The following is a 122177-nucleotide window of genomic DNA, read 5'->3' on the forward strand; positions in this document are numbered from 1 at the left end:
AAAGCTAAAGAGGGAGGAGTCATGCCTGCGGAAGACAAGACGTGCAGACTGGCCCAGGGCAGATGCCCGGCACCTGCAGGTGGCCCCGGCCAGCCCGCTCCTCATCTGGACGGCGGGGCGCACACCTGGGCCTGGTGACAGGGGCCCCCTCGGGCAGGGCGCAAGGGCAACGAGGGACTCGAACTCAAGGCTCTAGCCTCCGCCCTCCCTCCTCAGAACAAGGGGGAGCCCTTGAACGGCTCTGCCTGAACCCGTCCCGGGGCACGCGCAGCAGGAAACAAGTGGAGCCTCACACGCGTGCCCCTGCCTGGAGACACGCTGCTCTGGCCGAGCGTCCAGCCCAGGGGACTGGGGACCTAGCCCTGGCCTGTCCCCCTGCAGCAACACCACAAAGCCACCAGATCCACATCCTGGAAAACACTCAGACCTCTGGGGAATGTTCCTGGCTGGTCTCAAGCAGAAAAATGTAGAAAGGACTTGGTAAAGGGGAAACTGAGACCCAGGAGGCAGTGCTGGTCCCTTGGTGGGCCAGCGGTCAGAGTCCAGCGCTGGCCTGCGCCTGGCCGTGGCTCTTAATGGGTGGGGTAAGAGTCTGGACACTTCTCAGGCCCCCGGGCTCCCTTTGCAAGCGGGTCAGCTATGTTTTACAATCAACTTCAGAAGGTAGTGAGTGACGCCCTTCCCCTGTGTTCTGGAATCTTCCCACAGCTGCCCTGGAAGGCACCCCCCTCCCAGCTCAGGCCAGTGCACTTGTCAAAGGCCGCACCCTCAGCCCAACTCCTGAGCCCTTGCTCCCCCCGCCGACACCCTCCCCTCTGCTTTGGGGCCACCGCAATCCACACCGGGCAGACCTGGGCCGGCACCCCGAGTCCGACCTGCGGACCCCCACCTTGGGAACCGCGTATGAGGCCGGGGGGGGGGGTGTGCACATGCGGCCCCCGGCAGCCCTCCCCTGTGACCCCCGCAGCCCGTCTGCTGCTGCGGACCGAGGCCCAGACCTGGCCTGCCCGGAGCTGGTCTCGGCCTAGCTCCTCAGAACTGAGGGGCGAACCCTTACCTTCTCCCAACCCCCCGGCCCTCGCCGCACCTCGGAATCCTGGGGAGCTTTCACCACACTGACCGCCGCCAAGCAGACAGAGCCGCTGCCGACTCCCCCTCTCCAAGAGGGGGCTGGGACGGGCTTTCCTTTCGGGGACAGGAACGGGCCAAAGGGCAGTTCGGCCTCCGCCGCCCACCCTGACGACAGCACCGCGGTATCTCTGGAGGCAACAGAGAGGGGGAACCGACCCGGGTCAGTCTGCCTAAGGTGCCGAGTGTGACGGCCTTCTTTAGGGAGACCCCGCTGGCCCAGGGGAGATGCCGGGTCCCCGAGGTGGCGGCCAGACGCTTTCAGCAACCGCTCCGGAAGCCAGGCCTGCAGCCCCACCCCTACTGGTTGCCGGCCGCCCAGCCAGCCTGGGTCCTCCTCACCAGCGGCCTCGTCTCAGCCCCCACCTTGAGCCAGGCGCCCCCCCTCCCCCCCCATCCAGCTCCGCGCCGCCCCAGCCCCCGCCCTCCGGCCAGGTCCCTGCCGTGGCCATTCTCGTGCCCTTCCCGGCCACTCTGGCTTTCCTGGGGTCTCCTTGGCCCCTGTCGCCCATGGGGTACCCAAGGTGGCAGGTGGCACAGGGGCTGGAAGCCTGGGAAACCCATCTGCCCTGTCTACCACGGGCTAATGAGAGAACCCGGCTCCTGCGTGAGGCCCAGAGTAGGGCTGGCACAGCTGGGCAGACCCAGGTGAGACTCCCCTCCTCCCGTGCTCCCTCCTCTCCTCCTCCAGTGTCCCCTCCTCCCCTCCTCCAGTGCTCCCTCCTTCTTCCTCCCCTTCCTCTAGAGCTGCTTCCAAGCCAGGGCTGAACTTGCAGCCTGGAGCCACTGGCCGAAAGCAGGCCCCAGCGCGGGGCATACAGGCAGTGGCTCCCAGAGGAGCACCCACTGGCCTGAGGCCTCCAGTCCTCCCCCAAGAGTAGAAGGGGATATGGGGGGCACAGCCCTGAGTCTGTGAGCTGGGGAGGGGGGGACAGGGAGGGACTCTGCGGCCACCCTCTTCCTTGTACGGACAATCTGCTTCTCCAAGCTGCTGGGCAGCTGTTATATAAACATCTCTGCTGCCTCAGGCGCCTCAGCTCCCGGGCACTGGCCCCGAGAGAAGTTACCCCTACCCCAGGTTCCGGGAAGCAGGAAGCGAAGCGCAGCCGGCTTCTGGAAGGAGGCAGGCGAGGGAGGCCCCCCGGCAGCTGCCTCGGCCCGGACTGGCCGTCCGTCCAGCGCTCACAGCATCCCAGCTGCCCCCCAACAGGTGTGCCAAGAAGAGTGGGCAGGAGTCAGGAACGCACTCTGCCGGCCACCAGGCACCCCACTCTGCCGACCCCGTAGGCCCTCCCTGCACTGGTGGCTGCCAGCCTCCAGGGTTTCTGCCGCCTTGCTGGATCTCCTCGCCCACTGTCCTTCACTCAGTGGGGTCCTTCTCAGCCTTTACAGCTCCCCTCTGGCATCACCTACTCCAGAGGGCTGCCAGGATGCCTGGCTCACCATCCTGGGTGGGGATGGGGGGAGGGCAGTCTGTCCCCAGCGCCGAGCCACAAACTTTGGTTTCAGAAGGGACTGTGGCAGGCATTCTGAACGCCCAGCGCTTACCCGGGCTTGGCACAGGATGCCCAAATCTGGCACTGCGGCGGAGAAGTAAATCATGCGGAAGGAGCACGTGGGAGGCGCCGGGGACGCTTGGAGTGGGTCTGCTGGACTCCCCTGCGCTTTTGCGGGCAGTCTTAGGCGGGAGGCGACAGGAGAAGGGGCTGGACAGTGATCAAGGAGCGTCTAGAGGCGGCTCCCTCCTGGGGGAGCGGGTGCGCAACCCGTCTGGCCAGGCATTAGCCCCAGGTTGGTCCGTTGGGGCACCCGGAGGCCCCCCCCCCTTTCCGAAAAGCAGCAGCGGCCGCGGCGTCACCATCCCTCGAGGTCAAGTGCCCCGACCGGCAGAGCCAGGGTGTCCGGCCTGTCTCCTGGAGGCTTACAACTGCGACCTCAGGGCTCCTGGGACTGGAGCCCCTGGGTCAGGGGCTTCCCTACGGCCGCCAAGGGCACGACTTCTTCCTGAGCTCTCGTGCCGCGCTCGGGGTCCCCCAAACTGCCTCGGGCTCTCTTCCCCACCTGCCCGAGCCCAGCTCCCCACGGCGCAAGGTCCCCCTAAGGCTCCTCTCCCCCAACTCCGCCCGCGCCTCCGCCGCTATTGAGATGCAAATCTTTTCCAATTGTCGCCCGGCTAAGCGACTGTCAGAGCCGGATCCTTCCGCAGCCCTGAACCAAACTTTTTGCCGCTGAAAACTTTCGAACAAGAAGTAGTCCCTAGGGCCGGCCCCCGACGCCTCTTCTCCCCACGGGGCCCCGTACCCCAGAGGACCCAGGCTCCGGATGCGCGCCCCGCCGGAGGAGACGCAGGGCAGGCGCGGTGCGCGCAGGGGCGCGGCCAGCGAGGGCGAGGGGTGCGGAGGGATCGGCGGGGCGGGCCCGAGGGGCGGGGCCGGCGGGCGGGGGCGGAGCGCGCGGCCGCCTGCGCCTCACTAGTGCCTCGGCCGCGGGAGGGAGCGCAGGGGCGCGGGGCGCGGGCGCGAGCGCAGCGGAGGAACGAGCCGGGGCGCCGAGCCGGGCCCGGAGGCCGTGGGGGCCGAGCGCCGCCCGCCCACCCGCCACGAAGCGGAGAGCCGCCGCGGGCCGCCGCCGCCCGTGGGACCGTCCGGCGCGCGCGTGTGCGCCAGATCCCCGCAGTCCCGGCGCAGGAGGCCGCCACCGGGCGCAGCGGGCAGCCGGCGGGCAGGCATGCCGCCGCTCCTGGCGCCCCTGCTCTGCCTGGCGCTGCTGCCCGCGCTCGCCGCACGAGGTAGGCGCCCGTCCGCGAGCCCGAAACTTTCCGCGCCCTTCGGAAACTTTGGCGGCGCCCTGCGCGCGCGCCCCGGGCGGCTGGGAACGGGCGGCCGGGGCGGTGGGGGGGGGGGGGTGGGGGCGGTGGGGGGGTGGGAGAGAGAACCGGGCGATCCGGGGCGCGGGGAGGACAGACCCTCCCCCGCGCCGCCCGCCCGGTCGGGCTGGACTCGCGCCGCCCGCGCCTGGACCCGGGTTTGAAGCCGGGCGTGGGGGCGCTAGGGGCCCCCGGAGGCCCAGCCCCGGGCTCGTCCTTCATCAGCCACGCGTGGGGCTTGCCGCCGGGGCCGGCGGGCGAGCTGCCTACTACTTTTCGATTTGAATCGAGTCGGTTTTGGTTTCCTGTTGCTTTGGGGGCCATTTCTCTCTCTCCTCGCCTCTGGCCCGCGCCGGGGGCGGATGTTGGGGCGCGGAGTGTGGGGTCCCGGACGTCGCGTTGCCTTTACGGAGCTCTGCGGGGCGTGGTGGGCAGTGGGGCGCCGGGCGGACCGGCCTTCTCCCCATTTAGGAGAGTTCGCGAAGGGCCAGGCGGGAGGCGCGGACCGAGGGGTCTCCTTCCCACGCCTGATCGCTGCCCCCATGCCGGCTCATAGACAGTTTGGCGTGGGCGGGGGGGGGGGGTTGTGCGGAACACCCCGCCGCGACTGACTGGTGGCACTTTGACTTTTCGGAGTTCAAGTTTGGAAATCTTGCGAGGGTGGAGAGGGACCCGGAGAAGGAGCGCTTATCCCTCTCTCCACTTCGCATGGAGGAATCTAGTGGTGATTCCTTTCTATCTTCTCCTAAAAGTTGGAGGGGAGAATTAGATCCCCACTTCCAGAAGGTGGGGTTCCAAGTCACACCCCCTCCGCGCCCCCAGGAGGGGCTTCCTTTACACAGCGCTGGTAAAATGGGGAGGGGGCCACCTTATTAATGCCTTCTTGGGAATGGGGCCGAATTCCTTCCAAGTGGGGCTCCTTCACCCCCCTCCCCTGGATGTAGCTGAGGATGCCTGCCCGAGGGAGCAGGTATTGGGTGTCCTGGAGGCGGGGCCAGGTCCCTGAGGTGCAGCCCCGGTGCCCCAGGAGGCGGCCCTGGTGACAATGGGCTGCTCTGATTCCGTAGCTGGCGCTTTGTTGGCGGGCGGGGCGTTGGGCTTTGCAGCTGTCGCTTTTTCCCACGAGCTGGGGGGGGTGGGGGTGGGGGGTGGGGAGTGTGCCCCCCCAGCACCGCCCCCTCACAGAACGTGTTTGAACAGCCAGACAATCTTGGTGGCTGGATAGGGGCCGTGGCCCCGTTGGGCTCCCCATTGAAGATAGGTGGGGGGGGGGGGTGGTGGTGCAGAGTTTGGGAGAGCCGCCCAGGGTCACCTCAGCTTTCCTCTACTATTGTCCAGATGGCATTTCAGGCCACCCTTACCCACTTCGAGCGTGACCTGTCCACCTGCCGGCCAGCCAACCTGTTGTCCCTCCCCCCATTTCTGACTGCTGGAACTCTGGGCAGAACGTTGAAGCCCCTTGGGGTTCACATTTGGGAGGGTTCGCGAGGTCTCCTGTCCCCAGAAACCCCATGACAAGGCAGAGCCTTCTAGGTGAGGGGTGGCTGTGTCCCTTGGGGTGGGTCCTTCCCTGGGCTCAGGGCCCCAGTGCCACCCGGGCTGACCTCTTGTCTTACCCCCCTCCCCCCCCAGGACTGCGATGTTCCCAGCCCAGCGAGAGCTGCATGAATGGCGGGAAGTGTGAAGTGTCCCCCAACGGCACGGAAGCCTGTGTGTGAGTACGCGCCCCTGCGCCCCTGTGGGGACCTGGTGCTTTTGTCGGGAGCAGAGCCCCTGCCTTCTGCAGCGGGGGCCCGCAGGGACAGAACACTGGGCCATTGTCTTCTGGAGATGGCCCAGAAGGCTGGGCGCGGTCACGTGTTACTTTTATTGGACAAAGTCTGGCAATTACTTAATCACCAGCAATTATGCTGCGTGTGGAGCTGGTCTGGCCGCTGGAGGTTCGAGCACGCCTTTGTGGGCCACCTCGGGCTCCTGGGGTGCTAGTCGGGAATTCCCGGTACCCTGCTTCTTGCTAAAATCCCTAAGAAACAATGACCCGCCAGGGAGGCTGTGGACCTTCTGGAGCGGCCCAGCCCCCGCGCCACCCTGCCCACGGGGAGTGCCTCCTCCAGGCAGGTGAGTGCAGTGCCTCAGGCAGAAGTGGCCATTTTAATGCCAAGCCCACCCCCCTGGGCCTTCGGTCTCCCCCAGCTCACTTTCTCTGACCTCAGGTGAGGTTGGGGGGTGGCTTGGCTTCTGTCACGGCATCTACAGCTCCGACTCCCGAACCCTCCATCCAGTCCATTGCCCGCCCAGCGTTGGGCCCTTGGCTGAGAAACCCGCGCGCGCGCTTGTGTGTGTGTGTGTGTGTGTGTGGTACAGCCCGCAACCCACCCTGATGGGGCAGGGGGCGTGTTAGAGTCCGCTCCCTCCCTGTGCGCTCTGGCCCCGGGAAGTTTTTCTCTCGTGGTTGATGCCCTTCAGCTTGACTTTGTCCCTGGTGGGAAATATGAGGAGGTGCTTGGTGGCTGGAGAAAGGCCCCCCCCCCCCCCATGGAGGGGGGCTAGAGGGAGAAGTGGCTCCCCAGCCGTCCTCCGTCCCGGTCCTCGGCGTGCCGCATTCCCACTGCTCGGGGCCCCTTCCCTTGACAACCCTTGGCCCGTGGGCTAGCAGCCCCCCCTTCACTGCCCCCACCCTCCCCGAACTGAAACCAATTAAGCAGGTCTGTGAGCAGTTTCATAGACAAAGAGGATTGTGTCTTTGTCAGATGCTAATGAATGCACACTACTTTTTTTTTTTTTTTTTTTTTTTTTTTTTTTTTGCTTTTTTGGGGCCTTTTTCTTCTCCTGCAGAAGCCTCACCGACGCCTGATGCCCTAAATCTTGCTTCCTTCCATTCAGAGACCGACAGCTGGGATTCAGGGGAAGCGCAGCGGCTATTGTCGGGAGGAGGATTAATGCTGTGTGATTAATTATGCGTGGCTTCCCAGAATGCACGACTCCCTTCCCGCCTGCCCCACGCCAGCTCTGGCCCTGTGCTCACCCATGGGGCCTGGGGAGGGTCTCCGGACCTGTGCGGAGGGCTTTGGGAAGGCAGGAGGGGTGCTGTGCCACCAGGGAGCAGGGACAGGCTGGCCCAGGGGACCCTGGAGTCTCCGTGGGCTGGAGCCTGGGCCACAAGGGGGCTCCTGTAGCCCCCTGCTTGCGTTGGGGTGAGACGCTTCTAGGGGACAGGGCGACAGTGTGCGTGCTCCCCACCCCTCCGACCAAACCAGGCCACTGATCACGGCTTGGGCGCCGACCTTGTCTCCTCCCTGGGGCCTGGGGCCCCCTCCTCCTTGGCGGGAAGCCTGCCTCAGTCTGGCCTGGCACTCGGCCGAGCTTGGCCCACAGAGACCCCATTGTGCACACCCCACAGATCCACTTGGAAGACGGAACGGAAGTGCCACTCTCAGAGGCCCCACCTCTGGGTGGCACTGTGCTGGAGCCTGGGGACCAGAGCGGGGACGGGGCGACAGCCGGGTCCCGCTGCGGAGGGGCACAGCTCTGGACTCATGGTGCGGTTTGGGGACGCTGTGGCCGCTCCCGTGAGGGGCCCTGGCTCCCTCTGCCCCTGGGGCCTGTGCCTCTGGCTGGGCCCTTCTGTTCCCGTGAAGCCCCAGAGGGTCTGCTATATGGGTGGCCTGGCCCTCGCGGCTGAGCGGGGAAGACACCTTCCTTCCTCAAAGGTGTTGGGGTGCGGGCTTCTGGTGCCAACCTGGGTGGAAACTCCGACTCTGTAGCATTCACCCCGGCCTCTCGGAAGGTTCTTTGACTTTCCGAGCTGGTCTGCTGGCTCCCCTATGGATAGGGTGTGGGAAACGGTCGTGTCACCGTGCCCGGCGCATTAGTACCTGGTGAATCATCTGTTTCCACCCCAAAAGAGAAGGAACCTTCCCCAGAAGCCGCTAGTCAGGTGGCTGCAGGGCTCAGCATCGGAAAAAGAGGTTTCTGTCGGCGTGAAAGCCCTCCCAGGGCGTCACCGAGTAGCTGAGGTGTAGCGGAGCTGCGGAGGGAAGACCCGCCGCCTGTCCCTGTGGGCAGAGCACCATCCCTGCAGGGCTGCTGTGCGGGGTGGCCCTGCAGGCAGGCCCAGGGGGGTCATCGAAAGGCTTCTGGGGCCTGCCTGGTCCTGGACTGAGAGCGGAGGCCCCAGGGTTGCTGGGACAGTCTCCCTGCCCGCGGGAAAGTCTGTTCCACTGGGCGCCTTCCAGGCGATCGCAGAAGCCGAGTGCGCCATCGCGCTCAGAGGGCAAGTCCAGCTGGCTGGCCGGTGGCGGGCTTTAGCTTTGGGCCATCCGGTATTTGAGGCCTGGCTGCGCCACCTGCTAGCTCTGTGACCCCAGGTCGTCGGGTCACCGGAACTCAGGTTCCCCGTCGGTAGCGTGGGGCTGACACGATTGATCTCTCCGGGGCACGAGGATTGCGTAAGAGCGGCAGGCTTTAGACACCGGCTGAGCGTCCGTTTCTTCCCTGCCTTCTCCTTTTGAGCTGACAGGGCTGGTTTCGGGATCCTCCTTCTCGAATGTTTAGTTGGCTAATGAGTGAATTCGGAGAACCCAAAAGGTGCTGCCTGGTGGTCCCAGGCCGGGTGCTGCGTGGGGAGGGGCTCCTGGGGATTTTGTCACCTGCGGGGGACTCTGATCAGCAGTCCTGTCTGCTTTTTCCCAAAGACACCTTTGAGCACCTGCCGTGTGCTGGGTTTTCTGCTCGAGGGCCTTGGCACGGCAGGCTCAGGTCAGACACAGCCCCTGCCCCCACGGAGGTGACTTTCTAGTGTGGGGACAGGAGAGGTGACAACGGTGCATGTGACCTGTCAGGCGGAGGGGAGCTCAGCGTGGCTTGAGCCTGGCCTGACGTGGCTCCCAGCAAGCCCGCGGCACCATGTGGGGTCAGGCCTGGGGTGGGGGTGGGGGGTAAGCGAGCGCAAAGACCTCGGTGGCTGCCGGGATCGGAGAGTGCGGAGTGGCGCCTGGCCCGGCCTCTCTTCTTTCACTCCGAAGCGTGTGTTCTAACCACTGCCCTGTCTTGCCTGCACTGCCCGAGGCCTCCGTGGCCAGTCTCCGAGGAAGCGGGGCCGGACGACAACTTCCCTTTAGAAGAGGAGGTTCAGAGGCTCCGGCGGGAAGTGCCTTGGCCCTCTGCTTCCGGGGGACCTAACGTTTCGCGTCTCCTGCCGCCTAGTTTGGATGTTTCCATTGAGTCACCTGGGAGTCTGGGGCGAGGCTGGGGGAGGAACAGGTGAATTCTCAGGTCTGCTACAAGGCTTCCTCTGTTTATGCGGCTTCAGCTTTGGGGCCAGGTAGGAAAACACATGTCAGACACCCACTGTGAACCAGAACGTTCTCCCCTGCTGGGAGACGCGGCAGGGAACGTGCCTTCTTTCCAGGAAGGTGCCTCTTTGGACGGGGCCCTGCCTCTGAACAGCAGCTAACGTTTTTTCCACTGAAAAGAAATACATATTTTTTTTAAAGAGAAAGGAAACTATGCCCTTAGCAGGAAGAGGGTGGGGCGGGCCGAACCCTTGGCTGGCAGAGGAGAAGCCCTTCATCAGGACGTCGGGGGGCACAGCCCGGGTGCTGGGACTCCCGGGAGGATGGCAGCGGGAGAGGGCCCGTGGGACACCTCTGCTCCACCCCGCTAAGTGCCAGAGTGCAGCGTGAGACCCCCGCGGGCCGGACCCCAGCACCGACTCCCCTCCTCATCCTCTGTGCCCTCGATGGGCGGCGGGGCCCCCTGGGCAGTGCCTGGCTGAGGGGTTGCACCCTCCTGGGGTGGGGAGGGCACCTTTCCTGTTTCGTGTCTTGTCTATAAATAGTGAAAGGATGTGGCTTTGTCGAGTTGATTGAGCAGCTAGATTGCTTTCCTCAATAACGTAACACTCACAACTCCACGCACAGACAGCTGCTTTTATCCGGCCTCATAAAACCCCTGGCAGACGGTTTACTCCCCTGGCTCACCCCCCCTCCAGGTGGTGGCCAGCTCTGCTCTGCTCGGCTGCTTTTTTTTTTTCATCGCCAGTTTACAGGTGGGAAAAACTGAGGCTGAGGGGAAGAGGCGGGGCAGGAGAGGGGGGGGATCTGAAGCCGGCTTACGTCAGCTCTCACCTTCGTGTGCAGGCTCGTCCAGAGTCCCAGAGGCTTTTACGAGCAGCTGACTTCGGGGCATCGTGACCGTGGGTCAGGATGTGTCTGATGATCCTGAAGTTTCCCAGTCCCGCTGGGGCCTGACCGTCTCTGGTTGGGTACGCGGACCCGGGCCTCGGTTTCCCCCTCTGTACGTGAGGGAGCTGGCTTTGGGGGCTCCTGGAGTTCTCCTGCGGGTGCGGCCCAGCAGGACCCCGGCACAGGCCTGTAAACGCCTGGGTGGTGGCCACAGGTGGTGGGGGCGGAGGTGCCCGGGAGTCAGGCCTCCTGCCTGGCAGGTTCCGCAGGTCTGGGGCCAGGGCCAGGGCTAGGCTCCGGGGCGTTCTCACCACCTGGCCCACCCGCCAGGAGGGGGCGGGTCCCTGCAGAGGGGGCCGAGGTTGACAGGTGTTCTGGAGGAAGGCCCTTCTCTGAAGCAGCCTGGGTGGGCTTCTGGAGACCTCGCCCCGCCCCACCCTGCTCCTGGGACGCGGGTTGACAAATAGATTTGGGGGGCAGTGGATACCCGTATGGGGGTTTTGCTGGTCGGTCACACGCACCATAAATTCTGTTATTTTAGCCACTTGAAGTGTACGATTCGGGAGCATCTAATACGTTCACGAGGCTGTGCAACTACCACCATTATCTGCTTCCAAAGCTTTGCCGCCGCCCCCCCCCCCGCCCCGCCCCGGTCCTACTCTCATGGCCTGTCTGGGGCCTGCACCTGTCCTCTCCCGCACTTGGGGCTTGCATCCACCTTGTTGCCCCCGGCGCGAGTAAAAACGCTCCTCCCGCCGCATCCCTACAGCGCCTGCGTGCTCCCCCTCCGGGCCCGGCCCACTAAGTAGTCATCCCGTTTTCCCAGCGCCCCCCCCCCCCCCCGCCCCGACCCTGGCAAGCCCCGGTCTGCTCTCCGTTTCTGGATTGGCCTGTCCTGGACGTTTCACACGAGTAGAGCTCCCCCCACCCCAAGCGGGGCTTGGCATGTCCCCGGGGGAGTCGCCCGGGAAAGCCTGGCACGCCTGCGGCCCCGGCCTGCTCAGGCTCCAGGTTCCCTCGCGGCCTGTGCTCTTGCCAGCCCCCACGCGGTGGCGGCCTGAGGAGCCCGCGGGGCCGCAGAGCTGAAGCCCTGCAGGGGTGCGGTGGGAGGAGGGTTTTGACTGAGCACTTACTGTGTGCCAGGGGCAGGCAAGGTGGACGCAGGCCCTAAGTGCAGGAGAGGAGGACAGACAGTAGCCAGTGAGAGAAGAGTAGCTGTGCCATCGTCACCTACCGTGTGCGGGGCCGGGTGCTGTGGGGACAGCCCAGCTGGGTGCACCAGGCCTGCTGCAGCCTCGGGGTGAGTCCGCTGTGGGGGGGCGGCAGGCACGGGGGCCGGGCCAGGTCCCAGGCGGCACAGCCCCAGCAGAGGATGTATGGCGGGAGCGGGCGGGCCCCCGGCACCACCATCTGCCTGCTTGGGGGTCTTCCCGTGGGGTGAGAGCGCATCTTTCCCTGGATTCTCAGTGTCAGCCCAGACTTCTATCCCTTGGTGGGTGTGTGTGTGGGGGGGGGGGGGGCACTGTGCATCTCCGAGACCCCGGGGAACTCTCGGCAGAAACACCCCATATTTCACCATCAGGCGGTCCCTTCTGACCCCGCACCCACCTTAGGTGGCCCCCAAACAACTTTCCCTACTTTCCCCTAAGCTCAGGGGCAGGGATCAGCAGGGATCAGGATGTCTGTCATTAACACCTTAGAGTGAATTAGGTTAAGCATTGTCCTCTCTCTGATGCAAAGCTGCTGCTTTGAGCGGGTTGTGGACACCTCTGAGAGGCCCAGCTTCTCCCACCAGGCGGCCTGCCCCTTCTGCTGCCCTTTGTTGGGCTGGGGGCTTTCTCTGGAGGTCAGCCCTGGGGCTTCCCTCGCCCGAGCGAGAGGGCTGTCTGGGGCTCCCAGCTTCCTGGAAGGAGTCCTGCTTTCCAGTGGGCCTTGGTCAGGGGGAGGCGTGCACTGGGGAGCCTGGCCTCCGACGGCCACCCCTGCGGTTCCCAAACCCGAACGTCCCTCTGGTACAGTTGCCAGCCCCTGCCGGGTCTCAGTCTGGCGGCCCAGTGCAGCGCTGGGGTGTCTCGGGATCAGGCCAGGCCCAGATGCTGCTTTTGTGGTCTCTTGACCCAGACAGCTCACCCCGCCAAGGAGGGGTCCCTCAGCCACAGGACACTTGCAGCCCATCTGGCCCCACTCCACAGGCTGCTCAGAGATGGGTGGGTGGCGGGTGGGAGCCCGTCTGATCAGCGGGAAGTCAGGCCGAATGCTAGGGGGTGGTCTCTGAGATTTTCACCAGAGACGTGGCCTCGTTACCACCTGTGCTGTGCGGTCTGGGGCTGGGACTCATCCTGGCCACGCCCTGAGCGGGTGAGAGGATTTGTCCCCAGCTGTCCCAGCTGACCCCTCGGTGGGCTGGCTGGCAGTCATGTGCTCTCAGCATTCCAGTTGGTTCGGTTGAGCTGGGAAAGCGGTCCCCTAGGCACTGTCCCTTCGTCACTGTCCCCTCATCGCTCTGTCCCCTCGTCACTCTGTTGATGCTGGTGATTTGCTGAGCAAACCGCTCCCCCCACGGGGGAGCCGAGGCCGGATGGTCATGTCCATCCCACTGTGAGGGGTGGGGTCTGAGAGGTAGCCACAGGACATCCGAGACGCCTGCCCACCCACCCTGAGAGTTCTGGGACCCACACGGGTCACTGGGTTGGGCTGGGAAGAAGCTGTTGCTGTCCCTGGGGACCCTTCCGGGCCAGCCTCCTGCCGTCTTCACCCCACGGTGGCGGCCCGGCCTGGGTCACAGTTTGAGCCACAGGCATCTGCCCAGGGGGCCGCCGCTGTTGACCCTGTGCTGATGGGCCTGGGTTACCAGCCTGCTCCAGGCCCCTGGGGAGGAGTTTGCCCCCACTTACGCCTAGCTGGGCAGGCAGACCCAGGCCACAGCAGGCCTCCCACCAGCCCGGCCAGGCCGGGGGGCACCAGAGGATAGGGTGGGCGGGGAGAGCGGTAGCTGGAGGCCTCTGGAAGGGTCAGCCATGCCTTCACAGCAGGGCCTTGTCGCCGGGCTGGGGACCTGCCTCCCACCATTTCCTCCGCGTTGGTTTGTTGATGAGCGGAAACTATACAGTTACTGGAAATGAGACGTTTGGGGAAGAAGCCAGAGTTTTGAGTGTGTGTATTTTTCCCAACAGCTTTTTAGTAAGAGAGATGCTGAGTTCAGGCTGGGGGGTGGGGAGGGTCCTGCCCCTCGGGGCCCCGGTCTCCCCTCCCTCCCGAGAGGGCCTGGGTGAGGTCACTGCAGCGTGGGCCTTCCGGGTCAACCCGAGGACTCCTCCACCTGTCGGCCTGGCTGGTCCTGGCTCCCCCGGGGCAGCCCACGGGGCGGGGCTTCCCCCCTCTCTCCTCCCTCCAGTGGTCAGAATGAGGGCGGCCTCGGCCCTGTCTGGTTGAGCGCCAGATCAGGGAGCCAGGCGTGGCCGTGAGCCCCAGCATCCGTGTGTGGCTGGGGCTCAGAGTGGAGTGGCACCCTGCCCGGTGGTCCGGGGCCCCGGGTCCGGGCTCGGCTGGCCCCTGCGCTATGCTCACTCGGGCCTGGGCCAGCGATGGGGGTGGGCGCAGAGCCGGAAGTGGAGGCCCGAGCAGGTGGGCGGCTCCAGGTTCTGGAAGACCTGGCTTCCAGCCTGCAGGGGGATGCCGTCTACACTGGTAGCCGTGTACTGGGCTTTCCCCCGTTGTAGCGCAGGGCTCCCGCAGGGCTGGGGTGGCGGCCCCACCACCAGCACCGGCTTCCTTCCACCTACCGTGTGGGCTCTGTGACCTTGGGCTGCCCACTCCCCTCTCTGAGGTCCTTTCCTTCAGGACCTTGAGCCGGGCAGAGCATCCCACAGAGTTGCTGGCCGGTGAAGGTGCCGTCCTTGGGGTGTCCCCTTTGTGTTCGTGTGACCGACTGGTCCCGTGTGCCACCCTCCCCCTTGTCCCGACACAACGCATTGGTTGAGGTGTCCTCTGTCCTGGAGCCCTTGCCTCGTGCTGCGAGGTCTCGTCCAGAAAGCTGTCCCAGAGACCAGCCCTGCTTCAGCATTTGGGCAAGGTCATGCTGGGACAGAAGGTCAAGTCCGGCCCAAGAACTTCCCAGTATCCCTGCAGGGGAAGAAACCCCTCCAGAGGGCCCTGGACCCATGCCAACGGTCCCAGGACACCCGGGTGTCCCCAGAGGGTGACAGTGCAGGCCCCACCCTCGCCCCACCCCCACCCCGGGCCTGGTGCAACTGGCTGGGTTCTGTCTCTGGTATTCGCTGTGCCCCAGGGCACCTTGGAGGCGGTGCTGGGCCCAGGGTGATAGCCAGGTGTGCAAACGTAGGGGGGGTGTGGGGCCTGGTGGCCCGTGGGGCCGGCCGTGCTCGGTGGGTGTGAGTGAGGAGAGGAGGCCAGATAGAACGGGGCTGGTGACTGGTGCCGGATGGCAGTGACCTTTGGGACCCCTGCTGAGCGAATGCCTGTGCCTCGGCTTAGCCAGAGGCAGCCCACAGCTGGCCCTGACAGGGTCCGGGGCTGTCCCAGGGTCCTCGGTGGAGTGCAGCAGGGGCAGGCTGGGTGCGACCTCCGTCCCTGTCATCTCAGGAAAGCCTCCAGTGCTTTCCAGGTGGGAAAGCCACAGGGGTGCTACGGGCGAGGGTGCTGGTAGGTGCCCGGCACAGGTGTGACCAGCCCTCCTGCTGGACAGGGACCCGGAGAAGTCCCACGTGCCAGCTGGCTGGGAGGCTTCCTGAGTCCCAGAGCTCTCCCCCACGCCCCACCCCCAGCCGGGGTTTTGTGTTTTGTGTTTCGTGTTTCGGCTGAGCTTGTGGGACGTAAGAATGCATTGTGTGCTCCAGCCCTCCAGGTGTGGGAGGGTCAGGTGGCCAGGTGAGGAACCCAGGCCTCCCGGGCAGGGCATCGGGGGTCCAGGGGCACACACCCTCCCTCCTCCATGCTCGGAGCTCCTGCTGGACCCTTAGCTGCCTCTAGGGGGGCGGCCCTGCTCTGCCTGGGTGGCTGGCTCCTGGCCACACCGCCAGTGGCAGCAGAAGTTAGGAGTTGCATTCACATCCAGGTGGCACTGTGGGCATGATGCGCCTGAGCCCTGGTTTTCTCATCTGTGAAATGGGCCCAGCGTGTAGCTTCAGGGCCGTCGCGGGAACCCCACGAACTGAAGCTGGCGGTCTAATTACGGGTCGTCTTTCATCCTCCTGGAGTCCACGTGAGGGGGTCCTTGGTGTCCTTGCGAGGCGCGGGGCACAGAACTGAGGTGCCCCTTGTGTGCTTGCCCTGGTCAGCCGCTGGGGTTGGGCGTACAGCCTTCTCCGCTCCCCACGTCCCCTGAGATGGCATCTGCTTCTGGGAGCAGAGGCGGGAAGTTGCCAGAATCATTTCTGGCTTTGGCGTGGAGCTTGGTCTGCAGTTGCTGACTTCGTTAATCGAGTTTTGGATTAAGTCCTCCCTGTGGCCTCGTGAGCCTGTCGATTCCTTCATTGCATCCGAGCGATTGGGGCGTGGGTGTGGGTGCCGCCCTGCTGGGGAGCAGAGGCCCCCGAGGCTGTGGGGGGGGGGGTCCGCAGGCGTTCTGGGGACACAGTCGAGGGAGGACACGCGTCCCAACCTTGTCTCTAGTTTGCGGCTCTGGCTTCTGGGAGACTGGGGGGGTGGGGGGGGGTGTGCAGCAGGTTTTTCTGACGTGCCTCACAGCCCTGGCGCTCTCGTGACCTTGGGGGACCCCGTGCTTGCTGTCCCTGCAAGCGCCCGACCCCACACCATGGGTGGGCCTGGGTGCCTGCTGCCGGGCCAGCTCAGGAAGCCGCCGCTGCTTCCCACGTTGAGGGTGGGGCGGCTCTGAGTGACATGGGGACAATGAGCCATTTGGGGGCATTGTTTTCCCTGCGGTGGGAAAGGTGGCTTCCCGGGAGGGCAGGTGGTTCATCCTCCCACAAAGGGCTTCCCCCAGAGCCGAGGAAGGAAGCCCGAGCTGTTCCTGCGCTTCCTGTTCCCGGCAGATTTTAGACCGTCCAGAGATGCAACCTGGGGAGAAGATTGGAGACAAAGCCGGGAGCGCTGTCAGCAGCTGTTGGGGCCGGAAGGCCTGGGCCCTCGGGGAAGGCTGCACCCCCCCACCCCACCCCCACCCGCTGGGCTGCTCTTTTGGGCTGTGGGTCTGTCAGGAAAAGCCCTCGCTGCCCCGAGGCCCTGGGAGCAGCCCCAGCCCACCAGGAGCCCGATCCCCGCTGTGGTCGCCCCTGCACACCTGCCCCACCCTCACCCTGTGCCCCCTGAATGCAGGTCAGGTGGGGGAGGGAGCTGGAGCAGAAAGGGATAGAAGCCGGGAGACAGCCCAAGGCTGGGGGGGGGGGGGCGGGAGGGGCTTGAGTGCAGCGGAGGTGCTGGCAGGGTCCTAGCCCGCCCCGCGGACAGGTGTCTGGACAAAGGCTTCTGCGGGTCTGAAAGGAAGCCCGGGACTTTGGGGGTGAGGGCAGCGGGCCAGTGCCCACTTGCCCCAAGTCTCACCTCTCCTGGGGGCTTTGTTTCCCCAGAGCTGAGCTGTCCCTGCTGTCCCCAGTGGGAAAGGCCCCCAGCTCCACCCCCCTCCCGGGTAGGGCACAGGCCGGGGAGGCCCCTGAGCTCCCGCCTACCTACAGGCAGTGAGCAAATCACCACCTGGCAGCCAGTCCCTCCTGGAAGACAGGGGTTCCCTGCTGGGGTAGGGGGCGGGACTTGGACTGGCCTTTGCCTAAGGAGGGGCTGAGGTCCCGGGAGCACCCCCAAGCCCTGCCCAGAGAAAGACCCGGCTCCTTGACCCCCATCTCATGGCTCCACCTGTAGGGGACTGAGGTCCTGGCCTCAGTCTGCCCCTGTAGCAAGGGGCCAGAGCTTTCCCCACCCAGTCCACGGGTGGCCCCAGGTAGGGGGGCTGGGACGTGGGTGGTTCTCTTCTTCCCAGGCCGGGGGTCTCAGAAACTCCTGGCCGAGCCGCGCAGGGGTGGGTGGGCCTGGCTTCGCGGCAGCGGCCCCGAGTGTTGTGGTTTGGGTGGAAGGCAGCGGCCTTGGCGGGCTTCTGCTTTGCACTGCGGTGCTGGGCTCTGGGAGGAGCTTCAGCCTCCCGTCCGTGCCCACCCCTTGTCACCAGGGGACTCCGGTGATGTGGCGTTGGCTGGCCCGTACAGCAGGAGCCCGAGGGCCCCAGACTCCGCTTCCTGGGCAGAAAGCTCGAGGAGGGGCAGCAGTGGTGATTCGGGGAGGGGGCTTCTAGGCCCGCATTCTGCTCGGCAGAGGTGGAGTTGGTTAAGGAAGGGATGGCTACTTGCATCCAGGTGGCTTCTTGCTGTAAGGACGCGGGCTGCCCGGTGGCGGGGGCAAGGCGGTGCTGTGCTGCCCGGAGGTCCTGGTGGGTCAGCTCTGTGCAGGGGAAGTCCTGTGTCCCCACAGATGCCCTCAGACGCAGCAGCTCAGCTGGGCCGGTAAATCTGTTCCCAGAAACGCGGTAGGAAACACACACATCAAACCCAGCGCTGCCTAGAGTGAGTGCCCTCTGCCCAAACGGCCAGGTCACCAGATGAGGGGCACGTGCGGTCCCCTTGACCCCCCACCTCTGCTGCACTCCTGGGAAACTGAGGTCCCGGCAGGCAGAGTGGGGCAGGGAGCCCCCCCTGCACCCACCCCCCCCACCCCCCGAAGTTCCTCTGAGGCACCTGTCCTGGAGAATCTCGGGTTCCTCCTGCGGACACAAGGAGGGGTGCCACCTCACTGCCCCCCACCGGCTGGCGGGGGGGGGGGGGCGCAGGGCCCCACCCCCGGACCACAAACTCCTTGAGGGCAGAACTGAGTACAGCACTTCTCACTGCTTAGTCCTTCCGTCTCTTCCTAGTTTGGGGCAGAGGGAGCTGTCATCTGTCCCCTGGGGGTGGCAGATGGCCGCTTAGCTTAGAAAAGAAAACAGCGCAATTTAGAATTAGTCCCGGGTGAAAGGTCGAGGCAACGTCTGCCTCCGGATGCTCCCTCGACTTGCATTTCTATGGAGCGGCGCTGGCGGGCGGGGGAGGGCGGGAGCCAGCACAGTGGAAATATTGAGGCGGGGAACAAAGCGTCCTCGTCCTCAGCTGTGGGACCACAGGCCCGGCAGCCATTTGGCGCTCCTTGCGGGGCAGGGGGACAGGGTGTCTGCCTGAAGCCCGGCCCCCTGGTGGTCCCTCCACAGCCCTTCCCCTGGAGGCCCCCCCCCCCCCACCTGTCACTCACCTGCTGCTTGGGCTGCCTGGGGGTTCCAGGACAGGACAGGACCACAGGCAGGGGGAGGAGCAGACACTGGGTGGCCTCCTCCAGGAGGGGTGCAGGGCCGATAGGAGGGCTTGCTTAGGTCACTCGAGGCCCTGAGCTGGGCCCGCTGTAGGAAGCCTCTCGATTTCGAGGCAGGTGTGGGGTACGGTTTTCCTCATCAAGCCCGCCAGGGGCCTGCACTGACCCCCCCCCAGGTCCAGCGTGGAGGACAGACTGGCCACGTCCAAGCAGGGGCCTTATGGTCCCTCCGGCCCCCACAGGGAAGTCTGGGTGGCGTGGGCAGAGGGGGCCCCAGGGGGGCGTCCCCGCAAAGCTCCAGCATACGGCCAGGTCGGGGGAGAGGCGCTCGCAGGTGCAGAGGAGAAAGCAACGGCCCGGAGCTGGAGCACCCCAGAGTGGGGGTGGCGGGGAGGGTGGCCTCGGGACTGGCCCAGACGTCCGCGCTCGCCTCTAGGCCCAGACGCTGTGCCGGGCTGGGTGCTTCCTCTTGGCTCAGGCTCCCGGCCCAGCCCCGGTCGTACCTCGGACCCCACGCACCACACAAAACACCTGCCTCTACTGTTCCGTCTCCAGGGGCCGCCCCTCCTGTAGCTGGGGCGCTGACGGTGCCCGGCAGCCGTGGGGCTGGGCGGCGTGCCTTCGCGGCGGTGTCCGCCTGGCCTGGGCAGGAGCAGGGGAGACAATGGGCCCTGTCAGCTGCCGCCTTCCCCCGCGGAGGAGCCTCCTTGGCTCCTGCCCCGCCCGCCCTGGTTGGCGGCCCGCCGCGCCCGGCTGGGAGCAGCTGCCGCCCGCGTCCCCGGCCACAGGCGCACCTGCTCCCCGGCCAGCCTTTGTCCGCACTACCGACCCCTGATTTATTGGCATGTTTTCCCTTGCTGGCCTGGCGTAACCTGGCCTCGTTGGCTAGGATGTGACCCGTCCAGGTGGGTTCTCCCACAGTCTTCCCACGGGGGTCCCCACTCGGGGGGGGAGGGGGGCGGGCGGGGGGCTGGAGAGCAGGGGCCCGTTCACAGGGATATTGTCCCGTGGCTGGAGGGTCTGGGGTGTGCGTCCGGGCAGAGCCTTCTGGTGCCTCTGGGGACGCCCAGCGTCCTGACGAGTTAGGGATTGGTCTGGTGGCAGGGGAGCCCCAGGGACACCCTCTGGGACCACGAAGGCCTCCCCCGCCTCAAGCCAGCAGGGCTCAGAGAGGGAGAGGGTGGTGTGGATAAGGCGGGCTCCCACCCTGCTCTGATGACCAAGCGCCCTCTCTCCGGTACCCACCACCCGCCCGCTCCGTCGGTGGCTGGGAAAGAAAAAAGAGCCTTTTCTCCAAGCGGTGAGCGGTGGCCAGCTCCCGCCTGACAATGGAGGGCATTGATAGGTTGGGGGAGGCGCTGCCTTGCCCCCCCCATCCCCCATCGCTGCACTCCGAGCCCACAGTGCCACTCGGGCCGGGACCAGGCGGTTTGTAACTGGATCCGAGCACCCCCTTCCCCAGCCTCCTGGGGTGTGGCCGTGCCGGGGTGAGGGGACCTGCTCCTGGGGTCTGTCCATCTCACAGGAGCCGGCCGGCCCCACTGCGCCCTTCTGACCAGGCTGGGCAGGAGCCTCACTCCGCCTGAGTTCCCTCCCTGGGGCCCCGGAGGCGACTTGTTTTCTTTAAGCCAGTTGGTTTGGGACTTTTGGCTTCTGACAACAGATGGTGAGCCCCAGTGGCCATTTCGTGTTGTCCTTGTCCGCCGCACCCAAGCCGTAGCCGCAGAGAAAAGCCCTCGGGGAGACAGATGCCTCCCAGGCATGCAGAGACCCTGAGACCCCAGCCCCTCCGATGGCCACCCCACCCATGCAGGCTTGATTCCAGTCCCTGGGTCAGGCGGGGGGGGGGGGGCGGGGGGGGGAGGCAGTGAGGACAAGCAGGCTGCCCTCTGCTGAGGGTGGAGGTCCCCAGTGTGACGGGTGGGCTCTGAAAGCGGGGGTGTTTTCATGTTTGGGAGAGCCCCCTCTTCATCCGGGGACCCGAGGTTCCCCGCCAGCCCCCGCCTCTGCCAGGGAGAGGAGGCCCCGCCCACCCAGGGCCCAGGACTGTGGGTGCAGCGTCCCGGCTGCCTTCCCAGGCCATGGCGGCCCGGGGGCGGGCCGGGGGCACGTTATGCCTCAGAGGCTTTGCCCCTGGGAAGAACAATGCCTGGCTGGTCCCAGAGCCTTTCCTGAGCTTTTCCCTCGAGTACAAGGCCACAAGGTGACCTCGATGGGCAGTTTGTGGCCCAGGCTCCAGAAGCCGGACCAACAGGTGGCCAAGGGAGGCCCTGTGGTGGGGTGACATGTGCTGAGCCCTGTCCCTGCAAAGAAGCCGTGAGAACCCCCCCCCCCCCCCGTTCATCTGCTCCTGTTGGAGACTGAGCAGTGCGCTGAGAGGCACAGCATAGACCCTGCAGACATGGTGGCCTTCACCCCCACGCTCCCCCTGCTCCCCCCTGCTCCCCCTGCTCCCCAGCCCGGCCGGCTCGCCAAGAGCTCAGGAAGGATGCTCCTCCTGGCACACCTTGATTTCTCCTGCTGGGAAATGGGTTTGTCTGCTCCCAGCTGATGTTGCCTGGACATCGTGCAGATTTGATGCCAAAGGGGGAGACCGTGTCTGGGCACTAAGTGTGGGTGGGGGATGGGCTGCCAGCTGGGGTGCTCCCAGTGGTGCTCCCGGCAGGTGAGACCCCCCCGGCGGGAGCCACTCTGCTGTGTCTGCAGCCTTATGTCTGTTGGTCGTGTGGGTGTTGAAAGAAGAGAAGCTTGGGGCGCCTGGGTGGCTCAGTTGGTTGAGCGCCGACTTCGGCTCAGGTCACGATCTCGCGGTCCGTGAGTTCAAGCCCCGCATCGGGCCCCTGTGCTGACAGCTCAGAGTCCGGAGCCTGTTTCAATTCTGTGTCTCCCTCTCTCTGACCCTCCCCCATTCATGCTCTGTCTCTCTCTGTCTCAAAAATAAATAAACGTTAAAAAAAAAATTAAAAAAAAAAAAAAAAAGAAAGAAAGAAGAGAAGCTGGGGGGTGCCTGGGTGGCCCAGTCAGTTACCCGGCCGACTTCGGCTCAGGTCACGATCTCGTGGTCCGTGGGTTCGAGCCCCGCGTCGGGCTCTGTGCTGACCGCTCAGAGCCTGGAGCCTGCTCCCGACTCTGTGTCTCCCTCTCGCTCTGACTCTTTCTCTCTCTCTCAAAAATAAACAAACATTTAAAATTAAAAAAAAAAGAAAAAAAAAAAAAAGTAAAGCTGCGGACTGTTTTATTACCCAAATAAGGCACGTTGGTTACAGAACAGCTTGAGGTAGAAAGAGGAGACCAGCCCCCCACACCAAAGGGTCTCGGGGCACCCCCTCCCTGGGAGCGGCTGTGGGCCCGTGTGTCCCCTTCTCTGTGGCCACGCAGACGCTCACGAGGGTTTTGCAATCAGGTCCGGCCTCGCGGAGCCTTCCGGTCTCCAGCCCGTCGGCCTACGCGTGAGGTCGTGCGGCCCCCACCGCTGTCTGGTCCCGGGACGTGCCGCCCGCGGCGGGGCCCGACCGCGGCTGGCGCTCCCCGGGGACGGTGCGGGGGGCCGGGGCCGGGCGGACGGGGAGCCGGTGGAAGTAACCGCTCCGGCCTGTCTGCTGCAGCTGTAGCGGTGCCTTCGCGGGCCGGCGATGCCAGGCGCCCAACCCCTGCCTCAGCGCCCCCTGCAAGAACGCGGGCACGTGCCACGCGGTGGACCACGGCGGCCCGGTGGACTACGCCTGCGCCTGCCGCCTGGGCTTCTCCGGGCCCCTCTGCCTGACGCCCCGGGACAACGCCTGCCTCGCCAAGCCCTGCCGCAACGGCGGCACCTGTGACCTGCTCACGCTGACCGAGTACAAGTGCCGCTGCCCCCCCGGCTGGTCAGGTGAGGCCCCCCCCCGGCCCCGGCCCTCCCCCCACTGCCCGTGCACCGTGACGTGCTGGGAGAAGGCCAGGGCTTTCTGCAGTCCGTGACCCCCGCCCTCGAGTCCCCGGGCCCCTTTCCAGCCCCGACATCCGCTCCGGGAACCTCGGGGCTCCCTGCCTCTGCGAGGAGGGGGCCCTCCGTCTAGTGAGGTCCCCAGGGTCCGCTGGCCCTGCATCAGGAGCTCCGACGGCGAGCTCTCCAGAGAACACGAACTCTGGAGGGGACAGTCTGGGTCCGGTCTCGGGGCCCCCTGCCCCCGCTGGCCGTGTGTCCCGGGAACCTCGGTCCCCACCTCCAGGAAGATGGCCGTGTCCCTTCGTGGGGTCCCGGCAATTAAAGAGACGGTGCTGACAGGTTTGCGCCAGGCTGGCACCTCCACGGTGCCTGGAAGTTGTCCCTGGACCCCGGCGTGACCCCTCCCCCCTCCCGCCCCCCAGGGAAGATGTGCCAGCAGGCCGACCCGTGTGCCTCCAACCCGTGTGCCAACGGCGGCCAGTGCCTGCCCTTCGAGGCCTCATACATCTGCCGCTGCCCGCCCGGCTTCCACGGCCCCACCTGCAGGCAGGACGTCAACGAGTGTGGCCAGAGCCCCGGGCTCTGTCGCAACGGAGGCACCTGCCACAACGAGGTCGGCTCCTACCGCTGCACCTGCCGCGCCACCCACACCGGCCCCCACTGCGAGCTGCCCTACGTGCCCTGCAGCCCCTCACCCTGCCAGAACGGGGGCACCTGCCGCCCCACGGGGGACACCACCCACGAGTGCGCCTGCCTGCCAGGTACTGCCCCGGGGAGGCCCCGGGGGTGCGGGCCGGGCCGGGGCTCGGAGGACGGTGTCCCAGCACACACAGGACGGCGGGCGGGTCTGGAAAGGGGGTACCAGTTAGGGGAGCCTGGCACAGGGTCCAGGCACCTCCCTGGTCTCCCCACCTTCTCACTTCTGCCTGGGGGTGGGGTCCGCTGCAGCCGCCCAGCGCTTGTCCCCCATGCCAGGGACCCGGGGTCCCTGCAGCCCCCAGGGCGGGCTCCTGGCTGAGCCTGGCTGGACGGGCGTATCCTCCCCAGTGCCCCGTCTGCCCCGCGGGTGCCGCTGCCCTCATGGCCCCTGGCTCTTCGCCCTGCTCTGAGCCCCTCACCTTGAATTCCCCAGAGCCACGTGCAAGTTAGGGAACGAGGCGCAGCTGCAGGGACATCCTTGTTTGTGCCTCCCCGGGTCTCTTGTTTCCATGTGGTCAGAGCTCACGTCGCTGCCCCCCCCCCCCAGTGGCCTGGATGTGGGGGCTGGTGTGGGACAGCCGCCCCTGCTGGTCCCCCAGCGGCTCCACCGTCCCTGCTGTAGGGGCTGGTCTTCCCGCTGTAGCTTTTGAGTCAGTTTTGCGGCTGGTGATCTAAAAATAATAACATTGGCGAGAGGCTTAAAAACCTCCTGGGTCGGTGGGGTTGGGGTCCTGGGCGCTCAGGGCCCAGCCGACCTGGGGGTGACGGGAGGATTGACCCAACGGCCCCCGCAAAGGGGAAGCGTTCTGCCTGCCTGTCCGCCACCAAGCCCGGGGCCTCGTCACCGCACCAGCCAGCTTTGTGTGCGGGTTCGAAGGGCACGCGTTTCCTGAGTGTCGCTGGGTGTTCCCCTTGCCCCCTGACCACCCCAGGGCTGCTGGCTGGCCAGCTGTCCCTGGGGGCCAAGAGATAAGCCCACTCGCCAGGCCTGCCCCTGGGTTCTGGGTTCAGATGCCTTTTTGCTGGCCTGGTGACCTCGGGCCTGGGACCTCACATCCAGCCACGTGTCTCAAGAGAAGCCTGCCCTCCAGGGGCCACACTGAGGGCTGGAGGACGTGAGCTGTGGGGCGACCCGCCAGGGGACACCCCGGTCATGGAGCTGGTGCTGGCTCCCGCTGGGGCCAGCGGGGCGAGATTCTCCCAGTGAGGGCTCGCCAGGCTTGTGTGCCGCACGGCCCCGTAGGAGACCCTCGGAGGTACTGGGATGGGGGGCGGGGAGGCGTGCTCAGGCCCCTACAACATACGTGGGAGTCAGAACTCGGGCTCCGGGCTCTGATTTGGGGCACTCCCTCTAAAACACTGTCCACTGTCCACTTTGGCTCTTCTAGACCACCTGCTTTACCCCCCAGGGCACCGGTGGGGTGGGCGGCCCGAGGGAGGGGATCGGCTCTCCTCGGGCAGGAGACAGGTTCAGAGGCGCCCCGGGAGGGGCATTAATTAGTAACTGGCTGTAGGTTTGGGCTCTTGCCAGGCGCACCTTTGTTGGTTGATGATTGAACCGGCGGGAGTTGAGCGGGTTAATAGGTGACTGGCGTGGAGGCGACGTTGACAGAGGTTGGCCCGGCTTGGGGGGGAGAAGTGGGCACCACACCTCTGTTCCTGGGAAGCTGAGGGCCGCGTGTCCGCCCTGCCTCCTCCGGGCTTCTGCCTGGAGCCCTCCCCGGCCCCAGCACAGCGCCTCACCTGCAGGCAGCACCCGCTTACAGCCGCCCCTGGTTAACTCTGCTACACGGGATTTTTATGACGCCACGTCCAGGATCCCGTGTTCCCAAGTCCCCGTCTGTTCAGCGGGCCCTTTGCACAATGATTCCTCAGAGAGGAACGTGTCACACGTGGGCCCTGGAGTGTGGGGCCTGGTCACACGGGGAACAGGGGGACCAGGGGATGGGGCTTGGACCCCGAGGGCCCCGAGGTGGTGGGCATCCCGGGGCAGGCCCTGAGGGGGGCGGCAGCTGGTCCAGAGCAGGGTGTCGTGGGTCCAGCCAGGAAGATGCTGGGGCGAGCACAGATGGGCAGGGTCTGACCGGGCTCCTGGCTCCCCCTGCCGCAGGCTTCACTGGCCAGAACTGCGAGGAGAATATCGACGACTGTCCCGGAAACAGCTGCAAGAACGGAGGCGCCTGCGTGGACGGCGTGAACACTTACAACTGCCGCTGCCCGCCCGAGTGGACAGGTGCACACGCAGGGGAGCGGCCCCCGCCCGACACAGTGCCCGCACAGGGAGCGCGGTCCGGGAAGGGCGGCGTGACCCGGGGCAGCCCCTGCCCGCGACCGGGGGGCCGAGGCCCCCGCCCTACCATCAGCTCGTCGGTGCGGGTCGCGTGCGGCCCCCCAGGCAGGGGCGCGCCACAGTCGGGTCCCCTGGGCTTCGGCCAGGCTGGGGATGGCGGACAAGCGTGGGCCCCCCCCGGAGCACCGGTGCCCACAGCAGAGCGACGGGGGGCCGGGGGCAGCGGGGATACAGCGGTCCAGGCTGCGGTGGGTGGAGGAGTCTGCCTGGGAAGGCTTCCCGGGGGCGGTGGCCCCCGGGCCCGGTGGTCGAGGCGTGACGGGCTGGGCCTCCGCAGGCCAGTACTGCACCGAGGACGTAGACGAGTGCCAGCTGATGCCCAACGCCTGCCAGAACGGCGGGACCTGCCACAACACCCACGGCGGCTACAACTGCGTGTGCGTCAACGGCTGGACGGGGGAAGACTGCAGCGAGAACATCGACGACTGTGCCAGCGCCGCCTGCTTCCACGGGGCCACCTGCCACGACCGAGTGGCCTCCTTCTACTGCGAGTGCCCTCATGGCCGCACCGGTGAGCGCCCCGGCCACGGGGGGCGGGGCTGCCCCCCGAGGCGGGTCTGGGGGGTGGGGCGTGGGCACAGGGGACGTGGCACCACCGCCCTGGGCTCCCCCGGCCCTGCCTGCCGTGTGCAGCCTCGCTCAGGCGCACGGCTGATGGCTTTTGCCGAAGGGGCCTTTCCGGAGGGATGGAGGCCGGGGGTGCCCGGGGCAGGCCTGCTGGTGACGAGCCCCCCAGGGTAGCCTGGGGGTCGTGGGCCCGACGGGGCCGCCGGGCAGCGTGGCCGTGGGAGGCCCGTCCCTGTGGAGCCGGGCCTGGACCCAGGCCGGGAGAGGCAGCGCCCCGCTGACCGCGGCCGCCCCGCCCAGGTCTGCTCTGCCATCTAAACGACGCCTGCATCAGCAACCCTTGCAACGAGGGCTCCAACTGTGACACCAACCCCGTCAACGGCAAGGCCATCTGCACCTGCCCCTCCGGGTACACGGGCCCGGCCTGCAGCCAGGACGTGGACGAGTGCTCGCTGGGTGCGTCGGGCAAGTCGTGCGGTTGGGGGGGGGGGTGCTGGGGAGTCTGGGACATCGACTCCGCCCTCAGAGGGTTCCTGGTCTGACGGGGGGGGGGGGGGGGGCGGGCGGCGTGGCACCCCCCCCCCCCCCCGCCGCCGCCTCCAGCAGAGAGGACTGCCAGTCTGATGGGGGAGGCGGGCATGCCCCAGAATGGTCCGGTGGCCGGGGTGCCTGAAGCAGGCTCTCACCGGTGCTGCCCCGCCCCGGCCCCCACCAGGCGCCAACCCCTGTGAGCACGCGGGCAAGTGCATCAACACGCTGGGCTCTTTCGAGTGCCAGTGTCTGCAGGGCTACACGGGCCCGCGCTGCGAGATTGACGTCAACGAGTGCATCTCGAACCCGTGTCAGAATGACGCCACCTGCCTGGACCAGATCGGGGAGTTCCAGTGCATCTGCATGCCGGGTACGTGGAGCCAGCCTCCTGCCTGTCGGGGTGACCCCGCTGCGGCGCCCCTGGCGACCGCTCTGTGCCCCCGGCCTCCGGGCCGGCCCGCGGGGCACCAGCCCAGAGGGCAGCGCCAGGGCTTGGGGGGCGGGGGGGCCCGGGAGCCAGGCGAGCCGCAGGAGAACAGGTACGGAGGGTGCTGGCCAGTCGCCTCTGCCGGCGGCTGGCGTGGGCGTCCATCTCTGTGCCCTGAGCTGCGGTGGGGGGTGGCCGCGGCTCTTCACGGACCCCTGTGCCCCCTCCCCGCCCCCCCCGCCCCAGGCTACGAGGGCGTGCACTGTGAGGTCAACACGGACGAGTGCGCCAGCAGCCCCTGCCTCCAGAACGGCCGCTGCCTGGACAAAATCAACGAGTTTCTGTGCGAGTGCCCCACAGGTGAGGCCCGTCCCCAGCGGGGCTGCTGCCCAGCCCCCACCGTCCCTCTGGGGGAGGTGGGCCGGGAGCTCCGACGACCCACTAGGAGGCCTAGCTCAGGTCTGGGCCTGGTCCTACGGGAGCCCCTTCTCCTGTCCTGAGGGGCACCGGGCAGGTCCCCCAGGGACTGGCCTGCAAGGACTTCACTTCGGGAGTGGTCAGGCCAGGCCACGTCAGGCTGGGCTTAGGGGGAGCCCGGGACCCAGAGATCCTCCCTGCCGCTGGGGTTCCCCTGGGAGCGGGATTATAGTCCCCAGGTCCCCGGGGAGCTTAGGTGGTGAAGAGATGCCAGCCCGGCTCTCTGAGGGCTCGCAGCTGGGGGGGAGTGGGCCTGCCCCGCCCTCCCCACCTCTGCTGGCCTGCAGGAGACACAACAGGAGGGCTCCAGGAGCCCGTGGCCGGAGGGTCTGTAGGTCTAGGACGCCGACACTCGGGAGGCCTGGCAGGTCAGAGCCGTGGGCCTGCAAGGTATAAATCAGCCGTCCCAGACGCTGAGTGGGGGACCTCGTTCACCGCGGGATGGCTGGGACCGTAGTAGCCAGAGTCTGTATGAGAAAAGCCCCTCCTGCAGGGGCAGTGGCAGGAGCTGAAAGGGAGCAAGAGGAGAGGTCAGGAGGGCTACTGGGCCCTGGCCGGAGCGTGGCCTGGGGAGGGACTCCCTGCTGTGGCCCGGCGGGGGCTCGGCCACGGGCCCCCCGGCACCCATTGCGTCCGACTGCCTCCCTGTCCTCGCCGCAGGCTTCACCGGGCACCTGTGTCAGTTTGACGTGGACGAGTGTGCAAGCACGCCTTGCAGGAACGGCGCCAAGTGCCTGGACGGGCCCAACACCTACACCTGCGTGTGCACGGAAGGTGCGGGGCCGGTGGGCAGAGGGTGGGCAGGCTCCCGGGTCTGGGGAAGGGGCGGGGGGTCCCGTGATGAACGGCACGCTCCCCCCTCTGCTCCGGGAGAGCCCGGGTGTGGTTGGGGCCTTTCCGGGAGCAGCCGCCCTGAGTGCCCTTGGCCTTGCCCTGCAGGCTACACGGGGCCACACTGCGAAGTGGACATTGACGAGTGTGACCCCGATCCTTGCCACTACGGGTCGTGCAAGGATGGTGTTGCCACCTTCACCTGCCTGTGCCGGCCGGGCTACACGGGCCACCACTGCGAGACCAACGTCAACGAGTGTCACAGCCAGCCCTGCCGCCACGGCGGCACCTGCCAGGACCGCGACAACGCCTACCTGTGCCTCTGCCTCAAGGGGACCACAGGTGCCTGGGGGAGGGCGGGGGGGCGGGGTGTGTGTGTTGGGGGGACGGTGGGGGGGGCCCAGGAGCTGACCTCCGGTGCTGCCCACCGCCAGGACCCAACTGTGAGACCAACCTGGATGACTGTGCCAGCAGCCCCTGTGACTCAGGCACGTGTCTGGACAAGATCGACGGCTACGAGTGCTCGTGCGAGCCGGGCTACACAGGTGAGCGGCCTGGGGCCTAGGGACCGCTGGGGCTCTGCCCCTCCCAGGCCCCTCAAGCCCTTGCCGCAGGGGCCGAGGTCAAGGCCAGAGACTCCGCCGGGTCCCCAGGTGGGCGGGACGGGGCAGGCCTCCACCCAGGGCCCAGCTCTCCGGCTGCCAGCCTCGGCCCATTGGGGCAGAGACCACGGGAGGCCTGGGGCTCTGACCAGGACCGGGACAGGCACCCTCGAGCCCCTTATCCCTGGTTAGGGCAGACTCCTCTGGGCGTGCGTCCTGTGTCTTCCCCGAAGGCGTCTCTGGGCGGTTGGGCTGACGCCGGCCTTGTCCCCGGGGCCCCTGGGCCCGGCCGGCTGGCACTGTGCTCCCGTGCGAAGCCCCCGCTTACCCAGGTTACGCCTCGGAAGGACCCGGGGAGAGGGGTTGGGTGTCGTCCCCGGTTCAACAGGGGCAAACTGAGGCTCCGAGGGGCCAGAACTTGCTCATGAAGACCCCCCTGCCCCTCCTTCTGGGGGGACCCGGCTGTGGGTATCTGAGCCCCCCTCCCCGCTTCCAGGGAGCATGTGCAACGTCAACATCGACGAGTGTGCGGGCAACCCCTGCCACCACGGGGGCACCTGCGAGGACGGCACCAACAGCTTCACCTGCCGCTGCCCCGAGGGCTACCACGGCCCCACGTGCCTGTCCGAGGTCAACGAGTGCAGCAGCAACCCCTGCATCCACGGGGCCTGCCGGGACAGCCTCAACGGGTAGGTGTGGACGGGAGCTCTGTCCCCGGAGGCCGGCGGGCGAGGGAGAGGCCTGCGCGGAGCCTCGGACAGGCCGGGAGCGGGTGCCCCTCACGGGCAAGGGCTCGCAGGGCCCTCGCCGGCTCCTGGTGTGTGCTCAGCATGGCCACGTGTGGTCACGGGGCCCCGGACGCGCTTGTGGGTCAGCGGCAGCCAGCACGCGTGTGTGTGACACCGGGGTCTACCTTGTTCTCCGTCCTGGCTGCTGAAACGGCTCCCATCCCGCGGAGGTGAAAGGGGCACACCTGGGTCCATGTTGAGGAGGTGGGCAAGGTCGCCTAAGGATGGGGGTCTGGGGGCCAGCAGCGTGGTCACAGTCCCACCCCCACCTCCAAGCAGGAGAGGGGCTGCAGGTGGAGTTCACCAGCCGTGCCTGTGCAACAGAAGAGCGCGAACCGGTGGGGTTCAGAGAGCTCCTGGCTGAGGGCAGCTGGAGGTGCCGGGAGGGTGGCGCCCAGAGCACAGGAGCCCATGCCTCCCCCACACCTTGTCCCGTGCGTCTCAACCCGTGCGGGTTGTTCTAAGGTTAGGCTTGTGTAGCAAACCACTGGCCTAGCGAGCGAAGCCCTTTTCTGACTTCCGGGAGCCGTTCTAGCCAATCTCCGTCCCGAGGAGAGGGTCTTGGGAAACCGGGTATGTGGCTGGTCGGTCAGAAGTACAGGTGACAGCCCGGCCCCCACGATGGGCGTCTGGTGTGGGTGCTGTGTGTGGGCCCGAGCCCTTCTCCCGGGGCATCCTTCCCAGGAGCGAGTTGTAGGACACCCGGCTGGCGTGGCCCCCGCACGCGTGGTGTCGGCAGGGCGAGGGTGTGGAGCGGAGGCAGAGCTCACCTGGTTCCTGACACCTGCTCCGCACCCAGCGCTGGCCGCGTGGATGGGGCTGTTGATGCGGGCGGGGACCTCGTACTCTGTGTCCAAGGCCACGTGGTGGGTGAGTGGCAGGTGGCCTTCTGACGACTGCCCGGATGTGGCACGGCCACACCCATGCCGCCCTCTTGGGCGGGGTGGGGGCTGGGGTCCCCCCGCGAAAGGACTCTCGGGTGGGGGTGGCCCCCCACCCCCACCCCGTGCCATCAGGCCTGGGGACGGCAGCAGGGCTGGGAGCTTGGGCGCACTTCAATGGCGCCGTGGTCACCCCTGCAGGTACACGTGTGACTGTGACCCCGGGTGGAGTGGGGCTCACTGTGACATCAACACCAACGAGTGTGAGTCCAACCCCTGCGCCAACGGGGGCGCCTGTAGAGACATGACCAGCGGCTACGTGTGCACCTGCCGCGAGGGCTTCAGTGGTGAGTGGGGCCGGGCAGGGGTGCTGGCGCAGAGCGGGCCCTCGGGGGGCGCTGGGACCGCGGCGCCTCGCTCCTCTCTCCCGCCACAGGCACCCGCTGCCCTCAGGGCAGACCCTCCGGGGTAGGCTCGGCGCGGGGCTCTCCCTCCACCCTAGGGGGCCCCTTCAGAGCCTCTGGGGTGATGGGCGCACTCACCACCGGCCTTCTGTCTCCAGGGCCCAATTGCCAAACCAACATCAACGAGTGTGCGTCTAACCCGTGCCTGAACCAGGGCTCGTGCATCGATGATGTGGCCGGCTACACGTGCAACTGCCCGCTGCCCTACACAGGTGAGGGCAGGGCCCGCGGGTGCGGGCGTGCGTGGCACAGTGCGTGCCCGGTGGCTTTCCTGGGGCTGGCCGGGCCTCCTGACTCAGTAGGTACACCCAGAGTTCCGCTCGCCACGTGGAGGCTGAGGGCTGGCCACATTCGGGCCTCATTCCGCAAATTTCTGCCAAAGTCACACACGACTATATAGGACACTGGACAGCGATCTTAATACGAGCGTGTCCCAAGTACTTGGTTTGGCCAGCCTGCCTGGGAGGGGAGGAGATGGGGTGCTGCACAGCAGAGCCACAAGCTAGGCCTGGGCTGCTGGCCTCCACGGCCCAGCGTCCACACTGCATGGGCCCCTGGGGGCCGGACTGCCCCCCCCCCCCCCCACCTTGCTGGCCGGGCCTGAGGGATTCCTTTGACAGCGGGCCCTCTTTGTGTCGGGGAAACAAGGAGCTCTCTGTTAGCGCCAAGCAGAGGCGGGAGGCGTTTCCCTGGGCGTCCCAGCGTCTGCTGTTGGCCCGGCCAACGGGATCGCAGGAAATGGTCCCCTCCGTGGAAGAGATTTGCAAAGTGTTAAAAAACAAAAGTCCACAACCACAACTGTCCCTGGGTCCCACTGGGAGTGGGCCGAGGGCGCTGCCACTGGGGACAGCCTCGGGCCTCCCTGCTGACGAGCCTGGAGGTCCCGAGAGAGCCCTGTCCGGCCAGGCTGGGGGATGGGGGGGGGGGGTGGGGAGGAGGGGGCCTGTCTCCGTGCTGGTGGCTCCCACCACACGAGGCAGCCTGTGGCCAGAGCTGGGGACCTGGATTTTCTCTCCTGCATTGGTGAGGCAGCTTGTGGCCGGTAGCCGCCCAGGGGCCCCTTGCCTGGGACGCACGAGTCCCTTGCAGATACAGCATCGGAGGCTGGCGGGCCTGGTGGGGAGGAGCCGGCCTGTGCTGACCTGCTTCCCGTCTGCCCACTTCCTGCTTCCCTCTGCACAATTGTCGGAAACTCTGGCGAATTTCCTGCCTGCCTAGGTCACCGTGGAAACAGATAGAAAGAAAGGCCTTGGAAACTCACACCAGCAGGCCAGGGAGATAATGGGCTACGGGGAAGATAGTGCTTCCTTTCTTCCCCGGGAATCAGCCCCCACGGCCGTAAACAGGAAGGCTGTCCGCTGGGTTTCCATGGAGGAAAGTCGCCCCAGTGCGACCCGCTTCTGGCGAGACTCCCTTCCCTGCGCCGGGGTCCTGTACCACAGGTGCTCCCTGACGGGGAGGGGTGCTCGGGGCCGGGGCTCCTCCCCTGCTGTCCGGCCTCTGCTCGGTGGCCTCCGTGACCGGCCGCGGGCTGCCTGTGGCCCCAGAGCCCTTGGGAGGAGCTCTAAGGCCTCCAGGAGACCAGGAGAGGGCGTGAGGCCGGGAGCAGGCACTCCCAAGGGGTTGAGGCCCAGGCCGTGTCCTGCGGGGACAGTTTTGGAGCCAAGTAGCCCCCCGGTTTGGGTTCTCACTCTGCCAGGAGCTCGCCCATGGTCCCGAGGGCAGCACCACCCCCCACCCCCCCTCCTGCCCCACGGGGCTGTCAGAGGACTCTGGCGGCTCAGGGGCCATCAGGGCCTCCGTCGGGAGATGCCATGGGGCATTGGTCCTCTGGGCCAGGCCCCCTGGGTCTCAACGCTGTCCCCCTTGCCCTCAGGAGCCACGTGTGAGGTGGTGCTGGCCCCGTGCGCCCCCGGCCCCTGCAGGAACGGTGGCGAGTGCCAGGAGTCCGAGGACTTCGAGAGCTTCTCGTGCGTCTGTCCTGCAGGCTGGCAAGGTGAGGCCTCCTGGCCCTGCAGCCCTGCCTGGGTCCGCTCCCCTGGGGCGGGAGGTCTGGGGGGCTCCCCATCTCTGCAGGCTGCAGAGCCACCTGTAGGGGCTCCGGAAGCAGAGATGGGCCTGGCAGGGCCCTTCCCACCCCCAGTTTCTGTCTGCTTGGCCCCAAACTGGGGGATCGCAAGTCAGAGAGCCCCCTTCCTTCCTGGGGTGCCCCCAGGGGACGGTCCCGGGGCAGAGAAGGCTGCCGGAGAGGCCTGGAGGGCGGGGGCTGAACTGTCGGCCCCCTCCTCCTCCCCCAGGACAGACGTGCGAGGTCGACATCAACGAGTGTGTCAAGAACCCGTGCCGCCACGGCGCCTCCTGCCAGAACACCAACGGCGGCTACCGTTGTCGCTGCCGCGCCGGCTACACGGGGCACAACTGCGAGACGGACGTGGATGACTGCCGACCCAGTGAGTGGCGGGGCCCGCTCGGCCACCTGTTAACGCGGTTTTCTAGGCAGGACCTGCGGTTTTCTGGGCAGGCGCGGGGCAGGGAGCGGGCTGGCACCAGGCGGGAGGACCCACGACGCAGTGCCCGGGGACGTGCCCAGGGCACTGGGCTCAATTAGAGGAAGTGCTGGGGGGCGCGCGGTGGGGGGTGGGGGGGGGGGCTGCTGCTTGCACAGCTGTGGGCCTCGCGGGGACCAGGGGCGGTTCTGGGTGGTTCCAGAAGCCTCCCGAGCCACCGCCCCTCCCCGCGGGCTGGGGTAGCTCCTCCCATCGTGCAGCCTTATCGGTCCTTGTCATGACCCAGCAGGGAGCAGGGCTCTCCGACCCCGGGTCGTAGGACGCTGAGGCCCAGACAGGTGTCACCAAGCGGGCAGGGGACACGATGGCGCCAGCCTCGTCGGCCTGACTGTTGAGCTTACACATTCTGCCCCTGCCCTGCCGCCTGGGGCCTAGGAGTGGGGGGCCGTGGGCCCCCAGCTTCGGGGGGACGCTGCAGCCCACCCTCAGGCCTGCCTTCTGTCCCCCCCGCAGACCCGTGCCACAACGGCGGCTCCTGCACAGACGGCGTTAACACGGCTTTCTGCGACTGCCTGCCTGGCTTCCGGGGGGCTTTCTGCGAGGAGGACATCAACGAGTGCGCCAGCAACCCCTGCCACCACGGTGCCAACTGCACCGACTGCGTGGACAGCTACACCTGCACCTGCCCCACGGGCTTCAGCGGCATCCACTGCGAGAACAACACACCCGACTGCACAGAGAGGCAAGGGCGCCGCACGGGGCAGCAGGCCGCGGGGGCCGGGCACAGCACCTGGCGGCCGGGCACATCCAGCAGGTGTCCACCTGGCCGGCGCTCCCCACCCACCGCGGCAGGCGTCGTGTTCTAAACGAGCCTTGGTCCGCCGACCAGTGTGAGACCCGGGAGCCCGGGCGGGGGGGGGGGGGGGGGGGGGGGTTCTCCTGGAGAACGGGTGTGCCCCCTTCTGTCAGCCTCAACTCTGTGGCCTGTCTTGTTTCGCTTTTTCCCTTGGCCGCCGGGAAGCTCAGCGCTCAGCGTTCTCGCACCCTCTGACACACTCATCTACGTTGTCCGTGCAGATTCTGGTTCCTTCCTCACGTTTATGTTAACTACCACATACCCGTGTGTTTAAAGCTCTTCCCGGCGTGACTCGTAAAGGGGGCAGAGGAAGTGGGCGTAAGGTGCCGTGAGAGCCTGCGGTCGGTCCCCGGCCCCGTGCTGGGGCCTCCCGGGGCTTCCGTTGGCCTCCCTGAGGTCATCCGGGCTGCTCGCCGCCTGTTGTAGCTGTCGGGCCCCTTCCGCCGCAGTCTGAGTCCGGGGGAAGCTTCTCGGGCAGGGCCGCGCGCCCCCCTCACCCTTCTCCCCTGCCGCTTGCTCGCCTCCAGCTCCTGTTTCAACGGCGGCACCTGCGTGGACGGCATCAGCTCCTTCACCTGTCTGTGTCCGCCTGGCTTCACGGGCAGCTACTGCCAGCACGACGTCAACGAGTGTGATTCTCGGCCCTGCCTGCACGGCGGCACCTGCCAGGACAGCTACGGGACCTACAAGTGCACCTGCCCACAGGGCTACACGGGCCTCAACTGCCAGGTGAGCGACGGGCTGCAGGGGCGCCCGCGGCGCGTCGTCACGGCCACCCTGCCCGGCCCCGGCCGTCGGCCTCCCCGCGCCGCTGGTGGACCGGTGCGGCGAGAGTCGGGCCGGGAGGGCAGGGGTGGCCTTGGCCGCGCGGCTCCTGGGACCCGGCCGGCCGGCCCAGCGCCCGGCCCGAGGCCACGTGCCACCTAGGGAATCGGGTGGGGAACGGGGCCGTGCTCAGCTCGGGAGCAAGGGTTTACGAAGCAAGAGTAAGAAAGAAGCAGGGGAGGAACGGAGCTGAAAGCCAGCGTCTTTCCGGAAAACACGGAAAAGTACCGAAGCCTCGTCTTTATTAAAGTCTCACGTGAGATGTGTCACAAGGCTTCCGACAGAGTAGCTTACTTACAGAGAGGACTCTTTCGACGACAGGCTGTGGGTGTTCGGGATTTGCTGAGGCCCCGAGCACGAGAGCCCCAGCCCCAGGCCACTCCTGATGGGGGGGGTGGGGGGGGTGGCGGCCCAGGGGCCTCAAGTTCCCATGTCTGTAGGATGGGCTCACAAGCCCGCGTGGGCGCGAGGTTCTGCGTGTTCCGCACGGCCTCGCGGGGTCAGCCCCGGGAGGGAGCGTAAACACAGGCGACCCCCGCTGTCCCCAGAACCTCGTGCGCTGGTGCGACTCCTCACCATGTAAGAACGGCGGCAAGTGCTGGCAGACCAACACCCTGTACCGCTGCGAGTGCCACAGCGGCTGGACCGGCCTCTACTGCGACGTGCCCAACGTGTCCTGCGAGGTGGCCGCACGGCGCCGAGGTAACCCCGCGGCCCGGCCCGGCCCAGGGTTCCCCGGCGCCGCCCCCCCCCCCCCCCCCCCCCCGGTGTCCACCCCCTGACGCCAGGAGGTCTGAGGCCCCCTCCCTCTGCTTCCCCCGCCCCCCAGACATCAACGTCACCCACCTGTGCCGGAACGGGGGGCTCTGCATGGACGCGGGCAACACGCACCACTGTCGCTGCCAGGCCGGCTACACGGGCAGCTACTGCGAGGACCAGGTGGACGAGTGCTCGCCCAGCCCCTGCCAGAATGGGGCCACCTGCACCGACTACCCTGGCGGCTACTCCTGCGAGGTGGGGACCCGTCCCGGGGGGGGCAAGGGGTGCCGGCTGTGAGTGTGGCAGGCCCCGGGCCGCGAGCAGGCTCCGTGGGGAGGACTAAACCCGACTTTACGCAGTCCCAGTAAGGGAGGGCGGTGGTAATCAGGGAAGACTGCCTGGTGGAGGCGTCCCGTGGCGGGGGGAGCCGGGAAGAAGAAGAATACCCGGGAATATGGGTGGGGTTTCCGTCTGGGTCCCCTCCCCAAGAGCTCTGTCTCCGGGCTCAGCTGACACCTGCCCCGGGGCCTCCACCTCATGGCCACAGGACGCGCTCTGGCCTGAGCTCCGGGCAGTGACCCTCAGCTTATCAGAGTCGGCTGGGCAAGGGTCTCCCTCTGGGCCGACCGGGTGTGAGGAACTCAAGCCTTCACGGATCAAGAGAGTGGCCTGTGGTGTGGCCCCGTCAGCCTGCACAGCGGGTAGAGGGCCGCATCTCAGCCGCCCACCAAGCCACAGGCCCCCACCCCTCGTTTGTTTCCCTGCACAGTGCGTGGCCGGGTACCACGGGGTGAACTGCTCTGAGGAGATCAACGAGTGTCTGTCCCACCCATGCCAAAACGGGGGCACCTGCATCGACCTCATCAACACCTACAAGTGTTCCTGTCCCCGGGGCACACAGGGTAAGGAACAGCCACGCCCCAGGGCTGTGCCCCAGGGGAAAGTGGGCAGGCCGGGCCCTGGCCGGAAGCACCCTAGGCCCAGCTCAAGCTTCCGCTCTGCCTTGTGGGGGCAGAAGGCAGGTGCGGGGCTGACCGAGCGAGGCGGGGGGGGGGGCCCAGCCGGGCTGCCCCTGTCGCCAGCGTCCTCTCTCCTGAGCGTCTGTGTGGTCCCATCCCGACCGTTTGCCGAGGGGAGCGCCCCGAGGAGGGAGCCGGGCCGGCGCGTGGCCCGCTCAGGCCCCCGACGGCGTCCGCGCTTCTGCAGGTGTGCACTGTGAGGTCAACGTGGACGACTGCAGTCCCCTCATCGACCCCGTCTCCCGGGGCCCCAAGTGCTTTAACAACGGCACCTGCGTGGACCAGGTCGGCGGCTACAGCTGCGCCTGCCCACCCGGCTTCGTGGGCGAGCGCTGTGAGGGAGACGTGAACGAGTGCCTGTCCAACCCCTGCGACGCCCGTGGCACCCAGAACTGCGTGCAGCGCGTCAACGACTTCTACTGCGAGTGTCGCGCGGGCCATACAGGTGGGTGCCGCGGCAAGGTGGGGCGGAGGCCGCGGGGGCCGGGCAAGCCCCTCACGCCTGCTCTCGTCCCCAGGACGCCGCTGTGAGTCGGTCATCAACGGCTGTAAGGGCAGGCCCTGCCAGAACGGGGGCACTTGCGCCGTGGCCTCCAACACTGCCCGCGGGTTCATCTGCAAGTGCCCGGCGGTAGGTGCAGCCGTGGGGGGCTCCTTGGTCCGCAGGTGGCGGGAGGGCACCCCCTCGATGCCTCCACACACCATGCTCCAGAGGGCGGGGCTTGGTTGGAGCTGGGCTCAGCCTCCCTCGTTACCGAGAGCGAGCGGTTTCGGAGCAGTGTCAGCTTTAGGGAAAGACTGTGCAGGCACTGGCCACGCCCCTTTGCACACACCCAACTTCCTGTTTCAGCATCTCGACTTCTCCCGGTAGGGGTTACGGTGGGGGAGCCAACACCGGGAGGAGCCGGAGCTGAACCTTCAGGGTCGCTCCTGGCGCGGGCAGGCTTTGGGCTCTGAGATGCGGTGTCACACCCCCGCCGGTGCGGTGCCCCGCTGGGTTCCTCAGCGCCCCGCGCATCCTCTCCCCTCCCGGGACGGGTCGTCGTGGGCCCTCTCCCAGGCGAGGGGGGGGCGCGGAGAGGCAGCGGCATCGCTGGGCGGGCAGGGGTCCCCCTGACGCGTGCCCGCGGCTGCCTGTCCCCGCAGGGCTTCGAGGGCGCCACGTGCGAGAACGACGCGCGCGCCTGCGGGAGCCTGCGCTGCCTCAACGGCGGCACGTGCATCTCGGGCCCGCGCAGCCCCACCTGCCTGTGCCTGGGCCCCTTCACGGGCCCCGAGTGCCAGTTCCCGGCCGGCAGCCCCTGCGTGGGCGGCAACCCCTGCTACAACCAGGGCAGCTGCGAGCCGATGCCCGAGAGCCCCTTCTACCGCTGCCTGTGCCCCGCCAAGTTCAACGGGCTCCTGTGCCACATCCTGGACTACAGCTTCGGGGGCGGCCTGGGCGTCGACATCCCCCCGCCGCAGATCGAGGAGGCGTGCGAGCTGCCCGAGTGCCGCGAGGAGGCGGGCAACAAGGTGTGCAGCCTGGGCTGCAACAACCACGCGTGCGGCTGGGACGGCGGCGACTGCTCCCTCAACTTCAACGACCCCTGGCAGAACTGCTCGCAGTCGCTGCAGTGCTGGAAGTACTTCAGCGACGGCCGCTGCGACAGCCAGTGCAACTCGGCCGGGTGCCTGTTCGACGGCTTCGACTGCCAGCGCGCGGACGGCCAGTGCAAGTGAGGCAGCGTGGGGGGGGGGGCGGGGCGCCCGGGGGGAGGGGCCTGGGGCGTGGGCGGGACTCAGGCCGGGGGGCGGGGCCAATGGGGGGCGGGGTTCAGGCGGGACTTGGGGGGGGGGGGCGGCGGGAGGCCGGGCCAGGGGCGCGTGGGCGGGGCCCGGCGGCGGCCGCCTGAGCGCCCCTGCGCCTGCAGCCCCCTGTACGACCAGTACTGCAAGGACCACTTCGGTGACGGGCACTGCGACCAGGGCTGCAACAGCGCCGAGTGCGAGTGGGACGGGCTGGACTGCGCGGAGCACGTGCCCGAGCGGCTGGCGGCCGGCGCGCTGGTGCTGGTGGTGCTGACGCCGCCCGCGCAGCTGCGCAACAACTCCCTGCACTTCCTGCGGGAGCTCAGCCGCCTGCTGCACACCAACGTGGTCTTCAAGCGCGACGCGCACGGCCAGCCCATGGTCTTCCCCTACTACGGCCGCGAGGAGGAGCTGCGCAAACACCCCATCAAGCGCGCCGTGGACGGCTGGGCCGCGCCCGGGGCCCTGCTCGACCGGGTGGAGGCCGCCCTGCTCCCGGGCGGCGGGGCCGGCCGCCGGCGCCGGGAGCTGGACCCCATGGACATCCGCGGGTGAGTGCGCGCGTGCGGGGGAGGGCGCCGCCTCCCGGCCTGCGGGTGAAGGAGACCGAGGGTCCCGCGAGTCCAGGGCTGATAGGGCCCCGCGCCGGCGGCGTTCCTGCCGGAGCTGCTGACCCCCCCCCCTCCCCCCTGCCCAGCCGGTGTTCCAGCGCTGGGGTCAGCTCCCAGATGGGAACCAGACCCCTGAGGTCTCTGTCCTTCTGAGATGGGGGAGAGGGTGCTTGTGGCTCCCAAGGGGACAGTGGAGGGTGGCAGGGCCAGGTGGGAGAGCGCTTTGAGGGGTGTCTGGGGAGCACCTGCCGTGGGCTGGGTTTGCTGGGCTGGACACAGAGCACACTGACCCCCCCCCACCCCCACCCCCACCCCCCCACGTCATTCTGTACAGACCTGGCTCCCTGCAACCCCAGACCGCCCTCCCTTTCTGGGAGCATCTCCCCGCATGGGGACCACGCCTGAGCCAGAGGGGTAAACTGGGCGGCGGCAGGGCATAAACCTGCGGTCTGAGCCCCCTGACCTGCGTGTCCCCCCAGATCCATTGTCTACCTGGAGATTGACAACCGGCAGTGTGTCCAGTCGTCCTCACAATGCTTCCAGAGCGCCACGGACGTGGCCGCCTTCCTGGGCGCCCTCGCCTCGCTGGGCAGCCTCAACATCCCCTACAAGATCGAGGCCGTGCAGAGTGAGTGGCCCACCCCAGCCGCGCTCCCTTGGGGACAGTTTGCTGGCTTCTAGGAAGAGCCTACCGGGGAGGGGTCAAGTCTCCTAGTCCCCGCTCCAAAAACGTTCTTGTTCTTTGTGTCATTTGCCGCCTATGGGTGTGTGTGTGTCATGCCATCCAGAGCTAGGGAACCACTTTTTCTCGGATTTTCTGCCTGGTGCGCCCTCCCTCCCCGTAATGACAGCTGTCGGTGTGGCTGGCCCAGGGGGACGGACAGACACATCTGCCGGAAAGTAGGAGCCCGTTCCTCCCCCCTCTCATCCCCCTGATTTTTCTTTGTTGGGTATTATTTCAAAATCATTACAGCTTTTTAAAAAAGAGAGAGAGAGAGAAGAATTGATCGGTGTCATGTGAAGTGTTGAAGTTTGTATCTTGAAAATCCTCCTAAATCCTTTGTCTTAACAGTTCCATGCGAGTGCAGTGATTTGAAGTTGGCTAATCCTCCCTTAAAGGAGAAAAAAGTAGAAGCCGTCTCCAGATAGTCGGCTGGTGCAGGAGAGAATTTAGCGATAGTTTGCAATTCTGATTAATCGCGTAGAAAATGACCTTATTTTGGGGGGCGGGTTGGAGGAGGGTGGGTGAGGAGGCGCCCAGCTGTGGAGCCAGTCCGCTGCCCCCCGGCTGCCGGCCTGCCGCGTAGCCGCCGCCTGATGTCCCGGCGCCCGCAGGTGAGACCGTGGAGCCGCCCCCGCCCCCGCAGCTGCACTTCATGTACGTGGCCGTGGCCGCCTTCGTGCTCCTCTTCTTTGTGGGCTGCGGGGTGCTGCTGTCCCGCAAGCGTCGGCGGCAGCATGGACAGCTCTGGTTCCCGGAGGGCTTCAAGGTGTCAGAGGCCAGCAAGAAGAAGCGGCGGGAGCCCCTCGGCGAGGACTCCGTGGGCCTCAAGTTAGTGGATGCCGCTGCGGCCCGTGGGGGGCGTGGGGGAGACGGGAGCCGCCCCCTGCGCGCCCATGGGCCTCACCTCGCGCGGTCCGAGGGCGTCGGGCGGCCACCCGAGCCGTGGCCTCGGGGAGGAGCCCCGCTCAGCGTCGCTTTCCCGACCCCTTGCCCCCAGGCCCCTGAAGAACGCGTCGGATGGTGCTCTCATGGACGACAGCCAGCACGAGTGGGGTGACGAGGATCTGGAGGCCAAGAAGTTCCGGGTGAGTCGGGTGGGCTCCAGGGCCTCCCCGGGCGGCCCCAGCCCTGCCCCGGGACCCACCCCACCCCATGACAGGGCTCTCTGCTCACCCCTTCCTCAGTTCGAGGAGCCAGTGGTTCTCCCCGACCTGGATGACCAGGCAGATCACCGGCAGTGGACCCAGCAGCACCTGGACGCTGCCGACCTGCGTGTGTCCGCCATGGCCCCCACGCCACCCCAGGGCGAGGCCGACGCCGACAGCATGGATGTGAACGTCCGAGGGCCGGGTAGGTGCACAGCCGGCCGCCCGCACCGCCCCCCCCCCCCCGGAGGCTCTAGGGGTCCCCCTTGTCCAGCCGCCTGTCTGGGGTCAGTATTCAGGAAGCCGAGCACGGGGGCAAGGTGTGCTCTCTCCTTGGAGCGGGACAAGACGTCCCAGGAGACGCCGTGTCCTTAGCTGGCTCTGTCCTGGGGGTGGCTGTCTGCCCGCCAGGTTAATTTCTTGTTTCGAAGCGGCCAAGCTGTGGGTTTCCCAACCACGTGACTCTTACGTCGCTTGTTCTCGGGTGGGTTATTGCTGAAGGTCCCGGGCGGGTCAGGAGGCCAAGCTGCAGGGTCCTCATTGCCTCCGGCCAGTTGGCGGCCGAACCTGGCTCTGCCCCTTGGGGAGCTCAGGTTGATTGTGGTGGCTCCGGGCGGCATGGCCGTGGGTGCCCAGCCCCGCGGGACCGGCAGCACCGCCCTGGGGCCGCTGCCGGGGGCCGGCCTTCCTGACGGAGCGCTTGTCCCTGCCTTCACACAGACGGCTTCACGCCCCTCATGATCGCCTCCTGCAGCGGAGGGGGCCTGGAGACGGGCAACAGCGAGGAGGAGGAGGACGCGCCCGCCGTCATCTCCGACTTCATCTATCAGGGCGCCAGTCTGCACAACCAGACGGACCGCACTGGCGAGACCGCCCTGCACCTGGCTGCCCGCTACTCGCGCTCCGACGCGGCCAAGCGCCTGCTGGAAGCCAGCGCCGACGCCAACATCCAGGACAACATGGGACGCACCCCGCTGCACGCAGCCGTGTCTGCCGACGCGCAGGGCGTCTTCCAGGTGGGCAGCTGCGGCCACGCGAGCCCCTCTGCCTCCCGGTCAGGGCTGTCGACCGGGCTCACGGAGCCCCAGAGCCCCGATACCAAGTGTAACCTCGGCGGGGCTCGTGCCGAACGGGCGCTCTGAGTCGCGCATTCGCGGGGCAGGCGGGCCGCCAGGAGGTGGCAGCGCTTCCTCACCCCCACCCGAGACTGCCTCCTGGTCCCGCTGTGGCGGCCCATCACGGCCTCCTGCCTCCCGATCAGCCTTGGCTGGAGGCGTAGCTGGCATCGGCGGTGAAAAGAAGGGTTTAGGGGCTGCGGCTTGCTGCTGGGAGCCCGGGGCAAGGGTGGGTCCGGGGAATTGGACGTCTGGGTTTTTGGGGAACATCCCCACACGGGCTCCTTTTGCAAGCCTCCAACTGGTTCCCCTGCCGCGCGTCCACAGGCTCCGAGCAGCCGTGCCCTCAACAGACAGGCAAGGTGGGGCATAAGCAGGGGGGGGGGGGGGGTCATCACAGAGCTGTAATTTAGTGAGTTTTTAGCACGTTATCTTGCTGCAGATGTAGGCAGTGAGGCTAGTGAGAGAGGAGAGGAGCATTGAAACGAGCCCCCTGGAGCAGGCTCTGTTTGCTCCCACGGCCTTGGTGGCACAGAGACACGTAAATTCCCACGGGCATCTCGTGGGCGTGAGGCCAGCCCTTTTCACCCACCGGTGGGCAGGGACTGTCCTTCTCGCCTGTGGCCCCGGGCACAGCGGCACGTGAGGCAGGGCCTGCCCCTCTTCTGTGTGTCTGCAGGGACACGGCGGGTCTCAGCGGTCTGAGTCCGCGACTCAGACGTGGTTCTGCCCGCTGTGGCTGGGCGGGGACTTCACCCCTGTGGGTCCTGGGCGGTGGTGGCAGGATTAGATGAGCACGTCGGCCCCTGGATCCTCCAGCGGTGGCCGGCGGAGCTCCGCCCTTCCTGCTCCCCCCCCCCCCCACCGCCCGGGCTGGTCCAAGAGGGGGCTTTGTCGCCGGCGGCCCTCGACTCCCGTTTGCCAAGCCTGCCCCCTCCTCTGTCGCGTAGATCCTGATCCGGAACCGAGCCACGGACCTGGACGCGCGCATGCACGATGGCACGACGCCGCTGATCCTGGCCGCCCGCCTGGCGGTGGAGGGCATGCTGGAAGATCTCGTCAACTCGCATGCCGACGTCAACGCCGTGGACGACCTGGGTGAGCCGGGCCGCGCGGTCCAGCCCGCGGTGGGTGGGCCCCGTGCCGCCTGCCCTGCCCCAACCTCCTCTCTGCCCCGCACACAGGCAAGTCCGCGCTGCACTGGGCCGCCGCCGTGAACAACGTGGAGGCGGCTGTCGTGCTCCTGAAGAACGGGGCCAACAAGGACATGCAAAACAACAAGGTGGGCTCGCGGGCCGGCGGCACGGGGCCCGGGCGAGGCTGGCGAGTCCCTTCACCCGGCGCCACCCCTTTCTGGCCACGGGACCACCGAGCCGTGGGCAGAAACTCCAGACGTGGGCCGTCCCGGTGAGGGCCCCCGAGCTCGTGCGTGGGTGGCACCAGCTCTTTTCCCTCGTTGACCACGTTCGCCGACACCTCCCGGGCGGGCGCGTGCGTCTCAGCTCAGTAAAGGGTGCGACCGCAGCTGTCCCGTGTCCCCACGACCTGCGCCGCACTTTCTGTCCCCGGCCGTCACCGGGCGGGTGGTGCACGTAGAGCCCTGTCGCTGGTGGTGCGGGGGCGTGGCACATGGTGAGGCCCCCGGTTAAGCGTGAGCGGCCACTTGCCTGCACACGGAACTCGCCCGTCACTGCTGTGGTCTGTCCCCGAAGCGAGGGAAACGCTTTGCTCCCCAGCTCCTTGGCGGCCGAGCCCTGTCCACATCTCCCTGACCCGACCTGGGTCTCCCTCCTTCCTTCCTGGGGGACACAGCAGCCGTTGGGACCCGGGAACCCCTGAGTCCCCTGCGGGCCAGGCTTTGTCGCCGCCTCCCACTGGGGACACTGAGCCTCAGAGATGCAGCGGCCGCCGGAAGGGCATCGGGCCGTGGCCAAAGCCTTGTGTGAGCCAGAGAGGCCCCGTCAGGCCACGCAACAGCCTCACCGGGGACGTGTGGCACGCCCACCGTATAGATGAGAACACCGAGACTCGGAAGGAGCCGAGACGTCAGGGTCACTTGGGGACTGTGTGGATGGGGAACCCACCCCGGGGTGCCCAAGGACGCCCCTCAGGGATCCCCAGGTCCCTGAAATTGCTGCACTGTTTGTGGCTACGGCGTTCTGGAGGAGAGAGAGGCCACAGGTGTAGATTTCCAGTGGTGTCTGTGCCCCTCCCAAAGGTAAAGTCCTGGCGATTCAGAATCTAGAACCCGACGGGCTGCCTGGGAGCAGGTCTCAGAAGACGTATTTAGGGCTATTTCCTCTTTAAGACATCACGAGGCCACGTCACGGTGTGGTTAAGGGATAGGGTCGACGTGAGCCTCCCGTCTCCCGCGGTGGGTCCTCTGGCGACCCCCCCACCTCCCCTTTGCCCGTTCCCAGGAGGAGACGCCCCTGTTCCTGGCCGCTCGGGAGGGCAGCTACGAGACCGCCAAGGTGCTGCTGGACCACTTCGCCAACCGGGACATCACGGACCACATGGACCGCCTGCCCCGTGACATCGCCCAGGAGCGCATGCATCACGACATCGTGCGGCTGTTGGACGAGTACAGCCTGGCGCGCAGCCCCCAGCTGCACGGCACGGCCCTGGGTGGCGCGCCCACGCTGTCCCCGCCGCTCTGCTCCCCCGGCAGCTACCTGGGCAACCTCAAGCCCGCCGTGCAGGGCAAGAAGGCCCGCAAGCCCAGCACCAAGGGCCTGGCCTGCGGCGGCAAGGAGGCCAAAGACCTCAAGGCACGCAGGAAGAAGCCCCAGGACGGCAAGGGCTGCCTGCTGGACAGCTCGAGCGTGCTGTCGCCCGTGGACTCCCTCGAGTCGCCGCACGGCTACCTGTCGGACGTGGCCTCGCCGCCGCTCCTGCCTTCTCCGTTCCAGCAGTCCCCGGCCGTGCCCCTCAACCACCTGCCCGGCATGCCTGACGCCCACCTGGGCGTCGGCCACCTGAGCGTGGCCGCCAAGCCCGAGATGGCAGGGCTGGGCGGGGGCGGCCGGCTGGCCTTCGAGGCGGGACCCCCGAGGCTCTCCCACCTGCCCGCGGCCTCCAGCACCAGCACGGTCCTGGGCACTGGCGGCGGCGTGAATTTCACCGTGGGTGGGGCCGCGGGCTTGAACGGCCAGTGCGAGTGGCTGTCCCGGCTGCAGAACGGCCTGGTGCCCAACCAGTACAACCCGCTGCGAGGGAACGTGGCGCCGGGCACCCTGAGCACGCAGGCCCCGGCCCTCCAGCACAGCATGATGGGCCCGCTGCACGCCGGCCTGTCCACGGCCGCCCTGTCCCAGATGATGAGCTACCAGGCCCTGCCCGGCACGCGCCTGGCCGGCCAGCCTCACCTGGTGCAGACCCAGCCGCCGCAGCAGAACTTACAGATGCAGCCGCCCAACCTGCAGCCCCAGCCGCCCCAGCCACACCTCGGCGTGGCCTCGGCCGCCGGTGGCCACGTGGGCCGGAGCTTCCTGGGCGGGGAGCCGAGCCAGGCAGACGTGCAGCCGCTGGGCCCCGGCGGCCTGGCCGTGCACACCATCCTGCCGCAGGACAGCCAGGCCCTGCCCGCCACGCTGGCCCCGCCCATGACCACCGCGCAGTTCCTGACCCCGCCCTCGCAGCATAGCTACTCCTCCTCGCCCGCGGACAACACCCCCAGCCACCAGCTGCAGGTGCCTGAGCACCCCTTCCTCACCCCGTCCCCCGAGTCCCCCGACCAGTGGTCCAGCTCGTCACCGCATTCCCACGTCTCTGACTGGTCCGAGGGCATCTCCAGCCCGCCCACCAGCACGCAGTCCCACATCGCCCACATTCCAGAGGCGCTCAAGTAAACAGCCGGCGCCCCAGCGGGACCCCGTGCTTCCTTTCCCAAGCCCCGCTGGGGCGCCTGCGTGCGCTCGGCAGACACCGGGACTGACCAAAGGGGCTTTTTCTTAAGAATCGTGTTTTTATACAAAATAAAAGGATGAGGATTTTAATTTTTTTTTTTTTTAGTATTTATTTATGTACTTTTATTTTACGAGGAAACACTGCCTTTTTATTTATACGTAATGTTTTCTATGTCTCCAGGTAACAAGTTTTGTCTGTTCCGAGAAAATAAACTAGGTCTCAGTCTTGAATTTCCTACTTATGACATTGTTACGTATTTGTAAAATACAAACAAAGATTCAGGATTTATAAATGCCACTTATTTATTGACTTTTTGTTTTCTTCTTCAAAACCCAAAAAAAAAGGATGCTGGACAAGGGAGGTTTGAACCAGCATTGTCCAGAAGGGGGTGTGGGCCTGCCGCCGTGGCCCCGGATGCCCCCGCCCTGCGCCCAGCCCCCTCCCACCTGCCCAGGTCCCCTGCCTTGTGTGAGAAGCTGCATCTCGAGGCAAACAACAGGCAAAACCCCCACACCTTTGGCGTGTGGATTAAGTTGCATTTAAAATAGGAATGTTGTAAAATGTAAATTGTGGTTTCTATGTTTCGGTGGGGTTTTTTTGTAATGATCGCTTTGAAAACATGCTTTTAAAGATGTGTCCTTGGGGGGCACCAAGAGCACATTTCATGGTACCGATCGTGAATCTTTGTTTCGGGTTCAGTATTACATAGCTGTTCATTGGTCTTGTGAGTTCCTGTTCCTTCTAGAAGCTCTTCTGCCCCTGGCCTTGATACTTAAGCTTTGTGTAAGCTGTGGGGTACCCGTCTTGGATGCCACGTGGAGGAATCCCACCCTTTTCTGGGGAAAGACACTGCCCGGGCCACCCCAGCAGCTCAGCGTGGACACTTTCTTCCAGGACAAGTGGAAACGGACTAGCAGCACCTGGGGCCCAGACCCAGCTCGCGGGGTCAGACCCCTCACGGCCCCAGATTGACGAGACCCCAGAACAGTCTCTCAAGACTTTGGAGAAACATGGCTGTGTCCGGCCTCAGTTCCCAGAGACAGATCATCCCACGGCCTGGTGTGTGCGGCTGAGGCGGTGCCCTCGGCAAGGGCGGGGGGGGGGGGGGGGGGGGGGCGATCCTGCCTGAGGGCCACCCCCACCCCCGGTCTGGGGGTGGGGGGGGGAGCACGTGCCCAGGGAAGGAGCAGACACTTGCGATATCAAGTATAAGCCTGTGGCAAACTAAATGTCTGTAAATACATTTTTAAAGGTGGATTTTGTTTAAAAAATCTGAATGAACAAGTCTGTCCAGGGTGTCCGGGGTCGTGCTGACAGGGACGTCAGAGCGTGGCTGGGCTCACGACCCGGGCCTTGCCACCTGACCCGCGGCTGCCAGGCCCGTAGCTCATGAGAGCAAACCTGGGGAGGGCACCCCGCTGCCCGCCTTGCCCGGCGGGCGTCGGCCTCCTCCAGGCAGCCCCTCCGGCCTCCCCGGGGGCAGTGTTGTGCGTCCCTAGTGGGCATGACCAGACTCGCCCTAGGATGTTGATTCTTGCGGGGTTTGGGAAAAAATAGAGTGTAGTTTACAGCAAAAGGAAACTTTTTAAAAAAGTGATCTACGTGCAAAACTGTAGGTGATGAAAAGGATGTATTTTTTTCTTTCATCTTTTTTTGTTAACCGATTTGCAATAAAAGGAATGCCGACGGTCATCCGGATTTTGCCAAACCTGGTTGTGGCATCGGCTCGCTTTCTTGGGGATGGGGAGCAGAGGGCGGGGCCGGCCTACTCGGAGGGAGGCGGCAGTTCTGCCCCCTCAGACGGCCAGGGACGAAGACCGCCCAGCCCTGGCCCTTGGGGTGCTGGGACTACGCCGTCTTCAGAAGTTCAGCAGCTGTCTCTGCACGTGTCTGGTCCAGGCCCTGTGCAGGGAGCCGGGGACACGAGTGAGCAAGGGCACGAGCAGCCCATCTCAGGGGACTCCCAAACCTGGGGTGACGCGGCTGCTGGGGCACCAGGATGGAGGCGGTCCCTTCTGCCTCAGTTAGGGGGCAGGGCACCACTTGGACCCAGGAAGCCCACTACACACAGCAGGTGCACAGGGAGGGGCCCAGGGCCCAGCAGGAGGGCAAAGGGAGCCACCGCCGAAGTGCCTGAGCAGGGACACCACGGCGGTGACACAGGGAGTGGGGAAGCTTCCATGAAGCCGAGGGAGCCCTGCTGAACAGGGATGTCAGACTGGCCCCGGCCGGGCCCCCACACACGGGCCCCCTCCCCTGCCCTCCCACCTATGCTGCTATCTCCACCGGCCCCACCCCAGCTGGTGGACTGGAGCCAGATTAACAAAGGGAACGTCTGCTGGGCTCCTCCTGCCTCAAAGTGTCACCCGCCCCCGCGGGCCCGGCCTACCGCAGTACAAGCGTCACCCGCAGATTTCCTCGCCGACTCCGGATGCTTCATTCCAGCCCCCCACCCAGATGGGACGAGAGGTCCCGGGGAAAGGACTACGGGAAGCGACCCAACTTCTGTGTGCGAAGGAAGCAGACCCAGCCTGAAATGTGCCCAAAGAACTCCCAGCACCCGGAGATGCCACTCCTAGGTGTACACGCGAAAGAAATTAAAGTTGGCCAAACAAGTCCAGACATGAACGTGTTCCCAGCAGCACTGCTCACAGCCGCCGAGAGGTGGGAGCAGCCCAAACGCCGGTCAGCTGATGCGCGGATGAACAAAATATAGATGACACTGTGATGGTTCATGTCACGTGTCACCTTGGCTGGGCCATTTGGCCCAACGCGAGAGGGTTTCTGGACGAGATTAACATTCGAATCAGTGGATGGAATAAAGCAGAGCCGTCCCCAGTGTGGGTGGGCCTCGTCCAATCAGTTGACAGCCGAATGGAACAAAAAGTTTCAGTGAGAGGGAAGGCCTCCGGCTTCACGCTTGACGGGGAACATGGGTCCTTTCTTGCCTTTGCGCTTGGACTGAGACATCCCTTCTCCTTGGGTCTCAAGCCTGCTGACTCTCAGACTAGAGGGTAACCGGCTCCTCTCCTGGTTCTCAGGCCTTCAGACTCAGGCTGGAACCCGAGCATAGACCCTCCCGGGCTCCAGCGTGCTGACCACAGATCTGGGGATAATCTTGTGAGCCAGCTCCCCACCATAAACCTCTTTATACATATATGCACCCCATTGGTTCCGTTTCTCTCGAGGACCCAGACTAATTCTATCCAGTGGGATACGATGTAGCCCTAAAACCCCGTGAAGCCCTGAGACGCCCCACAGCGTGGCCAAACCTCAAAAACATGACGCTGAGTAAAACAAGCCTGACACGCAGGCCACACGGTGTGGGCCTTCATCTGTGGGCAGTGGTCAGAGCAGGTGAGCCCTGAGACGGTGGGAGGGCACAGCATGGCCCCAGGGCCGGGGCGGGAGGGCAGGGACCGTCACTGGGGCAGGAGAGGTGCGAGCAGACAGGGGTGCTGGGCGCACAGCTAAATGTCACTGAGCTGTTCGCTCCAACAACATTTCCTTTTCCGTTGTACCTCAGTTACTTGTTTAGCAGAAAGGAAGGCCTAGCTGCCTTTGAACTTCCAAGAAGTTTGTTCAGGTTGTGGGGCCCACTGGCGTGGCAGGATGGGCCTCGGGGGGGGTCCCGCTGGTCTCTGGGGGATCTCTCTGCTCCTCAAAGACCCTGGAGCTCCTGGCAGCGTGAAGGAGGCCCGCAGAGGAGCACGGTGGTGCCCCCTCGAGCCTCACCCTGCTGGAGCTCACGCTGGGCGTGGGGCAGCAGACAAGGTCCTGGGGGAGGCTCGTCCCCCACCACAGGCTGCTCTGTCATGTCCCCCGCCCGCCCTGCATCCCCCTCCTCAGGGACTCGTCCCCACCCCCCCGACTCCAAAGCGCCGGCTGAGATTCCCACCCATTTTCTCCCTGGGGCTCAAACCCGCTCCCGCTCTCCTGGCTCCAGAGCCCCCACCGCCAACGGGCCCTCCCTCCACCCCGTGGTCCTCATTCCTGGCCGTACAACCTGAGCCGGCCTGATCCGCCAGTCCCTACCGTCAGAAGGACGCCCACCTGGACACCACAGGCCCCCCCCAGGGGGGGCACAGGCCCTGACTTAGATCTGTTATGGCTCAGTAGCGTGTCCCCACCCCCCACAATTTCTATGTTGAAACCGCAGCTCCCGGGACCTCGGGATGTGGCTGTATTTAGAGACGTGGTCCTCACAGAGGTAATTAAGGTAAAACGGGCTTGTTAGAGCGCACTCTAATCCGATCTGACGGGTGACCTTATGAGATCAGGACACAGACACGCCCATGGGGACCAGCAGGTGAGGACACAGGAGGAGAAGGCCGGCTGCGAGCCCAGGAGGGAGAACCTCAAGAGGACCAGCCCGGCCCGCACCTGGATCTCAGGCATCCAGCCTCTAGAACTATGGGGGAGTTCATTTCCGCGAAGCCACTCAGTCTGCGGGGCTCCGCTACGGCAGCCCTAGCAGGCAATACAGGGTCCCAGGTCATACCTCTCAGGGCCCGAATGTGTGTCCCGGGGGCCACAAACGCCAGCAGTAGCCATCAGCCAGCGGGGGCGTCTGCCCTGGGTCCCTGTGCCTCCTCAGGGTGTCACTCCCCAGGGATCCGAGGCTTGCACTTTTCAGCATCCCAAACACATGAACCCGCCACGGGGGCTGCCCTACCTGCCCTCCTGACGCTTCCTCAAGGGTGGTTCTCCTTCACGACTGCCTGTTTGAGAGCGGGGGCGGGGAGCACTTTTCCGGGGTCTCAAGGATGATTCAGAGTTGCACCTTCCACATGCAATTCAAATATTTTCGCAGCCACGTTAAAGTGAAAATAAACAAATGAAGTTTACTAATACATCCTAATAATCCAATACGTCCAACCAATTGTCATCTCAACATGTGATTGACGCACAGTTAATGAGATATTTTACATTATTTTCCTCTCTCTCTCTCTCCCTCTCTCGAACTAGGTCTTTGAAATCCAGTGTGTGTTTTGGGCTATCAGTGCTCCTCAGTGTGGACCGGCCACGTGTTCAGCTGCTGCACGTGGCTGCACCCTGCCACACTGGAAGGCACAGATTTAGACCACGCGGGCACCCGTGGGCACCGGGGAAACCCGAGGCACATCACTGGCTTGGGGTCTTGCTTCACACCGTTCCGGGGTGAGCCCCAAATGTGGCTCCGCACCCCTCTGGCCAGAGCAAAGAGAGGACCGCAGCGGCGCCCACAGATGAGACTGGCAGGGTAGGGCGACACCCAGCCACTCACTGGGCCACTGGGCCACGCTTCCGGAGCACGGCGGCCGCCAGAGACTGGGCTCGGTGGGGGAGCCGATCTTCCAGCTGGTGCCGCCCTGGTCTCACTGCGGCCCAGTCTTCCGTGGGCCGGTCCCATCCAGAATCCACACCCAGGAGCCCTGCGGGAGGGGACGGCGCCGTGGACCCAGACAGGCGCTGGAGAGCTTCCTGCGGCCGCTCTTGGAGGGGAGTGTCCCGCAGCCGGGGGCCCCGGCACGATGACAAAGTGCTTCAAGCGGGAGCTTGAGCAATGCCGTCGGGCTGGGTGCCCGGGCAGACGGAGACCAGAAGCGCTGCGTCCCCAAGCACTCGGTGGGGGTCGATGCGTTCGGGGAGCCCTGGGTCAGGGCTCGTTTGGACTCTGGATGCTCGTGTGTACCGTGGGCCTCGATGAGGGCAAACGTGCACGGTGGCTCCCGGACGGACACACCCTGAGGGCCGAGGGCACAGCGCCCGTCGAGCTCAGGCTGGAAATGCTGCTCCCCCAGCACTTCACACACCTGGCTGTGCCCCCCGCCCCGGTTTGTGTCACCTTGTTTTCACCTTCCTCGCAGGTGCTGTTGACCCGAGGCGGGTGACTTGGCTCCTCTGAGCCTCAGGGTCCCCAGGGGAAAAGTGGGAGCTGCTCAGAGCCGACCCCAGAGGCCGCGGGTAGTCAGGACGCAGGGACGGCATGGCCGCTGTGGTGACAAACTCTGAAGCTGGTCTCCCCCAAACCGGGCAGCAGCCCCGCCCAGAGGTCTGCAGGGCAAATGCGACAGGGGCTGAGCGTGAAGCGTCTCGGGTTGGATTTGCCACGTTCACACGGTACTGGACTCGGGCTCGTTCCTGCACCAGAGCCTGTGACGCACCAGCAGAAGCTCCATGGGTCTCCGACACTGAGGGCCGTGACCCTCCTGGTCTCGCGTTTCTCCCTTTTAAAAACTGAGCCCTGGGGCGCCTGGGTGGCTCGGTCGGTTAAGCGTCCGACTTCGGCTCAGGTCACGATCTCGCGGTCTGTGAGTTCAAGCCCCGCGTCGGGCTCTGTGGTGACAGCTCGGAGCCTGAAGCCTGCTTCCGGATTCGGTGTCTCCCCCTCTCTCTGCCCCTCCCCCGTTCATGCTCTGTCTCTCTCTGTCTCAAAAATAAATAAACGTTAAAAAAAAAAAAGAAAATTAAAAAAAAAAACAAAACTGAGCCCTAGGAAAGCATGTAACCTTAAGTTACTTATTCTCTACCTTATTTCCTTGTCTGGACAATGGAAAGCGGACGGTGCAAACCTGGCCAAGGCCCTCACCAGGTACCAGCGCCCCTCGTGGGGACAGGACGGTGTGGAATACGGGCGTTCTTGATGGAAAACAACGCCTTCTGGCCCCTGTAGCTGCGGATTAGATCACTGAGCGCAAAGCTCGAAAAATACACGTTTTCTGTTGTCCCATTAAATTCGACTCGTGAAGGATTTACGGAACACCTGCTGTGCTCGGGAGACCAACCCCAGTCCTGGGGGGGTGGGTGGGGCAGGGGGAGTCAGAGATGAAGAAGCCCCTGGAGAGGGCCGCAGTCTAGGGGCGATGTGCGGAGCCAAAACCTTTCATCCTGCTGCACCCAGGCCGGATGCTACAGGAGCCTGGCGTGTCCCAGATGCCAGCACCCGGAAACCCTAGGACTGGAAGGCGGCTCTCTGCCTCCCCCTGCTGGCAGCATCCTGCCAGTGCCCGCCGTGGCAAGCAGGTGGCCCCCATGGGGATTTCCACCAGTGATGTCTGCAATGCACATGCCGCCCAGTCATCCCGCCACTGCGCTATCCCATTTTACAGATGAGAAAGCTGAGGTCCAAAGAGGCAGGTGATTTCCCCAGGTGTCACCTCTCTGAGCCAGGGTCTGGCTCTGATTCTCCCGGTCCACGTTCTCCTAACCATTTGTGGCCTGGGAGGGCCCACAGAGCCCACGTCGCTCGGCCGCATCACTTCTTGGGCAGGAACGCGGCTGCTCAGGACCGGCCGCAGCCAGCCTGCACTCGGCAATGGGCATTTCGGGCCTCTTCCACGCTCCACCCTCCTGTCTTCCCCCAGGCCTCCAAGTCCATCCCCGTAATCGCCACCAATGCTCAGGACTCTCGCCTTCCTGTCTGATTTGATCCTTTGTCTGATGTGAGGAGAGCTGGTGCTGTGCAGGGCGGCAGGGAGGGGTGCAGACGCAGCTGGCAGCGAGAGAACCGGGTCCTGCCCTTGGGAGTCACCCGACATTCAGCTCTCCCCACCGGTCCGGCCCGGCAGCCTCACTGCTCCCCCAGGGGCCCAAGGCTGTCTCCTGGGCTCCTGACTCTCGTTGGCCCCTTGCCAGAGCCAGGGCAGGGGAAGCTAAGTGGACGATGGCATTCTTGCTGGGAAGTCCCTGAGAGCTTCCGCGCTTCCGGAGATCCCGTGCAGGGCCCGAAGAGCCCCAGGCAATGCGCAGCTGGCAGCCCCCCCCCCCCCCCATCTCCCACTTCGAGGTTTCTGCCCCTTGCCGCTACAGAAGCTTCTGTTTGCCTCAGCCACAAGTGCTCTTTTCCTCCATCCCTAGCCCTACCGTGTCAGCAGCAGGTGGGATCCAGGCCTTGCCAGGTGCTCTCGCGGTGCCCCCCAGCCCCGGGCGCACGTTTGCAGCTGTCCAGGGTCTGTGCCCCCTAAGAGCGGAGGCCTGGCCTGCCGGTCCGTGGCCACACTCCCAGCTCCTAGCAGTGCGGGGCACGCGGTAGGGGCTCGGCCGACGAGTGCGTAGTTTTGTGAGAGAGGTCTCTCGGGTGTTTCCAGAGCCCTGCTGCAGCTAACAGAATACTGCTCACTTAGTCCCGTGGCTCTGATCCTCTGTGGCCCGACTGGTGTGGAATCCGTGCCCTTCTGGTGCTTTCTACGACCCTCCTGTGACTTATAGTGTCACCTTATATGTTTAGTACTTGGCTCAGCGATAAAGAGAACAAAAGACCTCTGAGGCCTGCTGGGTGCCAGGCACGTCTGCAGACACTTGGGAGACAAGGGATGAGACAGTGCCATGCTCGTGCTAATGACGACGCTGAGGGTGGGGACATTCATCAAGCTCAGCCTGGATGTGGATTTTCTCTTGCAAGGCCTCCCGGGAGTCTGGGAGGATCTAACGGGTCTGGCTTTGTACCCCAGCTGCACCCTCCCGGAGCCGCCGCCCTCTCCTCGTACCAGGCCTGGCCACACCCCGCCGGCCGACTTACACGCACAAGGTGCCACAGAACACGCTCAAACACCAGCTATCTCCGCCCCCAGATCCGCTGTCTCCTGAAGGAACTGATGTCCCCTTCCTCTCCACGCAGACCCCCTCAGCTGCATGGCTGCCTCTTCCGAAGTCCTGTCTGCCAGCTCTTTCCACTTCCAAGGCCCTCACGTGCTTTCGGCCTGGACCACTCAGCCAGACCGGTCTCACGGAGGCAGCCCCTTCCTATCTCCAGGCAGAGTCAAGCAGGCCCCCTGCCAAGCCCCCAGCCTCGGTGCCCAGGACTGAGGGCTAGAGTCGGGGGCTGAGCAGAGCCCCTGGTGTGGAGCAGGAGCGTCTTACAAACGTCCACTTACAAACCACACCCTACTACAGCTACTTTATGCCCTGGAGGAGGGAGGGGCAGAGGCTTACGGCCCTGGACCACCAGCCTTTGTCTATAGGGACACTGTGGCTACCCTCCACCAAGGGCTCCTTCCACAATCACCTAAGTGGCTGGGTGTCAGCTCCACGATCTAGGAAGCTCCAGCTCCAGGGTGGGCATGCATGGGCAGCGGCGGGGGGGGGGGCGGGGGGAGCCCCTGATCCCCTCTCACAATGTGCTCACTGTCTAGACCAGTGCTGTCCGGTGGAAATATGCCAGGTACAGACGCAATTTTAAAGTTCCGACTAGCTATGTTAAAGAGGGAAACAGATTAAATAAGTTTTAACAGTACACTTAACTCACTATATCCAAAATATTATCGTTTCAACACGTGATGAAGAGCTGCCAGTGGGCTATTTTACCTTGTTGGCATCTGGCCTCTCATAGGCACTTAGGTCCCAGCTCAGCTCAGCTCAGCCCCCTCTGGGCGCTCGGTGCCAGTCCTCCCTGGACAACGCAGGCTCCTGGGAGAGGCTGACTCTCGTGATCCTGAAAACGCAGTGTGACAGGGTGCTGCAATGATGGAAAGGACAGCCGGGTTCTCTGGCATAGGCTCTGCCCATCGTCCTGGCAAGCCTGCAGCCCTGTGTCCTGTGTGCTCGGGGTCGCGTGACTACAGCTCCGGTCATGATGAGGAACTAACAATCTTGCCCTCTGGAAAGAGCAGCTGACGCCAGCCCCCATGGGGGGCTTCAGGGAGGTGGTGGCATGTGTATCCAGCCTCTGGGAGCCTGGGGGGATAAGGAGGAAGGAGTGAATGAGTGACACTGCAGGCAAAGGGAGGGACGCTTCCTCAGAAACAGCAACAGCTGTCATGGCAGGGCGCCCCCCACGGCTCGGGCCCCTGCCCGTTCTGCAGCCAGAATCACCCTATACCCCGGACAGTGCGGTCCGTGCCTGTTGCTCTGGTATAAGCATCAACAGCATTTCCTTTTGGCCCCCAAGTTGTGTAGGTGCTCCCCCGCCTGGACTCCAGGTTGCCGAGGACGTGATGGTCAGGGAGGTCAAGGAAGCTGACAGAAGGCACACAGCATCAGGTAGCAGGCTGGGCCTTGAGGCCGAGGGCCTGTGACACAGAGCCCCAGCCTCCACGACCGATGGTGGGCCCAGAGCCTTCTCCTCCACACCGGGCCCCACATGGCCAAGAACCAGAAGGCCTCCACTCAAGAGGCTTAGCAGGAGGGGGAGGGGACAGACCCCAGCGCCTTTGCCTCTGCGTGCCCATGGCGGGGGGGGGGGGGGGGGGGGGGGGCGGGGGGGGTGACAGTGCCATGTCTCTGTGGAGTGGTTTGTTGGGACAAAGTGACTGCAGGAAGTGGGTCAGGGGCAGTGGGGTGGATCCAGGGAGCCTCAGCACCTATTCTCTGTGTTGACATAGGTTAGGATCTCCATTTCTGCAAGGCAAATGTTAGCTTAGCAGAGTGGCCACGTCAGAGGGACTAAAACTCTCCCCGCACCCGCTGGGGCCCTGACAGCGTGGCTGCTCCCTGCCAACGTCACAGCAAACAAAGAGCTGAACCGCGCTCCTTCCTTCTTCTCAGGCTTCTGAGTCGCACGGGTGACCAGGGAGTCCTCCCACCCCGGCCAGGCCTCAGCCGCTGCTGCACTGGCAGCAGCAGCCGCTGGGAGCTCGACCACCGGCGGATGCAAGCGTGTGGGCACACCTGCCACCCTTCCTGCCCTCTGGAAGAAGCTGGGGTGAGCGGGGGCAGGCTGCTACTTTTCCCTCTCCCTGCCAGGCAGGTGTGCGGGTGAGCGGGCCGGGGTCTGGGTGGCTGCTTCCTCGCCTACCGAACCTCTCCATTCTCACTGGGGAAATGAGGATACAAACGGCAGCACCCCCTCATCCCTAAGATCCACCGTGGGAGGGCTCTGATGGTGCCATCCTCCGGGCGGAGCAGGGGGCTAGCAGGGCAGCCCGGCCTGACACTCGCTGCCTGGGGGAGGCGCTCCAACGCAAACGCCCGCTCAACGGCTGCGGAACACAGAACGGAGTCCTGGTCTCCGTCCACGCGGTGTCGGGGACCAGACCGGGCGCCGAGGGAGCCAGGCCTCCATGGGGGCAGGGCGGGGCAGGAAGAGGAGCAGGAGCGGACGGCGCGCGAGCCGCGGGGCGGCGTGGCTGCAGCCGGGGGCCGAGCAAGCAGGGGGCCGAGCAGGCAGGGGGCCTCGAAGGGCGCCTGCGGACCCTCCCGGGGCTCCGCGCGGGGCAGACGGGCACAGCTTTCCGAGCGCCGGGCGCGGACGGAAACGAACTTCGCGGGCAGAACTGGAACCCCGAGCCGCGAGTGGCCGTAACCAGGCAACTGGCGAGTCGCCGCGAGGTGCGCACGCGTAGCCCGCCGCGGAGGCCGGCGCATGCGCAGCCGTCTTCCGCCCGTCTCGCCTTGGAGGAAGTCCAACGGCCAAATGGGAGGGTCGCGCCTGCGCCAGGGCGCCGCTCGGGTTCTCGGCGCTGCCGAGTAGCCGTTCTCGGTGGGTGCTCCTGCTGGCCTCGGTCGTTCAGGACTGGTTCTTCACTTGGGTATGACTGAAGAACCCTTACTCTTCTCACACCCTAAGACGAGAAAAGACTGGGAGAAAGAGCTGGCATAATCAGGGTGACGTCTCGGAGCAGTGCCCCGCGCACCCGGCCCAGCAGGTGGGCGAAGGGCGGGTCGCAGGGGGCGGGGCTGAGGTGCGAGGCCGAGGGGGCGGGACGAAGGGATGGGCGGTGAATGACGGGGACGCGAGGGGCAGGGCGGGGGGGGGGGGGGGGGGGGCGGGACGAAGGGATGAACGGTGAAAGATTGGTCGCAGGCGAGGGGCGGGCCAACGGGGCGGACGAATAGATGGCCCGCGAAGGACGAAACGCCGGAGGGAGGCCGGGCTAACGTGCCGGGCGCCGCGTCACGGGAGCAGCTGCGGTGGGCGGGGCCGGTGGGCGTGGTCGGCAGGCGTGGCGCGCACTGACGTAGCGGTCGGACACGTCGGCGGCGCGGCGGCCGGAGCCGGATGTGCCAAGATGGCTGCTGCGGCTGTCGTGTCTTCGCTTGTCGCCGCAGCCCGGCCGGCTTCCGCCGGCGGCTCTTGAGGGGTTGGCCCAGGGGTCGCGGAGGGGCGGGGCACGAGCCGGGGTGGGCCTCGGCCGCCCTGTGGCGCGCCGGTGAGGGCCGGGGTCGGGCGGAGGGAAGTGGCCGGGCCGGGCCCAGCCCTGAGCGGACTTCGCGTCTCCGGGTGCCGCCAGGGGTCGGGCAGGGGCCCCGGGGGGGGCGAGCAGGAGGACCTGCGGGGCCGGGGCGGGGCAGGGGCGGCCGAGCGAGCGACCCTCCTGCCGCCTTCTGCACCTTTGTCGGCCGCCTCGGCCGACTGACGTGGACCCCGCAGGTATGGCCGGCTCTGTGGCAAGTGCCTGTCCGGCCCCGCTGTGTTGACACTTGTCTTCGCCCTGGTGGCCTCGACGGAGGGAGGGTTGTGTTGGAGTGGTGAAGATGGACCAGACCTGCAACTTCTCAAGGAGTACGAACATGTAGGAAATTTCTTGTAACAGTTTTGCGTGTCCTTTGCTTCGAAGGTTCTTAAGCTGTTTTGTCCTCAGCGGCTGGGAGATTTCTCCCCGAGCCGGGCCGGTGATGGGACAGATTTGCATTTCGTGGCAAAGGGACCGAGACGCTGCAGTGGAGGTCGGGCCCTCGTGTGTCGCGTGAAGGGTTACGGGAACGTGTAATGAAGTTAGTACCGGTCGGGGGGCGAAAGTATGGTGTGGAGCGTCTGGTCGCGTCACTGCCATTTGAAATCGGTGTTTGCAGGTTCACCTAAGAGCTTCTGAGTGGTTGGAGGTGGGGCACGAGCCGCTTAAGGCTGTGTGTTCAACACAGACGACGTCAACCGGGGAGGGCGGCGAGGGCAGCGAGGGCAGGAAGCACACTGAGTCACACGCGGTCGCTCCGGAGCCATAGTTGGGCGAGTTTCAGCACAACCAGTGTCCCTGCAGGTCCCCCCCAGCCCCCCGCCCCGTGCCTCTTCTTCGGATTCCGGTGGCTGGTATCTTAACAGAGGTCAAAGGTGAGGCCAGAGGCAGGAGAATGCTTACTTGTTCCTGTGATTCGTGCGGCCCAAACAGCCGTGAGTCTCAACGCCGTGCTGACCGCCTTCTTTGGGGTAGCGTGCGCGTTGCAGTGATTCTTCCCTGAACGTCAGTGCGTCCTTTGGGATCTTTGCCATTTTTAGCAGCGTTTAGACTCCCCCTTCGCGTTGGTTAACATCTAAACGTGTTTGGGGCTGTACTTGGAAAAGCTGGAGCTTGTGGTGTCTCTAGGTCAAGCGCCCCACAGTCTGACAGCGACGTGACGCTCACAGCCTCCGAGAGCGACATTGTGGGCAAAGGGTAGAGTCTCCGGTGCTCCCTGGCGCTCCTGTTGGCCCAGCCTCAGTTTGCGGCGGCAGCCCCGGAGGTGCTCTGAGCATCTCAGTTCCTTAGCCAGGAATTGGATCGAAGATCGGAGACGGTTGTGCTTCAGTATCTCTCGTAGACACAGGGTGGTCTGACGAAGGGCTGGGTTTGTGAGTAATGCGTTTTTAAGAAAGACAGCCGGTGTCTTCTTAGAGTTAGATGACTCGGTACCGAATGACTTACTGGCTGGAAGTAAGTTGCCTGGGGCCAGCAGAGAAGTGATAGGCGGCGTTGCTGTTGGTGAGTAGAGAAGACCCAAGAGGGTCATGTTCGTGTTCAGGATCGTTTCACACGCAGCTGCCTTATTGTTTAAAAGCTGTCAATTGTGGGTGGGGGGTGGGGGGTGGGGGAGATCCCGTTTTATAGGAAAGGGGTAGTGTTTGCTATGAAACGGTTCTGAGTTCAGGAGTCGGGGAAGTTTCTTGAAGGAGAACGTTTAAGTATATACGCTGTCCGCGTTTGGATGACATTTCTGTATTGAACAGCAGCAGGGGTTAGGGCATCCCAGAACCCACTGTGAGTAGGATTTTGTAAGATGCAGCTGAGAAGGAACCTTAGATTCTCTCCCTTCACAGACAAAGAGTCTGGGTCGCAGGAAGAGAAGTGGTGTGCGTGGGGCCGTTCAGTTGGACTCCCGGCCCTGCCCTCACAGCCACGCCTCTGCGGTGTGATGCTCTGGGCCTCTGCTGTTTGGTGTTTCTCTTTTACCACTGCTTAGAGCGGTTGAGGTCCTCCTAAGGTTGAGGAGCCTTACAAGGAGGAAGTCGTGTTTCGGAAGATGTGCTGGGCACCTCTGTCCCACAGATAAGAGGAAGAGGCCGGGCTGGTTGTACGATCAGTCCTTGTAAAGCTGAGCTGTACACATTCTTTGTTCTAAAATGACAGCTTAGAACCAAACGAAGCCTCCAGTGCTGTGCCTGATACAGTCCGTCGAATTTAAGTGAGTTTCAGAGTGCTCGTCAGTCCAAAGGCCTTCCCTGTTGGCCTAGGACGGACGTGGGCGAGCCGTAATGGTAGTGAGCTAATAGATCCATAGGACTCGTTTCCAGAGAGGGGTAGGAGCCTTCACCGTAAGTAGCTTTACTTCAGGTACATTCACAAATGTCCCCTTTTATCGACTCTGAGAAAGATTGCCAGGAGCAAAAGTGTCGTGCACCTGCAGAAATGTGTGGGTTAAGCCCTGGAGCCCTGCCACTTCTCCCTCTGGTGTTTACTTTCCTCCGTGATCGGTTACACGTCATCTGTTTGTTTGTGAAGGTGGCACTAGGGGGGAGGACTTGTGCATAGAGAAAGACAGCAAAGAGACGGTACCTGGGTTTGTGTCTTAAAAGTACCGGTTAACCGTTCAAGGTTACATTTAACGTATTTTCTTAAAAAGCGGAAACCACCGCTAGTTCTCGCAACAAAACACACTGTAAAGACGGTTGTGTTTTCTGTGAAAGGTTTGTTGGCACTCTGGTTGAAAATTTCTGAGTCGAGTCAGTTGGTCAGTTTTAAAGCTGCTTCACGTTTAATTGGGGCTTTCGTTCCGGACTCACTTCTTGATAGCCCTCGTGGTCCGAGGCGGCTTGTTCCGCTCACGGTGTCAACCAGGCACAGCGCGGGAAATGAGACATTCTGCACGGTGGCATAAAGGGCATGTTTGTATATTTCAGATTCTGCCTGCGGCTTGTATCGCTCTGTACTTTACAACGCTTTTTCGTTAAAACGGAAGCGCGCATCTTAAACTTCCATTTTCATTTCAAGATGTAACATTAGCCTGCGCGAAAAGTATGATGTGCCATCTTGATACAGGGGTTGGCCCTTTCAGGACCCGGTGATGATTTACGGGAAGGTGTCCGGGTACCGGGTAGTCAATCAGACGGGCAGTTAGGTTGCGCTCCGTTCATCGCTGCGCACTTGGTGAGGGCATCACGGAGGCATCAGGCGTGCCGTGTGGGTGCTCAGCTGGGCTGTGAAACTGAACCCCAGAGAAGGCAGTGACTCGTCTGAAGTCAGCCAGTGAGCTCAGGGCACAGCCAGCGTTTGCTTCTGTGTCCGGCCGTGTTCTTGTCTGTGCGCTCAGCTGCCCCGGCCGGCCGCAGCCCCCCACCCGGGATGCAGTTCTGGGTGGGCGTGGGGGTAGGAGCGACGCGTCTCGGGACCGAGGACACAGACTCTCGAGTTGTTTCCAGCCTTTCTCTGTTTTCTTCGTTCTCCTGATTGCAACTGGGAGTTTGAATACATGGATTTTAGGCTAATTTCTTCTTTTTCTTTTCCAGTTCAGGTTGAAGAAAACCTATATCCTGCTTTCTGTGGGCAGCTCCTAGTCGTGCAACAGATCGGTCATGCAGCCGCCGCCTCAGGCAGCCCCATCAGGCGTGGTCGGGCCACCTCCGGCCGGGACTCCTCAGAGCATGTTCTGGTCCAACAGATCTTACAGGAGACAGGCAAATAATAACGCACCGGTGACCCCGATAGCTTGCCCGTTGCAGCCGGTAACGGATCCGTTTGCTTTTAGTAGACAAGCGCTACAAACTACATCGTCGGGCGGTTCGTCCAAAAGCAGCGCGCCCATTCTGCAGGGCCCGGCCCCGCCAGCGATCCTTCAACACCCTGGTCTGCCTGTGCCTCACGCGAATGCTGGGGATACCTCGCAAGGACCTGTGTTGCAGGCCACAGCGGACGCCGGTCTGTTTGCCAGCGCGTTGCCACCTTCGGCGCCGCCGGAGTCAGAGTTGCACAGGAGTGCCGAGCTTGCTCCCAGCTCGGAACCCGAAGTTCAGACTCTGCCACGTCCTCACATTCCAGGAGCGGGTGCCGACAGTCCCCACGGGGGCCATCCGCACTCGAACGTGCTTGGGCCCGAGAGACCCCTGAGTCGGCAGAACCCGCACGACAGTGCTGTGGCGCCGTCCCCTCTCTTCCCTCAGCCTCGTCAGCAAATGCCAGGGCAGTGGGGGCCGGGGCAGGGAGGCCCACAGCCCTCAGGTCAACATTATTGGCCCCGCCCAGAAGGACCTGTTCAGCGCCCGGTGCCCCACATCTCCGGCGTTTTCCTCTTCCCCACTCCGTCCAGCCCATATCACGGTCCCGGCCACGAGCAGCTCAACCCACTGGTGTCTTTGCCAGGACCCTTGGCCGCTGACGGAAGCAATGAGCCGGCCTACCTGCAGAGTGGTAACCAGTCAGCAAATAACTTCGATCCTGACAACGCGTTCAGGCAAAATTCTAGAGCTGGGAATCCACGGGCGAGCCAGGAGCTCAGGCCAAATCCAGGAGTGAATAAAGAGCAGTTGCCAGACCTCGCTCTTGTGAATCCCCTCGCTCAGGGAAACAGCCCAGAAAGCCATTTGCACTACCCCCCGGGGGCCGAGACCAGCCGGGTCCTGCCGGAAGTGGACTCGGGAGCTCTCTCCATGTTCTTCCACGGCGGAGAGACGGAAAACGAGGAGAACCTCTCATCTGAAAACACAAGCTTCGCTGGTCCGTCTGACTTGGATGGCTCCTCCCCCGGCCCGGGACTTGGTCATGCTCCCGCACGTGTGGGAGCGGGTGGCGTTTACCACGCCTTTCCCAGAGGTTCCAGCAACGAGGCCACGCAGCAGGGAGGCCACCCGCAGCCTTATTTCTCTCAGTCTGCAGGCGCCCAGCCTGATAGACCGGCCACGGCAAGCGCTGCCGTCACTGTGTGGGGCGGCCCAGCAGGCGCAGGGGCTCACGCCAGCAGCCCACAGTACGAGAACGTGGAGGACTTAGAGTTCATTCAGAATCAGGAAGTTTTGCCAAGTGAGCCCCTAAGTTTGGACCCTCCCGCCCCCGGCGATCAGCTCAGATACGGCCCCAGGCTCGGTGTTGGGGGCCACGCTGGAGGCGGGGGCCCAAATCTCGAGGCCCCGGATTCAGTGCCACACCCCGTGCGATCCGACAGCGTGTCGTCCAGTTACAGCAGCAAGAGCCACGGGAATCTTTCAGGTGCGGCCAGGCCTCGAGACCTGGGGGGCACTTTCATTCAGCAAGAAGTTGGAAAACCTGAAGATGAGTCTTCGGGGAGCTTTTTTAAGCAAATCGATTCTTCTCCCGTAGGAGGCGAGACAAACGAGACCACCGTGAGCCAGAATCACCGCAGCAGCCTGTCCCAGCCCTCAACCCCAAGCCCCCCAAAACCCACTGGAATATTCCAGACAAGCGCGAATAGTTCTTTTGAACCGGTGAAGTCCCACTTAGTTGGAGTGAAACCAGTTGAGGCCGATCGGGCCAAGGTGGTGGGCGAGGTGAGGGGGGCCGGACCCCACCAGAAGCCGCACCGGCCAGCTGCCGCACCGCCTGACGCGTGCCCCGGCAACTTGGAGCAGCCCCCGGACAACATGGAGACCCTGTTCGCACTCCGGGCCGGTTCTCTGCCCTTTACCGTACCCGTGGAGGCCGAGCAGGGGCTTGGGCACGCTGGGGGGCCGCCCTCGGAGACCGTGCTTCTGGCAGCTGAGAAGAGGCCCTTGGCCAGGGCCCAGGGAGCTGTGAAGTGCGAGAGCCCAGTGACGACCTTGTGGGCACAGAACGAGCTCCCGGATTTCGGGGGCAGCGTGCTCCTGGCCCCGGCCGCCCCGGCACTGCACGCGCCCGTGAGGCCTCAGCCCTCTGAAGTGATTCAGCCTCCTGACGAGGGAGTGTCCGGTCAGCAGCCCCGGCCGCCAGGCCCCGGCCTCCCTCTGCAGAGCAGGGATGGCGTCGGAGCTTCCGAGAACCTCGAGAACCCTCCCAAGATGGGAGAAGAGGAGGCCCTTCCCTCGCAGGCGAGCTCGGGCTATGCCAGCCTGTTATCCTCACCGCCCACTGAGTCTTTGCAGAATCAGCCAGTCTTGATTGCCCAGCCTGATCAAAGCTATAATTTGGCTCAGCCCATTAATTTTTCTGTGTCCTTATCGAGTCCTAACGAGAAGAGTCTGCCCTGGAGAGATGCTTTGGTGGGGGATAAACCGACAGCAAGCAGCCGGACTATCGGGGGGGACTCCGGAGAAAGCACTCCTGCGTCTGGGATCGCGGCCACCTCTGTCACCCGCTCGCCTCTGCCCAAGAGTCTCCCGCAAGGTAGCTTTCCACAAGTTCCTGGCACTTCGGAGACCGTTTGTACTCAACCTGCTAATTTGCTGGTTCAGCCGCCACCTCATCCGGTTCCAAAGAACTTGCTTCCAGAAGGCCAAAAGGTTCATAATGCAGAGAACGTTCTTCCCGAGCTGGCTGGTAGCCCTGCTGGAAGCGCAGGCGTGATGTTGGTGCCGCCTGCAAACGCTACCTCGGTCCCTGCTGGTAGTAAAGCGGATCCCTCCGGTAATCGGGAAGAAACTTCTGGAGCCCTAGACTTCACGCTGAACAGGACTTTGGAAAATTCTCTAAGGATGTACGGCCCGTCCCGTTCTGACAGCCCAGCTTGTCCGCAAACCGTCACCAGTCAGCCTAGACAACCTGGGCCAGGGGCACAGAACCCAGACCGTTTCTACCAGCAGGTGACAAAAGACGCTCGGGACCCATGTGGCCTAGGGAGAGCCCAGCAGGAGCCGTCGCCGGCCCCCCAGCAAGGGCCCAAAGCAACATGTTCAGAACCATCGAACCCCGGAAGTCCGCCGGTGCAGGGGCAGTCCCAAGACTCGGTCCCGCCACCGGCAAGTCCCGCTCCAGCTGACACGGGTCAGCAGCTGCTGCCTCGGCCGCCTCGGTCCTCCAGCGCGTCCGTCGTGTCCACCAGCTCCAGCCAGGCAGCCGCGCGGTCGGACCAGCAGTGGCTGCAGCCGCCTCCCTCGGACTTGGCAGCTTACTACTATTACAGACCCCTGTACGATGGCTACCAGTCGCAGTACCCCTCGCCATACCCGCCGGATCCTGGCACGGCCTCCCTCTATTACCAGGTACGGTCAGGCTCGCGGACGGTAGAATCCGGGACCAGCGGTCTCTCTCTCCCGAGTTGTGCTCCTTGGCAGGCTTTTGTTGCTCGCTTCGGAAGCGGCCTGTAGTCCCTGTGGTCTGCACCGTCGTGCACAGTGCCCGTTCCTGCACCACTGCTTGGGGAGCGTGCCCGGCTCCCGGAACCCTTGCAGGCTCACACTGCACACCTGTGTGTTGCGCGGTGCAGAGTCCCTGGCTAATTTTTGGCACGCGTGCCCCAGCGTGTGTGGCTGAGGAGCCCTCTGTTTCCTGTCCCTCCGGTGGGCTCTCTGCGGGACCAGAGCTCTGAGTTGCGCACCTCGGGAAACTGGGATATCCTCTCGAAGCTTCGGTGTGGTTTTGACGTGAAAAATCTACCCAAAGAGGAACAGGACAGCGCAGTGTTGTAAATCCCTCCGGGAGAGTAGAAACACGAAGGGAAAAAAGTTAGGTTCGGAACGTAATCCAAGCAAAACGGCCAAGGGGGATGAGATCCCGTAAACGTCCCTCGGGCGCATGGCGGTCCCAGCAGCGGGGCGGGGGCGGTGTCGCGCCCCACAGAAGACTTGCCGTTCACAGTGGCCTAAGTGTGTGAGTGTTGTGAAACACAACTGGTTCTGTCCAGTTCTCTGGTACTTTGAAACAGTGGGGTTCAAATGCACACGTTGGGTCACGATTTGCTTCTCATCATCTCTAGTCCCAGCCCCGCGTCATGCGAGGTCGGCAGAGTGTCAGAGGCCCAAGGAGTGTAGACCAGAAGTTTGGAAAGCTCGGTCCTACAGTGGGCAGGTGGCCATCCTGGGGACCTCTTAGAGGCGGCTCGGGGGTACAGGGCTGGTGGGGGTGGGTCGGGCAGTAGCCCCCACTAGTAGGAGGCTTGTGCCTCCTTTGCAGGCTTTGAGCATCTTTGGGATTACATGAATACTGTGCGTCTAACCACTGAGATTAGCAAATTTGAGATTCTGGAAGGAGCCCCAAGGACTCCTGTTTCCATACAGGGAAACTGATTTCAGATCCATCCCGCGCCCAGGAAGGGCTGGCAGAGCACGAGGGGAGCAGCGTCCCCGCTTTGGGTTCTTTGTGCAGCAACCACACGTACATCTGGCAAACTCCAGCCAGAGCCCAGCACCACTCCCGTGGGAGCCCGCTTCCTTCCGCCCTCCCCCCTTGTGGCCACAGTCTCCGCTGGTGTCAGGAATAAGTCCGTTGGACGTGATTTCTCCACTTCGGCCAGGCGATGGTGGAGAGTCAGGCTCGTAGACCAGAGGGCTGCTTCAGGTCCCCCCACGTGGCGGCCCCCCGTCGTGGCCAGTCATGAGCCTGCGAGGGGTTGAAAGCCTCATGAGAACAGAGGACGAGCCTCTCTTTGAGGCTGCGTGTAGCTCCGGGACCCATTCAAATGGAACCCTGGGTATTTTGCATACCTGAGATGATGTGTGAAACAAGGACACGAACCCAGGGAGTCATAGCACCTCCGCGGCAGAGCCGTCTGGAGTCTCCACGGCCCCTCGGCGGCTGCCTGCTGACACGGCGGTCATCTCCTGAGCAGGACCAGGGCAGTCCCTTTCAGGAAGATCCTGCTGCCCGTCTGTGGCTGTGGATCTCAATTTGTAGGTTTTCTCTTCTGCACGAGGGAAGCCCCACGTCCGGTGCTCCTGGAGGGCCGTCACCAGCGCCATTTAGAGCTAGTGCCAGTTGCTTGACGGGTGGCTCTTCACCGATGTCTAACGTTGCGCAAACCCTTCTTCCAGCAGGACGTCTATGGCCTGTATGAGCCCAGATACAGGTCCTACGACAGCGCGGTGTCCGCCTACGCTGAGAGCTACCGCTGCCCCGAGCCCGAGCGGCCCAGCTCCCGGGCAAGTCACTGCTCGGACCGGCCACCTGCCAGGTGATTGACGTTCGTGTTGCCGGCTGTGGTGGTAACTTACCGATCTGAAAACATTAGACAAACCTGTTTTCTTCTGCGTATGTTTAATCAGCACGGGCAGAGCACAGGAGCACTTTGAAATGGAACAAAGCCCTCCCTTGCAGCCATGCCGTGCTGTCAGCCAGCCCTGGGTCGGGCCAGACCCTCTGCAGGGTCCTCCCTGGGCCAGGGGATCATCCAGCCACCACCGAGGCACACACGCGGCTCAGGCATTTTGCTGACCGGGTGCTCAGGGCCCTAAGGCTGTTCCCTGCTACTGACCGCAGTGGTGTGGAGTCGTAGGCCAGGCAGGCTGGGGCCAGGACCCCTGCCCACCTCCTTTTCCTAGCATTGCATCCGTGCTGGAAGGCCCCACGCACGTCTATCCCGCTACCCTCCTCCGCTGAGCGAGCGCGTCTCAGCTCTGTGATTACAGATGAGGGATTTTGAAAGAGCCTTGGCATCACGCCTTCCTGCCGAGCAGGAATGGAAGCAGGTCACGGCCTCCCGCTCAGACACATAGGGAGAGCTGGGACGGTGCGGCGGGCGCACCGCCTGCCTTCCAGCACCTTCCCCTGCACCTGCTTGTCGTCAGGTGGAGGAGTGACGTGTCACGGGTGTAGGTTTTGTTACAAGGCTACACGGCTTCTTGAACTCTAATAGAGGAAGTCTGATCCCCCATGAATTTGCCTGTGCACTGCTTTCCGAAATCGCGGGATCCAATCTCTGGCTCTTTGTCTTTGTTGGCTTGTCTGGAGACAGGGCTCTGTCTCTGTGGGCCTCTGCCTGTTCGGCCGGCCGCTCTCAGTCCATTGCTGGCCTGCACGTAGCCCAGACTTCTGGGGGCTTTGTGGGGGAAAGCTCCCGAGGTTTCAGCTCCTGTGCAGCACCTGGGAAGTAAGGCTCGAAGTGAAAATAAGGGAAAGCATCCGGTAGGTGTTTCTAGAACCCTCTAGGAGACCAGGGAGGGTGGAGGAGGGTGCAGCCAGGGCGCATCTTGCCGTTCCAGTATCCTGTCCTTTTGGCCACCTGCGAGTTAACGTGCATTCCAAGAGGCCAAAGGTGGCTCCGTGCTGTTGAGAAGTGCCCCAGCCAGGAGCGAGGCCAGGTCACACGTCAGCGGCTCTGTCACCTGTCTGGCCGTGTTTCTGTGCTCTAAATGTCGTCACCACTCATGTGACAGCTCTGGAGAGCAGCCCGGCCTTCCTGCCCTGCTTTGGTCGGGGACGTGTGCCCACGTCCGCACGTGTGTGTTCTCGAGGACGTGGGTCCGTGTCTGCACTTGCGGACGTGTGTCTGTGTCCGTGTCCGTGCTTGCGGATGCGTGTCCGCGCTTGTGTGCGTCAGTCTCACGCCTGGTGTGATCACGTACCTGCAGGAACTGCTTGAGGTGGGAACACGTCCTTCGTTTTTGCGACTGTGTCTTCGCTGATGGGCGGACAGGCTCGGTTGGCAAGGGCAGCCGGGAGGTGGCGTGGTCGTGGCTCTGCGCGGTGTCAGATCTCTGTTCCGAGCCCACCGCTGGCGTGTGCAGCGGCCCCCCCCCCCCCCCCCCCCCCCCGCTCTGCAGATGGGTGGGGTCTAGAGGGCTGTCCTCCAAGGCCCTTGGAAGGGGCCTCGTTCCCACAGCTGAGCCGTGAGAGCGGGTGCTGGACCGGAGGACCGAGTGCGGCTCACCGGCCGTCTCTGTCCCGGGAGCTGTGCCGGCCAAGCCCCCCGGCTCAGCTGAGCGAGACGTTCCTGAAGGGGCATGGGAAGAGTCCCATTTTAAAAATCAAGTATCGTCTAAGGCTCGTTAGCAAGAGACGAAACCGCTAACGGGCCATTCTAAGAACCTTACTGCCCAGAAGGTCTGACGCGTGACCTCGCCAAGTTCTGCTTTTCTGGCGACGAGAGACGCGTGGCGGGGTCTGTGAGGCCAGCCTCCGTCAGACACAATTCAGGCGTCCTGCGGTCAGGTTCGAGAGCAGACTCGAGGGGCTGAGGCAGCCGCAGCCCTGCGCCTGGGCACGGACCCTCACCCGTCCCGAGCACACGGCACGCGGTCTGCGCCGAGGGTACCGACGTCGGCGTTAGGTTGGTTTTGACAGCTCGGTGCTCTCTGCTTCCGCTCGGGGTTGATAACCGGAAACTTGAGAGCCTGTTTGAGTGTCGCTGTGTGGGATGTGGCACTGAGCAGGCAGAAGGCGGTCAGTTCCCTTAGTTTGTGGCACCTAAGTCGTTACTTGGGGAGGTGAATGGTAGCTGCGTGGCAGGGAATCTTACCTCATCGTCGTCACTGATTTTCTCATTACGATTTTTTCGCAACGTGTCTTGCCGCACGCCTGACGCTCTGGGGGTAGCGTGTGCTGACTGACGTCTTGTCGTATCCTGAGGAGGAAGTGGGAAAGTTGTTTTGTAACGACATCGTGTGTGTTTTCAGGCAAGGCTATCCTGAAGGTTACTACAACTCCAAAAGCGGATGGAGCAGCCACAGTGATTACTACGCAGGCTACTACTCCAGCCAGTATGACTACGCAGGTAGGTTCACAAGCGCGGACGGCCGGCCGCTGGCGCAACCGCGTCCAGACCACTAGTGCGGCCGGTGCGAGGCAGTGTCCTCTGGCCGTTTCTTACGAGGCCCTCCGTTCCATTGCTCTCTTTAGCTTTCTAATCCAAGAGCCAAAGTGGTGGAAGATAAGCCGCGCTTGGGAATAATTATGCTGCTGTATTTGTTTAGAAATTACATCTTAATTATAGCAGTTATAGCAGTAACGTATCTTTATCACGTTAGTAGTTTCCTGTGATTTTCTAGCAAAGCATGATTGTGAGTAGTTCCAGGATGGCCTCGGCCCTGCGTATTTATTTAAGTTGATGAAAAGAAATAAAATGGGAAACCAGCTCCTGGGGTCACACTGGCCCCGTGTGGCATACCGGTGGCCTCCTGTGGCCGCCCTCCCGCCACGGTGCAGGCATCAGATGTCCTCACTGCATATGCCCGGAGCTGCCTTCCCATCTTGACACTCTGCCATTGGGCGGGGTGCTCATCTCAGCGACACGTCCCCCTGGCGGTCGTGCTGGTCACTGCTGCCTGGCTGTGACCTGTGCTTAGCTGCAGGGGAGGGTCCCGGGCCCACTGTCCCTTGGTTGTCCCGCTTCCTCCAGGCCTCTTCCCTATGTGCGTTTGTGTCATTTTACATATAAATTTTGCTCGTAGCTGCCAAAAATGGTACATCTAGGTTATAATGTTAATGTATTTTTTAAAACGTGTTTATTTATTTTGAGAGAGAGGAAGAGAGAGCGCAAGTGGGCAGGGGCAGGGAGAGGGAGAGGGAGAGGGAGGGAGGGAGGGGGAGAGAGAGAGAGGGGGAGAGAGAGAGGGAGAGAGACAGAGAGAGAGAGAGAGAATATCCCAAGCAGGCTCCACATTGTCAGTGCAGGGCCCCATGTGGGGCTCGATCTCATGAACCAGATCATGACTTGAGCCGAAATCAAGAGTTGGATGCTCAACCGACTGAGCCACCCAGGTGCTTTAAGTAATCTTTTAGTTTTGGATTATTTCTTAAAACTTTCTGAACTAGTTTTGGATGATTTCTTAAAACTTTAATCTTTTAGTTTTGGATTATTTTTTAAAACTTTTTGGGGCGCCTGGGTGGCTCAGTCGGTTAAGCGGCCAACTTCGGCTCAGGTCATGATCTCGCGGTCCGTGAGTTCGAGCCCCGCATCGGGCTCTGTGCTGACCGCTCGGAGCCTGGAGCCTGTTTCAGATTCTGTGTCTCCCTCTCTCTGACCCTCCCCCCTTCATGCTCTGTCTCTCTCTGTCTCAAAAATAAATAAACGTTAAAAAAAATTAAAAAAAAAAAAAACTTTCTGAACTACGTCAGAAGCCACGTAAGGAAAACGTATGGTCGTAGAATTAAGTACCAAAAGATAGTAACTACGAACAAGGTTTTTTTAGGTTTTTATTTTTTTAAATCACCCGTGTTGAGAGAAACCCGGTGAGTGTTACATGTTGTCGGTACAGGCAAGACATGCCCGGGTCCTCGGCCTAACAGCTAACACTCTCCTAGGTCATGCTGATTTGGGGGAGGAAAGATCGGTTCCTCTGAGATCCTCAAGGCATCCTTCAGTCTGGGCTGGTGTGGTTTCTCTAGCCAGGGCGGGAGGCGTGTCTTGCTTTGCCTGTTGTAATAAACTGTTAATGCCCCGCTCACAGATGCAGGCCGCTGGGACCGATACCACTATGGCTCCAGATTCAGGGACCCCCGCGCCTGTGACCGGAGGTATTGGTATGATGCGGAACACGATCTGTACCGGAAAGAAAACTACACTTACGGGGACAGGTTGGTACGACACGCGTTGATGAGGAGGGTTGCTCGACTCTGCCCTCACGTCTGGCGTATGTATCGGAAAGCTACGCTTGTGCTTGGGACCCTGAGGAGCCGCTGACGTTGGGGTCCCTGTCTGAAGGACAAAGATGAACAGGCCCTCCTGGCAGTTCCCGCTTGCGTTGTTGGGTGGGGGGCGTTGAGAACTGGCCTGGGGGCGGCGCCAGGAGACGGCCCCTCCTCTTCCTGGTCCGGGAAAGGCATGGCCGCACGCAGGTGCGCTTGTGGCCTGTGTCTCCAAATCTGAAGGCGAAGGCGGGGTCTGGATTTGGGCTTGGGATGTGGCCACTCCGCCCAAGGGTAGGCTCCCACTGGTCGTCTGAGGGTCAAGACCCCGGCTGGTGAGCCGGCACCCAGCAACAGGGTGGTGACGACACGGCAGGACCTCACTGCCGTGTAGCAGAGGGCCGTTGTCCTGGAGCCCCCTCCCCACGCTTCCCTCTCCTCGCCTCTGCTCCCGTTCTCTCCAGGCCCGAGAGGTATGATGACCCCTGGAGGTACGACCCTCGCTTCACTGGCAGTTTTGACGACGACCCTGAGCCCCACAGGGACCCTTACGGGGAGGAGGCGGACAGACGCAGCGTGCACAGCGAGCGCTCCGCACAGAGTCTGCGCAGCAGCCTCAGCTCCCGCTCGCGCCAGGTGGGCCCCCCCCTTCCCGTATTCGACCGCGTGTCTGAGTCTCCCGAGCTCCCAGGAGCTGATCGGTCCCGTCTGCTCTGTTTCCTCAGAGTCAGGTTTACAGAAATCACGGCATGACTGCTGCTTCCTACGAGGCCCCGCCTCCCCCAGACTCCTTGCCTGGAGATTATGCCTACGGCAACAATTTTGGCAGCGTCCAGGGCTTCCCGGAGTACGGTTACCCTGCCGAAGCCGGCTGGCCCGCGACGGAACAAGGTGTGTGTGTGGTCGGGGCCCAGGCGCTCCTGGCCGTGGAGGGACGTCCGGTCACTCTGCCGGGGCGGCCTCACGAGCCCGGGGCGACAGAGGGAGTGAATTTCAGCTCTGATGGGAACTGGCGGTGCCTGGCCTGGTTGTCTCTGCGGGGTGAGGACTGCCGTGAGTCACAGAGCTTGTCACGGGGGCTGGTGACATCCCTCGGACTCAGACCTGAGAGCAGCCCGGCCTGTCCATGGTGCCCACGCCGGTGTGGCTCTGAGTACAGGCTCCCCGCCAGGTTCTCAGGCGCGGCCGCCCTGTGCTCCCCGGTGCTGGCTGCTTGGGTGTGGGAAACTCCTGACTCCCCTTGAAAAACTGTGTGGACTTGTCACCTGTGCCACAGTCTCGACTCCTCTCTGAGACACTGGATCAAATGCTGTCCCCTGGAGAAGTGCAGACGTGGGTGTCGGACCCTACAGGGCGATGCTCCCGTGAAAATCTCTGTCCTCGGCCCCCTTGTCGACCCCTGCGCCGCTCACCGTCGGGCCAGCCTGTGAAGGAGAGCTGGGGGTGTGGAGGCTCTGGGGGCGTCCGAGCAGCTGGAAGCCCGACGCTCCTCGCGAGTGACACTCGCTCCACGCACGCGGCTGTTTCAAAGGAGTTCTCTTTTCAGAAGAGAGTAGCCGTCGTGTCTAATGGCCGAAACGCTTTTCTTTTTTTTTTTTTTTTTTTTTTTTTTTTTTTTTTTTAATTTAATTTTGGGACAGAGAGAGACATAGCATGAACGGGGGAGGGGCAGAGAGAGAGGGAGACACAGAATCGGAAACAGGCTCCAGGCTCCGAGCCATCAGCCCAGAGCCTGACGCGGGGCTCGAACTCACGGACCGCGAGATCGTGACCTGGCTGAAGTCGGACGCTTAACCGACTGCGCCACCCAGGCGCCCCCCGAAACGCTTTTCTGACACACACCTAAGTTCTCCTTTCTGGGAGGACGTCTGACCAAAGTACCTTCCAGTTGGAAGCCGGGTCGCCACGACCGGTCTGACCTGTGACTCCAGCCACATGGGCGTCGTGAAATTCTGTGCTGTTGGTCTAGTTCAGAAGCACCACAGGGTGACAAGCTGTTTCTTTTTCACTTTATTTAAACGTAGCTCCATCAAGACCAACTTCTCCTGAGAAGTTCTCAGTGCCTCACGTCTGTGCCAGGTTTGGTCCTGGGGGTCAGCTCATTAAAGTGATTCCAAATCTGCCTTCAGAAGGACAGCCCGCGCTGGTCGAGATCCACAGCATGGAGGTAATTCCGTGAGTAGAAATTGCACCTCGCAGGACTGCCCTTGAAGAAGTGACCTTGCAAAGCGTTTCTCTGCACACGTCTTCGATCCGCAGATGTTTCTGTTGCGTTGGGTCGTGTCAGTTTCCTCTCAGAGATCAGCATGTCAAGCGTCTGCGTTGGGGGTCACGTCAGACTTGGTTTTATGGCATATTCACTTTCTGTCTTCATTGGCATTTCTGGTTCAGCAGGGAGGCCTCTTACTGGTGAATGTGGGTTACAGGGAGAGGCGCTGGGGTGCAGGAGGCTGGTGGGGGGGGCGCCCTCTTCTGCGGCCCTGGCAGGCCTCTTCTGTGCACGTTAGGGCCCCACTTCAGAGTTTGAGGGGAGGCGTGGTTCCCACTCCTTCAAGTAGAGCTTGAAAGTCGCCGTTGTAAACCAAATGTGCCCGCGCCCTGTGACGGAGGGGCAGCCACCCCCCAGGTGGCGTCGACCGCTTGGTGCGCCTGTGCGGCCGGCAGACGCTGCCCCTGAGCCGCTGTCTCTCTCCACCCCCGCCCCGCCCCGCCCCGGTTCCACCAGACCTTGCTGCAGCACACGCCGGACCAGGAGGAGATGCGCTCGTTCCCGGGACCGCTCGGCAAGTACGTCCCCGTCGGAGCGCCCCGCGATGTCTGTCCGGAGGCGGCTGCTGTGCTCGGCCTCGCGGGTGCAAGGTGTTGCTGTTCATCGAGTGTGTGTTCTTTTTTCAGAGGTGACACCCATAAAGTGGATGTTATTAATTTTGCACAGAACAAAGCTACGAAATGTTTGCAGAATGAAAATTTAATTGACAAGGAGTCTGCCAGTCTCCTTTGGAATTTCATTGTTCTCTTGTGCAGGCAGAACGGGGTAAGTTTCTCGTTGGCCCCTGCCTCGGTCCCCCCGCACCCCGAGGAGTTGGGCGGGATTTCTATTCCGGGCTGTGCTCGGCGAAGCAGGGTCACCATCCAGGGGCTCACGCAGGAGGAGCTTCCTAGCAGTGATTTGGGGAAGTGGAATTCAGGGCCGTGTGGTTTGGGGCAAAGGGAGGTGTGGGTCCACCTTTTTGTCGGCCTATCAGGCAGTCTGTGGTCTGCCCGTCCTGCTCCTGGCCGTGTCACGGGCGGTGCTCTGTGCCCCTGGGAGTAGAGCGTGCACGTCTGAGGAGTCCTGCTCGGGGCCTCACCTGATGACGAGCGGGAGTGTCCTGTCACCCCGGCAGTGAATTCTGTTTGTGGTAAAGCCTTCCGTTCTTCTTGCCCCCGTGGCCCTCGCAGACCGTGGTGGGAACAGACATCGCGGAACTTCTGTTACGAGACCACCGAACGGCATGGCTGCCTGGGAAGTCACCCAACGAGGCCAACCTGATCGATTTTACTAACGAGGCGGTGGAACAAGTGGAGGAGGAGGAGTCCGGGGAGGCCCAGCTCTCGTTCCTCACCGACAGCCACGCGGCCACCACCAGCACTCTCGAGAAGGAAACCGAGAGGTTCCGAGAGCTGCTGCTCTACGGACGCAAGAAGGTGAGTTGGGGGGGGGGGGGGTTCCCGGGGCACAGAGCACAGCCGAGGGGTGTGGTCCCGCTCTTGGGTGCGCCGGAGACGCCGTCCCGTGTGGTGTTGGTGTGTCCTCTCGCGTCAGTGGGTATTTTCTTCCGAGGGTTGTGGGGTCGGAGGCCTGCGAGTGCGCTTTTCGGTCATTGGGCAGATAGATGAATTTCCCGTGCTCAGGCTGCGCCCCTGTCGTGTGCGGGTCTCGGGGCCAAGCCGAGCACGAGACAGAAATTGCACCATCCTCCCCGGTGAGGCGGGAGCCGGGGGCCGGTGGGGAGCCGATCACAATGTGCAGAGCCGTTGGAGGCTCGCCGGGACCAGGCAGACTGCGGGGAGGGCCCCGGGGGCGCCCTGGTGGCGGGGGTCTCCCAGGCCGGCGGTTCGTGGCACTCCGACGTCGTGATGCGCTCCGAAAGCTCGTGTGCGATAACTAAACGGTCTTCACGTGGACATCTTCCGACCGGTTGAAATTGTAAAGTCTGTCCGGTTTGCCTCCCGTTTACCTGTACCGCAACGTGTGTGTCTCCCGAAGGTGTCCTCTGAGTCGTGCCCCGGGTGACTTTGGGTAGGGAAAGTCTGCCTTAGGAAAGGCTCTGTGCGCGTCGAGATGACGTTCGTGGAGGCCTCGTGCCGCGTTCTGGAACGGGGATGCGATCCCTGTGGTGTGTCCCACGGGGGAAGCGATGGTTTGGGGGTGGCGGTACCCCGTCTCGGTTGCCCTGGTTTCTGATCGGCGTGTGTGTTCTTCATGCTGCTAGTAGATGACAAAGCGAGATGTGTATTCGCCAGCCTGCTGCCACAGGGACTTTGCGGCTGGGGCACATGTGAAAAGTGGACTTCGTTTCTGAACCGGAGCTGTGTGGGCAGACCTTCGAGTCGCGCGTTCCTCGGTGTGCCCTCTGCTCTGCCCGCCCCCAGCGGTGCCTGACGACACGCGGGCCGCCGCGCCCGCTTGCTTGTGTCGGGGAGATTGTTCCGATAACTCAGGTAACCCCGAAAACACTTTGCAGGATGCTTTAGAATCCGCGATGAAAAACGCCTTGTGGGGACATGCTCTGTTGCTGGCAAGCAAGATGGACAGCCGGACACACGCCCGGGTCATGACCAGGTAGAACATCTTGCCCTGTAGACTGTCTCTGGGCACTTCCAACTGGCCTGGTCGTGCTGCCCGGCCAGCCCTTGGAAGCACAGTGGCCTGTAGTTTTCGTCCCAGAAAGCAGGTGCCGCTGGCCCGGGCTTGCTTGGCCTTCGTCCGTGGGTTGTACCGCCAAGGGAGTTTTAGGAGTTTTTATTGACCGTGTAGTTCTCGTACTTTCTGCGAAACCACCACGAGATCCTGGGGCCTCGTGTTTTCAGCTCCTTGATCGAAACACTGGGACCTGTGCACTTCGCCCGGGTTAAGTGCCAGACGGCCATTAGATGGCCAAGACGAGACCAGACTTGTTTTTGTCTTTTTGTCCTCGACACAGGGCCAACTCGGGTCTTCGTCTCTTTGTATTTGTGCAGGTTCGCCAACAGTCTTCCAATCAACGACCCTCTGCAGACAGTGTACCAGCTGATGTCGGGCCGGATGCCCGCGGCGTCCACGGTCAGTGTTCAGGGGCTCGCGGGCATCTCCACGGTCCGGCTGTCTGTCCGGGCTCGCTCCTCTGACAGATTGCATCGCGGGCCGCGAGGTCTGCGACCCCCTGTTGGTCTCGCTCCCTCGCTGTGCTCTTTGAGCTCACCCGTGAGAGATGAAGGTGACGCTGTCTTCTGAGGAGGAGGGTTTATCTGGGTTTGCGTTTTTCTGACCTCAGTGTTGCGGAGACGAGAAGTGGGGAGATTGGAGGCCGCATCTTGCCATGATCTTGTCCAACCTGAGCAGCAGTGTGGATGTGGAGTCCAGGGCGATGACCACCATGGGCGACACGCTAGGTAGGTCAGGTGCGGGCGCGGGCCCGGAGGTGGGGGAGCGCAGGACACCCGTGTGTGGAAGCCGCTGCCGGGGTACTGAGGGCCGTTTGCGTCGTCTCTGTGGTATTTTCCGTCCACGTGTTTTGATTCCTGGGAGAACTCGGCGTCACTGGCCGCGGCCTGCTTTGTGTCTCCTCAGCTTCGAAAGGTCTCTTAGATGCTGCGCACTTCTGCTACCTCATGGCCCAGGTCGGGTTAGGGGTCTATACGAAGAAAACCGCAAAACTGGTTTTAATTGGATCGAATCACAGGTGAGGAACACAGCGGTCTCTGTTTTCCTGCAGAAGGAAAGCACCCTCCTTCAGCCCACCCAGAGACGGCGGGCGGCCCGGCAGCGGCTGCCGGCTTTGTCCTGTGGTGTGACGGGCTTCTGGGTGACCTGCTCAAGGACTAAGGTTCCCTGTTTCCTCGACAGTTTGCCGTTTTTCCAGTTTGCGACCAATGAAGCCATTCAGAGGACGGAGGCCTATGAGTATGCCCAGTCCCTCGGGGCACAGACCTGCTCCTTCCCCAACTTCCAGGTCAGCGGGGGTGGGCGGGCGGTCCGTGCTGACAAGTCTCCGACCATCGCGGGTTTGAGTCCTTGCGCAGAAAGCGATAAAGTGTTTTTGGAGATCTCGAGACACTCAAGCGTCCGTAATGCTTGAGAAGAAAGCCCTGTTGAGTTGAGGATTTTGTTTGCCTTTAAAATGTTTGTTGAGCGTTTGGTCCCCAGTACTTTGTCTGTCGGCAGCTCTTAGCGTTGTGGGGAGGGTATTATCTGACCAGGGACCGTGTGGGCATAAATGTCTGTGGGGCAGAGCGAGTGGGGACGGCTGTCCTGACCAGCCTAGTAAGCGTGTTGAAGAGAAAGAGTTGCCAAGAAGCTCAGTTGTCGACTTTCATCTGAGATACCTTGGGGGGCACCTGGCTGGCTTCTCGATCTCGGGGTCGGGAGCTGGAGCCCCACGTTGGATGTAAGGGTAACTTAAAAAGTGAAATCTTAAAAAAATAAATAAGCGAAAGGTGAGGTCCCTCCGGGAACAGGGTTGGTGCTGTTGGGCAGCCGCCGGGGGCGTGTGTGAGGTGCGCGAGGCGAAGCGTGAGAGTAGCTCCAGCCTGGGGTGGGGTCTGGCGGGGGCGAGGGGCGGTGCCTCAGACCGCTCTGCTCGTTCACCTGCTCTAGGTGTTCAAGTTCATCTACTCCTGCCGCCTGGCGGAGATGGGGCTGGCCACGCAAGCCTTCCACTACTGCGAGGTGATCGCCAAGACCATCCTGACGCAGCCCCACGCGCACTCTCCGGTGCTCATCAGCCAGCTGGCTCAGGTGACGTCCCCTGAGCGTCCTCCCGGTGACACCGGGCTGACGGGACTCGGGAACCGAGCTAGGACCGTTGGGACTTCCTTCGTGAACGGCTTTAGCAATTCTCGTGTTCTTGGACAGGCATCCGGTGTTTTTGCGTTAGCGTAAGAACTCGTCAGCTCTCTCACCCCAGCGCAGAAACGGAGCGGTAGCTTCTAAGGAAGTTTCCCCGAGAGACTCACCGTGGGGCCCTTGAATCTAGCGGTTCACAGCGTGAGCTACCAGAGTCCAGCAGCCTGGCTTTGGGTCCCGGCTGCTCCAGGGCCGGCCTCAGTTTCTTGCTCTGTAAAACAGGGACCGCGTGACCGGCCTCCAGGAGCAGGCGAGGCTCAAAGGAGACGGGGTTGCGCGTGGGGACGCCCAGCACAAGCCGCCCGCTGCGCCAGCGCTCCCCTCTCCCCGGGAGTTTCGTTCAGGAGAATGCACTCGCGCGATAACTTGGGAAAGTGTTTCGTTATGAGACGTTTTAGACGTTTACGAAAACAGAATAACGGATCCTTCTTCCGCCAGCTTCAGCAGTGAACCCAAGGCCACCTTGTTTCATCTGTCCCCACCTCCCTCACCGTCCCTCTCCCCCTACCGCCCGTCAGGGTGTGTGCATTTCTGGGTCCATTCAGTGTTTTGATCGGTGAAGCCAGGTCCGTGGGATCCGATGGGAGGGGCAGCAGACGCGCTCCAGGGGGTGTGCGGACTGCTGGCCCCCGCGCACACAGGCTGACGGGTCTGCTAGGGCGGATTCGAGGCTCCCGGGCCCCCTTGCTGCTGTCTCGGCCTCGCCGGCCGCTCCGGGGCAGGTCACGGCGCGCCTCGGAAAACCTTCCCGGGCGATGCAGCCGCCCGGTTGGGTGACGAAGATGCTTTTGTCTCTGGGTCATCCGGGTGGGCCTGTCCTCCCCGGTGGTAACGGGCTCTTCCCCCCACCCCGTGTGCGTCTAGATCGCCTCGCAGTTGCGGCTCTTCGACCCTCAGCTGAGAGAGAAGCCGGAGGAGGAGTCCTTCGTGGAGCCCACCTGGTTGGTCCGGCTGCGGCGCGTCGAGAAGCAGGTCAAGGTGTGAGGTTTGCTTTCGGTCTCGGGAGACGCGGTGTCAGAGACGGGCTGACAGGCGCGGTCCGTGTCCCCGTTTTCACATTGAGTGTGGGTGTTCGGTGTAAACGGTAGGACTTCAGAGGCGCACGGATTCCCGGGACGGGGGCGGGGGGTGCTCCTGAAGCATAGACGCGGGGAGCGGGTCCCCCGGGGTTGGCGCCGCAGCGCGGGGCTGTGGGAAATGCCTGCGGTGTCTCTCCTGTAGGAGGGCGCTGCGCCGTGGAGCCTGGACGGGGCCCTCTCCCAGCACTGCCCCAGCACGCCCAGCCCCGAGGCCGGGCAGCACGACGGCCCAGGACCCGCCCAGCCGGGCAACCCGCTGCTGGCACTGCCTGTGCCCAGCGCCGAGCGCTTCGGTCAGGGCGTGCGGCTGCTGCCTTCAGGTGAGCCCCGTGCCGCACGCGGAACATTCTCGCCCTGCCTCTCTGGGAGAGCGGAGGGGACGTGTCTCGGCGCCGCATCAGCCTTCTCCTCTCCCTCCGCGAGGCTGTCCGTGCTCCCGGCTGTAAACATCGGCTGAGTGGGCGGACGCCCCTCTGTCCCCCGGCGGCCGAGGCCAGGAGGACTCCGTGAACGCAGCCGCTCTCCAGGTTGTGTTGGGTCTCGCTGTGGCTTAGAGCCCTTGCCCGTCATCTTTAACGACGTCCTCCCTTTTGTCCTCAAAAAGCCCGCGTGCTGTTCTTCCCCCAACCGCAGAGGCCCTCGCATCCCCCGCGCTTTCTGTTTGGGCACCTGGTTCTCTTAGCGCATAACGAAAGAAACGTGGCCACGCAGAATGGCGCGTGCTAAACTGTTCGGCGACCGCCAGTTCGCTTCTCCAAGTGACTGGAGTTAGCGCCAGTGACCTCAGGCTGCTGTTCGCTCTCTGCAGCTCCGCCGACGCTCCCCGACAGCCAGCCGGCCCTCCCCGCCAGGGTGCCGTTGTTCCCGGTGCCGCCACCCCCCGGCCCTGCGGAGCTGGGGCCTGGCTGCGGACCCCCAGGGTCTGCGCTTGGCTTTCCAGAGCCCTCTGTGCCCGAGCCTGCAGCTCTGTACCCAGGACCTGGCCTGCCAGCGGGTGCACCGTCTCTGCAGGAAAGTGAGCACCTGCCCCAGGAGGCCGGAAGCCAGGACCCAGGTGGGTCTCTGCCGCGACGCCATCCCCAGAGGCCTGGACTGGGTTTGGTGTTCAGGAGGTGATTGGCAGAAGAGTCTTAAGCCATTTGCGCTTGAAACGAGTTGTATCGCTTACTGTCTGCTAAGGGTTCTGGAAGTTCCAGGCGGAACGGCTGATCGAGATCCACGCTAGATTCCCTTGTGACTTGGCTGTCGGTTGGGACGCAGAGCGTGAGCGGGTGTCCCGGTGTGGCGAGCCGGCCTTGAGGCACGCCCGGGCTGGGACCTGCTCTGTGCTCCGATGTGGTTCTCGTGCTGTGTACTCGGGCACAGTACGGTGTAGACCCGTCTTTGAAGATGAAGCCATTTCGAGACCATTTCCGGTCTCGGGCTCTGAGGCGCGTGGCGAAGCTGCCACCGTGGCTCTCTCTTCCATTGACAGGGGTGATGCCACAGGAGGCACTTGGGAGAAACTCGCTTCCGGAACGGAGAGAAGATGGTTTTGGCGGAAAATTTGCTCATCTGGTACTCTCCCACTTTTTGTTTTTAAGCTATTCGTTTTCCATAAGCTGCGTTGATTAGGAGCCCAGACTTGTCGCTCTTTAGTCTTAAGTAGGAAGATAGTAGTGAAATTGAGGAAATTATCCTTTAAATTGCTTCTCAGTGGGAAAGCTCCTCTGAGATAACTTGGATCCTCACCATACGGAGTTGGGGAAAAGCGTTACGGAGGAAAGCGCTCGTTTACTAGTGTGGTGTGGGGAGCATTCCTTCATGGAGAGAAAGTGCTCGTTTGTAACGAAACTGCATTGCTAATTTTGACTTTCCTAAATTGGAGAGCCCTACCCACTCTCTGCACCTCACTTTGTGCAGTAGAATCCCTAAAAATCTCACTGGCCTCTTGAAATCGAGGTATCGTTTCATCAGACGTGTCTGGTGTAAACACCACCTCTGTTTGCTCTCGTCTCAGCGCGGGGGCTGAGGGGGGGAACAAACGCTTTTCTGCACACTGTTCTACAGCCTTCTGTACAGACAGCAGGCCTCTGTGGGCATGCGGTCATCGTCTAAACTTTTGTTACACGTTTCTCCATAAGAATACTCTGTTTTCGTGTAAAATGACAGTTACTAATTTTGAAAATGGGGTCTTCGCTCAGCGAGAAGCATTTTCTAAATAAGCCTATCTTTTAAAACGCCCCCTGCTCCACTGTGCCCAGTCCCTTCCCTCTTCCTTGCAGCCCGGCAGTGCCCCCTGAGCTCCCGAACCCCCCCCCCCCGCCCCCCGGCTCCTGCAGTGTGCCTCGACAGACTGGCTGGCTAACTGCAGGCTGGGGGCGGGGGGCAGCTGTGTTCCCCCCCCACCCCCCACTCTGCCCTCCTCACGAGTCATAAGACCTCTGCTGTGGTGCCCTGGGTGACCCTCCTCCCCTGTTGCCTTGGAACAGGGCCCATCCAGGACGTCCCAGGACTCCGAGGTCCCTCCGGCATGGGAGCGTGCTGGCCCCGGAGCCCTGCAGCCGCCTCTCACGTCCACGCCCGAAGGGAAGAGGCCTGCACAGGCGGCCGGGAAAGAGGTCAAGGAGCCTAAGAAGGTAGCACACGGCCCACCTCCGGCGGGGCGGGGGCTCCCACAGGCCCTTCCTCACGCCCCGGTGCTGGGCGCCGGGCCCCAGGCCACCGTTCTTGCGTCACTTGGGCCACACGGTTTGGGAAGTGAAACGTGAAGCTTCGTGAACGTTCGTGCATCTGTGTCCCCAGACGGGCACGGCCCGAGTGGGGTTGGAGCAGCGCGGCCCTCCCAGAGGCCCCCTGTGTTCGCGGCCTGTCACAGCCCAGCCCCCGAGGGTGGCCTCTTCTGATTTCTGTCACCATTGGCCGGTGCCTCCTGTTCTGGGACTTCTTATAAAGGAGACTGATGTTTAAACGCCCTCGTATGGGAACATCGAGGGAGGGTCCGCAGATGCTACAATTGTATTTATCTTTCGTCCTGGGTAATGGACACAGACAGGCTGGTTATGTAAAAGCCACACGAGCGGTTCTGGTCTGTCTGCTGTTGGCGAGAGTGCTCATTTCTCTTGGGGGTCCAGCCCGGGAAGGGGCCGCCGGGCAGCTTGGACCTGGTGACCCGTCCAGCAGCACAGCCAGGGAGGTGGCGCTCCTTCCGCGCGCCGGGCCGTCCCGCCCACCGAAGCCTCTGCCGGGCTCCGTGCTGCCCCCTGGTGCTTTCAGCTCGCGTCCCTGGGGGGCAAGGGTGCCGAGCACCTTCTTCACATGCCCGTTACCACCTCCGTCGTCGGCTTTGTGGTGCCGGCCTGTGTCTTCTCCTGCTTTTAATCGGGTCCTTTTCCACGGTGGCCGCCAGTCCCCTGTTAGATGCACGTGCCCCACATCCTCTTCTACACTGTGGGTCGGCTCCTTACGCTTCGTGTTAGTTAGCTTATGAGGAACGTGTTCTTTTCTCTTTTTTAAAGTAATCACACCCACCGTGGGGCTCGAACTCACAGCTCTGAGACCAAGAGACCGAGAGTCACGCGCTCCACCAACTGACCCAGCCAAGTGCCCTTCCCCGCCTTTTTTTAAGTAGATTATCGGTTCTTAATACGGTTCAGTCTCTCGGCTTTTTTAAACGGCTGGTATTTTACTGAAACGCAAGTGTGATCCAGAGTGTGCCGGAACCGTGAGCTGGAACGTGATGCTTCAGCGAGGCGGGAGCGTGCAGACCCGTGTCGCCCAGAGCGACGGGTTTGAGAGCGCACACAGCCGCGGCGGCTCCTTCCCTGTTCGCTTGTTCTAGAAGAAGCGAAGTACGGTACGCGAGGAGCGAAGTCAGCGTTCCTGACACCTAAATTCTCTCAGGGCGGGACACGGGGGACTGTTTTGAGGGGGTCCCACAAGGACTTTCCCAGCCTTCTCGCCACTGCTCAGGCAGGGAGGGAGGATGCCGGAGGCTGCCATCCGTTGGCGTCAGACAGGAAAAGTTCCAAAAGGCACATTGTTCAGGTTTTTAAATTGTGGTAAGATACACGCAGCGTAAAAGTGACCATCTTAACCCTGTTTTGAGGGCATAGTTTGGGGGCGTCAGGCTCATTCATGCTGTTGTGCCGCCGTCCCCCCCCCCCACCCGTCCCCAGAACGTGTCCTTCTTTCCAGACTGCACTCTGTCCCGTTGCACACGGACCCCCCCCCCCCCCCCCCGCCCTCGTCCGCGGATCCGACTCTGCTCGGACCTCCTGTGAGCGGACCCTTCGGGACTGGGCCTTCCGTGTGGGGCTCCCCTCACCCGGCACCACGTCCTCCAGGGTGTTGTGGTTGTTTCTGTATTTAGAGCAGCGAGTCCTGGTTATTTCGTTGGCTGCCCGGGAAGAAAAGGACGGAGGCTTATCTGCCCGACGACAAGAACAAGTCGGTGAGTGCTGTAGGACGTGGGGCCGGCGGGGCCTGTGAGTTCACGTGACGTGGCCGGCGGTGGTCCGCATGGCGCTCCCCGGCTGCGGGCACGGCTGGGTGGGCGTCTCCTGAGTGTGCAGCGTCACGCGGGGCCGCGCTCCGGGTCTGTTCCGCCGAGTCTCCGGACTTCTCTCTTTATTTTCGTGATGGTGGCAGATCGTCTGGGATGAAAAGAAGAACCGATGGGTGGATGTAAACGAGCCGGAGGAGGAGGTGAGTTGGAATTCCTAGCGTCTGCTTGACGGGAGGGGTGCTCCCTGCCACGTGGCCGTGGGCGCCCGCGAGGCCCCCGTCCGCGCCCGGTGGCCGCGGGTCCGCGGGCAGGTCTCTGAAGCGTCTTTCCCTCCGCAGAAGAAGGCTCCGCCCCCACCACCAACCTCCCTCCCCAAGGCTGCGCAGGCTGGGCCCCCCGGTCCCGGAGGACCCCCGAGAGCCTCCGTGAACATGTTTTCCAGGAAAGCAGGTAACAGTCGAGGCAGAAATTAGACGCGGAGAACTCGCCTGTGGTACGGGCTCAGGAGAGTTGAGGGGAGGTGGTGGAGCGCGCAGGAGGGACGGCAGCGTCACGGGGTGACCCCGTCTCCGGAGCACGAGGGCCCCGCTCAGAGGCGGCGCGGCGCTGGTGGCTTCGGGGTGTGTGTGAGACGGGGGGCGTCACCCCGGGGGAAGCCAGCCCTGCGCCACGTGGGGAGCCGCGTCCGGGGGGGGGGGGGGGCCCGGGGGAGCGGGGTCCTGCGGTGCGCTGACCTGCATTTGCCACTCGCCCTGACGCAGCCGGAGCCCGAGCGCGCTACGTGGACGTCTTAAACCCGGGGGGCCCCCAGCGGAGCGAACCGGCTCTCGCTCCGGCGGAGTTTTTTGCTCCTCTGGCCCCGATGCCGATTCCCACCCACTCGTTCGGACCAAACGCAGGTAGGGGGGATGGGACCTCCTGACCTGTGACCTCCTTTCCGAGAGCCCCTGGCCCTCACCTCCCTTTAAGAAAAATGACCCGGCTGACGTGCGGGGAGCCTGCGGTCCATCCGTGTTTGTTCACGGATCCCTTTCCGTGTCCCCCACGAGTGCACTGTGGGAAACCTTTCCCCTGGAGACTGTTCTAAATGAAACCGCGACGGTGTCGTGGATGGACTGACAGCCTCCCGCACTGTCCCCTTCACAGATGCGGAGGAAGCCCCACCCGCAGAGGGGGCCGGCAGGGAAGGGCGTGCGCCTGCAGGGGGGGCCGTCAATCCAGAGCCGGCCTCACGGCCCCAGGTGAGCCCCCCGCGTGAGCCCCCAGGCGAGTGGCGCCGCGGGGACGGGCGGCGGGGGCAGGGAGGACTTGGCCCGCGCCCCTGCCTGGGAAGGTCGGCCTGCTGTTTGCATCATTCCCGTCGTGCACCCAGAGAAGACAGTTTCCGTGGAAGTCTTGCCCCTGAGGGCCTCTAGAGATGGAGATCGTGACCATGTGGTGCACGTGGTGTGGTGGCCTTGGCTTCCTGAACCCACAGTCCTAAAGAGACTTTTTTTTTAAATTTTTACAGCTTGCACGTGAAATAGGATGGTTGGAGGTGGACAGAGTGGGTTTCAACCCTGGTTCCCTGTTAATTAGCTACTTAACATTTATTTTTAAAAGAGAAATTGAAAAAACAGGTTTTTTTTCTAATGTTTGTTCAGTTTTGAGAGACAGAGTGTGAGCAGGGGAGGGATAGAGAGAGGGAGACACAGAATCCAAAGAGGCTCCAGGCTCTGAGCTGTCAGCACGGAGCCCGACGCGGGTCTGGAACCCACAAATCGCAAGATCTGACCTAAGCCGAAGTCGGACGCTTCACCGACTGGGCCCCCCGGGCGCCCCAGCTACTTAACGTTTAAAGGATCACGTGACATCTCAAAGCCTCTGTTTCCTGTTCTATGAAACAGAATAACGAGGGCGCTTGCGCACGAGGCCATCAAGGGGCCCACGGCCCGAGTTCCCCAGAGATAGGCTGTCGTGGGACCCGCGGCCGTTCGGAGGGGCGCGTACTCGGACTGGAGCTGCGTGGGCCGGGGCCAGAGGGGGGCGTCGCGTCGGTCTGCCCCTTGTGAGGGCTCCGCGGGAGTGATGGCCACCGCGTTTCTTCTTTCCTGACAGGTGTTAGGTTTGCCGGCGTCGCTCCCTGGCCCTGAGCTCCCACCCGCGCACGAGGACGGTTCCAAGGGAGGAGAGGTAAGCCGCTCCCACAGGACGTACCTGCCCAGACACCGGGCTGGGGACATCGCCTGTTTGTACCGTCCAAGTGGCTTCTTCTTTAAATGAGAAAGTTGACGGGTAGGAAGAGGCAATTTAGCAGCTTTCTGGGACTTAAGAAGCGTTGTGGTCCCACAGCACAAGCAGCGACCCTTACGTCTGCAGGTTGTGTGGGAGCCGCGTGCCGAGCAGGGTGTGAGCTCACACACCCCGGGCTCCCCTCACTCAGCACAGCAGCGCTGCGCTCACGCTCCTCTGGCAGCACGAGGGCAGGCCCCCTCGCCCCCCAACTGATGGTTTTCCTTCAAAACATGTTTTTAATGCTTCTTATTTATTTTTGAGGGAGAGAGAGTGTGCAGACAGGGGCAGAGAGGGAAACACGATCCGAAGCGGGCCCCGGACTCCGAGCCGTCGGCACAGAGCCCGACGCGGGGCCCGAACCTACGAGCCGTGAGATCACGACCCGAGCCGAAGTCGGGCGCTCAACCGACCGAGCCGCCCAGGTGCCCCCATCTTAATAAAAGCTGTACGTTGAGGGGCGCCTGGACGGCTCAGTCGGTTAAACGGCCGACTCTGGATTTGGGTTCAGGTCACGATCTCACGGTTCGGGAGGCCCAGCCCCGTGTCGGGCCCTGCGCCGACGGAGCCCGCTTGAGATTCGCCATCTGCCTCCGCCCCTCCCTGCGCGCGCGCTCTCTCTCAAAACCAGCGAATGAACGTAGACGTTCCCTTAATTAAAAAAAGCCCAGCCGTCCCTCACGGCAGGAGTTTCAAACTAACGCTGGTGTTTCGCCCACTCGGCCTGTGTTGACTCTCACGGCGTCACAAGGCCGTCTGGGGTGGAGCTGGCCGCGTGGAACAGACGCCTGTCGATCTCTCATGTGTCTGTGTTGTGTGTGTTCTTGCTGTTTCGCAGCTTTCACGCTGTAGTTCACTGAGTTCATTGTCGCGTGAAGTAAGCCAGCATTTTTCTCAGGTACCTGTGGCTGGCAGTTCTCACTGAACACGACCTGAACCGGGTCGCCTTCGTGGTTCCCTTAAGAGCGCTGTGCCGGCCCGCGTCGTGCCCCCGTCACTAACGCAGCCCGCCGCCTCCCCGCCCGCCGCGCGCCACAGGATGCAGTGTTCCTTCCTTCCAGTGTCCTCGGGGCGGCCTCGGGCCGTCCGCTTACACGGGCGACCGAGTCGACCCCAAAACGTTCCTAGGGGACGGGTGACTTTTGTAATTTCGTTCTTTCCGGATCGGTTTTTTCCAAACGGCCGGCCGCAGGTGCAGCCTCACCGCGTGTGAGGGTGTCTCAGAAGCCCGCCCGGGTCCGGAGAATTTCTGGTTTCTGATCAAGCGCGGGGCGTTTCTGGGCGGCCGGGCAGAGTGAGGCAGCGAGGCTGTCCTCGGCCGGGCGGGCTGGGACACGGGAATCCTGAGTCTTCTGTGTGGATCGCACGACGATGCTTTCCCGTTGCCTCGATGGAGGCCTCGTGTGACTTTATTTGCTTATCAAAACACTGGATTCTGTAGCTGGACACGGGAGGTCTGAAGCGGTCGGAAGCGTCTACTAACCGCTTCAAGCTGCCGCTCCGGGGGCCCCGGGCCGGGCGCTCCCCGCTGCCGCATGTTCTGCCCTCGGAACGTTTCGCGCTGCATGCTGCTCTCATTTTTACCTGTGTTCCGTGAACCACTCAGTAATGCAATCCGGTGTCACGACAAGTGTCCTCGACTTGCTTCTGTGGCTTCCTTAGAAGTACTGTGAGTGGTCACCAGCAGTGGCGTCTGTCCACAAGGGAGCGCGGACCGCTGTGTGACGTTGCCGCGTTGAGATGAACTCTCTGTGCTTCTCAGGCTCCCAGTGACCACCCCGCAGCAGGGGGCGCCTCCGGGGCAGCCGTGCCCTTCTACAGCCCTGCTCACTTTGCACAGGTAAGCGCCCTGCTGTCTCCTGCGGCACAGGGATCCCCAGCCCCGCGCCCCGCTGTGTCCGCCGACCCTTCTCTCGTCCCCGCCGCTGCTCCTGGCGTGAACGCCCCCACCGTGCTGGGGCCTGCGGTCTCCCGCCGGGTCTCCCGCCGCCACACCTCACCGTGGGCCTGACTCCCTCCGCCAGGCCGGCCTTGGCCACCCTTCACCTGGCAGCCCGAGGCCCGCGGTTGGGGAATGCTCTTGAATGTTTCTTTCTATTTCTGTCTCTCTGCCTTCTCGCTCCTCCTTTTCCGGTCTCTTGCCCGTAGGGTGCAGACTGGCTGCCAGCCGGGGGGGAGCTGAGCAGGGAGGGGCCAGGGCCGTGTCTCGACGTTCAGAGTATAAAGCCTCCCACGACCCTGGTCGCCCTCACCGCCTGGGGTGGCCGGGCCTGCTCACCGTCAGCCGGGCGCCCGGCCAGCCTGCCACGCTCTGCTTCGACGTGCCCGCAGACGAGGCCGCCTCTCGGCCTCCTGCCCTGACCCCCAGGACTCCCGTGTCCCAGGTTACCACCTGGCCGTGCGTCTGCTTTTCCGTTTCAAGATCTGGTGGCGGTTTTCCTCTCGTTCCCTCCGTCTCGTAGCGTGCGCTTTACGAGAGTTTTTCGATGGCTCACTTCAGCGCGCGTAAATGCCTGCGCTCCGTCCGCTGTCTGTCCCTGGGCGCTCCCCGCAACGCTGCAGTCGCGGGCTGGGCCGCCACCCTCCCCGGGTGCTCTGCCGCGGGGGCCAGCCTCCCTTCTCACCACCTGACGAAACCGCGGACCCCTTCAAAGCGGACGTCTAGGCCTGGTCCCCACTTGGCCGGTCGTCGGGGCTTCCGGGGAACACGCAGCCTGCCTGTTCTGTCGGTGGAAAGGGTCCCGCAGACCCATCTCCCCGGCGCTGCCGGGGCGCCCCCGGTCTCGGAGGCTGGCGGGTGGAAGTCCGCACTCTTCCTTGTCTTTCCAGGCCTCTGCCGCCTCGGGGGGCTCCAGGATGGGGAGGATCGGCCAGAGGAAGTACCCGGCGTTGAGCTAGAAGGGTCCCCGTCCTGCAGTGGCACCCGGAACCCTCAAATTCTGCTCCACCGCGAACTCGGACGGATCGATGGCCCGCGCCTCCCTTCTGTTCCCGCCCGGATGGGGACGGCAGTGACTCCCCGCGGTCGTGCTCGGACTCCTTCACGGCCCGTCTCCGCAGCGTTGCCGGGGCTGGGTCCGCGGCCCCTCTACCGTGCCGGGGGAAGCGAGGGGAGCTTTGGCTCCGTCTCTAGCCGACGGTGACCCGAGGGTAAAACGCTCTTAGTCGTTCAGGAGCGGTGCACCGAGGGAGGCCGGAGCCATCTTTGCTGCGCGAAAAAACGCAGCCCTTCGGTAACTGGGGTGTCTCGGAAAACCTAACCGTGCTTTCCTGCTGCGTCGGGCCCCCCCTGGGCCCGGGAGGGCGCCCTGGGGCCTGGCACCGCATCACGGGCTTCAAGGAAACGTGGACTCAGCTGAGTTTTCCAGGGAGGCCCTGGTCGCCGAAGTGCATTTGAGTCTGGCGGCAAAGATGGTCCCAGCTTCGCTTCCTTCTCTGTCCGGGAGGGAGGCTCTGCTCTCCACTCCCCGGGGCCGGGCCGTGTTCCACGTGGGACCCGCCCCCCCCCAACCCACCAGTGCTAAAAACTGGCTGTGACGAATTCCATTCGGGTTTTCTTAGTATGTGAGTAGCCTGGTTAGACTCGTCCCCAGAGAAACTTCCGGACTGCCATGCCCTTAGTAAAATAGTCGATGTACTTCCTCATGACCGGTCCTCAGGGCGCAGAGTTGACACGCGCCCTGACTCTGAGGCTGCTGCCTCCGCTTTTCCCACACCGGGATCTTCAGTGGGGGGGGGGCTGAACCCACAGAGGGAGGCCCTGCCCCCTGGACTCAGAGCTTTAAGGCTTCATCGACTGTTCTTAGAATTATTCACATTCTTGTTAACTCTGAAGAGACCGCAGAAAAACATTAAATATTTATAAGAATCATTAGGAAATTTCTGTAGGTTCTGCTGGGGACATAGTTGGGTGTTGGGAATCAGTGCAGAAAGGGCGTAAATGAGTTAGCACAGGCCTCGGTTTCCCTCGCGGCTCACTGGGTCGTGGAGGCAGGGCGCGGAGTGTTTTCCCGTGCGTCACCCAGGGCGCGCCCGGATGCGTTGGTTCTGGTCACTTGGAGAGAGGTGGGGCGTGGCACCCGGGGCAGTGGGGGCCCTGGGACCCGAGACCTCCCTGGCGCCCTCGGTCTGGCCTGCCCACCCGACCGGTCCCTGCGCGGGCTGCCGGCGACTTTTGATTCAAGAAGCTCCCTCCCAGGCCAGGCGGGAGCTGCTATTTTTACTAAATGCAAATTGGTAAATAAAGTATTTTGCGCTCGCAAAACACTGTCACTTGTTTCCTTTTGTTGGTCGGTTACCGTCAGGGGAACCAGGCCCCTAGGTGGCGGGGTATGGGTGGGGGGCGGAGAGCTCCTCGGTGTTGGGTGGGGGGTGGGCCTGCCGGGAAGCCCCTCCCCCCAGAGCAGCAAGTGAGGCGCGACCCTTGGGCGGGGCGGGGCCCGTGCTGCCCCAGAGGCTGGGGAGACGCGCGGGTGGAGGGGCCTCCGGACTCGGGCGCGCGCGCGCGCTGGGTCCTCCGGCCGCCAGGGGCCGCTGCGGGGGCTGCTACGGGGACTGCGCCCGGGACGCCTGTGCGCCCGCTGCCGGGGAGCAGCCGCCGGGCCCGCCGGCCGGGGAGCAGGCGGCGCCGAGAGGTGGGCGCGGGGCGACCTCGGGCAGGGCGACACCCGGGCGCGGGCGCCCTGGGGCGGGGTGGCCCTCGGGCGGGTGGGGGGGGTGGGGCGCGGGTCCGGAGCGCGGGGCAATCCCTGAGCAGGGCCTCCGACGCGAGTCTGGGGCACCGGGGCGACCTCGGGCCGGGTGACCCCCAGACGTGGGCGCGGGTTCAGGGCGCGGGGTGACCCCCGGGCGGGGCCTGCGACGCGAGTCTGGGGCACCGGGCGACCTCGGGCGGGGTGACCCCCAGGCGGGGGCGCGGGGCGCGGCGCGGGGCGACCCCAGGCGGGAAGCGGGGGCGGGGTCAGGCTGCGCGGCTGTCGTTGCCCTGGGGACCCCGCGGCGGCGGCCGCGCCCGCAGACTCAAGTCCTGAGTCAGGGGCCTTTGGCAGCGGCCGGGCCGCAGACCTGCGGAGGGGCCCCTGCCCGGGCGGGGTGTGCCCGCTGAGCGATAGAGTGGGCCCCCCGGGTGAGCCAGGGCCCAGGGACTCCCATCGGAGGCCGGGCCTGTGAACTGGCCTTGACCTTGGGGCTGCCGTTCTGTGCGGGTCATGTCCCCAGCACCCCACGGAGGACAGCCTCCCCCCCGCCCCCCACCGCAGTATGGTGGCTTCCCGAGGTCCGAGGGGCCAGCCTTCACCCACCTCCTAGGAGGAAGCGGCAGTGTAACTTGTGGCTCAGCTGCCGCTGGCCTCTCCCCCTCTGGCCCTGCGGCAGAGCCGTCCTGTGGCACCAGCACGCGCGGACCCGGCCTTGGCTGCGGGAGGCTGACGGCACGGTTTTCCTCTAGGCTCCTCCGGGGGACTCCGGGCCTTTGGGGGTCCCCGTCATGTGGCAACTGGCCCTGCCCCTGCCGGACCACCCCAGGCCGCCGCGCGCTCTCTCCTCCGTGCCTGCTGGGCGACGTCTGACCACGCATCCCTGACCCTGGGCTCCACCGGCAGCCCGCCCCAGCAGGAGCCCTCTCCTGGGTCGGCTGGGTCGCCATCACCCTTGAGAGCTGGCCCCTGGACTATGCCGTCCAAGTTGGCGTGCCTGGGGCACTCAGAGGCATCTCCCCCGCAGCCCACCGCCCAGGGGCATCTGCAGCCCGAAGGCAGAATGCTGAAGGGACAGCTTCCCAACGCAGGCCAAGACCTCGTGCCCCACCCAGGGTCCCTGCCCACCCACAGCTGTCAGGGCCCCGAGAAGAGCCCCGTGCCCCCTCTGAGCCTTCCAGCGGGTATCGGCGATGAGGACCCACAAGCCAAGGCAAAACCCTTCACCCCAAAGCCACCGACGAGGCCCAGGCTGGAGCGAGCTCTGTCGCTGGACGAGAAGGCGTGGAGGAGGCGGCGCTTTCGAACCAGCCACGAGGACCTGGCCACGCGCGGTGGGACCAGCCCCTCCAGGGGCTCTTTGCAGGACGAGGCCCCCCAGCCCCCCACCCGCACTGGCTCCCCACCCTGCCTGAGCACCTCCTTGCAGGAGATCCCCACGTCCCGCAGGGCCCAGGGCAGTACAGGAGGGGGCCCCTCCTCCTGGGGTCACTGTATCTCCGGAATGATCAGCACCTCCCTGGACCTCCTGCACCGGGACGGGGCCTCGGCGGGGAGCACCACCAGGCTGCCCGCCGTGGACCAGAAGGCGGCCTCCAACCCGCCGTGGACCGCAAACTCCACCGGCAGGTCCCGCCTGCAGAGCAGACTGTTCCGGGCCCACAGCAGCCTGGGCCCCGGCCGGCCCCCGAGCCCCCTGGCCTGTGATGCCAAACCCTCCTTCAGCCTCCTGGCACCCATCCGCGCCAAGGACGTCCGAAGCAGGTAGGGCCCCTGGGGGCAGGGGTGGGGGTCATCCGTGGCCTTCACTGTAGCGCTAGAAAGCGCCACAGGAGGGGATTCTCGTAAAACTGAGGCTAGCCCCCTCACCCCCCGCCTCCCGGCTCCTTCCCGGAAGGACACCCCTTCTGGAACTTTCCCTGTGTATTTTAGCACCACCCAGGGGCACGTGTGCCTATGAAGCAGACGGTTCAGATCCACAGGTCGCCTTCCACACTGCGTGCCCTACCCCGTTTTCTTTCTCGTTCTCGTTCTCGTTCTCGTTCTGTCCCGGACGGCCGCCTTCGTGAGCACGGGGGGCGGCCCCGTTGTCTGGGCCGCTGCAGGGTTCCAAGACGTCGCCCTGAGCAGTGCTCTCCCTTAACCGCTCTGCTGAGGAGGAACGTTCCGGGGCCCCAGTCAGTGCTGGCCGGAGCGCGGCCGCGAGCCCCCGTGGCCGTGCTCTGGGCTCCCGCCGGCACAGCTAGACGCGGACCCGCCGGCCCAGGGGCCACCGCTCAGGGACCGCACTGACCTCAGACGGAGGGTCCCCGGGGCCCCCGCTCGCTGGCGGCAGGGAGGGTCCCCCGGGCCTGATCGGCTGCGCTTTGCTTCCAGGATTGCCCCGATTTCTCTGAGGCTCTGGGATCCTTTGCTGAGCGCCCTGCTGTCCGTCACCTCCCACCTGCCCCTCCCCCCCCCCCCCCCCCACGGGGGATGCTAGGTTTCTAGGCTTTATGGGGCTTTAATAATGAATCCCGTTGACTTTCCTGTAGCTTCAGAAGAACCTAACCAGGCGCTTCCCCCACTGTCCTCTCTGCTCAGGACTCTCCCCTGCGTGCCTCTGGCTCCGTTCACCAGACCGGGGGCGCCGGTCCAAACCCGCGAGTCTGGTCTTCTCCCTCGGGCTCGTCACGGGGCCCACGCCGCGGTGCCCAGGCCGCCACTTGAAAAGGCTTTCCCTGCCTCGTCCTGTGGGCTGGGCCAGGCCTCTGCCCCCTACCAGGGCCCGGCAGGTTGTCCGAGGCCCACACACGGGGCCACGGCCCCCGCGCCACCCACCCCCCAACGTGGCGCCCGAGGCCCCCGGTGCGGCTCTGGCCCTACTTCCCTCGCCAGACGCCTTCCCTCCCATCAGGGCCAGTCCCGCTGCACGAGGGCCGGGGGAAGGGGCAGTTGGGATGGTCCCTGTAGTGGCGTCCTGGAGCGGCCGTAAGAAATGGCCACAAGCCCGAAGCCTTAAAACAATAGAAGTGGAGTTCTGGAGGCCACGCGTCAGAAATGAAGGGGTCACGGGGCCGAGCTCCCTCCGGAGGCTCCCGGGGAGGGTCCTTCCTGCCTCCTCCAGCTCCTGGTGGCCCAGGAGTCTTTCGGCTTGTGGCCGCGTCCCTCCAGCCTCTGCCTCTGTCCTCACACGGTACTTACTCCTCCGTGTCTGCGTCTCTCCTCCTGTGGGGCGCTGGTCTCAATCCGGGATGAGCTCACGTTGCCATCCTTAAACCGAGGGCGTGTGCAGAGACGGTTGCCACATAAGGTCCCACTCGAAGGTTCTGTGGGTCGGGAGGGAGAGGGGGCTGTGGCGAGCCCAGCTGTACAGGACAGAGTCTGTACGGGTTTCTGGCGGGCAGCGAGGTGTCTTAGTGCCTTCGCGGTGTCACCGCCCTGTGTCGGCTGCTTGTGACTTATGCGGACGCGCTTGTGACCTAAAATGACAATCACGTCGCAAAATCGGGTCCTCGATTCAGTGTTTTCGGGCAAGCAGCAAACAGGTTGATGGGGACCCCTCACCCCAGTTCTGCCGTCTAAAGGCCCCGTTTCCAGTGGGTTCTAGAACAGGCGTCGGCACACTTTTTCTGTAAGTCTCTCCATCCTGCAGCCGTGCTCACCTCTGCCGTCGTAGCAGGGAAACAGACACAGACCATACGTGCACCAGCAGCCACAGCTGTGTGGCAGTAACGCCTTGCATAGGGACACGAGATTGGAATTTTACGTGGTCTGCCCACGTCGCAAAATGACAGGGTTTCTTCCTCTTTTGACGACGTGGAAATGGTTCTTAGCTCGTGGGCTGTCCGTAAACAGGCAGAACCTGGCTGAGGTCGGAGCGCAGCCCGGGTTGGACGGGCCGGGCGATGTGGACGGTGTGGGACGCAGGGCACCCGGGCCACAGGAGCAGCCGAGCGCGGCGGCCGACCCCGGACCCGGGAGGGGATCAGAGCACAGGGCCCCTGGCGTGGCGGCCTTCTGGTCACCCTGCAGACCAGAGCCGCTCCAGACCAGACCAGGGCCGCTCCGGAGGACATCACGCCCTGTGGCAGGGGAGCGGGGGCCCGGCTGCGGGTGTGAGGGAGGTTGTCCACCCAGGGGGGTGAGCCAGCGGGGGCCTCCCTCCCGGCGTGATCGAATTCCCGTCCTCAGGGCCTGGGGAGGAGGACGTGGGAATCGCTCGTGTGAGCTCCTGAGAACCGCGTTCTGGTTTCAGCGGCCAGCGTGGCTTGGGAGCCCTGCTCTTGACTTGATGCCCTTCAGAGGAACGGGCTCCTGTTTGCAAGACCGAGATGTAAGCTTTTCTCAGCGAGTTGGAGTGAGGGGTCCTCGGGAGCCTGGAAAGTGCTAGCGGTCTGTTACACAGCCGGGCTGGGCTGGGTTCTCAAGGACTCTGCTGAACGGCAGCGTTAAGCCTCGGTGGCGGTGGCGGGGCCCGGGTGGCACGGCCACACGCCTTCCCTGTGCCCGAAGGCAGAGGCGGGCGGGGACAGCGTGCCAGGCAGCCTGGAGGGGCGCGTGGGGGCAGGGGGAGAAGGGTGGAAGCCAGGCTCGGTCTGCCGGAACAGGTGGGGCACCCCAGTGTTCGGAGCGCACCCCCCCTGCAGCCAGGTGCCCCCCGTCCTCCCGCACCGCAGCGCCCGGCTGCCGAACCCCTCGGCCCCCGTTCGCTCCTGACAGACGGGACCGGGACGGCCCTGCCTGCCGAGACACGAGGAGGGACCGTGGAAGGAACAGCCAGCCGCACCCGAGTGCTGGAAAGAGCACCCTAAAAGAGCCATCGCTCGCACACGGTCATTGGGGCGACAGCTGACGGCGAGTGACGTTCCGGTGGACTGATCTTGGGGTCACTGGGGCACCCGTGGAGCTGATTGGGACGTGTCTGCCGGGAAACGGGGGTGGAATCTAACCAGCCTCCAAATGACCAATACTCAGGAGACGATGGAGCCGCCCCGGCCCTGGGCGTGCACGGGAGCCAGGGACCGGCTTCTGCAGCGGCTGGATGGAGTTGGGGGGGTGACCGGTGACCAGCGTCTGTGGCGGCTGGATGGCGAGGGGGGGTGACCGGTGACCAGTGTCTTCAGCCGCTGGATGGCGAGGGGGGGTGACCGGTGACCAGTGTCTTCGGCCGCTGGATGGCGAGGGGGGGTGACCGGTGACCAGTGTCTGTGGCGGCTGGATGGCGAGGAGGGGGTGACCAGTGACCAGTGTCTGTGGCAGCTGGATGGCGAGGGGGGTGACCGGTGACCAGTGTCTTCGGCCGCTGGATGGTGAAGGGGGGTGACCGGTGACCAGTGTCTGTGGCGGCTGGATGGCGAGGGGGCGTGACCGGTGACCAGTGTCTTCGGCCGCTGGATGGCGAGGGGGCGTGACCGGTGACCAGTGTCTGTGGCGGCTGGAGCATTCGAAGACCTAGGGGACAAAATGGCCAAACGTGGCATGGCCATCGCCTGGGTGCTCATTCTGGGAGCAGTCTGATCTTGGGTTGGAAGAAGGTTCTGGAAGGACTCCCAGACAGCTGGAAGGAAGGCGGAGGCAGCAAGAAGAGAGGGGACGCCCTGGTGCCCCTGCGAGGGGCCCGGGGGTGGGGGTGGGGGGCCGGGCCCCCCCACCGGCACAGGGGAGAGCCGCCGGGCCGCTGGGCAAGCGCACGAACGAGTCTCAGGGCCTGTTTCGGTGCGGCCTGCCGGCCGGGTGTCCTCACGACTAAAAAGCAAGACCGTGCGGACGTTTCATCTCGCGTGAAAGTCGCACGACGCTCGGACTCCGACGCTCGTGAGGTTCTGTTGCCGCGCGGCCTGTTCCCCGGGGTCGCTATGCTTGGTGGCACCTTGCAGCCGAGGCAAAGTGCCGTGGGGGCTCCGCATGCGCTGTGCCGGTCAGCTCTTGAAACGGATCTTAACCGTCGGTTGTCGTGAGAGTGGACGTGCCCCCTGCGGCTTTCGGGGCCTCCGGGGCCGCGCCGAGGCGGAGGCGAGCCCCTGGCGCGGGACGCGTGTCTCCCCAGGCCGCTCGCGGCCCAGGGCCGAGGCGTGAGGGGCCCCGGCGGAAGAGCCCAGACGTCACCTTCAAGTCCTTCGTGTCTGGAGGCGGCAGAAACGTTGAACACGTGCTGCTGTTTATAGAATCGTGAACGGGGGGTTTTCCGAGAGGGCGGTAGACCACGGCGCGGCACCCGTGCCCGCCCGCGGGGTCTCCAGGAGCCCCAGCTCTGGGACAGCCTCCCGCAAACGGGTTCCGTGTCACGGGGGGCCCGAGGCCGGCAGCGTCCCCGGGAGGGGGTGTCCCTGGGCCTGCCCGCTCCGACCCTCGACTTCTTGGTTGCCCTGTCTCCGCAGGAGCTACCTGGAGGGGAGTCTCCTGGCGAGCGGGGCCCTGATGGGGGCGGACGAGCTGGCCCGGTACTTCCCGGACCGCAGCATGGCCCTCTTCGTGGCCACCTGGAACATGCAGGGCCAGAAGGTAAGGGGCCGGCCCGCCCCCGTTGGGCTCCTTCCCGGGGCCTCTGAGCTGCACGCCGTCTTCCTGGCCTCTCCCCAGCACCTGGGTCAAGAGGCCTCTCACCCGAACACCCCTGCCTCCCCCACCTCCCCGCTGCCCGATGGGGGGAAATGCGGTTTCCTTATACATACACGCGTTAAGAATAGTTTCAGATTCACAGCAGCTTTGGGAGGAGGGAACAGAGTCCCTGTCCCCACGCGCGGCCTCCCCACTGCCGACACCCCACCGTGGGGCCGCTGTGACCGTCGGTGAGCCTGTGTGACCTGGTCACGGTCACCTTGGGGTCACTCTGGGTTAGGCCCACTCGGCGATTCCTGTGTCGAGACGGCGGCAGAGGCCCTCCCGCCGCTCTGCTGGGACAGGCGCTCTGTGTCCTGAGTGCCAGTCGGCCCAGGGCCGGACCGCATGGGCCAGAGGTTTGCACGCTGATCTCTGGGCTTTTGCTTTGGGGACAGCCTCGGACACGGTGCCGGTGGCTTTCTCTCCAGCTCACACCTGCACCCGTGTCTCCCTGGGACTCGTTCGCTCGGTGAGAGCCGTCCTTGGGTTGACAGTCTCCATTCCCCGCGTGTGGGGTGCTCTGATGTCTGGGGGCGGGGCGTGGACTTCCTGCACTGTGTGGATGGTCCTAACGCCCGGTGAGGTGAAGGGGACAGTGGTTGCCACCATGGGGTTTTGAGTGCTTTCTGCTGCCCACGTGTGCCACGCTGTTCGTGATGACAGCACAGAAGACCCTGCCCCCCCCCCCCCCCCCACGCCGTGGAACCCGGGCGGACCCTGGGGGCACAGGCACTGGGGAGGAAACCAGGCAGAGCCGCCACCAGGACGAGGTTTGGCTGAGTGACCAGGAGCCCTGGCAACACAGCGCCCAGCATGAGAAGCGGTTCTCCCTCCAGTTGGAGGAGGCGGGTGCCCAGGCTGGTGGCCCTGCTGTCCACGGGGAGCCACCTGGCCCCTCTGTGGGACAGTGCCCTCGTCCAGGGCCCCAGGGCTTGAGAGCCGGCCTTCGGGACCACAGCACCTGGCCGGGCTGCACCACATCCCCACCAGTGTGTTTGGGGACAGGGGCCCCATGGTGAGGGAGGGGCGCAGACATGGGCGTGATGGTGACCAGCTGGGGTGGAGGGCGGCCTGCCAGGCCCTTCGGGAGAGGCTGGGTCTCTGTCCCGCAGGAGCCCTCACGAGGTGCTGCTGCTCTGTAGGAGCTGCCCCCGAACCTGGACGAGCTCCTGCTGCCCGCCGAGGCCGACTACGCCCAGGACCTGTATGTCATCGGGGTCCAGGAGGGCTGTTCCGACAGGTAGGGCGCAGCTGGCTGGGGTGAGGCCCTGGTTGCACGAGAGCCACTTCCTTCTCTGTCGGGGGCGCAAGGAGCTAGGAGTCGATGAGCGTGCGTTCTTGTTGACGTGCAGCTGATCTGGGAGAACGTACGGCCCCCGCTGCGGGACCCCAGGCCCCAGGCCTGACCCCCGAACTGGGTCCTAGGTCTGCAGCGCCCCTGCAGCGCCGCCAGAGACCGCCCGGCCAGGGGCGTGCGTGGGCATCCCACCCCTCGGGCAGCTGCGGGAGGCCCGCCTGGCAGGTGCCCCGACCCAGGGGAAGGGGCAGGCGCCGGGTTCCCCGGGACCTGGAGCCTTGGTGAGGGAGCCGGAGGGCGAGGGCCTGGGTCTCCCACGCCCTTCCCTTGGGCAGGAGCCAGGAGGCGGGGCTCTCTGGGCTGTGGGGGAGGGGTGGCGGGGCTGGGAGGCCCCAGCCCCCTTCCCGGGCTGTCCCGGCTCACCCTCCCCCTCCCCCCACCGCAGGCGGGAGTGGGAGGTGCGCCTGCAGGAGACGCTGGGCCCCCGCTACGTGACGCTGTACTCCACGGCCCACGGGGCGCTCTACATGTCCGTGCTCATCCGCAGGGACCTCATCTGGTTCTGCTCAGGTAGGCGGGCCGCTCTGCTTTGCGCCAGCGCCCCGGGACCCCCGCCCGGCCTCTGTGAGGGCAGGTGGACGGGCGTGCGCAGGGGCAGCCGCGTCAGCCCCCCCACCCCTGTCCCGCAGAGGTGGAGAGCTCCACGGTGACCACGCGCATCGTGTCTCACATCAAGACCAAGGGGGCCCTGGGCGTCAGCTTCACCTTCTTCGGCACCTCCTTCCTCTTCATCACGTCTCACTTCACCTGTAAGTCCCAGGAGTTAGGACACGCCCCCCCGCATGCCCACCAGGAGTGCCATCTGTGACGGTGCCCTCCCGTCGGGCCCCCGCCGGGGTACCCGGGGGACCGGGTCGCGCAGACGCCGCGTGTTAGAGCCTGCTGGGGGGCGGTGAGCACACAGCTGTCCTCCGGGTCCGGAAGGCCCGCTGGAGAGGCCCCCGCGCTCTGTTCTTACAGCCGGAGACGGGAAGGTGAGCGAGAGGCTGCTGGACTACAGCAGAACCGTCCAGGGCCTGGCCCTGCCCAGGAGCGTGCCCGACACCAGCCCCTACCGCTCCGACGCCGGTGAGCCCGGGTGGATGCGCTCCTGCCTTGTTCTCTGGGCGGTTTACTGAAAGTAAACTTGGGGAGCTTCCGAGAATCAAGGTTGAAAAAGTCTGGAGAGTCGGTAGCCCGCGGAAACGGCGCTCTGCACGAGGCCTGGCGCCGGGCTCCTCCAGAGCCGTGACCCACCCACCGGTTTGGTGCGGCTGTGCTTCCAGGCGGAGCCCCGTGGTGGCCACGCCTCCCTGCGCCGACAGGCCCTCCTCCTGCCCCCTGGCTGTCTGTCCCTCCAGGATGGAGCCCTGGCGGAGTGGCGAGCGTGGGCAGCGTGGGCTCCTGTGAGCGTGAGGGCGCCCACGCTGTCCCCAGAAGTCTGTCGCTGTTTGAAATGAAAGACGCGACCGTGAACGTGAACCCGAATGTCGGCCCAGAAGCTGCGGGGCACAACCCCCACGGCCAGCGCCGTGTCTGGGGTGTCCCTGCCCGTGGCTGCAGGAGCGGGGACAGAGACCAGACCCGTCACTGTCACCAAAGGGAGGCCAGCACGGGGAGGGCCGGGCTCACGCACTTTCCCGTTTTGGCTAGCGGACGTCACCACCCGGTTCGATGGGGTGTTCTGGTTTGGAGACTTCAACTTCCGTCTGAACGGAGGGCGCGTGGCCGTGGAGGCCATCCTGAAGCAGGACCTGGGGGAGAAGGTGTCTGCCCTGCTCCAGCATGACCAGCTCACCCAGGAGATGAAGAAAGGTGAGGTCCCCGGGAGGAGGCGCGGACACCCCGACCCCGAGAGGGTGCAGCCCGCCAGGGCTGACGAGAGCCAGGGCCTGTGGCTGTTCCAGGGTCCATCTTCAAAGGCTTCCAGGAGCCGGACATCCATTTCCTTCCCTCGTACAAGTTTGACATTGGAAAGGACTCCTACGACACCACCTCCAAGCAAAGGACCCCCTCCTACACGGTGAGCGCCCCTGGTGTCCCGCCTGACCTCCGGTGCGACTCTGCCCGGCTCTGCGGCCCAGGTTTGGGCCTGCTTGCTCTTCAGAACCACAGGCTAAGGACTGAGGTCGGGTGTGACAGCAGCCCCCACGAGCTGCGGTCAGACGCCTCAACGCGGCACCCGTGCCGGGCTAGCGACCGCATCTCTGGGACCTGGCGTTGGGGGCAGCGCCCTCTGAGAAGGGCCCTTCTGAAGGCTAGTCGGTCGGCCCGGGGCTGGGGTACACGCCCCGTGCTGTCGCAGATTCAAGCCATTTGCGGCACGGGCGGAGGGAGCGGCCTGCACCGGACCCGGGGGCGCCCCAGGCTCGGCCTCCACGGCCGCAGCACCGCCGGCCCCCCCACCCCCTGTCTGGGGCCCAGACACCCGCCAGTGCAGCGGGCTTGGGCGAGGGGCTCTGGGAACAGGCTCTGCGGGTGGGATCAGACACGGAGACGGGCACGCGGGCCAAGCCCCGCAAAAAAGCCACGCAGTCTCGGGGCTAACCTTCACGCGGGATCTTTTCTGCAGGATCGGGTCGTGTACAGGAGCCGCCACAAGGGCGATATCTGTCCGGTCAAGTATTCCTCCTGCCCTGGCATCAAGACGTCCGACCACCGCCCCGTGTACGGTCTGTTCCGGGTGAAAGTGAGGCCGGGGAGAGACAAGTCAGTACCCTGCTCACATGTCCTCGCCCTGGGGGCTGCGGGTGGGCGGGGCTCCTGCCCACTGGGGGGGGGGGGGGGCGGCATCCCCGCCCCTGGGTGCCCGCCGTCGTCCTGTCGCGTCCTGACCTCCAGCCGCGGGTATCTTCCTGATGCACCGCAGGGCCCAGCAGGGGCCCGAGGGAGCTCTGCGTTCATGGTGGCTGCACTCCGGTGGCCAGAGGGGACAGGCGTCCGAGACGGCCTCCCAGGAGGCTACTGGCCAGTGCCCTCCTGACGACGCCCCTTTCTTCCACAGCATCCCTCTTGCTGCTGGCAAGTTTGACCGCGAACTGTACTTGATAGGAATTAAAAGACGCATTTCCAAAGAAATTCAGCAGCAGCAGGCACCAAAGGATCAGCATTCCAGCACAATCTGTACGGTCTCTTGAGGCTTGCCCGAGGACATTCGCACCCACAACATGGGAGGTCACGTGACCACAGCCCCCTGGAGAAGTCAGAAGAGACTGCGGAATGAAAGATTTCTGGGACGCTGGCTAACCGTTTCTCAAGGCCAACACGCTTCGTCACCAAGAACCTAACAGGAGGCCAGTGAGGCGGTGCTGAGGCACCCGTGTCCCCTGCCCGGCACGAAGCCGGCTGCACTCATTTCCAGCATGTCCCCAAGCGCAGGCCCCCAGATGGCCACAGCACACCCACGGTCCCTTAGGCCAGCGTGGGTCGGGCAGTTCTGCCTGCTGGCACGGACGCCCTTCCGGTGTCCTTGTCCGCTCGCCCAGAGCCGACGTTGGCAGCGCTCCAGCAGCCCCTCAAATGCAGACCAGGAGGCGCCTTCCCCATCCGAGTCCAGGGGGCCCGTTACCGAATCGGGGGGGAGCACTCTGGGTCAGGCAGCTGGGAGCTTCGGTCCCACCAGTGCGCACGGGGACCGAGCGGAGGCCCGGCCGGTCAGGTCGAAGCCAGCCGACTTCCAGGGGGAACGCCGGTCCTGCTGCAACAGGCCAGGGAGGGACGAGGCAGCCTGGCCTGTTGGGGGTCGCTGGCCCCCCAATCTCAGGCAGCTGGCCTCGCCCTTCCGGCCACGAAACCATCTCCCTCTCCTCTCCCGGTTTTTGGTGACTCGAGAGCATTTGCTTTCGTATTGCCGGCTACAAACAGCATTGACGTAAGTAGTGCGTCTCCTGGCCTGAGAAACTCTGCAAGTTTAGGGTGCCACCACCTTGCCCGCCCGGGCCGGCCCCCTTCCACGTTCCCGCCTGTGTTAGAGGGCTCAGAGCCCAGTGTCGCCCATGATCACTCTTAAAAACCATAGGCTTTGACTGTGGGAAAACCTAGGGGCATTCACTCTGGTCTTTAAAGTTATTTATTTTTCCGTATTTATATTTTTCAATAAATCCATATATTAAATCTGAAACTCTCTCTGGCCAAAGATCGAGTCCTGGAGAGAGTCCTCCACGTGCTCACACCCCATGCTTACGACATTCCCAGAAAACAAGGCTTCAAGTCCAGTTCAGAGGCAGGAAGTTGGGTGTCGACTGTGGCTGCACCGGCATCACCGGCCTCCCTCTGCCCTCTGCCCCCCACCCCGGCCGCCGCCCCGTCAGACGGGCTGGCTGGAAAGGGGCTTTTCCGGGACGAAGGAACACCTCAGCCCTGCGTGAACCGTGATGAAGTGAAGCCACTTCCAAAGTAGAGCGTATCAGCTTTATTAGCACCGGCTTCCGGACTCGTCGTGCGGGACTCCCACTTCTGGTTACTGAGGAGGCCCGTCCACCCTGACTTCCCGAAACTTCACTGTCGATAAAATTTTGCTCAAAGAAATGTGCCGTTGAGTTTTGAGTCAATAAACTGAAAACCTCTGACAGATTTTTGTGGTGAGGGGTCCTGAAAATGAGGCAAGTGTGACGCATCATCTCCGGCGTCGCCTCCGACCGATATGATGGACGTCGGCAAACGTCTGGGTCCCAAGTCAGGACATTCACTTAGGAGCAGCCGGGAGAGTTTAGATGCTCGGGTTTCACTTGGGAGCCAGGTTAAAATTCAGATAGATTCAAATGACACGTGCCAGTCTCTGCAAAGCAAGCTTCATAAAGAATTGAGAAATTCGGTGTGAGGATAGTTTGTCTGACCCACACGCGCTCTGCTGGCGCGGGCCAGAGGACGGGCTGCGGCTGCGCGGTGCCAAGGAGCCCTCGGGGGCGAGGGGCGGTTGGCGCCAGCTTCCGAGCAGACCCCTGGGTCTGGGCGCAGCGGTCTGTGGTTGGAGGCTGAGCGCGGCCCGTGGGGGCTCGGCCGGCCCCTTGAGGGCTCTCGGTGAGCCCTGCCCCCAGCTAAGCTCGGCTGACCTCGCCCGCCACCCCTGCCCCCCTGTGCTTCCCCTTCAGGGTGGTAACCACAGGAATGTCTGCGAGGCAAGGACCGCGGCCCCCCGGGCTCCGCCCCAGCGGGGAAACACACCCTCCCTGATGCCGCTAAGCGCGCAGGGAAGGCATCAAAAGCGGAGGATGGGCTCCAGCAAAAATAAGCAGCTTAAATGACCAAAGAACGTTTGAGGGTTGATTTCCCGGAAGCGTCCCTCCCTCCCCTCTGTGCCCCCGAGGCTGGGAGGGCGGTGCCCCAAGGGGCCCAGGGGCTCCGTGTGCGTACCCGTCGGGGAAGCACGACGCCACCCTGTATTACCAGGGCCACCTGGCCGGGCGACTCTCCTGACGCGTCCACGCACGTCCGCGGAACCGAATGCTCCCCGGCCTCGCGGCTCTGGCTCTTCACACGGGCCAGCGATTCGAGGAAACCCCACCTCCCTCCCTCCAGGGCGCCGACACTCGTGCCGTGCCGTCGGGAATCGGGACGCTCTTCCAGCTACCGGACGCCGCCGGCTGAGCCCGGCCTCTCGCCACCCCATCCTTACCGAGGGTGAAGGAAAGCGCCGCGCCGAGGAGCATGCCCTGCGGCAGACCCCGGGAGTCGCTCCCACGCGGACTCGAGGCCGCTCGCCTCTGGGAACGCGGGACGGGGCAGGGCGCCCACCTGGCCTCCCCGCGGCGGCCGGCCCCCCGGCGGCCTTTCGCTTCGCCTGGTTCCCAGCCGCGGCGACACAGACAGACCTTTATTCCGCTGCCTGATCTGCTCGTCCTGAAGAAACGGACGCAGAGCTGTGCTCGGCGACATTAAATCTGATCAAGTTTAAGAGAAGAGTCCCCCGGTTTGCACCTTTTATGAATCTTTGCACTAAATTCACACCCAAAACCCACGGACGAACACGGGCTCCGTCCACAGCCCGCATCGGGCCGCACCGCGACGGCCTCTAGCGGAACAGCCGGTACGTCCTGGGCAGGCGCCCGTCCCCGCTGGCCAGCGCCGCCTGGATGTGCTCGTAGGCCGGCAGGTTGCTCAGGTCGCCCAGGGCGGCCACCGCGGGCTTCCTGCGGAGCATCTGGGAGGCAACTCTCCGGATGTCTTCTGGCTTCACGCTGCCTAGCACGGGGGACAGGGAGACCTCAGGGGAACGCCCGAGCCCTGCACGGACTCTCTCCGCACGTGGCCGTGGCCACTACCCTGACTGAGGGGTCCGAGGCCAGGCTGCGGACTCCAGAGTCCAGATTCAGGCGTGTGTAGAATTCAGGGTGACTCAGGGTGAAGTGACAAATTTTCCCAGTAAATGGGGATGTACCAGTGGTTACAAGTTATTTTCAAATGCGGGAATGCACACCTGCCCAGATGCATCTCAATGGAAAAGCTCACCTGCAGAGTTACCCACACGGAGAGCCTGCAGGGAAGGAAAAAACAAAGAACCCCCAGGGCTTGGGGGGGAGGGGAGCGGCCACACTCAGCCTGCCTGGGAACACCCGGCATGGGCAGGCATGGGCAGCATGGGCAGCGGGACTCTGCTCCAGAGGATGAGGCCTAGGGGACTGGGTACTGTGCACCCCAGGGTCTGAGGGGGCCCCAGGGGAGGGTGCGAGTGCCAGAGCAGCGAGGTAACAAACGTCACCACAGGACAGCACGGGGGGGGGGGGGGGTGTCACAGATACTCTGAGGACCTGCTACAGAGAAAATAAACTTGTGTCCCAAAGGGCCACAAACAAGTAACACTCTGACACTTAGAGGACATTCAAGGACTTCCTGAAGGTCACTCACGGGAGGCCATGGAAACCTGCGGCCAAGACACCTGCCACAGCACCATGAAGGGCAACACCGTTCGAGCCCCGAGAGGAGCATTTCCGTCCATTATCTCAGCGAATCCGCTTAAAAACCCAGAGCGGTAGGGAAAATGGTGAAAACTTGGGGGCACAGGGGTCAGTACTCAGGGACACGAAGTAGGGCTGGCACAGACGAAAGCCCGCAGGCATCACACCTCCTCGGGCCGGCAGGCCTCTGGGAGGGAAGGGAGGGAGCCGGGTCTGGGCCCGCCCGCCAGCACGGTACTCACGGATGAGCGCACACAGCTCATGGGGCAGCTTTCTGGAACGGGTCGCCAGCACCTGCCTCCCCACGTCCTCGAAGATCACAGGCCTGGACTCCAGGTTCATCATGAGCATGGACATCAGCTGGGTCTTGGCCCGCTCCAGCTCCACCTGGGGGTCCGACCACCAAGCCACACGGTTCAGTCCCCGGCAACTCACACGCTGTCGCCCAGCCACGTCCACGTCACCAGGAAGACAAATTCGACGGTCTGGGGCTCCACCCAGACGCCAGGTGCAGGGCCCAGGCAACCGGGCTCCCCACGCCCCCCGAGGAACTCGGAGGGAACCAGCTCCGTGTGCCAAGTCTGTGCCGTGAGCCCCTCTGACCAGGCATGAAATTTGCAACTTTGGGACTCCCACGAGTCGCGTTCACAAAGCTCAGCCCCGAAACCGGGGGGCACGGAGAGCGGCCGGGTGAGAGATGGCACCCGACCGACACGAAGCTGCCGGACGCCGAACAGCGTGCACGCCTGCCGGACGACACTGGCCGCTGAGAGTCCGCATCGTTGCTGGAGGAAAATAATCTCCGATCTGAGATGAGCGCTTCCTCTCTTTGCAACTCCAGGCAGATAAAACCTACCTCAAGTTAGCTTCACGTTAGTGGGAAGTACTTCCCAGCAGACCGCTAACAGAGCCACTGACGCTGATTTTTAATATATTATTTTTAAAAACTTTTTTTAAGTTTGTTCATTTTGAGAGAGCACAAGCAGGAGAGGGGCAGAGAATCCCAAGCAGGCTCTGTGCTGACAGCACATGTGCCAGTGTGGGGCTCAAACCCACAACTGTGGGATCATGAAATGGGCCAAAACCAAGAATCAGACACCTAACTGAGCCACCCAGGTGCCACAAATACGGTATTTTTATTTTCATTTAATGTTTATTTTTGAAAGGGAAAGAACACGCACGCAAGCAGGGGAGGGGCAGAGAAAGGGAGACACAGAATCCAAGGCAGGCTCCAGGCTCCGAGCTGTCAGCACAGAGCCAGATGGGGGCTCAAACTCACAAACCATGAGATCATGATCTGAGCCAAAGTCGGATGCTTAGCCGACTGAGCCACACAGGCACACCTATTTTTATTTATTTTTTTTTTAATATTTATTTTTGAAAGAGAGAGAGAATAAGCCAGGGAGGGCCAGAGAGTGAGGGAGAGAGAAAATCCTAAGCAGGCTCTGAGCTGTCAGCACAGAGCCGGATGTGGGGCTTGAACCCACGAGCCTGAGGGCATGACCGGAGCCGAAGTCAGAGCTCAACCAACTGAGCCACCCAGGCATCCCCACATATTATTTTTAAAAAAATATTCCTTTTCCTGGAGCACCTGGGAGCCTCCATCAGTTAAGCGTCTGACTCTTGGTTTTGGCTCAGGTTGTGATCTCCCGGTTCGTGAGTTCAAGCCCTGTGTTGGGCCCCACGCTAACAGCGTGGATCCTGCTTGGGATTCTCTCTCTCCCTCTCTGCCCCTCCCCTCTTGCACACTTTCTCCCTCAAGATGAATAAACGTTAAAAGGAAAAGACTGCTCTGCGCTATTCTTTCCGGTAGAGCTTAAAAAGGACCCGGGGCCCGTCAGATGCAAACAGACTGGGTGCTGAGGGCAGTGGCTGTTGTGTGCGCTGAGACCAGGGAGGAGGGGAGGAGCTCAGCTGCAGACCTGGGTCACGCCGGGGGGCTGCACTGCTCTGGCTGGGATGCTGGGGGCACAGAGGATGGGCCCACCGCCAGCCACCCCACACTGTGTTCTCTAACCCGCCAACACCGTGGGGACGTTTGCAGGTGGCCCTGTGCCACACTTACCACATCCACGGTTCCAGCCGTTAAAATGAACTCCTTCGTGATGATCTCCACCATTTCTCGAACCTTTAAGAGAGAACGTGGAGACGAAGCAGAGCGTGATCAGGACGTGACAGCCCGTTTCTTCTAACTCAGGTGGTGACATCTGTGCTCCCAGAGACCAGCTCTGTATGCGGGGACGTGACCTGCACAGGAAGCAGAGGCCACCGCGTTCGGGGCCGGCCCTCACCTGTCTGGGGTCGGCGCTGGCGTGGACGCACAGGAGGCCCGTGTCCTCGTAGCTGTGGTGGTACGAGGTTGCGTTGTACATCCAGTGGTGCCTGTAAGGAGCGCGGACGAGGGGACACCTGGAAGGCGGCGTCATGGTCCAGAAGCACCCTCAGCTGGGCCTGCCAACCTTGGGGACAGCCAGGTGAAAGGGACCCAACCCACCTGTTGAGCACGTGGAGGTAGAGCCTGGTAAACATACCCTTGCCGGGCCCGCCAGCCGAAAAGGAGCCGCCGCCCCCCATCATCATGTTCAGCACGGCGAAGGGGATGAAATCGTCCTCCTGCGAGAGACGTGAGGGCCGAGCTCAGCCGCGAGGGGACGCCCGACTCCACGCCGCACAGGGCCCCGCTGGCACTTACCAAGAAGGAACAGCTCTCCAGTCCTATCATGATGTGCGTGAGCTCGGGGAACGGGGCAGGGCCCAGACTGACGTTGGACATATCTCTCTCCAGCTGTAACCAAGAAGGGTGAGCGGTGTACCCACGTGGAAAACAAGGAGGCCTCAGCCACCCCTGAGGTCGGAGCGGCTTAAAAACAGTCACAGAAATCCCACACGAGCACCAGAAAACTCTCTAGAGACAAGAACTATCCTTCGCCTCCCGTCTGTACCAAACTCTCAGCTTTAACCAAGGAACACACGTCACGCTCAGGCACCAGAATGCGTATTAAAGGCAAAGCCAGGGGCTTATGGCTGACTGTAACACCCACAGGCTCCAGCCGACAACGTGCCAAAACCCAAGTCAAAAAAGGCACACGCAACCCAAGGTCACGGGCTCTTTTCCGTCACGGCTTTACCTTGACAACCCCCCCCGTGTACTGTGCCACCGATCTGTCGACGTCCACAGCCTTCTCACATCCCCAGGCCGGTTGGGTTCCCAGCAGGTACTTTCTGGCACATTCCACCAGGTGCTCGTGCTCCACCCCAACCCCGGCCAGCACCATGCGGTCAGGGGTGTAATAGTTTCTCAGGTAGGAGTGAAGCACTTCTCGGTCCATCTTTGCTATGTTTTCCGTGGGGCAGAAACGGTGGAGGCCAACTGTGTTTTCCCGATAAGCAGCCTAACAAAGGAGGAGAGAAACACCGGTGACCAGGAAGGCCACGGCCAGGTGTCCCCCCTGGTGCTGGGCCTGCCATGACCCCAGCTGTGGCAGGAAGAGCCCGTGGGTGCTTTGCTTAGTTTGGCAGGAATAGCTCTGTGTGTTTCCAAAGAACACAATATACCTCTCCGGGATGAAAACTCAAAAAACCCGTATGAAATAAAAGTCTCACTCTAGAAACAGAGCGATAAACATCGTTACTGTAGGAATTACAAAACGAGGGGCGCCCGGGTGGCTCAGCTGGTTGAGCGTCCAATTTCAGCTCAGGTCATGAACTCGCAGTTCGTGGGATCGAGCCCCACATCAGGCTCTGCGCTGACAGCATGGAGCTAGCTTGGGATTCTCTCTCTCCCTCTCGGCCCCTCCCCCGCTCACACTTTCTCAAAAACAAGGGATAAAATGCTAAAAAAAAAAAAAAAAAAATTACAAAATGAAAAACTCGCATGAGTGGCAAGTTTGGGAATTAAGCACGTTCTGACCACACCTAGAACCTGTAGGAATGACCTCAGGAAGGCAGACGGCCCCTCCCAACCGCCCTGGTGGCAGGAGGGCCGCCGATACGGAGGGGGGCGCGTGGCGAGTCTCACGTTTTTTTTTTTTTTTTTTTTAATGTTTATTTTTGAGAGAGACAGAGACAGAACATGAGTGGGTTAGGGGCAGAGAGAGGAAGACACAGAATTCAAAGCAGGCTCCAGGCTCCGAGCTGTCAGCACAGAGCCCGACGCGGGGCTCGAACTCACAAGCTGTGAGATCATGACCTGAGCTGAAGTCAGACGCTCAACTGACTGAGCCACCCAGGCGCCCCGAGTCTCACGTTTTACCTCGTGAATCATCTCTGTGAGAAGCGGTTCTGGGTCGGGCCGCATACCGAGGTCCTCCAGCTCAAACTGGACAGCCATCCGTGCCGCGTCGATTTCCTCATCTGCAAAGCACCCAGACGAGGCTCAGACGGCACCAGCCAGGAGGGACATGGCCCCGGGCCTGTGCCACCAGACTGGCTGAAGGACACGCTGGCAACCTCCTCCGCCTTCACCTGGGGCAGACCGGGGGGGGGCGGGGGGGGGGGGGCAGTGGTGGGAGCGAGGGGGCCGGCGCCGGGCGGGCAGGGCCTAGAGGCGCCAGGCCTCGCTGGGCTCGGCCATGAGGCGGTCACGCGGGCCTGCTCAGAGCCCCAGCTTCCTCCCCACGAGAGGCCCTCAGGCCCCTAACCGCTCCGTCCCAAAGGGCCGCTGTGAGGACGAAGCCGCACTGGATGTGAAGGCACTGGAAAAAGAGGCACGGGCCTACGTCGTGGCTGCTATTTCAGCAGCTAGCTGGAGCAAGTGCCGGAAAGTTCTCAACTCAGCACTGCAGTCCTGGACCACGAGGCCGGGCTGGTGTGACCAGAGGCCGGCCAGGGCAGCTGGGATGGTCGGCACGGCCCACTCCAGCCCCCTTCGGGCCCAGAATCAGAGTCCGGTTACTACCAGGCCAAGGAAGGGGACGGAGACCAGGACGTGGAAGCTTCCGGCAGCATGCCAGCCAGAGTTTTCAAAGACTGTCTGAAATGCCTTTGAGAAACGAAAGACCCAGGGGTGCCCCGCTGGCTCCGTCAGAGGGGCGTGCGACTCTTGATCACGGCGTCGAGAGCGTCAGCCCCACGCTGGGCGTAAAAGTTACTTAAACGAGTGAATCGATAAAAACTTAAGGAAAAAAGAAATTAAAAATCCAACTTCACTAAAAACGTCCAAAGGCACAAAGGGGTGTCAAAGTGTTAGACGCGAAGACCCTTCCTGACCACCAGCGTCACTTCCTAGCAAATCGTGACAACCCACTGGTAGCTGAGCCCGCGGGGGCGACACAGTGCTCTTCCTCAGGGGCCGGGCTTCCGCCTGCCCCCCTCCGCATCCAGCCCCCCAGACACCGCCCACAGCCCAGGGCGCACCTGTGAGCCTGGGGTGCAGGACCACGTCAGCCAGCAAACCAACCACCGTGTCCAGGCCCTTGGAATCCGCAGACACAGCGTACATGGTAGTGTCCCTGGAAAGAGGAAACGACACCAGGTGTCAGGGGCGTAACAGGTGCACAGCAAACGGGGGCCACTCCCCACCGGCACCGAGGACCAGCACACACTCGGTTCGCCCCATCTTCCAGCGCCACTTCCCGCACGCGTTGGAGCGAAAGCGGCTGCCCAGCCGGTTGGCGAGGACCAGCTCTCGGCCCTTTTCACAAGCACGGGCTCCCCACCACCTGCACCACGCGGGGGCGCTTCATCACGCGCTTCCTGAGGGTCTGCCGCCCGGACCGACGGGTCGGCACGGGGGACGCACAGCCTTACGCAGCCGGGGACCGGAGCCACGTCTGGCGGACCAACTCCGCCTGCCCTCGTCCACAGCCCCTGCACCCCGTCTGCGTGCTGGCTACACACCAGACCTCTCCCGGTCCCCCAAAAGACCACTGCCTCTCCCCCTGCTGTTCCCAGAGTCTGGGCCACCTCCACCCCTCGTTCAGTCTGGCAAACTCTTTCAAGACCAGCCGATGTCAAGTCTGCTATCGTTCTTTTCCGGACTCCAGATCAGGTCACCTGCTTGTCCCCACGCCCCCACCTCTAGTCTCGGTTCCTGGCTCTCGTTTCCATTACCTGTGGTGCAGCCGTCTGCTGGCTCTGGGAGCACACTGGGGACGGGGCCTGCTCTGTGTCCCCAGGGCCCAGCCGGCAACCTCCGGGACCGCCTGGCTCTCCGGTGTGTGCTCTCTGCTATAAGTGTTGCCGCCTGTGTCCTTCCACCACCAAATCCCTCACCCAACCCTGCCCAGGCCAGGGTCCTTCTCAACGCCAACGTCCCCAGCTTCTCCAGGAGGTGGGTTTCAGTGGGACTCTGACAGAGAATAACAACCACAGTTCGTGGCTGCAAAATAAGCTGGCGTACCTTGACGTCTGGCAGTCACAGATGCCCCCGTGCTTTTCCAACGTAAGCAGAATTTCATCTTTGCTGTCAAATCGATCTGTCGACTAGTGAAAACAAACGAGTAAATCTAAGTAAGAAAATCTAAAGCAACTTCTAACATATGGTTTTAGAAAAGAAAACCTATTTTGGCTTTTAAAACGTGAAACCAAATCGTCTTCCAATCTAAACACCTTTTAGCAGCAACACCTTATCAAGTCAGTCACTTATTAAAATAACCGTTCTAAAAAAAAAACAAAACGTGGTAGATCCTTCCCAAACAAAGTCTCAAAAATTACGAATCGTACACTGACCGAAAATGCCAATTTTTCCAAAAAGTGAGCAATTCCACTAAGATATTTGGCTTCGTATCTCGATCCCGAATTAATAAGAACTGGCAAAGAAAAGAAAAACGACAAGTTAAGTCAAATGTTGAGAAGGAGGAATTCAATCAAGAGAAACCTTTACAACTGAGTTGATCAAACAGGCCGGCGCCACCAGGTGAAGGTGACAGCGTGTCCACTCCCCGGGCTACGTACCCACAGCCGCACGCGTGCCGACGCTCACGGAGTCGTACGCTTGGTATTGGTGGTGGAGACGGTTTAGAATTCTTGGAAGGTACAAAGGGGGAAAGCCCAGCACCGACACGGCGGCTCACGCTCAGAGTACTCAGTTTCCAGATTCTAGAGCGTGCTTTCCCCTCCGGATCCAGCGCACGAACCGCGTACCAAGCACAGCGGTCAGTGAAGCACCCACGACACTACCGACCGTACTTACTTCCCACCGTACAAAACTGTCCGAACTTGTTCTGGGACGCCACGCGAAGCCCGTTATCCAGCGTGGTCACTTTGGTTTCAAACTTTTCCTGTCCACCAGCCGTAGCGAAAACAGGCTGCGGCACGCCAGGGAAGGGGGAGGAGAGCGGGGTGCCGGGGTAGGCCCCGCCACTACTGAAGCATCTGTGTGCGGGAGCTCCGGACCTACACAGAGAGAGTGGCCGGTTACAGACCTGAGACCGCGGAGCCCATGGTGACCGGCCGTCGCGTCCCGTCTACGTGAGCACTCAGCGACAACACGCGGGAGCAGGCAGGAACACCACTGCTGGGGACAAATCCTGGCTCAGCCCAGGGGGCCGTGGCCAGTTGGTCAGTTCTTTGGGCCGTAACCGCTCTCTCTCATAAACATCTCTTACAGAGCAGACGATTAACCACTGCACCTCACCCTGACGGCCCGGGTTAAATCCCTCTTACAGCACCGAGCTCCGCTCTGGCCCTCAACTGCCCCACCGTAGTCTAAATAGAAGCCACCCCCCACCCCCTGCCATGGGGCCCAAAAGGCCCCAGGTGGTCTGGACTCCAACTCTCTCCAAACTCCTCTCTTAAAGCCCTCCCCACCACCGCCCCCCAGGACCCACTCACACTGGCCTGCGGGTGCTGCCCTGAACACACACACACCTGGCTCCTTAACCCCAACGCCTCTGTTCCTCCTGCTCCCGCCTGGCCGGGGCCTGACCCTCCTCCCGTGCCTCCCCTCTTGGCTTCAATGCCGCCTCCTCCCGAGGCGACCCCTCCGCACTCTACGGGAAGTCCGATCCCACTGCTTGACTCCTTTTAAGCGTTCACACCGCGGCTCCTACGCGGCCCGCGCTCCTGCCTGCGCCCGCTATCTCCGCCCGGCACGGTGCGGCGTACAGCCAGGGGCCGCCACCGACTGTGGCCCGAGTGGACGTGCTGGCGGCCAGGAAGGCGGGAAGGCTGCGGGGACGGAAAAAGCGCGCTGTCTGCAGGCGAGGGGACACAGCACAGCGGTCTGGGGCACGGAGGCCCCGCGGGCTCGGCCTCACAAGGGTGGGGGGGCCCCCCGCGGCAGGACGGGGGCCGGGGCGGAGATGACACGTGGCCTCCGACAGGCCCCGTCGGCCCGGGAGAAGGCGGGAGAGGACCCAGCGGCCCGAGAGAGGGCAGGCGGATGGGTCTCGGGACCCGGTGCTGGGGCCCCAGGCAGGGAAGGGCCCTCGGCGCCTCGGAGACGAAGCCAGGGTCCCGAAGCCCGAGCCCGAACCCCCGGCGCGGCGCCTGGGCGTGGGGAAGCCAGAGGCAGAGCGTCCGGACAGACGCGAGCCGCCCCGGGTCCCCCGCTGACCCCTGGCGCGTCCCCGGCTCACCTCAGCCGCGAGCGGCGCCACGAGCCCGAGCCGCGAACCAGCAGCAGCCGCGCCACCGCCAGCGCCATAGCCGCCATCTTAAGTCTCCGCCCCCTGCTTCTGTCGTCACTTCCGACCCCGCCCCCGCCGCCCCGCCCCTGCGGCGCCGGCCCCCGACGTTCGGGAGCGCGCTTCCGGTGCCGGGAGCGGAAGCCGCTGCGAGAGGCTGGGAGCGGCGGCCGGGCGGCGGGCGACGGGGGCGGGGGACTCGGGCCGCGGCCGGGGCGGAGCCGGGGCCATGGAGCCCCCGCTGCCGGGTTAGGGTGGGCCGGCGCCGCCGGGCCCGCGACGATGGCCGGCTACGCGCGCCGCCCTGGCGTCCCCCCGCTGTCGCGAGCCCGGAGCCTCGTCATTCCGGACGGTGAGCGGCCGGGCGGGACGGCGGGGCCGAGCCCGCCGGGCCCCGGGGCCGCCCCCGACCCGCCGGGACGGGCTCCAGGTGAGGCGGGCGGCGCAGAGCGCGCGGCCAATCGGTCTTGTTGATGTTATTGCAGCTCCTGCGTTCTGTGAGCGCCGGTCTTGTCTCCCCCAGCTAGACTGTGAGCGCCCCCATGGCAGGGACCTGGACTCCCACTTCTTCGGCATTCGGCCGACGTTTATGTGCTATGTGCCCAGTCCGGTGCTAGCTTCCGTGGGAGACACAGGTGAGAGACAAGCCTCAGGGACCCCCGAGCCGGCGCCACGTTAGCATTAGCTCTGCCCTCGACCTGGCGAGGGGCACTCAGTGCCACCGTGCACCGGCCCCTGGGACACGCAAGTGCTGAGCGGCCCCCCGCCAGCTAGGAGCTCGCAGTCTGGCCTTGGGGAGCCCCCCCCACCCCCCCCAACACAGACACTTCTAAGGTAGGATGGTGGTAAGTGCTGAAAGAGAGGTATGCCTAGCGGGAGCACTGCAAGCCATCTCCTCCTTCCAGGTGGTGGGGCGCAAGGCCAGGGTGCCTTCGTCCAGTAAGGGCAGTGGCCTCGTTCTCCCCCAAGCAGTTCCGCTGCCTGTTGGCTGGGGTGAGTGGTGAGAGTTCAGGTGCTTCCATCGGGGTCTCAGAGAGGAGTGGCAATCCACGAGAGGATTCAGAAGACCCCGCGGACGGTGGACGTGCGCAGCCACACTGCTCATCAGAGCCTACTGGAAGCTTTTTCTGAATCACATGCCAGGGCCCACAGAAGTTCTACTGCCGCGGGCAGGAGCCTGGGGGCTTGTGTTTCAAAAGTTACCCACGCTGTGAGAATCACTGTGGTAGAGACCCCGTGTTGAAAAAAAAGCTGTCACAAAGGTGACCACAGTAGGGTGATGACGTCTCTTTGCAGATTTTGGCTACGGAAAGGGGAAATGCACTAAGCAAGGTCCGCCAGGAGCCCAGGAGACACATTTTGGAGGTAGGGTAGTTAGACAAGATCCTTTCTTTTTCTCTCTGCCCGACACAAAATGCCAAGCATGCGGCCAATGATGAGTTGTCCATTTGACAGCATGTAATTTTGTGCCCGGAGTCTGAAAGATGGGGGGGGGGGGGGTAGAGACCTACAGAGTCCATCGTGATCCTAGGGTAGAAGGAAAGAGGGTACAAGGACAGGGGAAGCCGGGACATGCGGGATGGTAGACGTGGGGAGTCACACTAAAGGGGTCTGAAGAGGCAGCAAGTGCTAGGGGCAACAGGAGTCAGCATCACACAAAGTTGGCACCTGGGCTCTGATGATCGCGGACTGAAAGGGTCGCAGGGTGGCTGGTTAGGGGCCAGGAGAGCGAGAGGGAGGCCGAGAAGAGAGCAGGGAAGAGGGGATGAGTGAGCAGGGGAAGGGGTGGGGGGCAGTGGCCCCCAATTTGGCTGCACCTTTGGAACTGATGGCCCCCGGCGCAGGTCATGCCCCAGACCAGCTAACTCGGCTGCGTGGGGATGGAGGTGAGTTGTCCTTGTAAAGACCCCCAGGTGATTGCCGTGGGCAGCAAGGTGCAGGAACCAAGGGGAAAGAGAACCCAGAATGTGGACGCGGGTCTGCTTTATTGGCTAGGTTTCTCATTTCTTAGCATTCGCTGAGTTCTGGTGGGGTGACGAGGGTGGCAGTCCTGATTTTAGATGTGGCCGCGTTCTGGAAAGAAACTAACAGGGAAGCTCCCTTTTAACGAGTCTTGGGAGACTTTCTGGATTTGTGACGTGCGTTACCGTTGCAGATGATAAGCTTGAAGATCTTGCTGAGGCCAATCCGTTCTCCTTCAAAGAGTTTCTGAAAACCAAGAACCTCGGCCTGTCAGGAGAAGACACCGCCAACAACAGGGTTTATTCAAAGGTAAATCGAGGCATCGTTTGTGACGACCGTACACAGAGAAACGTCTGGAGGACGTTCCTCTACCGATGTGGGGGACACTGCAGGATCCGGGGGCGGGGGGCGGCGCAAAGGGAGCCCACAGCCAACGCCGGAGGGACCCTTTCTGGCTCTCCTCTCTCCTGGGAGGCGGGTGGGCCTCTCGTTCCACTGTCAGGGGCCCCCCGGAAGACCGGCCTCCAGTGGCTTCTGAGTCTGAGCTGTGCGTCTGGCCATCTTCCTTAGGAACCCACGAGGCACCCGCTGGGACTCGGCTGCAACTCCCCAACCCCCCAGACCATGGGGTATGGCCTGGAATATCAGCAGCCGTTTTTCGAAGACCCTACGGGGGCTGGCGACCTTCTGGACGAGGACGAGGACGAGGACGAGGACGAAGGGTGGAACGGGGCCTACTTGCCGTCCAGTGTGGAGCAGACCCGCTCCTTGGGAGGCGCCGCCAGCACGTCGCCCTGCAGCACATACGTCTCCTTCTTCTCCACCCCGTCGGAGCTGGTGGGGCCCGAGACCCTGCCCCCGTGGACCCTGAGTGACTCTGACTCCCGCGCCTCTCCGGCGGGGAGCCCCAGCGCAGACTTCGCGGCTCCCGGAGAGTCTCTGGGAGACAGGCACCTGCGGACGCTGCAGATAAGCTACGAAGCAGTAAGTGAGGGGGCCCCACGGCGGCCCCCTGGCCGGCACCCGCGTGTGAGCAGCGCGCTCGCAGAGGACCCCGAGCCTCCTGGTGTCCACGGTGGCCTGGGGTTTTGGCTCCGAGGACAAGACAGTCTGTGGTGCGGCCGTCTGCTAGAGTCCCTGTGCACCGGTCCCCCGTGTTGACTGATCCCGTGTGTGATGTGCCACCTGAAGAGCACTGTGGAGGGCGGTGCGGTGTGGTCTGGCTCAGGCCCTCCGAGGGCCTCCCCTCAGGAAAGGGTCCCCTCCCGGCGGCAGCTCAGGGACACCTCGCCGTGCTCTGACTAGAGGAGATTTCTTAAAGAGGATCATCCCCTAAAAAAGAGTCGCGAGCGCAGTCGGCGTCCGTAACCGGAGGCCTTCCGGAGGAGACACTTCTGCGTGTGCGTTTCCTTCGTGAGTGGACGGGAGGCTGACGGCCTAGAACGTTTCTGTTCATCGGGGAGTTCTGGGACCAAATTACAGAGACGCAGACCCCTTTTGAGTGAGACACCGAAACTCAGAATTTCTAATGAGGGTTTTCTTTCTCTGCAGCTGAAAGATGAAAACTCTAAGCTGAGAAGAAAGCTGACTGAGGTTCAGAGCTTCTCTGAAACTCAAACAGAAATGTATGTAAGCTCTCAGTTAGGACCGCAATTCAAAATGCCTGCTAACACCCGAATCCATTGTAAATCGGTAACGAAGCGATCAGAGTTGAACCGAGTCTAGCCTTCGTCACGTGCAGGTCCTCCGCCTCAGACGCGTGTCTGGTTCTGCACGAAAGTTTATTTTGAACGTTAGACCCAAACCGAGCACACTTGATAAGGACAGCCGAACTGGTGATCGGGAGCCAGCTCGGGACGCTCTCGGGGGCTCCCGCCGAGGCTGCGGGCTCTCGGGGTTTTCAGCCAACCCGCCCGACCTAACTGCCTCTCGGACGCATTCTGAGAGCCGGATGCGTGAGTTGGCAGTGACTTGGTCTCCTGTCTCCCAAGGGTGAGGACGCTGGAGCGGAAGCTGGAAGCAAAAATGATAAAGGAGGAGAGTGACTACCGAGATCTGGAGTCGGTGGTCCAGCAGGTGGAGCAGAACCTGGAGCTGATGACGGTACGAGGGGCCGGGGGGCATTGTGACGCGCCGGGCGTGACCCTCTGTTGTCAGCCCACAGAGGCGCGGAGTGAGCAGGGGTCCCTCACAATGGGCCCACCTGCTGGGCAGAGCAGCACCCCGTGAGGGTATCTCACCGCATTGCTGGTTAGCGATGCCTCCTTGTTTTTGTTTTTATAACAGAAACGAGCTGTAAAGGCGGAAAATCACATCCTGAAACTGAAGCAGGAAATAAGCTTGCTGCAGGTGATCGAACGGCAGGGATACAAACCCGGGAGACCTCCCCAGCAGCAGGAACCCCTGTATTTGGGCCGTGCAGGCTTTCCCCAACCCCCCCCCCCCCCTCCCACCTCAAGTGAAAGAAGCAGCCCGGTCGTTCTGGCCCCGTGTTTTCTGCTCACCGAGAGGGTCGTGGGCATTTGCTGTGTCATCTGGGACAGCACGGATGCTGACCCGAATTTCTCATTCCTGTGGAGGAGCGCTGAGGACAGACTGAAGGACAGGACAGGCCCGTGTCCTCTAAGAGCCCCCTCAGCAGAGAGGGGCTTTTGCGGGGGCTAGCCCTGTCCCCCCACCCCCACCCCCACCTCCTCTGCTGAGGGTGCCGTGGTCAGTTTTAGTTGGACTGCCTTTCAGACGCTCTCTTCTGCAGCCGCAAAAGCCCTTTCCCGCTCTCGCCCACCCTCCAGGCGCAGGTCTCTAACTTCAAGCGCGAGAATGAGGCCTTGCGGTCAGGCCAGGGTGCCAGCCTGACAATAGTGAAGCACAACACCGACGTGGCCTTGCAGAACCTTCGCGTCGTCATGAACAACGCCCACTCCTCCATAAAGTGAGCGCTGGGGAGCTGAGGGCGCCTCGGCACGGGCGGGGGTGAGGCGGTGTCCCCGGGGAGGCCGATTCCCTTAGCGCAGGGTTTCAAGCCATGACCGCACCCCGAGCAGTGGACGGGGCTCTGGGAACAAGTGCGCTTGACGGTCCTATTAACCCCGAGGCCACTCGATGCGTACCCGACCGGCGGGCTCAGGAATCGTCTGCATGGCAGCAGCCGTGTTCACCTGAGCACTGACGTCAGACACGAGTCCTGCCTCCCTCACCTACAAAATGTTGCAGTTCTGAATGGGGATGAGTCACAGCGTTTCCCTCTTGTCCTAAGAAGCAAAGAGGTTCTTAGGAGGCCCCTGGGAAGGGTCCGCTGTGGTGGCTCCCACTGCGCGTCCCCGTCTGTGTGCCACGGGCCGAGCTCCACAAGGGTGGTGGCGGCCAGGCCCACCGCGGGCGCCTCTGGGGCAGAGGGGCCCCCACCCAAAGCCTGCTTTTCACCCTGGAACTTTGCTTTGTTGCCTCTGACGTTGCCCAGCCGTGGTAGCGGACGGTAACATCCACGTTTCCGTTTCAGGCAGCTGGTTTCTGGAGCTGAAACGTTGAATCTTGTGGCCGAAATCCTTAAATCCATAGACAGAATTTCTGAAATTCAAGATGAGGAAGAGGAGTCTTGAGAACTCTGAGGTGCTTCCAGGTCGCAGCCCTGCTTACGTCCGGACGCCGCCGCTCGCCGGGTTGGAAAATGCCGTTGTGTCTTTAAGTACGTCGTCCTCGGCCGTAGTAAAAATACTCACCGTGCCGCTAATTTCGTGACCTAAACAGCCCTAACAGCCAGCTGCAGTGAGGAGCCCCCCGCGTGGGAGAGCTGCACCTGGTTTCTACGCGACCCTTCCTGGCGAGCTCCTGCTACTTGGTGGACTGATGCTCTATCGGAAGACGTTTCTGTGAAAGCCAGTGATATTTTGAAGTTACTAAACGTGAAAACGGCAGTTCTGTAATAAGTGTTTTCCGTCGTCATTCCAGAATGTTGATCTTAAGATAAGTTCAGTCGATCGTCCTTGATTCCGTAAGGAGAGGGAGTAAGGTGAGCCGTGGCTCCGTGCTCGCCGCCCAAGGCCCTAATGCCTCTGTGACCTCACTTGGTGCCCCGGCCGGCTCAGAGTCCCCTCCTGGGGCCTCACGGGCGGCTCGTACAGTTGGAGACCTGAGCCTGGCTGCTGTCCTTCCGCGGGGTCCCAGGTCACACAGGCGCGCCACTGGGTGCGACCATCTAAACGCATCTGTGGGCCTTCGGATTTGAAAAGCTGCTTCGGCTGGAGGGTTTTGATACACGTTTCGAGTGGCATCTTGTACAATGAAGTTTGGAATTCAGGGATTGAGACTGTGTGCGCAGCCTTTCTGGGTCAGCACGAGGTCTCCCGGGGTGCTTTTCCAGCTGCTTTCCAATGTAGGGGGGGCACCATACGCCTTTTTGGCCATTTTTCTCTAGATGTTATTTTGTAAAATAAATTTCCTTTTTTTCTGTTCAGATGGACCGCTTTCCTATTTAATAAACCGTAAAACTCACACGAACTGTCCCTTTTTTTTTCCGATTTAACCGCTTCTTTACGCTTAAGAAACCTAGTACCGTTCTCTGACTTTAGGGCATGCGTCTTGTCGTAACGGGTGATTTGTGCTGACAAATTAAGCGTTAGTCCCGTGGCCTGTGGGGTCAGGGGTAGACCCCGGTCACTGCTGCCGGGCCCGACCAAGGTGGCCGGCCCGCTAGATGTGCGTCACGGCCGGGTGTTTCGGAGTTGGACACGCTGGATTCTGGTGTCGGGGCGTTCTTCGGTCACATGGTGGAAATTTTGAATGACGTTTGGACTGCTAGACCCTCCGATCTTGGCTACGGGTAAGAGCTTTGCAGAAGTCCCTGCCGAAGACACCCTGCTCCTCCTCACCCGTCCCCTCCTGTTCCTGCCTGTTGGTGAGAAGTGGGTACTGGGCTCTGTGGTCGGAGCAGACTTTAGACAGGCCGGTCTAGCGGGCAAGTACTAGGACCCCATTTTCTTCTGGGTGTGCCCACAACAGCCTGGGAAAGCTACGTTGAGCAGGATGGGGCTTGGCGGGAGGATGCTTGCAGGCTCCGTGTTTTAAGGGGGTGGGATGCGGGTGGCAGATCACCACCAGCCTGGTGTACTTTCCCTCCCCCCGCAGGCCAGGCTGCGCCCGAGCACGCCGCCCGAGTGAGCCTCAGGTGCGCTCCACCTACTCCTGATCCTGCCCTTCATCCCGCACAGACCTGTACCACCTCCGCAAGGTCAGGCGAAGGGGCTGGGGGCGGGTGGCCGGGAGGAGGGTCTGGATAAAGGAGCGTGGCGCACAGACAGGCTCCTACAGTACGTTTGGGGCGTTCCCTGGTGAAGAGCTTAAATTTGTTGGGCATCCAGCTCTGCGTCTGGAGTTCCAGCGCCAGGCGGCCCCCGGTCCTG

At 63.6% G+C, this 122177-nt stretch overlaps 6 protein-coding genes across 18 annotated transcripts; 4 read left to right on the forward strand and 2 right to left on the reverse strand.

The window, feature by feature from the left end:
• The first annotated feature begins 3601 nt into the window (after nucleotides 1-3601).
• On the forward strand, nucleotides 3602-47994 carry NOTCH1 (notch receptor 1). Its single transcript, XM_078436238.2, has 34 exons — nucleotides 3602-3916; nucleotides 5627-5708; nucleotides 22089-22351; nucleotides 22831-23169; nucleotides 25218-25340; nucleotides 25735-25968; nucleotides 26325-26480; nucleotides 26740-26925; nucleotides 27229-27342; nucleotides 28120-28233; nucleotides 28399-28632; nucleotides 28725-28835; nucleotides 29389-29581; nucleotides 30763-30908; nucleotides 31124-31237; nucleotides 32902-33021; nucleotides 33323-33475; nucleotides 34046-34274; nucleotides 34916-35117; nucleotides 35762-35915; nucleotides 36043-36227; nucleotides 36742-36874; nucleotides 37179-37436; nucleotides 37510-37622; nucleotides 38138-38709; nucleotides 38905-39333; nucleotides 39873-40021; nucleotides 40729-40945; nucleotides 41115-41202; nucleotides 41302-41467; nucleotides 41983-42278; nucleotides 43328-43475; nucleotides 43562-43659; nucleotides 44798-47994. Exons 1-34 carry the CDS (start codon nucleotides 3856-3858, stop codon nucleotides 46226-46228), a joined length of 7611 nt encoding a protein of 2536 aa, XP_078292364.1. The 5' UTR covers nucleotides 3602-3855; the 3' UTR covers nucleotides 46229-47994.
• LOC132675761 (uncharacterized) lies at nucleotides 47877-57763 on the reverse strand. Of its 3 annotated transcripts, XM_078436249.2 has the most exons (4): nucleotides 57001-57763; nucleotides 56107-56222; nucleotides 55572-55940; nucleotides 47877-51069 (listed from the first exon to the last, which is right to left on the reverse strand). In XM_078436249.2, exons 1-3 carry the CDS (start codon nucleotides 57567-57569, stop codon nucleotides 55618-55620), a joined length of 1008 nt encoding a protein of 335 aa, XP_078292375.2. In that variant the 5' UTR covers nucleotides 57570-57763; the 3' UTR covers nucleotides 47877-51069; nucleotides 55572-55617. The 3 variants fall into 3 exon arrangements, 2 of the variants coding, with proteins under 2 accessions (XP_078292375.2, XP_078292374.2); XR_013551615.2 differs by lacking the exon at nucleotides 47877-51069 and having other exon boundaries at nucleotides 51105-55940; nucleotides 56107-56603; XM_078436248.2 differs by lacking the exon at nucleotides 47877-51069 and having other exon boundaries at nucleotides 51105-55940.
• SEC16A (SEC16 homolog A, endoplasmic reticulum export factor) lies at nucleotides 56885-91008 on the forward strand. 9 transcript variants are annotated; one of them, XM_078436243.2, is made up of 31 exons: nucleotides 56885-56907; nucleotides 61903-65523; nucleotides 67291-67430; nucleotides 69871-69968; nucleotides 71644-71770; nucleotides 72286-72457; nucleotides 72547-72712; nucleotides 73846-73988; nucleotides 74547-74608; nucleotides 74717-74855; nucleotides 75263-75508; nucleotides 76549-76646; nucleotides 77045-77126; nucleotides 77338-77455; nucleotides 77634-77745; nucleotides 77910-78015; nucleotides 78660-78800; nucleotides 79773-79886; nucleotides 80130-80307; nucleotides 80796-81041; nucleotides 81462-81544; nucleotides 82459-82605; nucleotides 84339-84419; nucleotides 84617-84673; nucleotides 84812-84923; nucleotides 85235-85372; nucleotides 85620-85714; nucleotides 86571-86645; nucleotides 87583-87642; nucleotides 88507-88584; nucleotides 89574-91008. In XM_078436243.2, exons 2-31 carry the CDS (start codon nucleotides 61969-61971, stop codon nucleotides 89640-89642), a joined length of 7038 nt encoding a protein of 2345 aa, XP_078292369.2. In that variant the 5' UTR covers nucleotides 56885-56907; nucleotides 61903-61968; the 3' UTR covers nucleotides 89643-91008. The 9 variants fall into 9 exon arrangements, with proteins under 9 accessions (XP_078292369.2, XP_078292368.2, XP_078292365.2 ...); XM_078436242.2 differs by lacking the exon at nucleotides 56885-56907 and adding an exon at nucleotides 57752-57850; XM_078436239.2 differs by lacking the exon at nucleotides 56885-56907 and adding an exon at nucleotides 58153-58285.
• A 291-nt stretch (nucleotides 91009-91299) lies between these two features.
• INPP5E (inositol polyphosphate-5-phosphatase E) lies at nucleotides 91300-103637 on the forward strand. Of its 2 annotated transcripts, none has more exons than XM_060608199.3 (11): nucleotides 91300-91378; nucleotides 92191-93202; nucleotides 97798-97921; nucleotides 99163-99260; nucleotides 99763-99887; nucleotides 100007-100126; nucleotides 100338-100445; nucleotides 101010-101171; nucleotides 101264-101379; nucleotides 101929-102065; nucleotides 102361-103637. In XM_060608199.3, exons 2-11 carry the CDS (start codon nucleotides 92415-92417, stop codon nucleotides 102491-102493), a joined length of 1911 nt encoding a protein of 636 aa, XP_060464182.1. In that variant the 5' UTR covers nucleotides 91300-91378; nucleotides 92191-92414; the 3' UTR covers nucleotides 102494-103637. The 2 variants fall into 2 exon arrangements, with proteins under 2 accessions (XP_060464182.1, XP_060464183.1); XM_060608200.3 differs by having other exon boundaries at nucleotides 91307-91378; nucleotides 92466-93202.
• A 115-nt stretch (nucleotides 103638-103752) lies between these two features.
• Nucleotides 103753-114894, reverse strand: PMPCA (peptidase, mitochondrial processing subunit alpha). The gene is made up of 13 exons (XM_060608205.3): nucleotides 114769-114894; nucleotides 113382-113584; nucleotides 112919-112998; nucleotides 112590-112672; nucleotides 111605-111699; nucleotides 110502-110602; nucleotides 109378-109641; nucleotides 108942-109034; nucleotides 108744-108862; nucleotides 108541-108631; nucleotides 108315-108377; nucleotides 106492-106636; nucleotides 103753-105536 (listed from the first exon to the last, which is right to left on the reverse strand). The coding sequence occupies exons 1-13, from the start codon at nucleotides 114843-114845 to the stop codon at nucleotides 105367-105369; spliced, it is 1584 nt and encodes a 527-aa protein (XP_060464188.1). The 5' UTR covers nucleotides 114846-114894; the 3' UTR covers nucleotides 103753-105366.
• Nucleotides 114895-114978: 84 nt separating this feature from the next.
• ENTR1 (endosome associated trafficking regulator 1) lies at nucleotides 114979-121269 on the forward strand. 2 transcript variants are annotated; one of them, XM_078436235.2, is made up of 10 exons: nucleotides 114979-115168; nucleotides 115302-115451; nucleotides 116113-116181; nucleotides 116972-117087; nucleotides 117349-117762; nucleotides 118330-118403; nucleotides 118770-118881; nucleotides 119065-119127; nucleotides 119571-119710; nucleotides 120278-121269. In XM_078436235.2, the coding sequence occupies exons 1-10, from the start codon at nucleotides 115099-115101 to the stop codon at nucleotides 120375-120377; spliced, it is 1308 nt and encodes a 435-aa protein (XP_078292361.2). In that variant the 5' UTR covers nucleotides 114979-115098; the 3' UTR covers nucleotides 120378-121269. The 2 variants fall into 2 exon arrangements, with proteins under 2 accessions (XP_078292361.2, XP_078292362.2); XM_078436236.2 differs by lacking the exon at nucleotides 115302-115451 and having other exon boundaries at nucleotides 114979-115246.
• The last annotated feature ends 908 nt before the right edge of the window (nucleotides 121270-122177 follow it).

This window comes from Panthera onca, chromosome D4 (genome assembly GCF_046562875.1).
Source record: "Panthera onca isolate mPanOnc1 chromosome D4, mPanOnc1 haplotype 2, whole genome shotgun sequence".
Taxonomy (NCBI): Eukaryota; Metazoa; Chordata; class Mammalia; order Carnivora; family Felidae; genus Panthera; species Panthera onca.

Coding starts and splice junctions, on each gene's coding strand:
- NOTCH1 (XM_078436238.2), top strand. CDS start 3,856: ATGCCGCCGCTCCTGGCGCCCCTGCTCTGCCTGGCGCTGCTGCCCGCG. Junction 40,946..41,114: donor GAGGACTCCGTGGGCCTCAA/GTTAGTGGATGC, acceptor CCTTGCCCCCAG/GCCCCTGAAGAACGCGTCGG. Junction 42,279..43,327: donor ACGCGCAGGGCGTCTTCCAG/GTGGGCAGCTGC, acceptor TCTGTCGCGTAG/ATCCTGATCCGGAACCGAGC.
- LOC132675761 (XM_078436249.2), bottom strand. CDS start 57,569: ATGCGCCGGCCTCCGCGGCGGGCTACGCGTGCGCACCTCGCGGCGACT. Junction 56,223..57,000: donor AGTGAGAATGGAGAGGTTCG/GTAGGCGAGGAA, acceptor GCCTTCTGTCAG/CTTCCTTGACCTCCCTGACC. Junction 55,941..56,106: donor TGCTTATACCAGAGCAACAG/GCACGGACCGCA, acceptor TTATCCCCCCAG/GCTCCCAGAGGCTGGATACA.
- SEC16A (XM_078436243.2), top strand. CDS start 61,969: ATGCAGCCGCCGCCTCAGGCAGCCCCATCAGGCGTGGTCGGGCCACCT. Junction 85,715..86,570: donor AGCCGGCCTCACGGCCCCAG/GTGAGCCCCCCG, acceptor CTTTCCTGACAG/GTGTTAGGTTTGCCGGCGTC. Junction 87,643..88,506: donor TAAGCCAGCATTTTTCTCAG/GTACCTGTGGCT, acceptor TGTGCTTCTCAG/GCTCCCAGTGACCACCCCGC.
- ENTR1 (XM_078436235.2), top strand. CDS start 115,099: ATGGCCGGCTACGCGCGCCGCCCTGGCGTCCCCCCGCTGTCGCGAGCC. Junction 117,763..118,329: donor TGCAGATAAGCTACGAAGCA/GTAAGTGAGGGG, acceptor CTTTCTCTGCAG/CTGAAAGATGAAAACTCTAA. Junction 119,128..119,570: donor AGGAAATAAGCTTGCTGCAG/GTGATCGAACGG, acceptor CCCACCCTCCAG/GCGCAGGTCTCTAACTTCAA.
- PMPCA (XM_060608205.3), bottom strand. CDS start 114,845: ATGGCGGCTATGGCGCTGGCGGTGGCGCGGCTGCTGCTGGTTCGCGGC. Junction 112,999..113,381: donor ACAGTTTTGTACGGTGGGAA/GTAAGTACGGTC, acceptor TTTCTTTGCCAG/TTCTTATTAATTCGGGATCG. Junction 108,863..108,941: donor TGGAGAGCTGTTCCTTCTTG/GTAAGTGCCAGC, acceptor CGTCTCTCGCAG/GAGGACGATTTCATCCCCTT.
- INPP5E (XM_060608199.3), top strand. CDS start 92,415: ATGCCGTCCAAGTTGGCGTGCCTGGGGCACTCAGAGGCATCTCCCCCG. Junction 100,127..100,337: donor CATCACGTCTCACTTCACCT/GTAAGTCCCAGG, acceptor CTGTTCTTACAG/CCGGAGACGGGAAGGTGAGC. Junction 101,172..101,263: donor CACCCAGGAGATGAAGAAAG/GTGAGGTCCCCG, acceptor TGGCTGTTCCAG/GGTCCATCTTCAAAGGCTTC.